General features: G+C 58.8%; 3 protein-coding genes across 7 annotated transcripts; all 3 read right to left on the bottom strand.

The window, feature by feature from the left end:
• Positions 1-2,574: 2,574 nt before the first annotated feature.
• P2RX2 (purinergic receptor P2X 2) lies at positions 2,575-5,165 on the bottom strand (the record flags this gene model as incomplete). 5 transcript variants are annotated; one of them, XM_080717989.1, is made up of 12 exons in its annotated part: positions 2,575-2,673; positions 2,866-2,943; positions 3,028-3,093; positions 3,232-3,322; positions 3,448-3,578; positions 3,839-3,977; positions 4,085-4,165; positions 4,256-4,352; positions 4,424-4,499; positions 4,576-4,647; positions 4,716-4,851; positions 4,993-5,165. In XM_080717989.1, the coding sequence occupies 12 exons, from the start codon at positions 5,163-5,165 to the stop codon at positions 2,575-2,577; spliced, it is 1,239 nt and encodes a 412-aa protein (XP_080574115.1). The 5 variants fall into 5 exon arrangements, with proteins under 5 accessions (XP_080574115.1, XP_080574116.1, XP_080574113.1 ...); XM_080717990.1 differs by having other exon boundaries at positions 2,575-2,616; XM_080717987.1 differs by having other exon boundaries at positions 2,575-2,943.
• A 16,185-nt stretch (positions 5,166-21,350) lies between these two features.
• On the bottom strand, positions 21,351-85,105 carry LOC308278128 (fibrosin-1-like protein; the record flags this gene model as incomplete). Its single annotated transcript, XM_080717753.1, has 21 exons — positions 21,351-21,744; positions 22,079-22,246; positions 22,650-22,836; positions 22,937-23,020; positions 23,154-23,231; positions 27,068-27,197; positions 28,668-28,739; positions 28,871-28,900; positions 28,994-29,062; positions 30,030-30,125; positions 30,223-30,273; positions 30,805-31,040; positions 31,210-31,278; positions 31,775-31,995; positions 32,117-32,438; positions 32,846-32,891; positions 42,005-42,034; positions 56,196-56,231; positions 57,589-57,693; positions 71,825-72,025; positions 84,842-85,105. The coding sequence occupies 21 exons, from the start codon at positions 85,103-85,105 to the stop codon at positions 21,351-21,353; spliced, it is 2,889 nt and encodes a 962-aa protein (XP_080573879.1).
• On the bottom strand, positions 69,605-71,679 carry LOC308278310 (uncharacterized protein; the record flags this gene model as incomplete). The annotated part of the gene is made up of 4 exons (XM_080718012.1): positions 69,605-70,605; positions 70,813-71,062; positions 71,523-71,557; positions 71,622-71,679. The coding sequence occupies 4 exons, from the start codon at positions 71,677-71,679 to the stop codon at positions 69,605-69,607; spliced, it is 1,344 nt and encodes a 447-aa protein (XP_080574138.1).
• Positions 85,106-115,219: the final 30,114 nt, after the last annotated feature.

Raw genomic sequence — 115,219 nt, 5'->3', positions numbered from 1 at the left:
ATGATGAAAGGTCTTTTTTTTTTTTTTTTGGTATTGGAGATTGAACTCTGAGGCATTCTACCTCCAAACTACACACACCCTAGCCCAATTTTTATTCCTTACTTGGAATCAAGGTCTCACTGGGTTGCTGGGTAATGAACCTGTGATCCTCCTGCCTTAGCCTTCCAAGTACTAAAATTACAAGTGGGCACCACCACACCAGGCTGAGGAAAAGGTCTTTCAGTGTGTGCTTAATACACAGGCTAACACTTGTGTGAAGACCTGGATTTTAGGAAGCTTCTTCCTCATGTACAAGATTTTAGGCTCTTTAGCTGTAGGGGAGAAAGGGACAGGGAAAAGCGGGATGGGGGCTGCCTGAGAAATCTCCCTCAGACCCCGGACTCCCAGGAGCTGCCCCACCTCTCAGTGGCCCAGGAGGGGCCACCATCTGCTTAGGGTTGCCGTCCAAGGTGTGGGAGGCACGGCTGGCCTTCATCTCCACTGAAGTGGCCCTTGTTTCCCTTTTCTTGCAAAGGCCCAGGCCAACTTGTCAGGGTAGCAAATATTAAAGTATAAGCTCATACACTAGAGGACAAGACACAGAAAAGGTGGGAGGCCCTACTGGGTAAGTCACTGTCGGCTCCAAATCCTTACTGTCACTGTTACACTTTTTTTTTCCTTTTTCCTTTTTTCTTTTTTCTTTCTTTCTTTCTTTTTTTTTTTTTTTTTTTTTTTTTTTTCTTCAGTAGTGGGGATTGAACCCAGGGACATTCTACCTCCTCTGATCTGCACTTCCAGCCCTATTTTTTTTATTTTTTATTTATTTAAAAAAATTTTTTTTGCGGGTCTGGGGATGGAACCCAGGGGCATTCAACCTCTGAGCTACACCCCCTGCACTATTTTTTATTCTTTATTTTGAGACAGGGTCTCACTAAGTTGCGGAGGGCCTCACTAAGTAGCTGAGGCCATCTGCGAACCGCGGTCCTCTGGTCTCAGCCTCCTGAATACTGGGATTACAAGTGTGCGCCACCATGCCCGGCTATTTTTTATTTTTGAAACAGGGTGTAAGTTGCAGAGGGTCTCACTAAGTAGTTGACGCTGGCCATGAACCTGTGATCCTCCTGTCTAAGCCTCCCAAGTACTGGGATTACAAACGTGCGCCACCACACCCGGCTTTTGTTATACTTTTTTTCATTTACATTTTACACTTACGTTTCCTTAGATTGCCACTCTGTATTTTTGGGAGTGCCTTTGTCTCTGAAAGGAAGGAGGGCTGAATCTCCAGCCTGTCCATCATGCCCAGCTGAACCCTATGAGCTCAGGCTGCCTGCAGGGAGAAACCTGAAACCCCCCTGATACCCATGGACCTGCTGGCTAGGAATGTGGATTGAGCCTGAGCCTACTGAGACCTGAGTGGAGATCAAATCAAATTAGGGCGAGGGGGAGGAGGAGGGAGCAAGCTTCCTGGAAGCTTGGCTGGAGATGGGTGAGGGGAGGGACAGTCATCTGTACCCCAGCAGGGCTGCCCAAGGAACCAGATAGCTCATGGAGCCATGGGCCCAGCCAGGCCTGGGTTCACTATGGCCAATTTGGGGGCTTAGACCTGAGATACCTGAGCCTCTGGCCCTGGTTCTTGAGCTGCAGCCAGGGACCCAAGTGCAAAGGCCAGTTTCTCCAAAACCAGTCTTGTGACCCAAACACCGAGGATGCCACAGGTGTCTGGTGACCCAGGAAGCCATGCCCACAAAAGGAGGAGCTGCACACAGAATCCCTCCTTGTGACCTACAAATGCTACCAAGTATGAGGGCTTACGTGTGGTCCCAAAGCCACCCCAGACTCAGGCTGTGAGAGATGGCTGCGGGATCCTTCCTGCTCTTCACCTGGGAGACAGCCTGCACCTGAGATGAGTGCCGGTCTGTGGGATTGGGCATGTCTTCACCATGGAGCTGTCCTGGCCAGTTGGCACTACGGCACAACCCTGAGGACACAGCGGCTGGATGACCCTCGGTGCCAGCTCCAGGCCCTTTGTCCTCACCCTGCTCGCCCCCCATAGTGCCATGCTCCTAGCACCACCCTGTTGCAGGGGTTTTGAACGTGGCCTGGTCCCCTTGGCAAACGTGGCTGTATTTGTGCCCTACGCACTCCGCCCAGGCTATCTCAAGCGCAGATAACCCAGACCTCAGACACCTGGCCAGCAGAGCCCCTATCCTGTTTCTGGGCTCATGGCTTTACCCCAAAGAATAAGGCAAGAAGGCTCTAGAACAAGTTTATTGGACTGAGCATGCTATGACTTTAAAGGGAGGGGTTTGGGGTTATAGTTTGTAGTGGGGTCCCAGTAGGCAGTGGGTGGACAAGGAGCGATGAGCCCCGTGGAGGGTTTGTTGGGGAGGAGGTAGCCAGAGCCTGCCTCTCCCTACAGACCTGGGGAGGGTGGGAAGAGTCTGGAGCTGGACTGAGGCCTCTCTTGCTCCCGGGTTCCTTTCCAGTTTCTTGGAGATGCTTGGCTACAGAGTATGCGGGTCCTGGGGGGGCTGCCTCTGCAGCCAGGCTACCTCTGGAAGGGCCCAGGGCTGAAGCACAGCCAGAGTGGGAAGCTCAGAGTTGGGCCAGCCCTTTCGGGTCTGTGGGCGTGGAGTCCTGGGGAGGCTCGGAGGTGGGAGGCCTCGGTCCTACACGGTGATGAGTGTCCACCATCTGCTCAGATGGGGCAGAGCTGGGACAAGGCTGTGGGGGCCAGACAGCCGGGCCCAGTTCTGTCCCGTGTTGGCCCGATGGAGGGCTGGGTCCCTGGTTCTGGGAACAGTGACTGGGTGGGGGAAGGCCCTGGCCCAAAACAAGGGCAAGGGTCACAGGCCAGCTATTTGGGGGGCGCCTCGGTGTACACACCTTGTCAAATTTCTTATGACTGTAGACCTTGTTTTTGTTCATAAATGTTAGCAATATCCAGTCACACAGGAAGGACCCCTGGGGTTAACAGACACCAGTGCTAAGAGCATGAAAGCCTCCCACCCACCCAGCCCTCAGTGGGGAGCCGGTGAGGGTCCTTACCACCCCAATGGAGGTCAGAGCCGTGGCCAGGTTAATGATGGTGGGAATCAGACTGAACTTCCCTGCCTGGGGAGAACAGGCTTGCTTTTAGACCTCAGGAGTGGGGCTGTGGGAGGGCTGCAGCAGGGAGCCCATGGGGCCAGCTCTGTCCTGGGGGCATTTCAGGGGCAGGGCTGGCTAGCTCCAGCCCCAGCAGCTGCGTACCTGTCCATGCACGATGACATCGATGCGAATTCCATAGGCTTTGATGAGGGTGCGGGTGGTGGTGCCGTTTATCTTGTAATACTTGGCAAACCTAGGGTGGAATGAAAACCGTCCGTGCACCTGGCCCCCGGAGCGTGCATCGGTAGCATTCTTCTCTACAGCCGCTCCAAGGGAGTTGGAGCCAGAGCAGACAGGGCTGTCAGCCTCACGTGGTACCTGAAGTTGTAGCCTGAGGAGGCAGGGACGTGCTTGGGGTCGAGTCTCCGGAAGGAGTACTTGGGGTTGCACTCTGAGGGGGCCAAGTCCAGGTCACAGTTCCAGTTGATGATGACCCCAATGACGCCACCCTGCAGAGGAGTGAGCAGGAAGAAGGGGCTAGGGGAGGCCTCGCAGGCTGGGCCAAGAGCGCAGGGCTAAGTGAATGTCCAGCTTGGGGCACTGGCCATGAGCAGGTGTTGGTAACCAAGCAGCTGCGTGCATACACCGGTTGGTCAGCCCGATCGTGTTTCTGTCCTCTGCCTAAATAGGACTGGGCTGGCCAAGATAGGAGGGCCTTCCTGGGCAGCAGACGCTGGCACCCAGCACTGCCCTGCCCAGCAGCACCTACCTTCTGTGCCAGCTCCGTGAAGTTCTCTCCTGCCTGCTCCACAATGAAGCCCAGCTTGAAGATGGGACAGTACGGGTCTGAGACGTGGTCAAATGTGCAGTACTTCAGGTAGTTGTCCTTCCGGCTTGCGATGTTGCCCCTCAGGAGTGGCAGAGGCAGAGGCCCATGTTCCCAGCGTTCCCAAACAGCTCACTCCAGTAGGACCCCCCTCCCATCCTCCCATCACAATGCTCTACTGGTTCTTACTTGGAGAACTGGAATTTGGGGTAATGGATGCTGTTCTTGATGAGGATGGTAAAATTGGGGGCCATTGTACCTAGAAATTTGCTGAGGAGGCACAGTTGGGTTGTTTAGTCTCCCCTCCCAGAGGCACCTTCCCCTAAGGAGCACAGTGGCGGGATCCTGGGCCCTGCACACCTGACAGCAGCCCCATCCTCCACCGGACACCAGGCAGACACCTCACAGATCTTGGCAGCCCCGTGGTAATAGGGCACACAGCGCCCGGTCCGCAGCCCTGCGGGGCAGACATTAGCTGAGCCGGGGGCTGCAGCTCACCCCTCCTTGTTACCGCAGGCGCACACTAACCGTGGCCCAGCATGTCCAGCTCCCCAGCCAGGCAGTCCTCATCTGAATGGCAGGTGGCATTAGGGACCCGTATGCTCTGGGTGGACAGACTGAGTCAGGGGCTGGCCACCCCGCAGCTGGCCCAGGCCTCCCCAGGCCCCTGACTGCCTCACCTCAGGACAGGTTCCCAGGGTCTGGAAGGGGGTGACCTCGATCCTGGTGACGATGCTGAACACACTGCCTCCCTGGTGCAAAGAGAAGGTGTGAGCCGGGCAGCTCCTACACCTTGCACCCGGGGTGGGGCGGGACACACCTCCGGGGGCTTCACATATTCCTCCACGTCCCACACTTTGTCCTCAGACGTGGTGATACCCTTGACCTTGGTGATAACGGAGCTCTCGGGGCCGGTCTCGCTGTCCTGGTAGCTTTTCTGTATGATGAAGACGTACCTGCGGGCAGGGCGTGCCAGCTCCCCAGGCTACCCGGAGGGCCCGGGACCCCCGTGGACACCCACGCTGGATCCCAGAATTCCAAGACGGGTCAGGGCTGCCCCGACGCCAGCCCAGACCCCTCCCCACCGCCCCGCGCACCAGACAAAGTAGAGCAGGATGAGCAGCTGCACCGCGCGGTACACGACCCCCAGGCGCCGGTTCCTCACCACGACCACCTTGGGCGTCTCGTAGTCCCAGAAGGCGGACCAGCAGCTCCGGGCCAGGCGCCGGGCCAAGGCGGGCCCCGGTGGCTTGGGCTGGGCGGCGGCCATGGCGAGGCGCTGCGCCCAGCCTGGCCCCTGTGCTCGGACTGCGGCCCCGAGGGCGTGGCGGGAGCCGGCCGCCCAGCCCAGGCCCCAGCTGGGCCGCCCAGCAAGGTCCAGCCCAGGAGGCGGCTGCCAGCGACCGTCCCCTCCCCTCCCCGCCAGCTTGCGCTCCTTTCTCCAGGCTGAGTTGCTGTGGCTCCAGCTTTATTACACTTCCCATCCTTTTTGTTTTTTGCTTTTTCTCTGCAAAACACAGCTGTTTTGTTGTTGTTTTGTTGTTGTTGTTGGTGGTGGTGGTGGTGTGTGTGTGTGTGTGTGTGTGTGTGTGTGATCCCACTCACGTTATTTTGAAGCAAATTCTAAACATTACCAAAGGATTTTTTTTACATTTTACTCTCTTGTAGAGGTAAAATCCACACAGCATATAACCATGTTAAAGTGAGCGGTTCAGTGATATTTAGTATGTTCATGGTATTGTGCAAATCACCACCTGTATCTAGTTTTAAAGCATTTCACCACCCCAGAGTAAGACTACTACTGGCAAAGCAGCCACTACCCCCCGTCTCGACCACCTATCCACTTCCTCTCCCTCCCGTCTCGACCACCTATCCACTTCCTTACCCCCCCACCCCGTCTCGACCACCTATCCACTTCCTCTCCCTCCCGTCTCGACCACCTATCCACTTCCTTACCCCCCCCACCCCGTCTCGACCACCTATCCACTTCCTTACCCCCCCCACCACCACCCCACCCCCACCCCCCGTCTCGACCACCTATCCACTTCCTTTCCCCCCCACCCCCGTCTCGACCACCTATCCACTTCCTTCCCCCCCCCTCTCGACCACCTATCCACTTCCTTACCCCCCACCACCACCACCCCACCCCACCCCCGTCTCGACCACCTATCCACTTCCTTTTCCCCCCACCCCCGTCTCGACCACCTATCCACTTCCTTCCCCCCCCCTCGACCACCTATCCACTTCCTCTCCCTCCCGTCTCGACCACCTATCCACTTCCTTACCCCCCCCACCCCGTCTCGACCACCTATCCACTTCCTTACCCCCCACCACCACCACCCCCCCCCCGTCTCGACCACCTATCCACTTCCTTTCCCCCCCACCCCCGTCTCGACCACCTATCCACTTCCTTCCCCCCCCCTCTCGACCACCTATCCACTTCCTCTCCCTCCCGTCTCGACCACCTATCCACTTCCTCTTCGTGGATTTTTCTGTTCTGCATAAATCCTTCTTTGGAAATTAAACTCTATTAAATTTAATTTTGCCCAAATTTCTTCTTTTAACAGAGTGCCTATTTTCAATTATTTTGGGCATATGTCTGAAGTGGAATTTATGGCCTAAGATAGCTATATTTAACTTTTTTCCTTTCCTTTTCCCCCTTCTTCCCTCCTCTCTCTCTCTCTCTCTCTCTCTCTCTCTCTCTCTCTCTCTCTCTCTCTCTCTCTCTCTCCTGGGATGGAACCCCATCCTACCATTCTACCTCTGAGCTACACCCCAGCCCTATTTTTTTATTCTTTATTTTGAAAAAGGGTCTCGCTAAGTTTTGGAGGGCCTCACTAAGTAGCAGAAGCTGGCGGCAAACCTGCGATCCTCCTGTCTCAGCCTCCTCCTAAGTACTGGGATTCCAAGTGTGCACCATCTTGCTCGGCTTCCTTCCTTCTTTCCTCCCTTCCTTCCTTTCTTCCTTCCTTAGATTGAGCCCAGGGGCAGTCTACTTCTGACTTATTCCCCCAACCCTTTGTGTTTTTTCAATTATATATGAGCTGAGTATGATAGCACACACTTGTAATCCTGGTACTTGGGAGACTGAGACAGGAGGATCACAGGTTCAAAGTCAACCTTCAAAATGTAATGAGGCCCTGTTTCAGAAGTAAAAGAGGGCAGGGGGTCTAGCTCAGAGGCATAATGCCCCTGGGTTCCATCTCCAGTACCATCACCAGAGTGAACAGGCATATAAGTAATAAGCCAGGCATGGGGCACACATTACGGTTTGACCTGTTATGACTGGGGGGCTGTCCCCGGGGACCTCTGTTAGGCTCCCGGAAACTATTCCCGTAACAGCGGGTCCTTGTCCTGGACTCAGGATAGATATGCACTAGTCCGGACTCTTGCTGAAGATTTAAATGAGTTTATTATGACAAAGATAAAAATACAAAGGCCAGGCGTGGTGGCGCACGCTTGTAATCCCTGCGCTTGGGACACTGAGACAGGAGGATCGCGCAGGTTCGAAGCCAGCCTCAGCTACTTAGTGAGGCTCTCAGCAACTTAGTGAGACCCTGTTTCCAAATAAAGTATAAAATAGGTCTGGGAGTGTAGCCCGGAGGTAGAAAGCCTCTGGGTTCCACCCCCAGTACCACCAAAAAAAAAAAAAAAAAAGATAAAAGTACAGGTTGTAACTGTTATGGCCCCATTAGAAAGAGGGAAATACAGAGCTTCGAGTAAAGCGCCACACCACAGAGGGACAGTGGGATGACCTGGAACGAAGCCACGGAAGGTTCCTGGACACAGTATTCTTATAACCCGTCTTCCCACCCGCCTAGATCTACCCCTCTGGGGCAGGGGAGCAGCTCTGTCTCAGGCACAGACCCCCACGCCTTTTGTTACACTCCAAAATGTGTTAAGTTGCTTATCCAGAATCTGGGATTTCCCCACATCCTTGAGGAAGTTTGCCTCTATTTAGAAATGTAAAAAGGTGCCTGGAGATCTGCAGCCTTTTCCTTGAAGCTCCTGGCTTTTTTAATTTACTACCAAAGATATATTTTGAGAGCCGGGAGTGGTGCGCACGCTTGTAATCCCAGTGCTTGGGAGGCTGAGACAGGAGGATCGCACAGGTTCAAAGCCAGCCTCAGCTACTTAGTGAGACCCTGTTCCCAAATAAAATATAAAATAGGTCTGGGAGTATAGCCCGGAGGTAGAAAAGCCCCTGGGTTCCACCCCCAGTACCACACACACACACACACACACACACACACAAAAAAAAAAAACCATAAAGATACATTTTGAAAATTGAAAATCTTTCCCAATACCGATACATTAATACATTTTTTTTTTTTTTTTTTTGCGGGTCTGGGGATGGAACCCAGGGGCATTCGACCTCTGAGCTACACCCCCTGCCCTATTTTTTATTCTTTATTTTATTTTTTTTTTTTGTTTTTGGTGGTACTGGGGTTCCTGGAAGCCCTTCTACCTCCGGGCTACACTCCCAGACCTATTTTTTATACTTTTTTTATTTGGAAACAGGGTCTCATAAGCCAGCGCGCGCGGCTGGCTTCGAACCTGCGCGATCCTCCTGTCTCTGCCTCCCAAGCGCGGGGATTACAAGCGTGCGCCACCACGCCCGGCTTATTCTTTATTTTGAAACCGGGTCTCACTGAGTTGCAGAGGGCCTCACTAAGTAGCTGAGGCTGTCCGCGAACCGCGATCCTCCGGTCTCAGCCTCCCGAATGCTGGGATGACAAGCGTGCGCCACCATTAATACATTTTGAAGCCTCTTCCCAATACTGGTACAGAATATACTTGTGATCAGTACTTGGGACCTTAGGTTTAAGCCAGCCTCAGCAACTTAGCACGGCCTTTGGCAACTTAGTGAGACCTTGTTTCCAAATAAGAAAGAAATGGGGTTGGGGGTATAACTTGGAGGTAGAGTGTCTCTGGGTTCAATCCTGAGTGCCACAGAAAAAAACAAGAACGTATTTAAATCTTACAAAGTAATCCCAGTACCTGGGAGGCTGAGACAAGAGTTAGGGCTCAAGGCTAGTTTCAGCAACTTAGCAAGACCATGTTTCAAAATAAAAAGGGCTGGGAGTGTAGCTTGGAGTAGATTGCCACTGGATTCAGTCCCTAGTACCACAGAAATATCTCAGGTCACACACACACACACACACACACACACACACACACACACACACTTCTTTCTTTCTTTTTCTTTCTTTTTGTGGTACTAGGGATTGATCCCAAGCCCCCTTTTGCTTGTTTGGAAACAGGGCCTCACTAGGTTGCTGAGACTGTCCTTGAACCTGCAGCCCTCGTCTCAGTGTCCCAGGTACTGGGATCACAGTCCTGTGCCTGCCACCATTCCTGGCTTGCAGTATAGTTCTTTGTACACGCATCCATTCATGAACACTTGGGTGGTTTTCCACTAATCAACTTTTCATCCCCATGGATTGACCTGTTCTGGGCATTAATTACAAATAAACAGACATATTGTATATTAAATTATAGAAAGCCTTTCTCTCTAAAAAAATTATAACCAGCCCTGCCTGGCGTCTGGCTGCCTCCCAGCTCCTATGTGGCGAGAGTCCTGCTGCTGCCCGAGTGTCCTGGCCGTGTCCGTGTGCACAGTCTCTCCTGCAAATGGCAAAGGGCTGTCCCCAGCCATGGGCGGGGCCAGGGGAAACAGCCGAGGCGGCAGGCGGTTGGGCTCAGTGACTTCCCCGGGTGTCCTGGACATCTCTGCCCTAGGGTTGACCTCTGTTCTGGAGTTGCAGCCTGGCCGGCCTCCCTGCTACATGTGGGAACCGGTGGGACCTAAGATAAGAAGGTAGGACCCCGAGTACTCGAGAAACATCTACCAGAGGAAGTTCCTCGGCAAGGGAAAGCCAGTCTCACAATAACTCATGTTCTGTGTCTCTGGGTAAGCATCTGCGAGGGCCTTGCATCCACACCGAGAGCCCAGGGTGAGACCCCAGCTCTGCCGAGCCTCGGCCCTCGAAGGCACGCTTCGGATAGCCCCCCTCCTCGCGCTGGCACCGGAGGTCACTCCTGGTTCCTGTGCTGTATGGGCCGGGCACGGCACCAGTGGAGGGGCCCTGATCACCAGACGGCAGCGATGGCCGGCATTTCACTGGGGTTTGTGGTGTCCTTGGCAAGATCTGGCATCAACCTTTATTTAGCAGGTTGAGATGCCATAGAATCAACCCTGACACTGGTGCTCAGGAGGGGACCCAGCAGGCTCCGAGAGGGTCTGAGCTGAGGTTGACAGCACAGCCCAGGAGGAGCCCCAAACGTTTCAGAACAGTGAGGGGCTGAACTTCAGAGTTCCGAAGCAGATACGTGTCAGGTACTAGTGAGAGTTGCTGGGGCCTTGGCATGTACGTTTTGTTTTGTGTAAATGGTACTGGCGATTGAACCCAGACATTCTACCCCTAACAAAAACCCAGCCCTATTTATTCATTTATTTATTTATTTGGAAATAGTTTTACTAAGTTGCTGAGAGCCACACTAAGTTGCTGAGGCTAGCTTTGAACCTGTGATCCTCCTATCTCAGCCTCCCAAGTACTGGGATTACAGGTGTGCTCCACTCACTGTGCCTGGCTGTGACCTTGGGTTTGTTTTTGTTTTTGTTTTTGTTTTTTTTTTGGTACTGGGGATGAACCCAGGGACATTCTATCTCTGAGCTACACCTCCAGCCCTGTTTTTAAATTCTCTATTTTGAAACAGGATCTCATTAAGTTGCAGAGGGCCTCACTAAGTACCTGAGGCTGTCCTCCAACCGCGATCCTCCTGTCTCAGCCTCCCAAATGCCGGGATTACAAGCGTGTGCCACCACGCCCATCTTGACTTTGGTTTTTATTTTTCTAAAATATACTTAACACCAACCACCTTAACCGTTGTATGTGTTTGGTCTAGCGGCGTTAGCATGCCCACCACGCTCTGAATCTGCCTCCACCCACAGAGCTCTTCCTCTTCCCAGATTAAACACAAACTCCCCCCCTCCTGGTCCCCCATGCTACCATTTGTCTGTGTCTAGGGTTTGCATAGTCTGGGGACCTCATTTAAGGGGATCCCACAGTATTTGTTCTTTCATGCCTGGTGTAGTGCACTGACTATGCCTTCAGAGTTCATTCATACTGAGCATGTAACTGAATTTCCTTCCTTTTTTTTTTTTGTGCTGGAGATGGAACCAAGGGCATTCTACCTCTGAGCTATATCCTGAGCCCTAATTTATTCTTTATTTTGAAACCTGAGGGCCTCACTAAGTTGCTGGGCTGTTCTCCAGCCTGCCACATACTGGGTTTGCAGGCATGTGCCGCCAGGCCTGGCAAGTCCCTTCCTTTATGCTGTGGACCACATCTGGCTGCTCACTCTCCCGTCCATCGAAATTGACTGCATCCACCTTTAGGCCACTGTGGCTGTGGTGACCTGTGACCTTGTGAGATGGACCCTGGTGGACATGGAGTATCCCTGTTTGATCAGCCGGGCGCATCGTGCCCACTTTGGAGACTCGGCCTATGAAGTTGTAAAGGCCTAAAAAAAGATCTGAGACTAGAAAAAAATGTTTTCCTGGTTCAAAGTACAAAAAGATATGGCAAGTTTGAAATTTAAAAATGTTCCCGTTGTGATTCAATTTAGCTTTTATGTCATTCCACTAAGTTACTCTTAATGTGTTTATACAGGATGGAAGCAGGGTTGCTAAGTTTTTTTGTTGTTGTTGTTGTTTTAGTGGTACTGGGGGTGGAACCCAGGGGCTTTCTGCCTCCGGGCTATACTTCCAGACCTATTTTATATTTTTATTAGAAACAGGGTCTCACTAAGTTGCTGAGAGCCTCACTAAGTAGCTGAGGCTGGCTTCGAACCGGCGCGATCCTCCTGTCTCAGCTTCCCAAGTGCGGGGATTACAAGCGTGTGCCACCACGCCCAGCCAGGGTTGCTAAGTTTGCTACTGTGGCTGTGAAAAACAATGCCCTGAGGGTCGGTGACACCACGCCCAGCCAGGGTTGCTAAGTTTGCTACTGTGGCTGTGAAAAACAATGCCCTGAGGGTCGGTGACAAGGACATCTGAACCCTTGACATACTGTGAGGGCAGTGGGTCCCTGGCCCCTTTCTGCCTGCCTACAAGTGTGTGTGTGTGTGTGTGTGTGTGTGTGTGAGAGAGAGAGAGAGAGAGAGAGAGAGAGAGAGAGAGAGAGAGAGAGAGAGATGGATGAACCTGGGGCATTCTACCTCTGAGGAACACTCCCAACCCTATTTTTGTTTTGTTTTGAAAGAGTCTTGCTAGGTTGTTGAGAATCTTGCTACACTGCTGAGGCTGTCCTTGAACCTGTGATCCTCTTGTCTCTGCCTCACAAGTCCAAGGATTACGGGTATGTGATACTGTGCCCAGCTTAATTTTTTGGGTGTGTGTGTGTGGTCTTGGGGATGGAACCCAGGGGCCTCTACCTCCAGGCTATTCTCCCAACTTATTTTATATCTAATTTGGAAACAGCATCTCACTAAGTTGCTGAGAACCTCACTAAGTATCTAAGGCTGGCTTCCAACTGGTACATCCTCTTGTCTCAGCCTCCCAAGTACTGGGATTACAAGTGTGCACCACCACACCCAGCTCCATCTTAATTTTTTGTTTTGTTTTGTGGGGTTTTTTTGCGGGTCTGGGGATGGAACCCAGGGGCATTCAACCTCCAAGCTACACCCCTGCCCTGTTTTTTATTCTTTATTTCAAAACAGGGTCTCACTGAGTTGCAAAGGGCCCAAGTAGCTAAGGCCGTCCACGATGTCCAAATGCTGGGATTACAAGCTGGTGCCACCACGCCCGGCTCCAGCTTAATTTTTAAAACCTATTATGCAGGAGGAAGAAGAAGGTGTCTGTGACAATATCTGAGGCCCAGCAGGAGGTGAGATGGCCCTGGCCAGGCAACTGTGGAGGCTGCTGCTGCTGTTGCTGCTGCTGGGGGGGGCATCTGGGTCCAAGGACAGCTTCTGGATGAAGAAGAAAACGCTGCCCCAAAAGAGCCACAAGGTAGGTGCTGAGGCCTGGCCCCTCCCTTTCTGCCACACTTTGGAAAGGAAGGTTCCAGCCCAGGGTCAGAGCCGTCCCTCCCCCCTGCCACTGGTCCCTGGCCACAGCCTCTCCAGCAGGAGTCCTGGTTTTAATCCTGCCAGTAAGATAGGTAGATATATAATGTGTGTGTGTGGTACTGGGGATTGACCCAGGGCATTCTACCTCCAACCTACACTCCTCGCCCTATTTTATTTTTATTTGAAAACAGGGTTTTGCTAGGTTAATGAGAGTCTCACTATTTGCTGACTTTGTTCTTGAACCTGTGATCCTCCTGTCTAGCCTCCCAAGTACTGAGAGTACAAGCCTGTACCACCATGCCAGGCTAGTAAGATTTTTAATTTTTTAATTTTAATTTTAATTTTAATTTTAATTTTTGGTGGTGCTGGGGTTCCTGGAAGCCCTTCTACCTCTGGGCTACACTCCCAGACCTCTTTTATATTTTTATTTGGAAACAGAGTCTCTTAAGCCAACGCGGCTGGCTTTGAACCTGAGCGATCCTCCTGTCTCCACCTCCCAAGCGTGGGGATTACAAGTGTGGGCCACCACGCCCAGCATGGTTTTTTATTTTTAAGTACAAAAAGAGTCTATGGATGGAACCCCCTCCAGGGATCTGCCCACTCTGGCTCCTGGGCTGCTGTGTAATCCTGGGAGAGTTACTCACCCTCTCTGAGAACCCCAGATACCTAACCCTGTAAAACGCCCGGCTGAGCCCGAGTTGGAGGATGCCAGGAAGCCAGGAGCGGTGGGGGCTGGTTGGGGACCATGGAGCCTGTTCTGGGGCCTGCGTCTGCGTATCCCGGAGCAGGTGACTGAGCCCCATGCGGCAGGTGATCGGAGAGGCCTGTGAGGAAAACCACGAGTGCCAGAGCAACTGCTGTGTCACCAACAGCCTGAACCCACAGAAGTTCTGCACCTCCAAGACCATCTTCTTCCAGTGTGTGGGCTGGTCCAAGGTGCGCGGGCCTCGGCGGGCGGCAGGGGCCCTCCCTCCCCGCAGGTTCTGCAGGGCCGCTGGTGTCTCCGCAGCCCAACGGGCACACCTGCAAGGACCATAACGAGTGCCACAGTGCCTGCTGCGTCAGGAACAGCTACAGCCCCGTCCGCTTCTGCACCTCCAAGACCGTCTTCCTGCAGTGTGTGACGTGGCGCAAGGTGTGCGGGCGCCCTGGGACGCAGGCCGGCGGCTGCAGGCGGGCGGGCGGGCGGGCGGGCAGCAACTGCTTGCTCTCCCCAGCCCAACGGGGAGTACTGCAGATACCACAGCGAATGTCTGAGCCAGTGCTGCATCCTGGTGAACTACGACTACTTCTACCGCTGTCACCCCCGCAGCGGCCTCCTAGCCCAGTGCCTGCCCCTGGTGAGTCCCCGCGGCGGGGCGAGGGCCAGGCCTGGGGCCACCGTAGGGAGAGCAGAGCCGGGGGCCTCAAGAGGAAGAGGAAGTTCCTGGGCAGATAGGTCTGACCCAAAGCTGATGGAGGGCATCAGAGAGACAGGGAGACACCTGGGTGGAGAGGGCAGCTGGAGCCAGTACTGGAACTGGCAGAGCCCGAGGCCCAGGTGTCAGAGTGAGTGTGTCTGTGTGGGTCTGTATGTATCTGTATATGTATGTGTCTATCTGTGTATGCCTGTGTGTATCTGTGTCTGCATGTCTGTATATCTTTTTGTGTGTGGTACTGCATTTGGAAGCCCAGAGGCTTTCGATCTCCGGGCTATACCCCTGGCCCTATTTTATTTTATTTTTTTACTTGGGAACAGAGTCTTGATAAGTTGCTGAGAGCCTCACTAAGTTCCTGAGGCTAATAACTTTGAACCTTCAGTCCTCCTGTCTTGGCCTCCCCAAGTACCGGGATCACAGGTGTGCACCACCAGCATGTCCGTATATCTGTGTGTATCTGTTGGGTGAGAGCGCTACCATGCCCTGTGGGGGATCTCCCAGCATCTCCTCCTCCACCTCAATCGTTTCGATCCCTCCGCTGGCTGAATCCAGTGGAAACCCAGAAGGGCAAAGAGCCCCTGTGCTGCTGCTGTCCTCGGCCTCGTGGGCGCAGAGCACGGGGATGAAGTGGGAGCTGCTGGAGTGCGGGAGCCCCACCATGGGGTGCGCGTGCACCATGGGTGCGCGTGGCTGGACCCCAAGGCTCCCCCTGGTTACGTGGAGCCTCCAGAAGCTGCAGTTGCCTGCGCAGCCTCAGCCTGGTGCTCCTGCAGCGCTTCTGGTGTGGACGCCTCAGGACACGTTGAGGGGAGTCGGAGGCTTGCGGTGCGCCCCACAGTGGCCCTGTCCCTATCCCTGGAGAGGCTGCACGCGGGGCTCGCGTCCTGCTCTGCATGTCTTCTGACTTTAGCCATTTCTTTTAGTGAACGAGCGAGGGCCTGTGCACTGTGGAGCCGAACCCAGACCGCAGAGAGGTGCACTCTGGATCCCAGCCAGTGGGAGGGACCCAGGAAAAGCTGCGCTCGCGGTCGTGTGTGCTCTGTCTGGGGCTCAGAATCTGCAGTAAGTGGCAGCATCTGTTGCCTGCTCTTGACGGGAGTTCCTTGAAGCTCAGGACAGAGTCTGATAGAACAAATCGACCAGGGGCTGGGAGTATGGCCCGGCTGTTGCACATGAATAAATACTACTGACTGGAACACGAAGTGTCTTCCCACACCCATCTGATTGTGCTCAATCAGAAAAGCACAAAAATCCATAGAAAACCTGGGGATCATGAAAAGTGGCCTCCAAAGGAGGCCTGTGTGGGAAAAGGACCAGGCTGCATAACCATCATCCCTGTTCTCAGGGAGAGGCTGGGCCAGGAGTTCCCATAGTAAGGGTGTAAAGTGTATTTGCCACCGTAGTAAGAATAACAAGTTGCTTGTTCTGAACTGAAAGGGCTTCCCTAAAGCAGGAGCAGGAACTCGGGACATGAGGCTGGCCATCCACTCTCCACACAGGGCGTGCGTGTGTGTGTGTGTGTGTGTGTGTGTGTGTGTGTGTGTGTGTTACTGGGGATTAAATCCAGGGACATTCTACCTCTGACATACTAATCAGCCTTTTAATTAATTTATTTATTGAGGGGATGTTTTACCTCTGAACTATACCCCCAGCCCTATTTTATTTTTTATTTTGAACCAGGGCTCCTCTAGGTTAATGAGAGTCTCAGGACTTGGTGAGATTGTCCTCAAACCACCTGTAATCCTCCTCCCAAGGACAGATGTGCGCCACCACGCCTGGCTTATTTCTTTCCTTCCTTCCTTTCTTTCTCTCTTTTGATGGTGATACTGGGGTTCCTGGAAACCCTTCTACCTCTCTGGACTACACTCCCAGACCTACTATATATATATGGTACTGGGGGTGGAACCCAGAGGCTTTCTACCTCCAGGCTATACTCCCAGACCTTTTTAAATATTTTATTTGGAAACAGGGTCTCACTAAGTTGCTGAGAGCCTCACTAAGTAGCTGAGGCTGGCTTCAAACCCATGTGATCCTCCTGTCTCAGCCTCCCAAGTGTGGGGATTACAAGCGTGTGCCACCACGCCCAGCTTTATATATATATTTTTTGGAAACAGAGTCTCTTAAGCCAGCAAGGCTGGTTTTGAACCAGCGTGATCCTCCTGTCTCTGCCTCCCAAGCGCGGGGATTACAAGTGTGTGCCACCACACTCAGCTTATTTCTTATTTTGAAACAGGGTCTCACTAGGTTTCTGTATAACCAGGCCTGACTTACACAGAGGTGGGTTGTTTTTTTTTTTTAGTGCTGGGGAGGGAACCAAGGGGGCATTCTATCTCTGAGCTACACCCCCAGTCCTATATTTTAGTCTTTATTTTGAAACAGGGACTCACTAAGTAGCTGAGGCTATCTGCAAACTGGAATCCTCCTGTCTCAGCCTCCCAGATGCTGTGTTTATAATCATATGCCACCATGCTTGGCTCCACACAGAGCTTTTAAAGAGCAAATGTTGCCAAGCATGGTGGCGCACGCTTGTAATCCCCATGCTTGGGAGGCTGAGACAGGAGGATTGCAGAGGTTCAAAGCCAGCCTCAGTTACTTAGTGAGGCTCTCAGCAACTTAGTGAGAACCTGTTTCCAAATAAAGTATAAGATAGGTCTGGGAATATAGCCTGGGGGTAGAAAGCCCCTGGGTTCCACCCCCCCCAGTACCACACACACACACACACACACACACACACACACACACAAGCAAATGTTGGCAGCTGGGCATGGTGGCACATGCCTGTAATCTCAGTAGTTGGGAGGCTGAAGCAGGAGGATTGTCCATTCGAGAACAGCCTCAGCAACTTAGACACTCAGTAACCTAGCAAGACTCTATTTAAAAAAAAAGCCGGGCATGGTGGCGCAGGCTTGTAATCCCCGCGCTTGGGAGGCGGAGACAGGAGGATCGTACAAGTTCGAAGCCAGCCGCGCTGGCTTAAGAGACCCTGTTTCTAAATAAAAAGTATAAAATAGGTCTGGGAGTGTAGCCCGGAGGTAGGGCTTCCAGGAACCCCCGTACCACCAAAAAAGGGGAGGGGCTTGGGGTATGGCTCAGAGATAGAACACCCACCTCCAGTACTAAAACAAAGAAACAAAAAATACAAAAAGCAAATGTGGGGCTCTCCATGGCCTGTGATCCCTAGGGTCACTAGGGCAGAGGCAGCTCCTGGCCCTAACCCTTCCCTGTCTGCTCTCTCTAGCCCGCCTGCCCCGGCGCTGGTTGCCCTCGGCAGGAATGCGCTTCCCCAGAGCTCACATGGCTCCCTCTCACATTCCACAAGCCGTCCCTGAAGTGCCCTCCTCCAGCGGACATTCTCCACACCTCCTACCTTCATATTTACTCTGTCTTCTCATTTGCTCTGTCTCACTTGTTCTGTGAAGTCAGGCACACATGCCAAGCATTTCCGACAGTATTCCTTGCAAAGTGCCCTCAGTGGAAGAGACTAGTTCAAGTGCCAGCAACTCCAAGGGTGGCCACTGGGTGGCGCTGTGGCCTCGGGCAAGGAGTGTTTATGTCCGCCACAGTCCACGCTCCCCTGCAACTCCAAGGACGGCCACTGGGTGGCGCTGTGGTCGTGTGTGTGTGTGTGTGTGTGTGTGTGTGTGTGTGAGAGAGAGAGAGAGAGAGAGAGAGAGGAGAGAGAAAGAAAGAGAGAGAGAGAGAGAGAGAGAGAGGAGAGAGAGGAGAGAAAGTGTGTTAGTTTATGTTGGCCACAGTCCATGTCCTGAGTGAGGCTCCACCATGCCTGCAGCCCTGCCTGAGCTCAGCCCTGGATGCCTGGGAATCCCCAGACTGCTGCCAACTGTGGGAGGTGTGCCTTGCTGCTGGGGAAAGCCAATCTGTGATTTTCCTAACTTGGAGGAAAGATAAATTGCATTTCCTTCTGTGGTCATCACATGGAATTTTTAAAAGTCCTGGTAAAGCTGGGCATGGTGGCACACGCCTGTACTCCAAATACTTGGGAGGTTGAGGCAAGAGGATTGCAGGTTTGAGACTAGCTTCAGCAATTTATGGAGACTCAGCAACTTAGTGAGTTCCTGTATTTATTTATTTATTTATTATTGCAGAATATATTGGGGGTGAAACGCAGGGGCATTCTACCTCTGAGCTACACACCCAGCCCTATTTTTTATTCTTTATTTTGAAACAGTGTCTCATTGAGTTACAAAGGGCCTCACTAAATAGCTGAGGCTGTCTCAGCCCAGCTGAGACAGTTTTAAAACAAAAACGGAAATTGGGCCTGGGATATAGCTTGGAGGTTCAATCCCTGGGTTCAATTCCCAGTGCCACATACACACAGGCAAAGTGCATTGCGCTCTCTTCCATACGTATCCCTGGCCTGGGTGCAATCTTCTTTGAGCCTGTGTCAGCTATGATTTGCCTGGTGCACAAAATGCCTCTCAGCAATGCTGGCTGTGCTAGAGTGGCCATATTTACAGAGAGCTCCTGGACTCCCGCAGCCGCCAGCTCCAGCGGACTTGTTGAGACGGCTCCCCTCAGCTCTGTGCTCACCAGGTGAGCCACACACAACTCTGCTCAGACCTCTGCTCCTGTGCAGCTTCTGATCCAGCTCAGTTAGCTCAGACTGTCTTCCTGGTAGATTGAAATTGCTTTTCTTCTCCTGCCAAGCTCAGCTGCCTGCTTGCAATGGGAATGTGCAAGTTTTTTTTTTTTGTTTTGTTTTGTTTTTTCTTTTTTGGTGGTACTGGGGTTCCTGGAAGCCCTTCTACCTCCGCGCTACACTCCCAGACCTATTTTTTAAATATATATTTTTATTTGGAAACAGGGTCTCTTAAGCCAGTGCGGCTGGCTTCGAACCTGCGCGATCCTCCTCTCTCTGCCTCCCAAGAGCGGGGATTACAAGCGTGCACCACCACGCCGGGCAAGTTTTTAATCTTGACAGAATGTTTTGAGGCAAGAGCTGCCGGCAGTCCTCCCTGGAGCCATGAGTTGGCAGTCCTCCGGGGCAGGATGTGGGGCTGCCCTCACCTGCCGTGCTCCTGCAGGAGGCTGGACAGTGCAGGGACCTGGGCTCTGATCACCAGTTCCCACTTGGCCCCTACTGTTCTGGTCCCACACCTGGTGGTGCTGCGGGTCTGTCCACCCAGGGCATGTCCCGGTGAGCAGGCACAGTGATGGCCAGGTGTTGCTGCAAACAAACCCAGCCTCTGTGCCCCTTGAGGAGGCTCATGGGGTCTGGCCAATGGGGCCCAAGGGACTGAGGCCTGGACAATAGGGTTCAGGGGCCTGGTTAATGGAGTTCTCAGAGGGCCAAGCCCCAGGCTGTTGGGCTCAGGCAGGGTCTGGTGCAGCAGGTGGGGCTCTGGGGGCCAGAGTCTTGTCTCTGAGGTGCATATATGGTGCAGGCTGCAGGACAGGGCCTGGGCTCTGAGATCCACAGGGCACAGACTGCTGGGCTCAGGGTGAAGCTGGGCCGGGCCTGGCCTCTGAGATCTGGGGGCCGGGATCCTGGTCTCTGGGCCCCCCAGGGCTTCTTGTGCCCGCTGCAGTCCTCCCACGAGCGGGCACAGGCCAAAGGGCCTGTCCCTGGAGGCAGCACCAGTGCTCCCCTGAAGGAGCGGGCGTTGGGGGAGAGGCAGCCTCGGGAGGGTGGTGGGAGCCGGGCATCACACCTCTGCCCACGGAGGGAACACAGGCGCTGCAGGACCGCCACACAAGACACTGGGCCAGGTCGCATCCAAAATCAAGGCTGTATTTATCTTCATTGTTTGACATGAAACAATGTTTAAAGTAACCGGAGTCTGCACTGGGAAAGCGGATCTGAAAATGAGAACTTAACAAGCAGACACTGAGGTGGCCACATGGACAGGCCCAGAAGCCCAGGGGACACAAGGTGGCACCAGGAAAACGTAAAAGACGAGCAGACAGCGGCAGATGCTCAGGTGGAGGGAGCAGAATCAAAGCCAACCAGAGGAGGGCGGGCGGGCGGCTGCTCGCTGACCAGCCGCCTCTTTACTCTAGTGACCACCGATCTGGCCGGGTTCCGGAGCACTGCACAATGAGCATGAGGGTCCACAGGTTTGTACTTAGGGCCAGAGCCAACCAGTCCTGAAGCCCACCAAGGGCCGGGAGCAGGAGCAGCCAGGAGTGTGGCCCTCTCAGAGGGCGCTGCCTGGGGACCAGCGCCCCCGCAGGCCGCCTCAGGCCCCCCGCAGGCCGCCTCAGGAGCTGGCGCAGCTCGGAGGTCTTCCCACAGCGACAGACAGCGGAGTCTGGGAGGTCCTGGGAGCTGGGAGCACTTGCATAGTTGAAGGGTAGTGGCCGCAGTTGCACTTCCAAGCACGGTTACAACTGACAGCCTGTCAGCGAGTTCTTTCTTCCTTTCCTTTCTTCTTTCTTTCTTTCTTTCTTTCTTTCTTTCTTTCTTTCTTTCTTTCTTTCTTTCTTTCTTGTGAACATTTTAAACAAATAACCAGAGGGGTTTCTGGAAACTTTTTATAAAGACTACCCAGATTAAGAATTTAATTTCTTATATTTATATTAACAGACTACTTACACTTAAAAAAAAAACAAAAAAGAAATCATCTTATACTTCTGCATAATAGAATAAGGCAAAAACAAAGTCTTATACATTATTATTAATTATTATTTTAATATATATCTGTAACTTCGGTTCCAAGTGCCAAGGGCTGGCCAGGGCCGCCCGAAGGAAGCCTCACAGTGCGCTGGACTAAAAGACCGTTTTCTCTCCATAAATAAGACAAAGGAGCCCTGGGGCAGAGAGGGATCTGAGGCCAGTGAATCGCAAATCCCAACGAAAACTTCTTTTTTGGTTCTTTTAAACGTTTAAAGAAGCACAAAATTAAGAAAAATACAAAACCATTAAAAATGCTTCTCACCTGTGGGAAAAAGGTACAAAGTTGCGCTGTCCCCGGCCCGGTCTCGGGCGCCCATGGCCCAGGCTACCGCGCCTCCACCTGCTGCGGGTTGCAGCTGCGCTCGCCTGGGCGGGGACAGGGGCAGGGGTCTGGGCAGGGGTCGGGGCGGGGACCAGGGTCGGGGCAGGGGTCAGCAGTGGCGGGGGGCGGGGGGCGCGCCCGGGGTGGCCCGAGGCGCGTGCAGTGCAGGCCCAGCAGGTCGCCCTCGCCGCGCTCCTCCTTGACCCCCGCGCTGCCCCGCGGGCCCCGGCGCAGGCTGTCGCCCAGGGCTGCCTGGCTGCAGGGCGATGGGGGGCGCGCGGCCCGCGCAGCGCCGTCCTCCACCCCGGGCTCGGCCTGGTGCTCGGCGGGGGCGCCCTGGCTGTGCCGCAGGAGGCTGCCCAGGGGGCTCCGCAGGCCCGCCTTCTCCACCAGGACTCTGGGGACAGGACGGACGGGTCAGCGCCGTGCAAGCAGCCGCCTGGCCACCACCCTGGTCTCAAGGGAGCCGCTGGCGGGCTTCCCTGGGGCAGCCACAGCTCCCAGGGGCCTGCTTCAGGGCTTCACCCTTGGGGCCCCACTGGGTGGCCCCACCTGGAATTCCTTCCTCAACCCCACCCCCCGCAGACTGCAGCCCCAAGCCCACCAGCCGGAGGTTTGCCCATTGCTGTCCACTTCACCTCTGCCCCCAAGGCTAGCAGCTGCCCAGGAGGGGCCCCAGGGACCGTGGCCTGAGCAGGGGGCAGGGCCCACAGCTACACACTGACCCTCACAGATGCCCAGGAGCCCCACGGCCCTCAGAGCTGGAGGAGCACCGCAGGACCATACAATGACCAGGTCCAGGCAGATCCAGAGACACCGTGGCCGCGCCCTCCTGAACTGCTGGGCACACGTGGCCCCTCGAGAGCTGCGCAGCGCTCCCACAAGGTGCCCCCTCAGCACTGGGACAAGCAGTGGAGGGGGAGGGCGTCCGCCAGGGGACAGCACATGGCCTGCCAGGCCTGGGGCAGGCCGTGTCCACTCTGCACTGTCCACAGCTCTGGGCTCCAGTGCAGGCTCGAGCCAAAGCCACACCCCACCAGAGCCCCGCTATTTACATACACTTCTGTGGTGCTGGCGATGGAACCAGGCCTCTGGGTGTTGTAGGGAAGGGCTCTGCGCTGAGCTCGCTGCGTCTGCTTCCCCGCCCCAGAGCCCCATGCGGTCCACAAGGCTGGGCAGCTCCAGGACCAGCTCCCCCTGCCCAGCAGCGGGTCCCTCCTGCCTCTACCCAGCCCCCACAGGGGATTTCAGACCAAAGGAAGCAAGGGGAGAAGGGGAGGGAGGAGGCCAAGGTCCACTCACCGCTCCCGCTCCTCCTGGCCCTCGCCTGGTTCCCGGTCATGGTTGGTCAGGGCTGAGACCCGCTCCAAGTCCAAAGACTTGGGCCACGGGGGTGGCACCCGGTGCAGCCGGCTCCAGGCCTCATGGGGGCTGGGCAGGCCGTGCAGTGTGGAACCCTCCTTGGGGGCAAAGATGCTGCCCCCTGGGGCTGGGGGCAGAGGCAGGGGTGAGCCAGGGGCCTGCTTACCCACCACCCTGAATCCGCTGTGAGGAGAGCAGGCAGGGCACCCGGATGGCTGGTCACTTACTCAGAGCATGGCTGCCCAGACCTCCGAAGGCGTGGCTGCCCAAGCTTCCCAGGCCCCCAAAGGTGCTCGATCTGCTCAAAGGGTCTGCAGGGACAGGGGGCCTGCACAGCTCAGGGTGGGCTCCAGCCGCTGGCTGTCACCTCATGCCCCTGCTGGGGGTTTTGAGCCATCTCCCCACACTCGTGTCCCCCGGCCCCAAGGTCTGTACTGGCCTCACCTGTAAGGTGGCCGGTGGGCAGGAAGCTGCTATGATGGGCTGCCGGTCCAAACGGGCTGGTGGCAGGGTGGGTGGCACCTGGGGGGGAGAGTGGCCCAGTTAGCAGGCCCAGGAGTGCACTGGGGCTCCCGTCTGCAGCAGTGTTCAGGTTGGGGTGCCCCAGCTCCCTCTGGAAACCCCTACCTCCCACTCTCCCTTCTGGAGTGAAGGTGTCGTCCAGTCAGAGCGAGAGGGGGAGTTCAGTCTCTTCCCCAGACCTGGAGGGTGTGTGACTTGGGACTGCAACCATCCTGGGACCCCCAAGGGCTGGGGCAGCTGCTGCGTGCAGTGGAGCCCAGGGACAGAGGCCGTGACTGCAGTGGAGGTGAGGCCAAGACCCAATGTGAGAGCAGACTGGGCGGCCTGGGAAGCCGGTGCCCCACGGCTTAGACAGTGAAAGGCTGGTACTGGTTGGGGACCTGTGTGGCCATCGAACACGGTAGCGCCTTCTGTGGACTCCCTGGACATGGCCAGACCATGCAGGTGACCTCCACATCTACACTGGCACCCCACAAATGCAGGACCAAACGTAGGGAACAGCCAGGGCACAGGGTTGAGGTGCTACTGACGGGGGAATCCATACTGTGACTGGCAGGGGTCAAGCCTGTGCGGGTAGTGGGGGAGGCGGTACTTGATTCTGAAATACAGGGACCCCCACTGTGGGCGGCTGCAGGTCAGCTCCCTGCCATGGAGGTCAGAATCACAGAGGTCCAGTCTGCACTGAGCCCCAACATGAAAGCCAACGCCACACTTCTCAAGTGGACATAGATTACCCAGAGCTTGGAAATGTAGTGTGTCAGAGCAGAAAACCCAGGAGCCCAGGGCTTTAAAACAGAGCACACCACGGGTCAAGACACGCTGGAGGAGAGCAGGAAGACAGACTGATGACTCGCCCTCCTGACCTGAGTTAAAGAAAGGACAGCAAGGAGACAGTGCTGGGAAGAGCAAGCCCGGACAGGGACAGATCAAATTTGCTCCCTTTACAGTACTGCTGAGTCGATAAAAGTCTGGACAGGTCAGTGGAGTGTGTGTGTGTGCGTGCGTGCGCGCCGGTGTGTGTGTGTGTGCCCGTGTGTGTGTGTGTGTGTGCCCGTGTGTGTTTTGCTGGGATGGAACCCAGGAGCATTCTGCCTCTGAGCTACAACCCCCAAGTCCTTTTTTTGAAACAGGGTCTAAGTTGCAGACGGCCTCACTAAGTCGCTGAGGCTGGCTGCGAACCTGCAATCCTCCTGTCTCAGCCTCGCAACTACTAGGATTAAAGGTGGCGCCACCACGCCTGGCTCTAGGTGATCTGAGAGGGCATGTGCACTTCAGGCTGTGGGACAACTGTGCTGGCATACACAGTGCACCACGCTGACGTGCTGCTGGAAGGACAGCCCCGGCACTCGGGAGGCAGGGCCGGAGGCTGCGGCTCACAGACAGCCTCAGCTGCTTAGCGAGGCCCTTCACAACTCAGGGAGATCCTGTTTCAAAAACTAAAAAGACTAAAAAATGGGGCTAGGGGTGTAGCTCAGAGGTAGAATGCCCCTGGATTCCATCCCCAGTACCGCAAAAAAAAAAAAAAAAAAGAAAAGAAAAGAAAAGATTAAATTACCACAGTGAAGTCAAGAAGAAAGAAAACTTGAAGAGTCAGTCCTACAGTGAATTAAAAACCTTACAGTCAGATGGTGGCACACACTTGTAATCCCAGCATTCGGGAGGCGGAAACCGGAGGATTGTGGTTTGGGGACAGCCTCAGCTACTTAGCGAGACTCTTCGAAATTCAGTGAGACCCTGTTTCGAAAAATAAAAAAAGAAGCCAGGTGTGGTGGTTCACGCTTGTAATCCCCGAGCTTGGGAGGCCGAGACAGGAGGATCACACAGGTTTGAAGCCAGCCTCAGCTACTGAGTGAGGCTCTCAGCAACTTAGGTGAGACCCTGTTTCCAAATAAAGTATATTAAAAAAAAAAAAGCAGGGCTGGGAGTATAGCCCAGAGGTAGAAAGCCCCTGGGTTTCATCCCAAGTACCACCAAAAAATAAATAAATAAATAAATAAATAAATAAATAAGACTAAAAAATAGGCTGGGGTATAGCCCGGAGGTAGAATGCCCCTGGGTTCCATCCCCGGTACTGCAAAAAACAAAACAAAACAAAACAATAAAAACAACCTTACAGTCAGCCTAGTGTGGATCACAGGTTTGCAGCCAGCCTCGGCTACTTAATGAGGCTCTGTTTAAAAATAAAAGAAGGAAATAGACCTGGGGGTATAATGCAGAGATAGAAAGCCCCTGGGTTCCATTCCCAGGACCACAAAAAACAAATGGACAAACACACAATCACCGCACAGTCACAAACACAGGTGGTGCGGGGCCCTGAACCCTGGAGGCTCACTGGTATGGGAGCGCCCGCAAGGGCAGGCAGCCAGGGCCCCTCCACAGCTCAGCAAGAGGTTACGCGCTGAGGGCACCAGTGCCCCACAGGACGGGCCCCCAGAGGACATGCTGGACCTCGAGGCCAGGTGCCTGCAGCCGTGCTGGTGGAGTGCAGGGCAGAGGGCACTGGTGGGAATGGCGGCAGCCTTCCTCGCTGCAGACGCGGCTCTGCAGAGCCAGAGCCGACTGATAACGAGCCCTCTCAAAATCAGCAGACGCCCTGCTCTCTAGCAAAGACCGAGGAAGAAACAGAGTTCTTAAAGGAGCAAGAGACAGAGCGTGTAGGATAATTCTATAAATCCTAAGCAGACCTGTATGCCCTCTGCTCATTGTGGGAAGAAGTAACAGAAGTAATTCAAACCCACCCCAGAAAAACCCAGGCTTCTTGGGGGAGGCAAATTCTTGGGGCAGGCAAATTCAAGTTCACATGGAGACGCAAAGAGAAGCAGAGGTGTCCACAGCCATAGGCTGCAAACACCCAGGGAGAGCGGACAGGCCAGATGCAGGCCCAAGACCCCCATGAAACCCAGGCTCCAGGCTGGGCTGCCAGCCCAGGTGCCCACACTTGGCGTGCTGCTTGGTCCAGAGGTGAACAGACACACCTGCCTCAGCATCCACGCGCAACGTGGCAGGAGGTCACGGGGAGCAGCAGAGAAGGGAAGGGGCGCGGGAGGAGCTGTGCAGCCAGGGGCCCAGGAGCCAGCGGCTTTGGGGAGAGGCTCAGAACAGGACGCCTGTGTGCGTGCCTACGTGTGCACGCATGTGCGCACGCCCGCACAGGCACAGGTGGAGCTGCTGTCCTCAGAGTCCTGTGTGCAAGGCTGGCCCTCGGCAGGCCTCCGGGAACCTGGGCTTCAGAAGGTTCCCACCCTGCCCATGACTGGGAAGAAGGGCAGCCCTCCTTATCCACTGAGGTCTGTGCTGAGCACCTGCTTCTTCTAAGGAGCCTGGGAGTTGGGTGCATACCAGGCAAGATGCCCTAGGAAGCCCTGAGGCCAAGCCTCCTTGCCAGGGAGCAAAGTCCATCCTCCTGACTCCCGGGGACGCTGAGGCTCCGCCACACGGCCCTATGCCGTCTCCCCCTCCGCTGACCACTTTGGGCAGGTCACTCCACCAGACATCTGGGGACGATCAAGGCTAGAGGTCTCAGGCGCGGTTTCCCACACACCCCTTCCTGGGGCTGCCATGCCAAGAAAGGGAGGACAGGACCTGGAGCAGGAGGTCCCAGAGGGGAGGGAGTGCCCCTGGGCTGGACGCGCAGAAGGCACACACTTAATGGGACTTAAGTAGCCAGCACTGGGATTCCCATGGGACTCAGGCTGGCCTTGGCAAGGGTCTGGGGGCTGGGACCGGGCGTGGCTGTAAACAATGGCACTGGGGGCTTGGAGAACACTGTCCCGCTCCCACCACAGGACAGGTGGCCCTTCTTGTCCTGCCCAAGCCAAGCTGCTCCTCAGCCTTACCTGTGCTGGAGAAGAGGGGCCGGGCCAGGTCCTGTGGGTAGTGGAAACCCGAGAACACACCCGGGGCGGAGGGCCGACTGAGCAGGTCCAGCTTCAGGCCCACCTCCAGCTTGTGGGAGTCCAGCTGCATCTGCTGAGAGGACGGAGTGTGTGCGGGCTGCCGGCCAGGGCCCAGCTGACCGGAGGAGCACCTCTGCAGCCAGGACGTGGGCCCAGCTGACCGGAGGAGCGCCTCTGCAGCCAGGGCATGGGCTCGCAGCCCCAGGGCAGGGCCCAGCTGACCACGAGGAGCGCCTCTGCAGCCAGGGCAGGGCCCAGCTGACCACGAGGAGCGCCTCTGCAGCCAGGGCGCGGGCTCAGCTGACTGCAAGGAGAGCCTCTGCAGCCAGGGCACGGGCTCGCAGCCCCAGGGCAGGACCCAGCTGACCATGAGGAGCGCTTCTGCAGCCAGGGCACAGGCTTGCAGCCCCGGGGAGGCAGCCAGCAGCTCAGTGAGACTGTGCCAGCTTAGAACAGACAGGCGTGTGGCAAGTTACTACTGTGCGTTCACAGGCCTGGGGGTGTGTGCACCACTCACAGCCTCAGTGTGGATGCTGCCGGTTCATGGCAAATCCTTCTTCTGCACGTTGGTTTTATAAAATTCAGTTGAAAAAACATAGTCACACACTTAAGTTGTTCCAAATGTACTTGGGTTTTCCAATGTCAGAATTTAGTATTCATTTTAAAAGCCGAATTTACTAAAATTAAACAAAACTAAAGCTGGGTGGCACAATGTAATCCCAGTACTTAGAAGGCTGAGACAGGATAGCAGGTTTGAAACCAGCCTCAGCAACTCAGTGAGGCTTGCATCAACTTAGTAAGACCCTGTTTCCTTCCTTCTTTCCTTTTTTTGTGGTACTGGGGATGGAACCCCGGGGCCTTCTACCTCTGTGCTATAACCCCAGACCTATTTTATATATTTTTTGGAAATAGGGTCTCAGCCTCCCAAGTACTGGGATTACAGTGCGCCACCACGTCCAGCTGATGAGACCCTGTTTTCAAATAAAAAATAAAATATGGCTGGGGTTACCCAAGTTCAGAGGTAGAATGCCCCTGGGCTCAATTCCCAGCACCATAAACAAACAAACAAACACCGAGGCACTGCCTCACAGGCGTTGCCCCCCTGCAAGGGCTTCTTGGCCACACAGGCCACCCTGGACCACTGCCCACTGTAACACCTGACCTGGCTGTGGAGGAACCAAGCCCAGGGCACCTCAGATCCTTCTCAGGAGAGGACTGTGGCCTGCTCCACTTTGCCACAGTGAAATCCATGCTGTGGACAACGGCCCCAAGCTGGCCTGGGCCCATACTCTGTGGAGCATCTTGGACTTCTTGCTGTGCTCTGAGGAGCCCACCCATGCACGTGGAGGCGCTGTGCATCCAGGGTTGCGCACGCAGTGGGCTGTGGGCTGCCCTTGGCCACCAGCGCGCAGCGTGCAAACACAGACTCGCGCCTGGCCCCATGCTGGCCACGTCCGCCCCCAGGCAGTCCCAACCACAGCCCCTTGGCCTGCATGCGGGAGTCTTCACAATGGGGGCAGAACCCGCCCGCGGGCCTCACCTTCAGCTTCTGCTGGTGGCGGTGGATCTGCCAGGCGATCTGCACGTGCACTGCACACCACCTCCCCGGCTTCTGCGGCAGGACCAGTGCTCTCAGGGGCCTGTCTTCCCAGACCCCTGCTGTCACGGGCATCCCAGGGCCCCTCCCAGTGCAGGCCTGGGACATGCTGCCTGTTCCCTTCCTGCACGCACATGGGCACTCACCCTGACCGCTGTCCGGTACAGGTCAGACACCTGCAGTCGACAGAGCAGAGGAAGGGTGAGGCCCAACCTGCAGGAGAGTCCAGGGCTGGCGGCCAGCACCCAGCAGAGGCCAGTGACACCTACCCCAGGGGCCTTCTGCAGGAGCGTGTGCACAGCACTGGCCCGGCCCGTTATCTCCAGTAGGTTTGAAGTCTGCAGTGGATGGGAGAAAGTGTTAACACTGTGGAGGGAGGGGCCAGGACAGACCCCAGAGATCCCTGCCTGGCCCACTGACACCCAGGGGTGGCCTGGCTTCCCTCACAATGGCTGCCACACTCTCCCTGAGTCTAGGAATCCCACAATGGCAGAAGGTGAGTCTGATGCCTACGGTGGGGGCCACATGTGCACAGGCCCACTTAGGAGGGAGCCATGGAGCCTGTCCTCGGCCAGAGCCTGGGGCATTGACGTGTGATAGCACACGGGCAGCACTGTGGCCCAGCACCCCAGCCCTCTCTGCAGTGCTGCACCAGGCAGCCACACCCGGGGGCACAGCCTCCAGGCTATGGCTCCAACTGGGCACACCCTCCCTGGCCTCTGCTCTGATCTGAAAGGAGCCACGCCCCACCCTGAGGCAGGTGCCGCTGGCTCCAGGTCCTGGGACCCTGTCAGACAGACCTACCAACTTGGGCAGCTCCAGACTGTGAGAACTAGCCCTTGGTGTCAGGGTTGGCTGAACCTGGGGGACCCAAGGCGTGTCTACAGTATCTGAGGCCCAGAGGCGAGGCTTCAGGGCCACATTTGTGTCCCTCCTTGGTGGGCACAGTCACAAGCAAGAAGGGACCATGAGGTGCCTGTTTGCCTGGGGACAGAATCAAAGGGCCCCGGCCTGGGCTGAGGCACCTCCAGGCCTCCTGCGCCCCGGGCTGGCTGCAGACCACACGGGGGCTGCTGCTAGGGGTTGGGTTATTCTCTGTCAAGTCCGAAGCTGCCCGAGAGACCGAGCATTCCTGGCACACTCCTCTCTGAGGCTGCCACCTGCTCCCTGGGACGTTTCCAGCCCAGAGCCCTGGCCTCGGATATGGCTGTGGGGACTGCAGAATGTGAACCAGACCCAGGTTGCAAGGCGAGAGCGGCTCTCGCCCTCCCTGGCCGCCCCAACCATCTGCCCCCACAGCTGTACCTTGGGCTGAAAAGCACCCTGCAGCGACCCAAAGGGTCCAGGGTGTGTGAGCAGGGTGGGCAGTCCTGGGACGGCAGGAGAGAAGGGCGGGAAGAGCTGCAGGAGAAAGAGTGCTGGCCAGGAGGCCCTCCAGTGCCCTGCAGGCCAGCACAGGTGCCGCCCGCCCGCCCGCCCGGCGGAAGGACCCACTCACGCTGGAATGTCGGAAGTAGGGGCTGTCCAGCCTGGGCGAGAGCTTGTCAAACTGCAAGAAAAGGAGCAGAGGTGAGCGCTTCTGCACTGGCCCATGCCTCAGGGGTCCTCGCCCGCCCTCCCGCCAGGCGGGGCAGTGGCCAGCACTGGCGCCATGCCATGAGCTCCGCTGTGTGGGACACAGGCTGGCAGAGGCCCCTCTCTGGCTCCTGATAACTAAGCAGTCTGTCTGTACCCAGCTGAAGACCCAGGAGGGGGTGGCTGGGCTGGAGCCAGCAAGCCCCAGGGGGTCACCATAGGGCATGCCCAATCTGCTGACAGGAGTGCCGTCGCCAGGGCATCGGGAGGCAGAGGCCTGGGGCGGGTGTGTGGGGAGGGGCTGTGCAGGTCCTGGCCCCGCTTGTTGGGGCCTCCTGCTGCAGACGCTGAGGACCCAGGGCGGCCCTCACAGTGGGAAGGGGACGTCCCCGCTGCGCGAGCAGGCCCCACAGAAGGCCTTTTCCACGACCTGCATGGGTGCGTGCGAGCATCTGCGTGTGCCTGTGCCTGCCCTGCCCGCCCTGCCGCATGCGGGCCTACGCACCAGCGGGGGTGCGGCCGGCGACATGAGCGGCGTCGCGGGCGACCCCGAGAAGGGGGCGAACGTGTGTTGGTGCTGGTGTGTGTGCTGGTGTGTGTGTTGGTGTGTGTGCTGGTGCGTGTGCTGGTGCTGATGGAACTCGGCCCGCAGCAGAGCCCCCCGGCCCAGGGAGGCGCCAGGCCGCTCGGCGCTCTGCACCAGAAACCGCGTGTTCAGCTCTTGCCTGAGCAGCTCGTGATCTACAAGAGAAAAAGAGAGAGAGACAGAGAGGCAGGTCGGCCGCGGGCTCCCGCGGGGCGCGGTGGATAGTCACCTGGCACTCCCGGTTTCGGCAGGCCAAGCCGTGGTGGCCGCTCGCTAGCTGCGGGCCCAGGGGTGGAGGTAAGAGAGGAGCCTGTGACCAAGTACCAATCAGAATCCCCGAATGAGGCTGGCAATACATGATTGGCTGGTTGAATGAGATCAACAGGCTGGCATCTAGAGGCAAGAGAGAAGATGGTGAGCCCCTGCCTGCACGGCTGGCCCCTCTGCTTCCAGGCATGGCTCTCCAGGAAGGCTCCAGTGCCTCCCGGGCCTGTGTCCCCGTCCCCCATGGGACACCGGGCTGCCCCAGCTCGTGTGGGGCACTCCATCTCAGATTGCCTCGGGAAGCCGGAAGAAGCTCCAGGGCTGGGAGCCAGGACAGGAGAGATTGGCCGGGGCTCTGTCACTTAGAACCCTCTGGCCCCCAACCTCAGGGCTGTCAGTAACCACCATTCAGCTAGAGGGAGGCGGGAGGCACTGCCTTTCAGCCTGCCCCACCAGAGGTGGCCAGGGCTCCCAATGGAGCAGGCCAATGGGAATCCTAGGGGAAGGCCAGGCTCCTGGGGTTGGCCAAGCTGTGTGCCCTTCCCTGGAGAGCAGCCTCCCCCACCTGTCTTGCCCTGCCCTGGGGGATCATGCCTGAGAGGGGACCCCTGGGCCCCACACCTACCGGTGGGGTGTCCTGGGATGACCAGGCTGCTGGCAGGCAGCGCCGGGGACGGGGGCAGTGTTGGGGGGCTGGCAAACATGGCCGCCGCGTGGTGCTGGTGCTGCGCCTGGGACTGGAGCGCCAGGTGTGAGGTAGAGAGGTGGGGGCTTGGCCCGTGAGGCCACACTGAGACGTGCTTTGCCAGGCCCAGGGGGGCACCGCTGCCCACGCTGCTGCTCCTGCTGGGGACACCAGGCTCAGTGTGGCCTGCAGCTCCGCCCAGGCGGGACCCTCCCAGGCCTCAAGGCGCCACCCCATGGGCTTACAGGCCACACCCAGAGGCTGGCCCTGCCTCCGCCCCACCTGAGGCCGTGCGGGTGCAGGCCGCTGGGCGCCGCCTGGCCAGGGCCAGGACCGGTGAAGGAGCCCAGGGACGGAGGCACGTGTGCTGGGAGCAGGCTGTGTGGCTGCGGGGGTGCGGAGAGTGGCTGCGGGGCGTGGCGGGGTGCCGCAGGGGCTTCCCTCTTCACCAGGGAGCTGGCCCGGGCACCACACGGTGGTCCTGAGGACGTAGCGGTGGCTGTGGGCAGGAAGGGCTCGGTGCTGAGCTCGCGGCTGCGCTCCAGGCCCGACACCTTGGGCACAGCCCCAGGCTTTGCCTCAGACTTCTCACCAGGCGTGGGGGCTGTGGAGAGAGGGCAGGTGTGTGCCGTGGCTACTCGCATGTGCCCAAAGACCACCACTGCAAACCCACGATTCTGGCCCACTGGTGCTCTTGGCAACCTACCAAGCAAGGGTCCTGTGGTCATGCCCATTTACAGCAGAGAAATAGGCCCGAGGCCACAGACAGGGTGCTCAGTGGGCCCCTTTCTACGCCCCAGGAGAGGAGCTCCCTCCCACAGGAGCGCGCACCGTTTCACAGCTGAGACCAAGCCACTCAGGGACAGGGTGCCCTGCCTGCTCCGCTGCGCCCTTGACGGGCACGGCCCCCCTCAGAAGTCCAGGCGCTCCACACAGCACCTCCAGCTCACTCCTCCTGGACCACCTGCCCTGAGGTCTGCCCCGAGGGAGCTGAGCTGAGGGTGCACTCACCTTTATCAGCTGCTGGCAAAAAGAGGTTCTCGGAGCCCACTGAGGCCTGGGAAGAGAGGACAGGCTCAGAGGGAGAGGCTGTGGGGAGGACACACTTCCAGCTGGAGAGTGACCTGCTTGATCAGGGGGCAAATGTGGGGGAGAGATGGGACTGGAGCCCCAGAGACCTGGTTAAACTCTCCCATTTTAAGTTTTTACAGAGAAGAATAAATCCGGTTATCACTTATCTAATTCAAATGCAATGATAACCAAATAAAAATTCGAGCAGACTCTGCAGCCACCATGGGGAGTAGCTGGGTTGGGCCTGCTTCAGGGTGCGTGTGTGGTGGTGTAGGGCCCAGGGCATGGGGACCATCTCTGCACAGCTCAGGGCCAAGGCAGGAAGGACAGCCTCGCCCAGGGAAACTGGCCCTGCAGGCGCTGTTCTCCCCACTGCGGTCCTGGCCACCCAGCCCGACAAGTCTAGTGCTGGGGCCACTGGCCCTGCTATGTGAGTGGTCTTCCATGAATCCTCTGCCCAGCCCCACCTGAGGGAGGAGACTCCTGTCCTGTCCAAGGCCCAGCCAGAGATGGGGTGCAGCAGAGCGGGGCCTCTGGGACCAGGCCCTGGCCCAACTGTCCACGGGCTAAGGACATCCCAGTGCCCATCAACAGGTAAGGGGTGGGCACACACAGCATGGGCAGGCTCCAGCCAGGCGCTGGCACCAGAGCATGCGTCAGGAGATCCCTGCACTGAAGCTCCACGACCCAACCAGGACAATGGCGGCAGAATGTGCTGGGCACCGTCCCACATCTGTGAAAACGCTCAAGCTGTGCCCTTTGAACAGGGGCATCATGTGTGTTTATAAATGACAGCACAGAGACCAACAGAGACGGTGCTAAAGCACGAAGATACAAGGCAGATCTCCGCACAGGTGACACCTCGGTGCAGGCAGCGGTTCTGGGAGCCAGCTTCTTAGAATAAGGGAAAACAAGGTCCCGTCACGCCCACCCCGTCACAACCACCCCAGCTGACTGCGGATGCCAACGTGGAAAGCAACCCTCCAGGTGGGCGGCAGAACGCAGGGTGGAGGACAGAGCTTTCCACGCACACCCCCAGGGCGGCACCACACGGAAGAGGCAGAGGCAGAGACCTCAGCCCCACATGACCCAGGAGCCAAGCCCAGGAGGCCCCCCTCACAGGCTGAAGCTGCAGAGGGCTCCTGCAGGGGCACCCCAGCCACCCTGAGGAGAGGGGGGCAGCAGAGCCTGAACTGGCCACAAAGGCGGAGGGGTCCTGGCTCCAGGGTGGGAAACAAGGGCCTGCTCCCACCTCTGGCTGACCAGGAAGCCCAGAACTCCCAAAGGAGCTGAGAGGGCGGGGCGGGCAGGCCGGGACAGAGCCTGCCAGGCCACCACACAACTCTCCTGGTGAGAGGCCTCTGCTCCCAGCGACTGAGCAGCTGTCCTGGCCTTGCAGGCAGCTCGTCCTATGGGGCGCCCAGCGTGGTGAGGAGTCCACCTGGCAAGAGGAGCTGCAGCCTGGTCACCAGACAGACAGACTCACACCATGAACAACACACACACCCACACCACCCACATGATCTCAGCCAGGCAGCAAAAGACAGCTACTTGGGCAAGGAGGGCTTCTGCCTCCTACCCAACTGGGACAGCCAGGCCCTTTGAGGGTCCCCTGGTCGCTGGCAGCTCCCCGGTGGCCCGTGTGCTGCACTGCTCCCCTCCCCCCAAGCATCTGCCTTGGAGCTGGGTTACTTGAGGGCGATCCAGGTGCCCCCACGCTGAGAGTCCTTAAGGCCAGGGGCACGTGGCTTCCCTGCTTGCTCCGCAAGACGGCATCCCAAGTGTGGGGCCCCAGGGGCTGGCTCTGCAGCTCTGCCCATCCTCCTGCTGTTGGAGACTTGGACTGAGCGACCATCCCAAGGTCTGCTCCAAACAGGGCTCAAAACCAACCGAGGACCCTGAGCCACATGGCCCATGATTAACAGGAGGCGCCGGGGCGTGTCCCTGGAGGAAAGAGAGAGACAAGGACAGCCACAGAGGGAGGGGTCACTCGCTGCTGCTGCCTGGGGACAGAGACGGCCGGCCAGGGCCGAGCACAGGCTCTGCAGCAGGTCTTCAGCGTCCACACCATGCACTCCCCCGGGCTGGTCTAGGTCCCTCCAGGCCGGGCCGGTGGTCTGCTGATGCTTCTCAGGACAGAGATGCGCGGGGGGGGGGGGAGTAGGAACCGGTGCTGCCAAGGGGCATGCTTCAGCCCCATCTTTCACCCTTCTGCCAGGACTCCCAAAGCCCCTATGTTTCCTGGACCATAGGCCCCAGTTGGGCCTCCCGTGGTCACCCCCACTCTGCCTGGGCAGCAGCCCCTGTCTTCATGGTGACCATCTAGGTTGGCTCCAGTGCTTATAAAATTCTTCACAATAGCCCAGCGTCTCTAAAACCAGGTCAGAACAAGTTGCCCTCAACTGCAAACATTCCAGGGCTTAGCCCGCCTCAGATGAAACTTCTCCCAGCCACTCCCCACAACTCCAAGGCTGTGTGACCCCTGATGGCACCCAGGACTGTGTGCTTGCTCTCCCTGACTCCAGTCTGTGGGCACCTGCCCCTTCCATCCTCCTTGCCGTGGGCCTGCTGGTCAGCCTCCTCTGTGGCCCAGGCAGCGGCCCTTAGGGCCAGGAGGAGGATGCGGTGCGCCAGTGGTGTCGGCTACCTGGCCAGCTTCCTGCCGACAAGCCCCTAGATCCCAGTGCCCTCCTCTAGTGAGGCCCGAGGTCTGGGCTGTCTGGCTGCCACTGACAGGCCCTCTGGGCTGCCGGGCACAGCGCCCACTGCACAAGGGGCTCATGAGACTTTGGTGGGCGGCAGATGAATGACAGAGCCAGGCTACCACTGCTGCTGGCAGGAGGTAGTGGGGCAGGCAGAAAAGGAGCCCTGCAGCCGCCACCTACATACAGCCAATCCAAAGGCAGCCCCGAAGCCAGGCAAGGGGAGGTGGCTTGAGCCCCAGGACCCCACCTCCTCCAAGGGGCATCAGCCAGGCCACGATGTGCAGGTGCCACCAGGCCGCAGTGCTCACCCTGGTGCGGTGCCTGGGGTTGGGAGGAGCTGCTGCTCCAAGGCTCTGCACCCCTCCTGGGGAGGAACAAGCACTCTTGGGGTCAGCTCAGCTTCCCAGGCTGGATGGAGGTAGTAGGGGGAAAGTCAGCCATGCACTCCCTCCCTATCCTGGGGACCGACCCCCCCCCCCAGCTCTACTTCAGCAGGAAAGTGTGCTCGGGAAAGTCCAAGTGGACAGCCCAGGAAACCCTGGTCCTGCTTCCACTGCAGACAGGGGTCTGGATTCCCGCTGGTGTGGCCACGCCCATCCAGGAGGGCTCCTGGCTGACAGGAGGAGCCCGGAGATCTCTAGAGGCATGGCACAGGTTCCAGCGCCCTTCCGACGGAGGGCTGGCTCCACTCCGAGCCCTCAGCGCCCTCCCTTCTACCAGAACTTGGGAGCTGGCTCGCTGGCCCGTCCAAGGTGGGTGGGCGGCCCGGAGCGGCCACCAGACCCGCCGAGCAACTTTCTTGGGCGGGCATTATCTACTGGGATGTGACCCGGCCGGGCGCAGAGCGGGGTGCGGGTGGGCGGGGGTCAGGGCCGAGGCGCAAGTCCAGCAGGGAAGGTGCCAGGCGGGCACGCCCCCGGCCCCAAGTACACAATCCCGGCTGCAAGCGCTTTGTCTGCGAGACCGGACCCCGCGGGGCGGCCTCGGACCGAGCCCGGCGCAGCCTTCACCGCCGCGCCCCGCCCCAGACAAAGAGCTCAACTCCGCAGGTGGGCAGGCGCGGGGCGCAGACAATGGCGCGCCCCCGGCCAGCTGGCCTGGGACCTCGCCCGGCCGCAGGGGTCGCGGCCCGGCCGCCCCGGGAGACTCCTCGGCCCCTCGGTGCCCAACGTCCCGGCCCCGAGTCCGGCTTCCGCGTCCCGGGCGCGCACTGACCTCGGGCCCAGGTCCCTCCGCGCCGCGCCGCGGCCGGTGCAGGCGCTCGGCCGGGAGCGCGTGTCCACCGCGCGGGCTCTGGGCGCGGGGCCGGCGCGGGCGGGGGCGGGGCGGGGGCGGGGCGTGGGCAGCCCCGACTAATCCAGCCCCGAGGCGTGGATCTGCCCGCCGCGCCGGCCCACCTAGTGCGACCCATCCCGGGCGCACACGCGAAGCGACATCAGCAAGGAGCGTCTGTGTACCCGGGAGCCTCACCGCACAAGTTAGGACAGTTGAGGCTTACAGAGGGGAAACTGAGTCAGACAGAAGCGAGGTCACTGCACAGTTCAGGAGGTGGAGCTCGAAGGGCCGACAGAACCTCGTCTGGGACCTTGGCGGTCAGTCGTACCAAACCAGCAGCAAAGTCTTAGCCCGCTCCAAGAAAGAGAGGCAGAATGCACCTACCCCCCGCAGAGGCTTGGCACCAGGTGGCTGGCTTCTGAATTCGGGTCCAGGCTGAACCATGGCCCCGCGTGAGGGCTCAGTGCTACCGAGGCACACAAGGGCCCTCCCAGCCCAGTGTCAAGGCAGGTGGAATTCCCATTGCTGGGAAGGAATCCAGGCAGGGAGGGTGAGAGGCTGCTGGAGAGAGGACAGCCCCTCCAGGCTGCTGGTGGCTGAGCTGCCCAGGAGGCCAACACTGTTGCAAGGCCTGGTCCAGTGGGTGGTGCAGGATGGACAGCAAACTAGCTCCAGGGTGCAGGGCACATAACTGCAGGCTGCGCCACCATCTTTTTCAAAAGGTGGCTGAGCTGGGGGGGGGGGTGCACGCTTGTAATTCTAGTACTTGGGAGGCTGAGCCAGGAGGATTGCAGTTTTGTGGTCAGCCTCAGCTACTTAGTGAGACCCTGTTTCAAAATATAGAATAATAATAAAAAAACAGGGCTGGGAGTGTAGCTCAGAGGTAGAATGGACCTGGGTTCAATCCCCAGTACTGCAAAAGAAAAAAAAAAGTGGCTGGCTATGCACAAACACGGTGCTTGCACACACACAGGGCTCCAGGGTCAGAAGCAGCCCGCATAATGCCTGGCGGGGCTGTAGCACTTTCGGTCCATCTCTTCTTACCAAACAAACAAAACCAACACCATCCAGCAAAGTCCTGTTCCTGCCATAAAAGTCACAAACACGCCACCCACTGTGCTAGATGCCTGGGGTTTCCTGGCACTCAGTGCTCACAGCCACCTAGAGCTGTGTGCGTCGCACAAGCAGAGCCGGACTTTGGGGCCAGGAGACCCAGAGCCATGCCCGGCCCCTGCCTGGTGTGGGAGCAGATCAGACCTCCAGCCCTGGGGCCTGTCTTTACGTCTGTTTAGAAAGGAAAGTAGTTGCGACACAAGAAATTTAATGAGGTTAGAAATAAAAAATGGAGTGAGAATAGATTATTAAGAGAAATAAGCCCGGTGTGGTGGCGCACGCTTGTAATCCCAGCATTCAGGAGGCTGAGACAGGAGGACCGCGGTTCGCGGACAGCCTCAGCTACTTAGTGAGGCCCTCTGCAACTCAGTGAGACCCAGTTTCAAAATAAAGAATAAAAAATAGGGCAGGGGGTGTATGTAGCTCAGAGGTCGAATGCCCCTGGGTTCCATCCCCAGACCCTAAGAGAGAGAGAGAGAGAGAGAGAGAGAGAGAGAGAAAGGCAGCTGTAACAGAGAGCAGATATTAAACATCAGACCTCCAAGTCAGATATATGTAACCGACCTAACAGCTTCTATCCCTAATGATAAAAGACACGTTTATCCCTAAGGCTACAGCCCAACAGCTGTGCTCTGGGACCACCCCGGGCCACCCACACCTCAATCGGCCACGTCCAGACAAGCTGGTCCCCTCACAGCTGCCACTCTTGGGGACAGACCACCAGCAAGGACACACACAGCCCACTTCAGGCTGCTGTGTGAAGCCCTGGGGAAAGGTACAGAGGCAGGGGCAGCATGGCTGGGGGCCCAGCTGTGTCCTCCAGCACAGGCCACAGCCTCTCTGGGAGCATGGTTCTGCTATGGTGGTCTGTGGGCGTAAGCCTCAGAAGCTGACTGAGGGGCCCTGTGGGGAGGGCACAGCCTCCTCATCCCGGAGCAGCAGCACTGCGTCACCTCCGTGTCGGGTGTGGACCCTGGGAATGCTCTCTGATGAGCCAGCCTCAAAGCCAGGCACCACCAACACTCCACTGCTGGCTACATGCCCCAGCTGCTGACCAGCAAGTGCAAGCCAGCGCAAAGCAGCTGTGGGCAGCAGGAGGAACCTGCAGGCAGCCTCAGCCTGGGAAGGACCCCTCCCCAGGGAGTGGAGCAGCCCCATGCAGAGCCGCAGGGTCCATTAGAGTCCCAGCGCCCGGCCATGAACCTCCCTGGCTCTGCTGCATGTGAAGGAGCAGCCAGCTGGTTCCAACCAGCTCACAGACACTCAGAGACACTCAGAGCCTCAGAAGGAGACAATCTTCACAGAGGTAGCCAAGGTACGAGGAGACCACCACCCACCACACTAGATTATACAGGTGGTCCTAAGTCCAGCTGGGGTCCTTGGGAGAGCAGAGTGACACACAGAGGAGGTGAGGAGGCAGAAATGGGCAGTGTGGCCACCACCAGGGGACCGGAGCTGTGGGAGGGAGGACTCCCAGGGCGGCAGCACCTGAGTTGGGGCTTCTAGCCCTAGAACTGTGAGCGCGTACATTGCTGAGGTCTGCAGAGCTCAGAGTAGCCCTCTCACCAAAGATAGTCCACCGCTGTACCCCTGCTGTGTGTGTGCATGGTATGTTGGAGATTAAACCCAGAAGCATTCTACCTCCAAGCTGCATATCCAGCCCTATTTTGTTTTATTTGGAAATAGAGTCTCAATAAATTGCTGAGAGCCTGAAGTTGCTTACGTAGTCCTCTCAAACCCGTGACCCTGCTGTCTCAGCCTCCCAAGTACTGGGACTCCAAGTCTGCGCCCCACACCTGCAGATAGGAAACTGAGGCCGAGGGTGCCTGCAGGCCGCCCCACTGCCGTGCCTAAGCTCCACCGCTGTCCCCAGGAGCTGCTGAGGCCAGGTGCTGGGGACACTGCCTCTTGGGGTCCAGAGACGGGCCCCTGCAGGCAAGGGGCTGTGTCCACAGGTAGCCGGACGGCCACCTGGCCAGAGCCGCTCAGGCAGCCAGCCGGGGCCCTGCAGGCATCCTGATGAGGCCCACACAACTTTTCACCCATATTTTTCCAATAAAAAAGCAGACACCAACTGCAGCCTCTGGAGGGGCCATCTGGCCGCCACTCCTGAACCTGCTGCAGCACTCCCCGCCTCCCGCCAGCTGTCTTGGAGTGGTGGCGGCTGCGGCAGGGTGGGGGCACAGTGGGGGCGGGTGGTGGGTGGGCACAGTAGGGAGGGAGGTGAGAAGGTCCCCTGCCTGTCATCGTCCACTGGGAGGGTGAAGTCCCAGAGTGTCTGTGTCTTGACCTGCAGGAGAGCCACAAGAGGTCCCAGGGGTGGGGGTTGGCGCCTGGGCTCAGACTCTGGCAGGCTTGGGAGAAGGGCACCCAGTGAGCAAGCTGGCCTGGAGAGCTACCCTGTGCAGGTGGATGTCTGGCTCCTGGAGTCCGGTGCTGCCTGAGCCTGGGAACACCTCCAGGGCAGCCGGAGAGCCAGCCACCCGGCTTTCCAGGGCCACACAGCTCCCTTTAGAGACCTTGCTTGCTTCCTGGCTACGTCCTGCCACAGTGACTGCAAATCACAGTGGCTGTGTAGACTGCCAGCTCAGCTCCTCCCCAGGCCCCCAGGACCCTGTGACTGGGCCAAGCAGGGTGCCCTCCCTCCACCTCCAGATCCATTCCACTGCCAGGACCTCTTTCCCCACCTTTTTCCAGGAATTTGCCACCATGAAAATGCTGCAGTGGGGCTGTCCCCTCTTTCAACAGCTCCCTTCAGGGGAAAGGCCTCTGCAGGACTGTGGCCAGGGAAGTCACCCACCACTTGTGAGCCACAGTGGCGACTCTCACCCCTGGTCCAGGCCCAGAAACTGCACCCTAAGGAATGGCCATCCACGGCAGATACAGCCCAGAGTCCTGGGCCATCCTTAGTGTCTGTCCCTGTGTGGTCTGGAGGCCCAGGGAAGGGAAGCTCCACACAAACCCTCCACCTTCAGTTCTGAGCCGGTGCTGCAGGTTAACTCACTGCAAAACCCCAAGGGCCTCTGCCTCCATCCTGCCTGGGCCACAGCCACCTCCAAGCACACCCTGGCATCCCACACCGGCCCACCTGGCTTGCAGAAAAGGCAGGCTGGGCTAAGGGGGAGGTATGTGCTGCCCCCCAAGGGCTTTCTGCGGCACACCCACTCTGGCCCCCTCGAGGCTATTTCCCCGAAATCGCAGATGGCAAAGCAGCCAAAGGCCTGCCCACTCAGCACTCAGCCTGCACTCCACCTCCACAGGGCCACTCAGACCTCACCAGAGCCACCACCACCCCGACCCATCCTGTCTCAGTGTCTTGCTGGCCAGGTCAAAGGTTGGCGTGCTTGCAGCCCTCAGCACCGCCTGGCTTGAGGACAGTGAGAGCCACAGGCCCTGACCCCAACACGCCCACCCTTTCTCAGAGCAGCGTTTAGCTAGAGAGCATTTCTCTGAAAATTGGTTTTAAATTGAAGGAGGTGCGGGCATAGCACTTCCCCAGGGGCCCTTGACCTAATTTCATTAGCAAGACCAGGATGAGCGTTCCGAGGAAGCAATATGCCTGTCAGGATTCATGGATGGTGGCTGTGGACAGAGGAGGGAGCGCAGGCGGGGGCTGCGGTCAGCGCACTGGCCCTCGGCCACGTCCCTAACACTTCCCATCCGAGGGTGGGGGCACTGCTCACAGCCACATCAGTGCAGCCACACAGCCCCAGGCCCTGGTGCCCTGGGAGCCAGAACGGGCCTGGCCCTGGCTGCTCTGATGTGGGTTTCCAAGACGCATCTGCTGAACCAAACCTGCCCCTACGCAGGCTGCCTGTGTGAGCAACAGCCCTGCTGGGTTCCACATCCATCAGGAGCTTCCCAAGGCCACCAGGCCTGTGCTCTGTGACCAGGAGGGCCCCAGCCAGGGAGGCCACAGTGCCCGAGGCGCCCCTCTGGCAGAGAGAGCCCTGTGGCTGGGCAGCCCCGGCCAATCAGGAAGAAGGAGGTGGAGGGCAAGGCTTACCTTGTCATCCACGCCACTCTCGCTGTCACACTGCAGGGACAGAGAGAGAGAGAGAGAGAGGTGAGTCAGGCCCTTCTCACCACCCAGGCACAGGGTGGCAGGCTCCGGAGAGTCCGCAGTCCAAGGTGGGAGAGGTGACCCTGGGAGGGGACAGGGCCAGACAGAAGAGCGAGACCTGGCTGACTTGCCTGGGGGCAGGACCACGGTGCCCAGTCCAGGCCCGAGCCCAGGGAGGGCCGCAGTGGCCAGCAACCCAGGCAGCACAGGGAAGCCTCACCCTGCCCACAGCAGATCCCAGCCCAGGGGACCCCACACAGGTCATGATGGACACGCCACACCAGGATGGGAAGGCCCTGGAGGCCGACGGTGTCACAGACAGGCCGGCAATGGAGGCAGATGAGGCAGCACGCCCAGGGCCCATGTTCCTCTCCTGAATCCTCTCAAATTCAGGAGTTTAATTGGAGGCCCAGCACTTAAGCTTCTGGCTGAGGGGCCGAGGCCAACCCACAGACGCTGCGTGCCTCAGTGGGGAGATCCACGCCCCGGCCCATTTGTTAGCTCAGCCATAACACAGATTGTGATAATCCAGAAACAAATGTTTCCGTTGTCAGTAAGCAGAGCTTTGAAAAGGACACGCGGCTGGAGAACAATGCAATTTCCCCTAAAAGAAAAGGAAGAAAAAACCCTCCTAGCAACCACAATTATGATACGCTCGTGTCAAATGAATTATATTGCTGGAAATAAATCTCTCTAAGACGCACGAGAGGGTGATCCAGTTCCAGTCAGACACGCACACTGCCGGTTTATACTCTGTGCTCTACTTGATTAATATAGGCAATCAAATTATACTGCCTGCTGCCAGGCCCCCAAATTGAAGGCCATAATGTTTCCAATGACAAAGTTCATGGAGTTGTGTAAGAACGCGCTTTACCAGCCGCTCCCCAACCAGCGCATGTCCAGCTTGGTGACTGATGTGCGAGGTGGGCTCAGGGCCAGGACCCTGGGCAGCCAGCACGGGTGTGGGGGCCTTCCGAGGCTGGCTTGTCTACTGCCCGGTAGGCCTTGAGGAGACCCCAGGGCAGGCATCCTCCCCAAAGGCAGGAGGAGGGGGACCCTCTGCAGGGGCGCAGCCCTGGCCAAGCTCCTTTCTGGCCCTGATCTTGGCCTTTGTGGTAAGAGACTGAGGAGATTCATGGTCCCACATGAATCCGCCCCTCTGGCCCTGCCCATAAAGGCACCAGGGGCTCTGAATACAGAGCAGGTCCCTCCCTGGCCCAGAGGTGGCAGGTGTGGCCTGGCCTGTTCTCTGAGGCTATCTCCCCGTGAGGTGGGCACGTGATTGGGTGTGTGTGAGGCCCTGTTAGGTATGAGGTGTGCAGTGTGCAATGGCCCATGCCCCTTGGAGAGCATGAAGATGTGTGTGGGGCAGGGTAGGGGGCCTGGCCAGACACCAGAGCTCCTGAGGGAACAGAGGACAGGTGTGGGAAGGGCAACACCTGGAGCCAAGAGTGCTGTGGAAGAGCGAGCCAGGGTGCAGGGCGACCCACTGGCAGGGGAGCAGGGCGCCCTGGCCCTTCCTCTGGGGGTGCCACCCGGCTCTCTGATCTTACAGCCCAGCTGCCAGGGACCCCACTGCCCAGTCAGACCTCTTCCTGCTTAGTTAGTACTAGAGAGTCCTTAAGTTGCAAAGTGCAATCCCAATAAACTGTCAGGATGCCTGAGGGGCCGCACAGGAGGGCCAGGCACCGGCCATGCCTGTCCACTCTCCAGCCTGGGATCCTGCTTGAGCTCTGGCCGAGAACAGCAGTTTACCCAGACCAGGTTGCTCATACTTCCCAAAGCTTTTGGGTCAGAGGCTGTACCACAGCTGGGCAGTGAGGCTGAGGAAGTGGGGCAGTTCAATGTGTCCAGCATCAAGAGAGGGGAGCCTTCCAGCAGCCGAAGAAGATGGCTGCCAGGATCCCGAAATTGCCAGCAGTGGCACTGTCAGCATGGTGCAGGTAGAGCCATAAGGAAACTCATGATATAAAGTCCTAGTGAATTAACATTAAATGGAATGCAGTGGGGTCCCAGGGAGGCGAATAATCAGGGCAAGAGGACAGGACAGTCATGTCTGGGAGTGTGGGAGCTGCCTGAGTGACCTTCATGGGCCTGGCAGGAGCCTCACCCTGGTGGGCCAGAAGGACCCCAAGCCCAAGGGGAAGGGGCGCCTACGGCCATGAGCTCTGGAGCAGAGGGCTGCCCTAATGCTCTCCTACCACCTATGCTGTGAAGCCTAGAGCAAGTCCCTTAACTTCCCGTGCCTCGCTTTATGCTTCTGAAAACAGGGACAACAACCTATTTACAGGGATGCTTGTGGCTTAAATAAGTGAACACACGAAAAACACTACAACAGTGCTGGACATGAGTGATGGTATCGTCGTCACCACTACTACCATGACTGTCACTATCACCATCACCACCACCATCACCAAGATCACCACCATCACCACCACCACCACCACCACCATCACCATTACCACCACCACCATCACCACCACCATCACCACCACCATCACCACCACCACCATCACCACCAGCACCAGCACCACCACCATTACCACCACCACCACCACCACCATCACCACCACCACCACCACCACCACCACCACCATCACCACCACCAGCACCATCACCATCACCACCACCACCATTACCACCACCATCACCACCACCATCACCAAGATCACCACCATCACCACCACATCACCACCACCACCACCACCACCACCATCACCATTACCACCATCACCACCACCACCACCACATCACCACCACCACCACCAGCACCACCAGCACCACCAGCACCACCAGCACCACCAGCACCACCACCATCACCACCATTACCACCACCATCACCAAGATCACCACCATTACCACCACCACCATTACCACCACCACCACCACCATCACCACCACCACCACCACCAGCACCATCATCACCACCACCACCACCATCCCTGCCCTCCCTTCCCCTCCTGTCAACTATCTCACCCTTGCAGGTCCCATTTCTTTCTAGAAACTGTCCTTCTGCCTGCTGGTGTGGGGGCTGCTTATCACATCCACAAACTGAGACACGTGTCAGTGTGGCTATTTAGCAGCAACAGAAACACGCCTTTTCCTTCTCTGCGTGAACGTTAATTACTTCTTCCAGCAGTCCTCAGAGGAGGGCCGCCAGTCTCCCATTGTGCAAACAAAGCCATGAAAATTCATAAGCAGGAGCCTTGCTGTGGGCTTGCCACTCAGGTGGCTGAGGCGGGGCTGCCGCTGTCTGGGACAGTGCGAGGTGCAGGCTGGGTTTGATGCTGCCCCTATGGGGTCTTGCAGGCCAACCGGGGAAGGGGAGGGCCCAAGGAGCAGCGTACTGAGCATGATAAAGGAGCCAGAAACACTTAACATCATGGGACAAACACCTGCCTGAGTGGGAGTGGGAAGGCACAGTCCAACCAACTCTGCCTAGGCGCGGCGCCAGGTCTGGGCTGCTGGGTCACTCGGTGCCAACACCCGCCCGCCCTCCACCCTGGACTGTGCTAAGCTTGCACATCTGTGTGCCTCGGGAAGCTTGGGGATCTCCCAGCGGGCTGGAGTCCTGCCGGGGTCTGCTGCCTGTGCGGGGCTCTGCCTCTTGCAGCCCATAGTGGGCCCGTGGTGACTCAGCCACCTGACACCTACAGCTCCTGAACTCCAGCTCCCCATGAGACTTGGTAGGAGCAGAAGGGCTTCAGGAAGGGGGCTGCCCTGCCACGTGGGGTCCACCTTCCTAGGCAGATAACAGGGCAACAGAGGTGTTCTCCTGGGGTCAGGTGAGCTCAGCTGGGGTGCAGAACACATTCCAACTAAAGGTCAAGCTAAGCAGGGCGTGGTGCCGCACATCTGTAGGTTCGAAGCCAGCCTCAACAATTTAGCGAGACTCCAGCAACCTAGGGAGATCCTGTTTCAAAAAGAAAATAAATAAATAAGATAGGGCCAGGGGTGTAGCTCAGAGTTAGAATGCCTCCGGGCTCAATCTCCAGCACCAAAAAAGAAAAAGAATCAAGCTAGGCTCTAAGGAGTCAAACCTCACAGGATGCCCTGTGGGAGGGCATGTGCTGAGCTCAGCGCTGTGGGGAGTGTTCCTCCCGAGGATGGGTTCTGTGGTCAGCTCGCACAGGGGTCCTGTGGGAAAGTCCTCCATCCATGCTCCTACGCAGCCACAGGACAGAACCACTACCCAGCACAGGGTTCTAGCCAGCTCTGCTTCCAGGCCCCTGAAGGCCACCGGGGGATACTGGGCTTCTTCCTGCTCTGCCTGCCTTCCCTGGGGGTGATGAGGGCGACCTGCCTGCCCCTCCCATTTTCGTCTCATCTGCAGGGTGTGGGTGATGGTGCCTTCCACGGCGGAGACAGTTCCATCAGCCTTGGGGCTGAGACGATGGCCACACGCCGTACACACCTACTTGGTACCAGCCCGCATCACAGAGGAGGGCTGGGAAACTGCTCTGACCACTTGGTCAGCCACAGAGACCAGGAGCTGGGGATCTGTCTCTGCCTGGGGCAGTGCTAGGATGCTGGTGACCCAGCGAGGGCCCTGTGATAGGCTAGTGCTGTGGGCAGCCCCAGCCTGGTCCCAGGTGCTAATGCTGTGGGCCTAGAGGAGGTGATTCTAAAGGGCTCTAAAGGGACGAGGCCAGGGGGACGGCCTCCTAGGCCATGGTGGAAGGCCTTAGGACTGTGGCACCCGAGGGTCCAGACTCCCGCCTCCTGTGTCTCCATGAAGCAGCCTTCTCCTGAGGGCCTTGGCTGCGCTCCTGACTGCGAGGGGAAGGCCAGGTGTGCAGGAGACAGCATGGGGGGTGGAGGAAGGGGAGGAAGAGTGGAGGCCGTGGTGGGAGGAAGGCGGGGTGCAGCCAAGGGGAGCTAGGATGTGGGCTGGGGCCAGGGTAGGTGGCTGGGCAAGACTGGGGTCACCCAAGGAAGGGATGGGAAGATGGCTCTGCTGCCAGGAGGAGCTTCAGTGAGAGACAAGGTGGGTGTGCTAGGGTGGCCAGCTGGCTCTGCAGGTGGACTAGACAGGGGCACAGTATGAGTGGACAGGGACTCAGAGAGAGCCCCGCGACTGTGGGAGGGGGGGCTTGGCATGAGGGTCCGCTGGGGGCACACTGGGGCCTGCCTGCGAAGGCTGCTGGCCCACTTGGCCCTGTCTTCCTGCTTCCCTTGCCCAGGGCGGCCACTCTGGGTCGCTGAGGCCCTTCATCTTGTCTCCTTGGTCCAGGAAGTGGCTGGGTGCAGCCCCAGGCGGTGGTGTGGAGGAAGGCCAGGGAACAGCAAGGCTGGACCTCTCGCAGTGTCCCTGCCTGGTTACTGAGGGGACCTGAGGCACGGAGGGTCCACGGCAGAGTGTGCCTGAGGGGCCTGAGCCCGGGCTTCAGTCCCTCCCTGTCCCAGGGGCCCTCCCGAAATCACACGATTAATTATGCAAGACAGCCATGGCTGCCTGAAACTCCCATTCTTGTTTACTCAGCTAGATCACTTTTTATGAGTGTTTAGGCTTTACAGCAAAACAAAGTGTTAATTACCCAATTAATGAGCAGTTAAGCTACCGGCCTAGTAGCTGGGGAAGCTGAGGTGGGGCTGGGGCCTGGGGCCCACGCTGTCTGCCTCCTGAGGTGCACCCCAGCCTGGCCGCCGTCCTCACCCCAGGCGGGCTGTACTCCTGCCTTCCGGTGGCCTCTGCTGGGCTGGGGAGGACACACTGGGCATGGTTCACAGCATGGCTGTGCAAGGGTGGGGTTCCTCAGCCAGGTGGTGTGGGGCCCTCAGGTGCCCACCCTCAGCTCTGGAAGCTCTCCCAGGACCCCTCTGGCTGCCAGTGCTCAGCAGCGGGACCCTCCCGAGGTGTCCCCAGGCTCATCAGCCCGCTCACTGAGCCACAGCACCCTGCACGTGGCGACAGGAGGGTCGACGAGTGGGCATGTCGGCATGCCCCCACAGGGTCCCTGCAGCAATGTCACCTCACACAATTCCAGAACGTTCCGTCCACACTCACCTGATCCTTGAACCTCTGCTCTAGCAAAATGTTCGGTTTTCTCGGCTCGTGATTATCACGAGCACAAGGATCACTTGGACAAGCTACTGACCGCACCTCTCCTGCACCGCCTGGAGGAGCGCGGCGACGCCTCGGTCCTCTGCGGCCCAGGGCCTGTGTGTGGGGCCCGTCATGGCCCCGCCGCCCCCGAGTGTGCACGCTGGCGGCTCCTGTCTCCACTCACTCACTGCAGTGAGGCACAAACTGCTTTGAATCCTGTGGCTGGCGACACAGCCTGTGGGCTCAACCGTGGCAAAGGCACCGCTCTTGCTCGGTGTCCTAGGCCGCCCAGCTCAGCCCCTTCACTCCTCCTTGGCCTGCAGGCCCTGACCTGCCTGAGCCAGGACCCCCTCCCCAGCCTCGTTGGCCTCAGCGTGCCCAGGGTTACGTGCATGTGCACACACACACTCACAGGTGCACCCAGAGCTCCCCAGGAATGCCCCTGCCCCTGGGGCCCTCCCACTCTGAGCCTAGTGGCTCTCTACTGCCACCTCCCCTTTCTGCTCCCCAACGCTGCGTTCCACGTCTGTGCCTACGTCCCTCCCCTCAGATGCCCCCAAAGGAGAAAGCCAGGTCTGTCCCGTTCCCACAGCCTCTGCCCCCCTGGGCCAGTGGTCTCCAGCAGAGGTCCCCTGCTCCCACCCACCCATCCTGGCACCACCCAGGCTGACCCCTCGCCGAGGGCCAGCCCCCCACCCTGTGCAGGTCCCTTCCATTTCCCCTGCGACCCGCTCTCCTCTCTCCCCTCTCCCCATAATGTCTCTGCCTCTGCCCGGCCCGGCCCGGGCCAGGATAATTAATGAGCGGGTGTCAGGCAGTGAGTAAAGATGGCTGCCCCACTGCACACGGCTGACCTTTCTCCAAGTCCACCATATTCATATATTCTCGTGTTGTCAGACTCAGAACGCTAACTGCCTCATGAATTATTTATCAACACAAAGTCTTAACCAGAAACACTGTTAACATTAATTCCTAACCCTCTGTGTCACAGCGGCGACTCAGCCCATTCTGAGTAATTAAATCTTGGTTTCTAAGGGACACGGTGCTCCAGCCCACCTCGTCACCACCTGAGCCCCAGCCTGGCCCCTCTGCAGCAGGGACACCTTCGCCGAGAGCCACCACCAGCTGGCGCCTCCCCTGGCAGCCAGCGTGGCTCCTGTCAGCCTCAGACTGGCTGGTTACCTGCACCCCGGGGTCCTGGGCCCACACTGTCAGCAGGCGGGAGGGGTGTGGACAGGGGCGCTTGGGGGCCTGGGCTGGACTCATGGCCAGGGGCAGGATGGACAGGGGACCAGACCACCCAGGTGATAGGACACTGCTGTGACGCCAGGAGTTGGAGCTGCCGGGGCTGGGGGCACACCCCCTCCTGATGACCGCTGAGCCACTACTCAGCCAAGGAAACGGGAGTGGCACAGAGGACCAAGGCAGGACATCCTGGGCGCCCCAGGCCACTGAGGCCTGCCCCATGGGGCCTGCTGCTTGGCTCAGGAGCTGGGGCACTGAAGGAGTTCCTGGAGCCTGGGGAGGGCAGAGGGGAGTGTGGCAGCTGGGTCCATGCCGGGGTGGGGGCAGGGAGCCTCTGGCCCCAGTAGCAGCTTCTGAGCCCCACTTGCCCGGGCACCCCATGGAGGGTGGGTCTACCCTTGCCCTCGAGCTGGCTGGCCTGGGGCAGCTGGGATGCTGTGCCAGTCTTACCTAGGCTCTGAGTGGGGGGCACTGCAACTGTCTTGGTCTCTGGCAGCAGATGCCCAATGGGCCCACGGGGAACCCCCAGGAGCCACATGAAAAGCGAGGCCACCGGCCCCGGCCCAGCCACGCACCTGCTGAGCCCCGCTCAGTGCCGGGCGGGCTCAGTGAGTGTGGAGGCTCACTGGCTGCGCCAAGTTGTGACATAAACCAGCCAGAGGCTGTCAGTGGGGCAGGCGACTCCCGGGCATGCTGCAGGGATGCAGTGGGGCGGCGGTGTGCCAGGCCAGCGTGTGTGCCTCAGTCTCCACATCTGCAAGTGGGGACGAAGCTCCTTCCGTGGGACAATTATGAGTGTGCAATAAAGTAACAAGGAACCTTTTGTGTGGCACTGGGGTGGGACCCAGGGGCACGCTACCTCCCAGGGACACCCCCAGCCCTATTTTTTTATTCTTTATTTTCTGAACAGGGTCTCACTGAGTTCCAAAGGGCCTAAGTAGTTGAGGCTGTCCATGTAATCCCAAATGCTGAGATCACAGGCCTGCCACACCATGCCCAGTTCAACAAGGGGCTTTAAAAATGGAAAATGCGACCCAGGGAGCCAGGCACAGTGAGGCCCTTTGGAACTCAGTGAGACCCTGTTTCAAAAGTTAAAAAAGGACTAAAAAATAGGGCTGGGGGTGTCACTCAGAGGTACAATGCCCCTGGGTTCCATCCCCAGTACTGCCAATAAAATAAAAAGTGGAAAATGCCATGGAAGGGTGAGGTACCCTCACAAGCAAATGCTCTGCTGAGCTCAGCTATTGACAGGCATGGGCGGGTACCACCAGGTGCTCAGCCTCCTCACAGCCAAGGCTCTGGGGACAGGTGCTGCCCACTCCCTGGCTGACAGCATCTCAGAGCTCCATGGGCGACCAGCCACCAGCCATGTCTGGACTGCTGGAACAAGCCCAGCCTGAACACAGCCCCTGTTGTCATGTGTCAGCCAGTCTCTCTCGCGCGCGCTCTCTCTCTCTCTCTTTTGGTGGTACTGCGGTTCCTGGAAACCCTTCTACCTCTGGGCCACACTCCCAGACCTATTTTATATTTTTATTTGGAAACAAGGTCTCTTAAGCCAGCAAGGCTGGCTTCGAACCTGAGCGATCCTCCTGTCTCCGCCTCCCAAGCGCGGGATTACAAGCGTGCTCCACCACACCCGGCTGTCAGCCGGTCTCTTTATCCCTTTGCTGTGGAGCCCATGTGGATAGATGTGGACAGGTGTGTACTTGCACGGCCCCTTGCTCACTCCTCAGTGTCCCCTGGACACACTGGCCTGCCCTTCCTCCTGTGTCTCCTCCAGAAGCCCTTCCTGACCTTTATCTCCCCCTGGAGGTTTCTCTCTGCAGTCACCTGTCACTTGTCCCCGCTCTGTGGAGAGCAGCTCCGGTAGTGGGGCCTTGCGGTGTGCCTGGCACGAAGCCCAGCGCAGAGCAGGACAGAGGTGCCCGAGGCCTGTGCTCCGGCGCCCGCTGTCGCCCTGTGGGTGGACGAGGGGAGGCAGGACACCTAGTCCACACTCCTGCTCTGATGTCAGGAAGAGAAGGTGCTCCCTGCCTCCAGGGAGAGGCTGAAGGGCTTGTATTGCTTTTGTATAAATCCTGGCCGCTCAGAAGTGGCCCAAGGAGCCGCGTAAAGAACGTCATAAACTGCCTTGTATAGACAGGGCTGCCGTGTGATGGGAGTGCGGCTGGCTCGTCCACAGGGTCTCGGCCATCAGCTCCCCCGAAGGGGCACTGCTGCACACTCGGAGGGGACCAGAGCAATGGGGCGCCGGCCGGCCTTAGGCACGCGGAGGGCCAGGAGCCACCTGGGAGGGAGCGCTGAGGAGCGGTCACGGGCTCTGCCTCTGCCGGAGGAGCAGGGGCAGGTGAGCAGCCAGACTCAGAACTGGGGCGGGTGCCTCCCAGCCCCTCCGTGCCCCTGCCCCTCCACGCAGGACAAAGCCAGAGGTAAGGCTCAGGTGCTGTGGGATGGGGTCCTACTCAGCAGGCCGGGCAGCCGTGGAGATACAAGGGGACACTGGCTGAGGAGCTGAGCAGCGGAGGCCTCGCCAGATCCCTGGCAGGTCTGGTCCTGGGGCTCGGCCACTCAGTAGGTGCAGGATGGTAGGGGGCTGCCTGGTGTCTGCAGAACTGCCACCCCATCTACAGACCGCAGCCCTCCCTGGGCTGGCCCTCCTGTGGGGCTCTGCACCTGCTCCCCACCAGAAGGGCTCCTTCAGTGCCTCCTCATCTCCCTCCTGCCCTGATCCCTGTGGTCTGCAGGCCTTGGTACCCCTCTGGGGTCTTGCCCATGGAACCCTGGTTGCCTGGCCCCACAAAGACCCACGGGAGGTCCAAGAGGAAGCAGAATGGAGCACAGGATGTGGCGTGAGCCAGCATGATGCAGCCCCAGAGCCTCCCCGAGGCTCAGCTGTCAGAAGCAGCCTATGGGGTCCAGTCTAACTCCTGATCTGGAAACTCAGCTTCTCAAGGTCACAGGATGATGCTGTTTGGGGGCAATTTGTTATGCAGCTGCCTAAGAGAAGCATCTTGTGTTGTGGGGCTTCTATCTGCTGGGCTTGTTCCAGCAGTCCAGGGTGCCATTCTATCTGTTAAAAGGCCGGAATACTCCCAGGAGGCATTGAAAAGCTTGCGCTGCACTGCCCAGCCTATGAGGCTGCTTCCCGGGGGAGGCTGTCCGTCCTTCCTTCCTTCCTCTTTTCTTTCTTTCTCTCTTTCTCTTTTCCTTCTCTCTCTCTTCTTTTTCTTTCTATTTTTTTTCTCTTTCTTCTTCATTTTTTTGGTAGTAGTACTAGAGTCTGAATGCTGGGGCATTCTAGCTCTGAGCTATACCCCCAGCCTTGTTTTATTCTTTATCTTAAAACAGGGTCTCTCTAAGTTGAGGGGGGCCTCACTAAGCTGCTGAGGCTGGCCATGAAGCTGAGATCCACTGTCTCAGCCCCAGGTGCTGGGAGGACAAGCAGGCACCACCGTGCCTGGCAATCTTGGTGCCAGCGGGTGCCGTGAGCCTCATCTGGGGCAGGGAGCCTTGAGGCTGCACGTGAGGCCCCCCTTGATGGCGGCCATGGTGTAAGCAGTGTGGGGCAGCACAGGTGAGCTCGTGCTTCTCGGGCCATGCTTCGCAGTCTCGCCTCAGGAACCCTTCAGAGGCGGGCGGCACCCAGGCGCCACGTGGCAGGGAGCCTCTGTCTGAGCTCGGGGCTGGCCTCCCTCTAGGCATGTGGCCGCCCGCCCGGGTGAGGAGAGTGCTGCTCCCTGATATCATGTCCTTCTGCCTGCCCACACCTGGCCTCCAGGGCCTCCCTGTGGAGGCCCTTCATGAAGCCAGGCATGTGCACTGCCAGCGTGGCCCTCCCACTTACACAGCACCCTGGGCTGGCAGTAGCCGTGTGCTTATACATCTCTGTGACTCTGAGCCACGGTGACTGGCCACAGGAGACACTCGGTATACGCTGGCTGACAGGTAGCAGTGGGTTCATTTCTTTTTCCTTGCTCTCTGTGGGCTAATGGTTGTGCTCAGAGCTGGGTAGGAAGGCAGCAGAGGCTGGCAGAGGCCTGGATGGCGCTGGGCACGGAGGAGGGCATGCAGACAGGCTGCAGGGCAGCTGGAGCCCCGCAGGCCCGCTGGCCTCTCTGGGCCACACCCTCAGCTGGAGAACAGTATCTGCATGGCTGGTGTGGCTAGGCCAGTGGGCGCTGGGCTAGCATTGGCTGCTGCAGTACTGCGGCTGGCCATTCCTGCTCCTCCACCCTAGCCCGGCCACCCCACACCTGCTGGGCAGGGCCCCTCCGGAGCACCTGTGCATTGGCCCTGTAGGCAGCTTCCTGCCCAGCAGGTTTCTGCACATTCTCTTCTCTCCCCCAAAGGAAGCCCAGCCCCTGCTTTACGGGAGACAGAGCATCACATCCTTGGTTGCAAGCAACCAAATTTTAAAAATTACTTTTAACTAATTTTATGGTGCTAACAAACATCTGATGGTGTGCTAGGGAGGCTGTGCTGAGCCTTGGGACAAAAGCTGTGAGGATGAGCAATAACTGGGAATTTGCTGGGGATAAATCTTGGCAAAAGTAACCCACTCTAAAACATGTTCTATAAATTAGGTCAGCTGACAAATGCGTGTCAGTCAGCACAGGGATGCTGTTGGGAGAGGAGACAGAGGCTGGTGCACGCGGCCCAAGTGTAGACACACGTGGGCGGCAAAGGGTGCACACAGGCACACTTGCATACCACACAGTGTTCACACACTCGGCCAGCACCTAGACTGCCCCAAGGAGCCCGAGGAACACCTTGGAGACGCAGACACAAACAGAGACACCGGAATATAGACACATGCATGCGCACACACACACATGATGTGTGCACATGTGCATATGCACATGCATGGGATGTGTGCACACACAGAAGCCCAGAGAGAACCAGAAGATGCCTGTAGGTGAGACATGTGGAGCCCCACACAGCCCACTATGCTGGGCCACATCCACAGACACACACGTGACAGACACAGTCAACACAGGTGCACACGGAGGGGCACGCTGAGCTGCTCACAGCTCAGGTGCCTAACTGCTCCTGTACACGCAGGCTGCTCTAATCACACCGTGCCTGAGGCCCTGTGAAGTCTGACCTTGTGGCAGGGGCACAGCCTCCCTGAACAGGATCCACCGCCCACTGACCCTGGGCCCTGGCCCCAGACGGGAGCTCACAGCCCCTGCCAGGCCTCCAGCCTGGGGCTTTGTTGGGGGGAGGAGGCTACTTCTGGAGAGGACCAGGGGCCCCTGCACACAGCAGGGCCACACAGGAGACCATCTGCAGGCCTCAGGGCCCTCCTGGGCCTGCTGCTCAGATGGGGGCCACAGCATGCAGCAGGCCGACTCCATCTTGCCACCATCTGTCACCTGGTGCAGAGCCATGGGTGAAGCCATAAGAAGCTGGCACATTAATTACAGGCTTTTGAGAAAACATTTAAAAGCAGTGTTTGGGGGAGAAGACCAGAATGACAAGTGGGATCTGAGAGAAGAGTGGATGAGTGGCTGAGGGCAAGGGCCTCCAGCCACTCCGGGGATCACAGCCTGGGCACAAGGGCAGCCTGGGCCCAGCCATGTCGTCCCTTACTGCAGGGACAGAGGTCTCTGAAATCCCGTGAGCCCACAGAGTCCAGGCATCTGCTCCAGGGACCTGGCACTCTTCCTGCCCATGGAGCACCCCAGCACCCCTAGAAATCAGGGTGTAGAGTTGGAGCTGAGATCTCTCTCCCTCTGCCCATGGGCCTCCCAAGTATGGGATGGCCAGCTCAGGACCTGACCACTCCAGTGTCCAGAAAGGCCCACACTCTCCCCAGTACCACACTGGCATACACAAGCAGGGCCCGCAGCTGCCACGAGGACCCCCACCATCACAGTGGATTCTGGTCTATGCTCAGGCCTTCCTGGCTTCCTCCCTCATACCCAGCATGAGCCCAGGATGGGAGGTTGCCCCCACTCGGCCCCACTGGGTAGTTAATGGGTTAATTACACACCCCATAAACCCACAGTGATTTAGAGCAGGCAGCAGGTCCCACCGCTGGCAGTAAATCAGGGCTGCAGGGATGAGGTGGGCGGAGTCCAAGCCCTAGCTCCTAGCAAGCCAAGTTGGCTATAAATCTGCAAAGATGGCTTTTATGGAGCTCTGGGTTTTATGATGTCATTAACGGTCCTCCCGACACTTAAGGGAAAATGAAATAAGTCACAAGGAGGGTGCAGGCTGCTCCTGAAGGTATGGGGTGTCCATGCCAGGAGCCACAGCCCAGCCTCAAACATGGTGGGCAAGGGCAGGGCCTGTCCTGCCCCAAGTTCCTGCCTACTGTAGATCTGGCAGGTCAGGGGTGTCGGCCGCCAGGAGGTGGGCTGCCGCAGGCTCTCAGAAGCCCATTGGCCTGCTCTCCACCATGCGGACCACCACACAGGCTGCGCATACGCCTCTCTGCTCTGCTCGCCACAGGTGGCACCACCTCCCTGGGCACTGTCTCCTCAGGATCCAGCCTGAGCCCAGGCCCTGGAGGAGGCCGAGGTATGGGGGTCAGGGCACTCATGCTAGGCCAGTGTGGACTCTGCAGGGAAGCGACCTCACCTGGGGCCCAGAGATGGCAGCCTGGGCCATGCTCCCCTGCAGCCCCACGTGGGCCGGCCACCAAGCGCCTGGCAGAGGCCCCACGTACCACCTCCTGCGTGTCCCTGAGCAGCGCGCCCTCTAATGGCACGTCCACCCTCCACCAGCCCACCACTGTGGGCCTAGAGCCCTCTGAGCTCCTGAAGGGCAACTTTTAGGGTGGGCCCCTCAGGGTGTGCTTGGAGCTGGCAGTGCCAGGGACAAAGAGAGTGGACTTACAGAATAGCCTTTCCCGGACACAGCCTGCGCCGAGCTCTGCAGGAGGAAGAAAAAGGGGCAATCAGCGACAGGGTACAGAGACCTCCCAGGGCCTGATGCCCCAGCTGACCTTTGGGTCAGCCGAGAGGCTGGGCCATAGCGGGGCCAGCCAATCCTGCATGCCCTCTGCTCTCCCTGGGCTGACCAGGCACCATGAGACCCCTGGGACAGAGCTGCCTGGCTCCCACAAGCCCCTAGGTGGTCTGCACACCAGGGTTGACCACCTGCAGCCAAGGCCATGGCAGGAGGGGCGCAGGGGAGGGGCCCAGAGCTGCTGCAGAGAGGCACAGATGTCTGGGTGTCTGGGCAGGGCAGGGTGGGGCTGGGCATGCAGCCCTGGCAGGCTGGACCACGTCCTGTAGCAGTGGGGGGAGGTAGAAGGGGTTCAGCACAGGCCAGTGAGGCTGCGTGCCAGCTGCAGCCTCCCCCTCCTCAAACCAATCCCCGCCCCCCCTTCACAGATGGACCATGGTGAGGCTCCCTTCCCCGGCAGAGCCCACAGTGGCCTTCCTGGGCTTCCCCTGAGCTTCCACGATCAGGCCACGCACACTCAGAATACGGCTTCACCTATCCTGGTGATAAGGGGAGCAGCCTAGGCTGGCCCTAGGCCCTGGACAGTTTTCCCATCTTGTGGCAACAAAATCAGAAGCCTGGCATCTCCCTCTGTGCCGGCAGGCTGCGCCCCAGGCCCCATTTAAATGATAACGAGACAGAGCTCATCCAATTTAGTCCAGCAGAAAACTCTGAGGCCACTTCAAGAGCGGGGAGGGTGTCAGCAGTCACCTCCTGAGCCCCGGCCCTAAGTTGGGGTCCCTCTGCCTCCTCTCCAGGCCAGGACTGGGCCTCATCCATCACCCTTGGCTAAGCACCGTGCCTGGGAGTCCAGACACCTGGCCCTTCCACCCGGCCTGGGGCTGCTGTCCTACAGGGCTCTGAAAGTAAGGGTCCTTCTCTCTGGGGCTCTGAGGATGTGTCCTGACTCAGGCTGCAGCATCTGTGGCTCTGCCCTGCACCCCAGACCCACAAGACACTGCGTGAGAGTACCCCAGGGCCCAGGCCGGCTGGCTTGGGGAGCGGCTCCTGTTGACATCTCAGAACAGATGCTGAGAACTGGGACACTGGAGTCCCACCCCACTGGGTGCCCTCACATGCCCCTGTTCACAGGCTCCAGCCCTCATGGCCACTGTAAGGGTGTTGGATGGTAGGGCAGCTCCGAAGTGCTGCGCAGGGTGTTGGATGGTAGGGCAGCTCCGAAGTGCTGCGCGCACTGGTGGCCACGCTTCCGTGGAGGTGCACCACGCGCTAAGCGGCCAGAGCTCAGCACCTGGGCTGGGCGTGGGTGTGGAGGACTCACGTCACTGAGCTGGTCCCGGGAGGTGCTCCGCCGGGAGCTTGTGGCTTCAAGAGTGCAGTCGTCCTCACTGTTGGGGTCAGCCCCTCTGGACTGGGTAACCTTCATCTGGGGACAGGGAGAGACAGTCTCAGGCAAACACACGCCGGCCCCCACTCGCATGGGGACGCTTGAGGCCCAGGGTCTGCTGGGAGGGTTGGCAGAGGGGCGGGTACCACAGAGCCGTGACCTGCGGTGAAGCCTGGGAGGGTTGGCAGAGGGGCAGGCACCATAGAGCCATAACCCGTGATGACACCTGCACACCCAGCAGCACCAGGGTGGGACTAGAGGAAGCAGGTAGGACAAGGGCACTCAAGCCACGGGGGCCCAGCCCGGTGCTCCTGAGCCTTTAAAGATGCCAAGTAGCCAGGCGCGGTGGGCACACTTGTAACCCCAGCATTCGGGAGGCTAAAACAGGAGGATCACAGTTCTCTGCCAGCCTCAGCTACTTAGTGAGGCCCTCTGCAACTCAGTGACACTCTGTTTCAAAATAAAGAATAAAAAATAGGGCTGGGGGTATAGCTTGAAGGTTGAATGCCCCTGGGTTCCATTCTCAGTACCTCAAAAAAAAAAAAAAAAAAAAAAAAAAAAAGCAAAGCAAAAACAGATGCCAAGTGGAAGGAGAGGCCAGGGTCCCTGCCGAGGTCTGGCCCTCTTCCTGTGGAGGCTGCCAAGACTTGCTGAGTCCACGGTGCCTCTTTGGGCATTTTCTGCTGCATGCCCTCGGCCACTACTCCGTCCCTCGGCCTCAGTTTGTCACCTGCAAAACGCAGCTGACCTCCACCGTGGTGTGAACGCCCTGGGTGCAGGTCGGTGCCGCCCTGTTGGCTGCTTGCTGCCCTGGCCCCGAGAAGCTGCTTTCACAGAAAAAAGCCAGAAGCCCAGAGAGGGCGAGTGCCCAGCGCTGGCACCATGCCACTTTTATCTGGAAACAGGCTCACAGCACACAAGGGTGAGGAAAGGGAAGCCCTCAGAGGCCCTGCCCCGACCATGCTGGTGGAGATGCTGACTTCCATGGCCGGTGCTCGCAGCCTCCCCCAGTACCTCCGCTGAGACCAGCTGGGAGCGTCCCTCGCCTTGTTGATCTAGAACATTCCCATGCCCTGTGACAAACATGCCTGGTCTCAGGGATACACTGCAGTCAGGGTTCTGTCAGCAGGGCAGGTGTGTGTTGCAGGGGGAGGCTCCAGGGCCCCACAGAGCTAACCACCTCCATCCTCCAGTGACCCTGGTGCAGATGCAGCCACGCCTGCAGACAAACTCTTGAAGTTCAGTGTCTGCCACAAGCAGTCAGCCCTGGAGACCTGTCCTGGGACCAGTCTGGAAGGCCTGAAGAAGCCAGACCGAGTCTTCGGACCTCACAGGCTCAGCCAGGAACATCCTCTCCCCAGCACCAACCCCCAGCAGCCATGGGCCAAGTCCTGTGTGCAGATGGCCTGCCACCCGTGTCCCTGGGAGCCAGAGTGCAGGCCTGTGAGCAGCAGGGCAGCTCCTAGGTGGAGGGCCAACTGCGGCTGAGCGTGGGGCAGCCGTGAGCTCTGAGAGCAGGCCTGGAAGGGGGAGGATGGCCTCTGCTGAGAACCTTCATGAGCCCCAGTCGCGCCACTCTCTGCCTGGCGGCTGGGCACTAGGTCTCCTCACAGGTGTCTGTGCAGACCACCAGGGGTTTTGGGCAGGAAGGCCCTGGGGCGAGGCAGGAGCAACGCGCGAGATGTACAAGATAGGTGGAGCTGGCCCGGCCTCCGGGAGGACCCTCGCCTACCCAACCTGTGCTTCCCGGGCCAACCCAGAACCCAGCCATGCCCAGCCCTCCCCTCACCATCCTGCAGTCTCAGCCAGGGTGTCCTCTGCAAAACTGCCCTACCTCCTGGCAGGGTGAGCCTGAGCAGGACAGGGGAGGGACACAAAACCATGGCAGGCCACAAGGGGCTCACCCAGGCCTGCTGCTGCCACTCATCTGCGTGAGCACCAGCCTGGGCAGACAGGGAAACTGAGGCCCAGCAGGGACTTGCCTCAGGGCACCAGTGATGGGTGGGGCCTGAGTGGCTGGGAGCACTACCTGGTGAGAAAGCTTGCGGCCCCTCCCCAGGCCAGAGCCTCCACTGCCACAGCTGGGCATTGGGCATCTGGAGGGAGGGAGGGGAGCGGCGCTAACTTCCCATCACAGGACCAGGCCAGGCCAGTGGGGTGCAGCGAGCCAATCTCAAACTGGGTTGCCAGCAAGTGCCTGCCTGCTCCCAGGGTATAAGCACTCAGCAGGGCCACTCGAGCCTCCACCATGCGGTGGTTTTCAAATGCCCTGAGCATTTAGGTGGCACGGCCTGGAACACTGCCGAGGGACCAGCAGGCCGGGACAGAGTACAGAGGCTCCAGCAGCGGGCCCAGCTCCAGGCCACCTGCGGAGCTGCACCAACACTCCCACCGGACAGGAAACACATGCTCCCCCTCTGGTGCTCAGCAGCTGGAGGTCCAGGCACAGGCTGGCCTGCTGGGTGGGGCCACTGAGCCCTCCTGCTGCTTAGAAGGGGGAGACAGGTGGGACCCAGTGTCCCCTCTCCCCTGCAGAAGTCAGGAAGCCCACCAAGACACAGCCCACCGGCCCACAGACAAGCGCACCAGGAAATGCGTGCCACCAGCATGCCCCAACCGGCCTAGGAACCAAGTAGCATGCGCCATGCCCTGCTCCCAGGTATCTGCCCTCAAGCTCCGGTGCACCCCTCAGGGGAAACACCAGGCCCCACTGGCTGCAGAGGCGCTCCGTGCAGACTGAGCAGACACGCAGGACGTGAGCAAGCACCATGACCCTGGAGCAGCAGTGTGCAATCCTAAGGATGTGACAGCCGTGGTGAATTTCACACAAACCCGACCCAGGGCAACACTCACACCAACAGATGTTTCACAGCCGGACACAGGTGCTACCTGTGGCCCACCACAGCCCACCCGGCCTCTGGACTGCAGGCCTGGGGGTGAGGGCAGGGCAGCCTGCTCCCTGGATGGGGTGGGGTGGGGGCTGCAACTCCCTCAGTCCTGCCAGGCCCAGGACAGCCCCTGGCAAGTGGGGCAGAGGTCACCCCCATGTCCCTGATAGGCCTGGACCACCGTCCCAACAGGGAAGAGAAACCAATGCCCCCAGAGCCAATGCCAGACACCCCCAAGAAACCAAACTCGGGTGGCGTGGAGCCCATGCTGGGGCTCAGTGTCTCTGCAAACACAGCACATCCTTGGTCCAGCCCTCTAGCCTCCATCCCTCCTCCTCAGACCCATGTCCTCCTAGGAACTGACCCTCAGTGTACTGACTCAGCCCTGCTGCAGATGGTGCCCCTGAGAACCTAAAGCACTCCTGGGCTTCCCCAGGGACCACACATCATGAGTCTAGGTTTAGAGGCTTGTGACTGTAATACACAGCAGGTCACGAGGTCCCACCCAGCCAGGGCCTCTCAGGCTGCACGCCAAGGCTCCCACGGTCAAATGATGCTGAAAGGGCCGAGCTGTGCTCACCTAAGGGCACTCAGCCCCAGGGCCGACCCAGTCTCCCGTGTGTTCCGAGGGACGGACACTGCTCGGTGCAGGACGACGCGGTCCCTGCCCTCCTCGCCCCTCCCGCCCTGCCCTGCTGGGCAGTCCCCCGGCATGTGTGTAGACCTGGCAGCTCCAGGGCCCTGTTCACACATGGCATGGCCCCCACTCTGCACGCAGCGCCCACTCCACTTCGTCTCCCCTCTGCAGGTCTGGCCTGTGAGACACTGAGGTGCCCTGTCCTACTGAGAGCTGGCTCGGGAGTCATCCGCCTAGCCCGAGACTCAGGCTGCATCTTACCCCACCACACAGGTGTGAGCGGGCAGAGGCTGGTGTTGGCCATTGTCGCCCTCACCCCTTCACCTCACCGGCGGGGACTCGGCTGTCACAGGCAGCTCCAGCACCTACCTGGGCCCCTATGCATTTGCCCAGTGAACTTTTACTTGCAACGTGAGCCTGAATGAGGAAGGAAGATTGACTAGTTCTCCTTGGGGGTATTCTCCGCCTGCAGAGGAGGGTTGCACAAGCCCAGGGTTGGTCACAGAAGTCAAGCTCAGCCCAGGAAGGGACTTTTCACATAGATGCTGCCGCAGGCAGGAGGACTGCAGACAGGCCTTCCGGTGGGGTGGGGTGGGGTGGGGTGGGGTGTCTGGGTCTCTCCTGCACCGCTCAGCTTGGGGCACTATGGGTGTGTATAACTGGGCCACCTGTCGGCACTTACACAGCGGCTGTGTCAGGTGTGCGGCCCATGGATGAGGTAGCCTGCTCAGAGGCGGTGGGTGCTGGGGCCCTGGACTGACATGCAGGTGACTGTCAAGGAGCCCTGGCCACTGAGGTGTCATGGCCTTTTCCCTGGCTCACAGCCACTCAGGTGAGCACTAGCCCTGCTACTTCCAGGACCTTCAGGATCCTGCAGCCACTCCACCGTCGGCAGTGGATAGGGCAGCACCACGGGCCGTTCTGCGGGTGGAATCAGAGGTTGCCACCTTCCGGATCTAGTGCAGTTCCCAAAGGCCAGTGCGGAAGGCCTGGCTGCTGGGCTGCGGTGGTAAATTTGGGAGGTGGGGCTGGTGGGAGGAAGTGAGGCCACTGCGCATGCCTGGAAGGGGCCAGGGGACAGTGGCACCCTGGCCCCTCCCTGTTCCCACCCTTGCTCCCTGCAGCTTCCTCCTCTGCCATGATGTTCTGTGCTGCCACAGGCCTGAAGAACAGGACCAGGTGACATGGACAGAGACGCGAGTGAGCCCAAGTCTACTGTTCTACACGCTGATGTTCTGAGCCGTCCGTCATAGCGACACGACACTGCAGATGGCTTGCTGGTCTCTCCCTGCAGCAGGCTGTGAGGACTGGCAGACTCTGCCTCTCCGGCACAGAGGAGGGGCTGGGCAGCGAGGGGGACCACCAGTGTCCCCAGAGTGCACAGCGTTGGGGCAAGTTAAGTTGCTCTGCATCCTCCTTCTGGGGCTATGCGGGAAGGCAGCAGGTGGACAGAGGGACAGCAGGTGATGTGAAGACGTGGGCCGGGACCCGGGCCATGAGTGCTACTGGTAGGCACCTGTGGGGGAGCGGAGGGGCGCCGCGTTGTTCCTGTGCACAGAACCCTGTCAGCCTGGGCTCCGCTGGCATGGTCCCAGACCTGAAGCTGGCCATCCAGTCTTGCTCCAGGCAGGCGGTGCCCCTCCATCCATCTCTCGCCGGACAGCCACAGCAACTCCCCAAGACTTAAACTGCAAATCGGCACATGCTGCCCCTGCTTAAGGCCACCACAAGTTTCCCCTTCTTGTCCTGCCTGCCACCCGCGCCCTCTCCGCCTCGGTGCCAGGCTTTGCTCGGAGTGTACCTCCCCTCACTCTTGAGATGGTCTCTGCTGGTTCTACTCTCTCTTCCCCACTAGAATTATTATTATTATTATTATTATTATTACTTTGGCGTTGGGGATTGAACCCAGGGGTGTTCTATCTCTAAGCTACACCCCAGCCTTTTTGTATTTTTTACCTTGAAGCAGGGTCTCGCTAAGTTGCTGAGCTAGCCTGTGAGCCTCCTGTTTCAGCCTCCCAAGTGCTACGATTACAAGTGTGCACCACAACACCTAGCCTTCCCATTAGAATTTAACTTCTCTAAGGCAGAATGGTTGCCTCTCATTCCTTACTGTACCCAGAACCTGGAAAGGGGCCTGACCAAAATGCTCGAAGCAGCACACACCAAGCGCCCAGCTCCTCGGGCTGCAGTGAGCTAGGATGTCGAGGCCCTGGAGCCCAGCTCGCCAGGCTGCAGGGAGCAGGGTGGGTGTGGTGCGTGCCAGGGCCCAGAGCCCAGCCTCTCCCTCCACTGTTACCAAACACTGCTGCAGCTGCCAGCCCCAGCCCTCTCAGGGCGCCCTGTCCTGGACTGAATCTCAGCTCGCATGGTGCTGCCCGGGGAGGATGCTAGCTGCAGAAAGCTGGCCCAGGCCCCAGCATCAAAGCCATCAAACGACCAAGGGGACCATGGGCGTTGCCTTGTAGATGAGAGGATCCGGGCCTATGGAGGACAAAGAGGAGCCTCCAGGCCTGGGCCTTGAGCCAGCGGGGTGGTGCCTGGAGTTGGTGATAATGAAGGCAGAACCACCAGCGTGATGGCAGCGGTATGCAAAGTACATCCAGCAGGCGAGTATCTTCTACTTCACTCCAACAACCCGGGACAGGTGTACTGTCACCCACATCCCACCCCACCTATGGATGCAGAAACTGAGGCTCAGGAAGGGGAAGTCATCGCCAAGGTCACCGGCTGGAGAGAGCACGGCCTGGCCATAGCCCAGGCTGCATACTGGGCAGGCTGGCCCATGGGAGGGGCCAGCACCTGCTGCAGAGGAGCTGGGGGCACAGGCCTCAGCCTAGGGTCCACCCCTGCCCCAGCACCCTGAGCACCCTACACTGAGGGCAGTCCGGATGTGGCAGGTACACAAAGAGTTGGAATCCAGAGCAGGGCCCCAGGGTGGCAAACACCCACAGCACAGTGGTGGGCAGACACTTCTGTGCCAGCCAAGGCCTCATGACCCATTTGCTGATGAGGAGACCAGGTGCCCACCCAGGCCACAGAGCTGGAGCCTCACCCAGCCTAGGCTGTCAACTGCCCTCCAGGTGATCAGAAATACAGTGGACACGGTCTGCAGCAGGCAGGTCCAACGGGAGGCATGGATGTGCCCTGGCCACCACAGCCAGTCTGGGACAGAGGGAGCCCGGGTGCAGAAGGACAGCAAGAACAGAGACCAGCAGGCGGGTCAGCCCACAGAGGGCAGCGGCCAGGCACAAATGCCCCTTGGCATGTCCAAAAGTGTAGGGGGACCTTCCAAAAAGCCAGGGCAGGACATGGCAGGCAGGATGGCCAAGGAGGGGAGCCCTGGTCCAGAGCTCGCTGGTTGGGCACGTCACTTGCTGCTTGGCACGATAAGGCCGGGAGAGCTGCAGCCAGCCGCTGACAGCCGAGCTGGGCTGGCTGGGGAGCGACTAGTGCCACCACACAGGCAGAGACGTAGTGGTGCTCGGACTGTCCCTTCAGCCGCGCTGGTCTTTGTGGGCTGTAGTTTTTAGAACTTTGTCCATTTATGACGTTATGTCTGTAGCGCCTGTAAGAGCTGGCAACTGTGCTCCTTTTCCTTGGTCAGCCTTGCAGGGATGTCTTGAGCTGGTGGAAGTTCACAGAAATCCCTCTTGGCTTTGTTGGCTTTTCTGCTGTCCATTCCCTCTGCAGCTGTCTCTGCTCCTCCTGCTTTTGTGGTCTCCCTTCTTTAGATTTATCTCCCTCTTTTTCTGGATGTTCTACCACTGAGCACATCGCCAACCCTTTTGTATCCCGAGACATCCTCAGCCCATTCTGTGTTTTGAGACAGGGCCTAAATTGCTGAGGCTGGCCTTGAATTTACAATCCTCCCTCAGCCTCCAAATAGCTGGGATTATGAGTCTGCCTTAGGCTTGTTCTAGACTCTTGCAGTATAACTTTAGAGCACTGACTTTCCGCCACTTGCTTTTAGAGCAGCAAGTTTCTCCCTGCATACTGTTAGTGGCGTTCCACACACTTGTATGTCCCATTCATTGTTTTCTAATGAAGTCCAGTTCCGAGGGAGACTGAAGGGTGACAAGGACCTGCTGGGGTGCTGGAGGGGGAGGCCGGGAAGGAGTCAAGAGGACGTCCTACTTCTGGCCTAGTTCTCAGGAGAGGCGTGAAGCTCCCCACTGCGACGGGGACTGAAGACAGTCTGGCTGGTTTGTGGGGCAGGGTCCTGGCTAGTCCAGGACCTGGCTGAGCGCTGCCCGCAGCCCATGTCCTGGCTCTGAGGACCTGTGCTCAAGAGTGCTGAGAAGCCGATAGTCAGACTCCCACCGACCTCAGGAAGAATGGAAGAACGCAAAGGCCATGCGGATCTGTGTTAAACGACACCATTCTGAGATGGGGAATTAGGTAACTGATTACACTGACTTCAACAGTTCATTTTTCTAGTGTGACCTGGGGCACACTTAAAGTTCTACTCGAGGCTCACACGCCATTCCGTGGACCTGAGGCCCTGCCCCCACATATGCCTGGGAACATCTCCCTGCCAGATCCAGGCCCGTGGCAGGCATGGCTGGGCATGACAACGGGCTCCCTGGTGCTTGCCCCTGAGCTCTGCCAGCTGCTGGGGGCGCCCACCTGTCACTGCAACTCCTGGCTGGGTGAGGAGGGCCTCTCTGCCTGGTAGAGGTCAGTCCATCCCTGTTGGTCTGAGAACCAGGGCCTGCCCCTCTGGCACTGGGGTTCTGAATCCACCTGGGAAGGTGCCAAGCAACCAGAGTGATCCCAGGTCAGGCACAATGCATGCTCCCTGTTCAAGTCTCCAGGGCTCAGAGCAGCCACGGCACCCCCGGCCATTCCTCTGGCTATGCGACACCCCTGCCCCACTGCCAGGCTGGCCTGGCTTCCGGGGCCACCCCAGGTTGGGCACGGCTCCCACCTTTGTATTCCACTCCTCTGCCACGCACCCCTTCCTGTCTCCCTCACCGCAGTCACCCGCCTCTTCCACGGCAGTGGGCGTCTCCTAGCACACTAAAGCACTGACTCAGGAAGAGATCTCTGACTGCAAGAGGCTCCGTGAAACCAGCTCCATCTCCACGCTCTGGGCGCCTGGGCCTGGTAACCGAGCAAAGTGGGGAGGTCTGGGCCACCTCCTCCAGCAGGGGCATCTCCAACACAAAGGGCAGGCCTGGGGCATCACTGTGGGTACCCTAAGGTCAGAAGCAGCAGGGGAACCTGTGTGCGCAGGAGAGGCTGGGGAAAGGGCAGGCACACCTGTACACACTCGTCAGGAGGACTGGGCACCGGCTGCCTTGGCGTTTGCCCATCCCTCCCCGCTGCCCCGGGACCCCCCACCCCAGGTCTGCCCCACCTCTCGGGGCACAATAAACTCCCTCAGAGTCACTTTTTGGGAATGAGCCCTGGATAACACCCCCAATGAGGCTTGCCATTTTCTGCCTAGGGCTCTGCAGGGACCCCATTGCAGCCCCAGGCTCACAGCAACTTGCCCATGCAGGGAGGTCCACACTGTACCTCCTGACTCTGGGTAAATGAAGGTGACGGGAAGCTGATGTCCATGCAGGCACCGCACCAGGTTTCCATCTGCAGAAGGCCTTCCCAGGCTGGGCTGCAACCTCTCTTCTTTCTAGGGCAGCCCCCACCCCTCATCAGGGCCACACCTGCTATAGGACAAGCAGGACCACACAACTGTGGCCTTTGGTGAACGAGGCGAGTCATAAAAACTAGAATTTGACACCAACATTTCAAAATCGCCAAATCCAGGCAGGTGTGGTGGTGCACGCTTATAATCCTGCACTTGGGAGGCTGAGACAGGAGGATCGCACAGGTTCGAAGCCAGCCTCAGCTACTTAGGCTCTCAGCAACTCAGTGAGACCCCGTTTCCAAATAAAGTATAAAATAGGTCTGGGAGTATAGCCTGGAGGTAGAAAAGCCCCTGGGTCCCACCCCCAATACCACCAAAAAAACCACCACCACCACCACAACAAAAACAAATCGCCAAGTCCTCTAGCTGCTCAGAAACAGCCCAGCAGCAGGAACATCTTCCTGGGACAGCCGCAACAGGTCCCCAAGGCAGGGTCCGGGATAGGCACATACGACCTGACCCGCTGGGGTCCCTGCAGCTCCACGCTCCCCACGGTGGCATCTCCAGCTGAGGTTGCTGTGGGTCGGGACTTGAGGAATCCAGGGGCCTCCTGAGCTGGTGTCTGCTGGGCCCCACTCACTGGCTGCAGCCTCTGCCCTTCTCTCCCTGCAGGCCTGCCACGGTCACTCTGGTCCCCCACTAAGGGGCAGTGAATGCTGCCACCTCGGCCCAGCCCCAGGGGCTTCCTCCCCTGCCTGGCCACCTGCACACATGCCTCCCTTGGGCCAGACAATATGCACAGAGACCCCCTCCAGCCCTCTGCCCTCAGGGAGGGTCGTGGGTTTTCTGAGGGGAAGAGTAGTCCACATCTGCTCCCAGGGCATCATGACGGGGCTCCAGGGACACTTTAGGCCCCTTGGCAAGGCAGCAGGGCCAGTGGGTGGCTGAAGGCAGGGGAGGCTGCCAGACTCTGAAGGGAGTTTATGGCAAGATGGGCACATCCTGACTCACCCCAGATGTGCTGAGTCCAGCTCAGTCATGTCTAGGGCCTGGGCCAGGGCTCTAGGCTCCCTGGGCCATCCCTCATCCATAGCAGGGAACACAGACCCCCTTGTATGGGCACAGGTGTGCGAAGCGCCACAGCTGCCTCCCGCGCCCTGCCTTCACGGGAGCCCACCCTGTTCATGCCCTGCGTGTCTCGGCAGCCCCTGGGGCAAGAACAGCAGATGCCCTTCCCTGGCCAGGCCCAACAAGGCGAGGCCAGGCCACGGGATCCACAGATCCCCTTTCTGCTCAGGACTTACTGAACTGGAAGCCAAGTCCAGATGTGCAAAAACCACTCGTGGGAATTAGATTCAAGCTCATCTGTTTAAATTACAAACAGTAATGTTGTTACAAAAATAGCATGGCAATTTTATTTTCTTTAATCAGAAAAATATGCCCCAAATTTTTGGGATGGAGACTGTAGGTGAGCACCAGAAAGGGGGCCTGTCCAGGTAGGTGGGGGGCAGAGCTGCCCTGGTTGGGGTGAGGGGAGCACTGAGCAGCAGGGCCTGGGGCCCAGGATGGGCCCTGGAGAGGGGTGCTTGTGGGTGAGAGGGAGGGGAAAGGCTAGGATCAGTGGACAGCTTTCCCTGGAATGGGAAGGCCCTGCTCCCTCCTCCCCATGAGCAGGGCTAGGACATGAGGCGGCTGTGCACCCAGATAACTATGTTGTAAACCACTGAGCGGTGTTTGACCAGGGGACCCCGGGTGGCCAGCACAGCAATTTGGCCACAGCTGCTTCTGCAAGGGCCAGCTACTGCTGGCTCCCCAGGCTCCGCAGGCCGGAGTCAAGCAGAGCCCGGGCCCGTGTCCTCTGACAGCTCCCTTGCTGCAACTGCTCTTGCTGGGACTCCAAGACCTGAGTGCGGAGCTGCCCTGACTCCAGTGGGGTCTGACCGCAGGTGGGGACTGGAGTGGGAAGGGGCAGTGTGTAGACAGTCGCAGTGTGAGCTCTGTCTGATGAGGGGGCAGCCAACAGCTGGAGAGAATAATGCTATTGGGGTGTTGAATGGAGAACCTGAGGGGGCTTTCCAAGCCCGCTGGGACCCTCACACCAACAGCGGCCCCACTGGTATCCTCACTGGGTGGGCAGAGCCATCCTGAGGTCACCACCCTGCATGTCCCTCCTACTTCTTGAGGACCTTCAAGTGGATATCAACATCACCCAACTGCTAGGGGTGGTGGGAGCTGGGACCCAAAACCCAGCCGGCCAAACCCACACCCTGACCAACTCACCACTAGGCTATTTTGCCTGGGGGCAGGGCAAGGAGAGCAAGGTCCGGGGCTGGCAGCCCCCTCACGCATGCCTAGGCACACAGCACGCACAGGCACACACATGCCTGGTAGCACACCACACGGGCAGGCATGCTTGTATCACGCTCAGCTGTTCAGGTGACGGAGGAGACTCAGAGATACAAACACATGTTGGCAATGTGGAGGCAGAGGCTGAGGCCCGGCAGGGCCACGCCCTCGGAATGGCTGTGTGCCCCCCACCCCACCCTCAAACACCACAGGGGAGCACACACGTGGGCTGCTGTGACACCAGTGGGGCCGTGGGTGTGGGAGGGTGCCGGTGGTCTCCTCTCCTCCTGGCGTGCTGGACCTTGGTCTGACCACGGCACAGCAGAGCTCCGGCCTCTCTCTGAGCCTCAGTCTCCATCAGCAATCAGCCAGGCCCTGTCTGCGGAAGGCCACAGGCCAGTCCAGCAATGCATCTGGGCCTGAAGGGCCTACTAGCATGGCTCACGGAGGCTGACCTCACAAACTCATCCAGGGAGGCACCTGCGTGCATCAGGCTCCGGGGCTCACAGATGGGGCGTGGCGGGCCACCCCCGAGGCGGAGGCTCGGGTCCACCGTGACCTCAGGGGCCGGCCCAGGGCTGGGAGCGAAAGCTGGGGCTGACGAGCTGGCAGCAGATCCAGCAGGGACCGCCGTGGCTGGCACGGGGGCCCCAGGAGAGGCCGGCGGGATGGGCCTGGCTGCCCTAGCAGTGAAGGACGAGCAGGGATGGGAAGTAATGGCTGAGGCTTCTGGGGCTGGCTTGGGCCCATGAGTGACCGCAGGGGCTGGCAGGGCTTCTTTGGGCCCATGAGTGGCCGCTGGGGTGGGTGGGGCTGTTCTGGGCCCATGAGTGGCCGCTTCTGTGGGCATGATTGTCTGGGGCCCAGCAGTGAAGGTTTGGGAGGACCAATTTGCTCAGAGGCTTCAACTAATTGTTGGGGTTGTTCGAGGCCCACTGACGGCCGCTGGGGGTGGCTGGGCTGGCCCAGGAGGGACCTGCGAGGCTGGCTGCATTGACGGGGTGCTAGGAGTGACCTCTGGGGACAGCAGCACCGGCCTGAGAGAGAGCTGGAGGGCCGCTGGGGTGGTTGCAGGGTAAGGAGCGACCGTGGGGTCTGACGCCGCTGGCACTGGGCTAACAGGGGCCTGCAGCACTGTCCTGAGGAAGCCCTACGGGGCTGACCATGAAGACATGAGGTAGCCCACGGTCGTGGGGTCCGGCAGCAGTGCCGCAGTGTCAGCAGGGACCGTGGGGGTTGGCAGCGGTGACAGGGGTTCAGCAAGGACCGTGGGGGTCGGCAGCGGTGACAGGGGCTCAGCAGGGACCGTGGGGGCCGGCAGCGGTGACAGGGGCTCAGCAGGGACCGTGGGGGCCGGCAGCGGTGACAGGGGCTCAGCAGGGACCGTGGGGGCCGGCAGCGGTGACAGGTGTTCAGCAGGGACCGTGGGGGTCGGCAGCGGTGACAGGGGCTCAGCAAGGACCGTGGGGGCCGGCAGAGGTGCTTAGGACCTGGGTGTGTCCAAAGTGGCCTGCAGGACTGAGGAAGGTGTGACTGTTGGGCCTGGCAGGGCTGATCTGGGATCGGAAGAAGTCCTGGGGCCTGGCAGGGTTGTCTCAGGCCTAGAAGTGACCATTTGGGCCAGCTGCGTTGACCTAGGGGTAGCCGCCGGGGTTGGCAGGGCTGCCCAAGGTCTGGGGCTGGCTGCTGGGGCTGACAGGGCTTCTCCGGGTCCAGGGAGGGCTGCTGGGGCTGGCAGCACTGGCACTGGGTGGAGAGGGACTGCAGGGGCTGGAGGGGCTTCCCAGGGTCCATGGGTGCCTGTGGGGGCTGACAGCGCTGGTATGGGGCTGGGAGGGGCCCCTGGGGCTGGCAGGGCTGGCAGGGCTGGAGCTGCTGCTGGCGGTGGGCCGGGCCGTTCTTGTGCCAGTGGGTGGCGGGAAGCGGCCCCCCTTCTGGGGAGCACACCTGCATGGAAGAAAGAGTACGTGTCCACCTGGGCAGGTGTGCCTGCAGACCCCCCACCCGGCCCAGGCCCGAGGCATGCTGCTCCCTCTCCAGAGCCCAGTCCCCAAGCAAAGGCTGAAACACTGAGAAGAGCCCCCTCTGCAAAGAAGGTGCAGACCCAGGGTTCCCAGGAGGAATGCAAGTGAGGCTCAGGCGAAAAATGGAGCAGCCCCACGCTTGGGCGCAGCCCCAGCCAGCGCACTTCCGCGCTGACAGCCCCTTCCTGGTTTCAGCCCTGACCCCCTCCAGGCAGGAAGGCCTGGGGGGCGGGCCACCCTGCTTCTTGGCTCTTCCTCCAAGCTGCACCACTAGCCACGAGTCTCATGGCTGAGCACTCCCTCTGCCTTTGCGCCGCGGCATGGCAGGTGGCTCTGTGCGCAGAACGCTCAGCAGTGAGCCAGGCCCACATCTTTTTACAGACACTCTGGACACCCCAACTCCCGTAGTCGGCGGAACCTGACAAACACAGCGGGAAACGGGGCCGGCCTGAAGCTTGACACTGTCCCTCACCCTGCGGTACAGGCCCCTCTGTGGTGCTGCGGTGGCCGCAGCACTCTGGGCCAGTCCCGCACCTCCATAACACGGCCTAGCTCCAACCACACCTGTGCCCCATACCCAAGCCCGACAACGATGGAGCGCGTTGCCAGGAGGGCCAGATGCCGACGGGTGGTGTCCAGGTGTTGGTGGCCTGCAGAATCCAAGTGGGGCAGGGACCGCACTCACCTGCTTGGAGGGCTGCAGTGGGGCCTTCCTGGCCCCTCCATCACAGGCGGGGCCTGAGTCCTGCCCGGGGCTGCCTGCCTCCAGGGGCGGCCTGCTCTCACTCGGCTCTGCAGGTGGGCAGGGTTCAGACTCCCGGGGCTTCTTGATGAGGCGGCGCTCCCACTTCTCCTTCCGCTCGTGTGGCTTCAGAGCCATGTCCCTCTGTGGGGAGCAAGGGACAGCCTGTCAATTGGTAGGGTGCCCTGGGGGGCCACCACACTGAGGGTTGGGGTTGCACCTCAGGGGGAAGGTGCCTCCATCTTGGGAAGGCCATGTCTGGACCAGAAAGATGGCGGTGTTGCCTACCACAACCAGGGGTGGGGATGAAGCAAGGTCCCAAGGGTCGCAGTAAAGGGGCGAGGGCGGAATGTTTAGCCCAGTGTATAGTCTCTGGCAACTCCAGAAGAAAAGAGCATGGGCTTCATTCCTGCTGCTCCAAAGAGCTCCGTTGAGACCAGGGCTACTTTAAACACCAGGCCCTAGCCTGGGCCAGAGATCCCCGTAGCCTTCTCAGGTGATACCCACAGGAAGTGCTGCCCAGGTGACACCCCCAGAATGCCCCCCCCCCCGACACCCACGACACAAAGGAAGTGCCCCCAGGTGACACCCTCACAACACAAAGGAAGTGCCCCTAGGCAGCACTCTCATATCCCACTTCTCGCTGAAGTGCTCTCCCCCAGGTGACACCCTCATGCTCCCCAGAGAGTTCCCCCAGGCAACATACCCATGCCCCTCAGGTGGTACCCCACAGCTGTGGTTGGTGATGGAGACCCTTGCCAGCTCTTTGGGTACTGGGTCCTGGGGTCACCACGATCGTGTCTTCCCTAGCTCAGACACTCGGCGTGCTCCAGAGCATGCCCCAGGCCTCGCACCCCTGCCCTGCCTGTGGCACCATGGCTCTAGTTCTAGGTCCCCACTCTGCACTCTGCCCAGCAGTGAGCACCCCTGCCTTGCAACTTTGCTCCAGGCTCTAAGACGGCAGGGAGAGAGAGATGCATGCTGAGAGGCAGCAGCCAGGAAGCGGGTTCAGCAAGGGACAGCCACCCAGAGGGAACCGTGAGGGAGCACAGCAGGGCTGGAAGGCCCTCGGGAAGCAGGGTTCCCAGGGCAGCTGGGGCCTGCCGCAGCACACCAACACCGTGCACCCTGGCTCCCGTGGTCCCCATGGCGCCTGAGTGCTGTCCCCGCCCCTCAGACAGTGGCAAGCCCTGAGCCCAGCAGCCTTCCAGTCATCCTGCTGTGGGGCGGGCCTGTGGCGCTTGCCTTCCTGGTCTGGGTGTCTGCTCTCCCTAGTGAGGGCCCAGATCTGCAAGTCCCAGACACTTGCCCCTGGACACACCACATTCTTCAGCTGAGTAGATAACAGAGCTGGCTCATAGGATGTGCAGCAGCCCCTGAGGGAACCTGGGGTCGCATCCACGGAGCCAGGGCCCTGTGGAGACAGGCTGCCCGCACTCTGGTCAGGTGGGCTCGGGCCTCTAGCGAGCGCAAGATAGGAGAGAGGGAAGTCTGAGTGGGAGCCAGGCAGGTGCAGACAGAGGTCCTGAGCTCTTCTCCAGCCATGGCACCATTCACGCATGGTGGAAAGGCACCAGCCACTGCAAATGGTTTGAATTGACCACATTCTGTAAATCTGTTTGGGCATTTCTTGGCTTTAAGAAAATGAAAGGTTCCCACCGGCCCCTCCTCCTGTTTCTACTGGCCCACCATCGGGCCTCTCCCCCTCCCACAGGCTGTTCTCTTATCCAGCTCCTGACCTGCCCCACTCAGCCCAAGGGCATTGCCACAGTGCTCCTAAATACACATTCTAGAGGACAGCAGCCCCAGGACAGGAACAACTTCCAGGAGCCTCCAGGCCTCAAGAGTGGACCCTGGGCCCAAGGGACTCTGCCATGTTCACCTAAAAGGACAAAGATGATTCCCGGGTGTGCAGGCGGGCCAGTCCCGGTCCAGCTCAGCCTCCGCGCACAAGCAGGAACCCAGCTGGCTCTGCGCCTGCTGCACCATGAGGGCAGGAAGAGTGCCTCATCTGGGCATGCTCACGGCCTTGCCAGGGTGGATGAGCAACGTGCAGCCAGCTGGCCACTCTGGGGCCGGCACCTGTCTGGGTTCGTGGTCTCCACGGTACCGGGAGGCCTGTGTCCAAGAGCCCAGAGTGCAGGCTGGCCCTGTCCATGTGCCCAGCACGCATGCCTGCCCCACTCTGGGGCTGGCTGCAGGCTTCCTTCATGCTCGCTCAGGTCATCCCAAATCTACCCTCAAGGTCCGTGCAAAGCTCAGAGAGGTTGTCCAGCCTCTCGAGGGCCAAGGCAGTCAGCAACAGGTGTCTGCGACCCCCACATTGCCCCCAGAGCCTGAGGGACCCTGGGCCAGGATTCAGCCAGAGCAATTTCAAGGATGGTATGGGCCACCACACGTGCCCCCAGGGCTTGCTGGCAGCAGGGAGTGTCTCCACCTACTTCGGGCAACACCAATACACACAGTCCACAAGTCGAGACCTAGGCCAGAGAGGCAGCACTCGCCGCCCAGGCCAGCTCTGGGGCCACCAGCTCCCGCTCTCCCCAAAGGCAGATGTGCTGCAGAGAGACCCCAAGCCGGGAGAACCCCAGAGGGCATCGAGGCGGGCCTTGGCCACTGTCCTGACAGCTAGGAGGCTGCAGGGCCTCACACCACCCTACCCCTGCCCCACAAACAGATCTGCTCTGGTGCACACCTGAGGCAGCTAGGGCCCCACATGCAGGACCCTGCCAGGGCCAACAGCCTGCAGGGTCATGGGCAGTGCCAGGCCCTACCTCCCTGCTCCTCTACGGAAGAGCACCGGGCTGGGAGCACAGTGTGCTACTGAGAAATTGTCAACTAGATTTTCCTGTAGTGACTTAAAAAAATACCAGTGCATTATAGTCTCACAGCGTTATGAACCTCATAATGATAGCGACACACGTGCACACAGCATGTTAAAGTAGGGGACGCTTCACACATTTGCACGTCATCCTTGTGCAGGGGCCATGCCTATCCCTGCATCGTTACAACTTAGCACATGTGCTGCCAAAGCAATCACCTGTAGGGACTTCCTTGTGTGAGTGGTACTGGGGGTTGAACCAAAGGGCATTCTTCCTCTGAGCCACACCCCCAATCCTATTTTTTCCCCCCGAAACAGCTAAGTTGGCCTTGAACCTGCAATCCTCCTGTCTCAGCCTCCCAAGTACAGGACGACAAGTGTGCGCCGTCACACTCAGCTCTGTACTGATGTTACAGCACCATCTTCCAGGACCGCTAAATGTTATTTCTATGCAGCACCACTAACATTTCTAATTGCACTACAGTAAACCAACCACATAGAAAGAAAGTAATTATAACATGGCCAACACAGGCCAGTTCCCTTCACAAGCAGGGCTGCTGAGTCCCACTGTGGCCCCTGCAGTGTAGCCCACCCTCCAGCCGGGCTGGAACTAGAGCCCCCCCCCCATCACTAAGCTAAAGGCTGCCCCCTTGAGAGGGCAGGAAGCCTGGCCTGGGGGTTGGCCCACTCGAGACAACCATCACCCAAGCAGGGCTGGGCCTGCAGCCCCGGGACCCTCCACTGGGGAGGGTCAGTCCGGGGAGCACAGCGGACACCTCTGGGCCTCTGCTTCTGAGAGCATGGCTCTCCTGCCAGGCCCCATGCTCACTTCCCTACCTGACCTCCCTGCAAGCTGCAGCCCACCCTCCTCCCTCACACTAGGATGGCAGATTCACTCCTCTGAGCTGTGGTTTGCCCCGCCCAGCCAGCCCAGGTTCCTCTGCCCAGGCAGGGCTCCCTGTGCCATGCCCGCCAGTGCCTGCTGCCCACACCTGCCTCCTCGGCATGGGATGGTTCTGACGTGACCCCTCGCTGACTGCTGACCAGGTTTACATTCACGCTGCTGGCCAGACAGATGGCTTTGAGGTCAGTGTCTTTGATGCAGCCACAGCCTACTAGATACTTCCTTCTAGAACTGATTTGCTAAAGGCCATGGCAGGGGAGCGGCCTGTGGCCTCACTCTCCCATCCCAGCGCCTTCTTTTGACAGGATTCTTCTGGGCTGCTGTGAGGACTGTGGCCCAGGGTGGGGCAGGATGAGGGGCATGGCCCAGAGCAGTAGTGCGCGGGAAGGAAGAAGTGGCGGGCAGTGCGGCAGTGCACAGGATCAGGCCCAGCCCCGCACCGTCCCTGAGGTTTCTAGGAGGGCCTGCCTTGGAGATGGAGCTCATGATATCTCAGAACAGTGTGTCCACATAAAGGAAGGCCCAGGGCTCCTGGCCCTGACCTCGTGACGTCACAGGTCTGCTATGGTTACTCTTTTACATGGATGTAGGTTCTGTGTTTTCTTTGTGCACATAAACTTTCCCATAATTAAAAAAGAAAGAAAAAAAGAAATAGACCTCAGTGAAGACCATAAGAGGGAGCTAGGAGGAGGAGCCAGAGGGCAAGACAACGGGGGCCAGATGGGCCTGTGCTGAGGCCTGGCTTGGGGACAGAGGGGGAGGCCTCGCTGCCCCGGGGTCAAGGTAAAGGGTCCCTGGGAACCTCCCCACATGGTCTCCAGCAGGAATGGGCAAGCTCCACTTGCTACGTGGCACACTCCCCTCACCCCGGGCCTTGGACCCAAGGTGGGCAACTTCAGGTCTGATTACCCCAGCCCCAGCTGTTATTCAGTTGTCACCCAAGGTAGGCCCCTTCTGCAGCAGTGGCCGGAGCCAGCCCAGGACTGCTGCAGCCACGTGAAGGCCTGCCCCTCCTGCCTGACTGGCCTCCACTGCTGGACAGCTTGGTCCTGTGCACAGGGTCCAGTAGAACCCAGGGTGGGTCTACCTGGTGATAGGGTCAGCTGAGAGTGGGTCGGCAGAGGGACAGGAGCTCCTGAGTGTGCCTACCACAGGACCCTCATCCTGACACTGGGAGGCAGGGTCATCCTGGCACTGGGAGGCAGGGTCATCCTGGCATGGAAGGCAGATCCTGTCACTGGGAGGTGGGGTCACCCTGGCACTGGGAGGCGGGGTCATCCTGATATGGGAGGCAGGGTCATCATCCTGGCACTGGGAGGTGGGGTCATCATCCTGGCACTGGGAGGCGGAGTCACCCTGGCATGAGAGGCGAGGTCATCCTGGCATGGGAGGCAGGGTAATCCTGGCACTGGGAGGCGGGGTCATCCTGGTGTGGGAGGCGGGGTCATCCTGGAATGGGAGGCGGGTACCTCCCTCCAGATGAGGAAAAGAGGCCTAGTCAGCACAGGGCTGCCACGCACAAGCTGAGGAAGAGGCGTGGGTTGGAGCCCAGGCACCTGGTCAGGGCTCACACGCCTTCAGGCCTGGCTGGCAGGCAGGGCTGAGATGGCACCTGAGCCGGCTAGCAAGGGGCAGCTGTGTGCTGGGCCTGGGAGGCAGGATCAGGCCACCGATGCTCCAGGGGCACTGGGGGAATGTGGGTTTTATTTTAGGATGAAGGAAACTGCCCCTGGGGTCTGTGCCAGGTAGCAGATGGGATCTGAGAAGGCAAGTTCGCCCCAGCTTTATCTGGGAGAGCTGTCTATATGCCTAATTTTCCCCCTAGGGCTGGAGGGAGGATCTGAGCCCAACCCACCTGGGGGGGACAGCCCAGGCACACCAAGTCTCCAGGGCAGGTTGCCATGGACCCACCTGGCCCTGTACACACCAGGTCCCCTGGTCCTGGGCAGCTCTCTGCCGTACAGTCCCTGGAGAGGCACAGGGTCATACCTGCCTCGATGGCATCAGAGCCCTGGGCAAGGGGTGGGGAGGGGCTGGTCACGGGGCAGGAGCAATACCTGGCCCAGACACACCAGAAGCCCACAGGTGAACAGAACGGTGTGCAGAGAGCTGAGAGGTGGCAGGGTCAAGGCAGATGAGAGGCCTGTGAGGACTGCTCTCACCCTCTCATGAACACTCCCGGAGAGGAAGTCAACAGGGCCGGCAGATGGCCTGTGGACAGGGTGCAGAGACAGGGAGGGAGAAGGGCCATACCTGGTACCATGGAGACACTGTGGCATTGGCCCTGCCCCCGCCAGCAATTCCCAAATGAGGGTGCCCTTATGCCTGGCACTGCTGCCACTAAGCCAACAAGTCCTGGAGTGAGGCAGGGCCTCGAGCAGCAGCCGCTGACGGGGCTGCGCCTGTACCCAACATGGACACAGCCTCCTTGCCATCCCCAGCCAATGCCCACTGGCATGGAGAAGGACTGGCTGGCACAGGCGGAGCAGCCACCTCCAGCCTCCCAGGCTGGGTCAGTCTGAGTGGCTCCGTGGCCTAGGCCCCCACTCACAAGGAGCCCACAGGACAGTGCCTGTGTCTCCTGCGTCGGAAAGGCTGTTCCAATAAGAGTCACAACCAGGGCTGCCAAGACTCGTGTCTAGCAGGCCAGGAGGGTCTGCCCAGTTACGCACACGTACACACGTGTGGTCTACAGCTGGGAAGAGAACACACAGCCTCCAGGGCCTGCCTGGTTGGGGGTCCCCCACCCCGAGCACAGCACGAGGACTGCCAGTGCGATCACTCACCAGCTTTCAGATACCAGATTTAAAAGTGCTCCTGGTCAGCCAACGGCCAGGCGCGCTGGCTGGCACGCTTTTATTCTGTCACTGCTGTGTAGCGGGGGCACTGAGACGTTATCTCAGAGTCCCTGGAGCCCGGAAGGAGAAGGCGCCTCGAGTGCCCTTGGGGACAGCACATCGCCCCAGCTTCAGCCTGGCCCCCCCTTCTGCAGACACCCCCAGCTTGCCGACCGAAAGCCTGTGTCTGCTGAGCTGCCACTCGACGGGCCGACCCTCCCAACGGTCAGCAACCACCACCTGGAAAACTGCCCGCTGCAGCCCTCTCCTCACTGTCCCAGAGCTTCTGCACAGCCTGTGCTCCAACCCACTGGCCTGGGAGTTCTCCACTGCAACCCCAGACTCAGTGACAGTCCTTTACTGCCCTCCTGACACCCACTCGTACCTGGCTTGGGGGCTGGCACAGGGCTGATAAATGCCAAAGCCAGGGAATGAAGACAGGCCAGAGCTCCACCCACTGGCCCAGTTAGTCCTCCTGGCCAATTCCAGAGGTCTGATATAGAAGGGCACTGCCACGGGCCTGCTGAGGCCTCACAGATGCTGTCTCAGGGTTGTTACCACAGCTCATCTGAGCAGAGTAGGAGGCCTGGGGACATCTGAGGGCATCCAAGGCCTAAGGGCTCCTAAAATACGCAGGAGCTGAGGGGTCGGGAGGCTTGGGTGGGATCTGGATGGAGAAGACAGCCTGGGTTGTAGGGACTCATGGGGAGGGTCCCCAAGACTGCCTCCGATCAGGGGCCTGGATGGTGTGGGGCCAGGTGATTCCTCTTCTCCTGGTCTTGGTCTCCCTCCAGGAGTCTCCTGACGCTGACAGCCAGGCAGGCCCACTCCTGCAGGACTCTCTCTAGCCTGCTGCGTCAGCTCCTTCCTGGCTCCCCCACCTGCTTCCAGCCAGGTGTCCCCTGGTGTCTTTCCTCATTACCTGCGGCCTCCAGCCCCGCCACACCATGCAGACTAACCAGTCACTAGTGCGCAGAGCTGGATATTGGGACCGGAGAATTCTGCCCAGTGCCAGGAAGCTGTGATTCTCATGCCACTTGGGAGGTTCCAGAGTACAGGAAAAGCCAGAAAACTCCAAATGCAAATGCAACAGCACCAGAGAAAGACAGCCATGGACAAACCTCACTAGGAGGGAGTATGGTGGCGGACCTCCAACCCGGAACGACTCCATTTACAGGGTTGCGGGGTTTGGGGAAAGAAAAGTCGGTTTTAGTGAGCAAGGCCCTGGCAAAGAATGTCCCTCTGAGCAGCTGCACACTGGCGCCAAGGGACAGGAGAGGAGGGACACAGATGTCCACAAACAGTGCCCCTGCCACCTCTTTGAAGTGCTAACAGATGCAACAAGACACAAAAAGAAACAGGCAGAGCAGCAGAGAGAAGCGCAGAGAGGAGCAGCAGGAGGGCTCCTGCAGAGGCCAAGAGAACCCACTGCAAATGGCCAGCACTGTGTAGAAGGCAGACGATGCGGCACCACTAATGGGTGGGAAAGGGCTTGCTTAGGAGAGCAACCCTAGTTAGAAGATAAGGTGAAAAAAGGTTCCTACTCAGTGACAAAAACTCAGAAAGACACAAGCACGAAACAGTGCCAGCCACCAGCCAAGGGCCCCCAGACCTCTGGGAAGACCCTCCCCCAGTGCCAGCCACCGGCCAAGGCCCCAGACTTCTGAGAAGCCCCTCCCCCAGTGCCAGCCACCAGCCAAGGGCCCCCAGACCTCTGGGAAGACCCTCCCCCAGTGCCAGCCACCGGCCAAGGCCCCAGACTTCTGAGAAGCCCCTCCCCCAGTGCCAGCCACCAGCCAAGGGCCCCCAGACCTCTGAGAAGCCCCTCCCTTAGTACCAGCCACCGGCCAAGGGCCCCCAGACCTCTGGGAAGCCCCTCCCCCAGTACCAGCCACTGGCCAAGGCCCCCAGACCTCTGGGAAGCCCCCCCCCCAGTCCTGGGGCTGCCTTTTTGCAGTGGGAGAAGGTACCTGCGAACAACACTGTCACCTGCTCCGCCTCCCATGGACAGTGCCAGAGGGCAGCCAGGGCCCGTGGGGCAGGCAGTCAGAAGAACCTTCCAGCAGAGAGCAACACCAAGGTCCAGGTTTGAGTGTCGCAGCCAGTTTGGGGACCACAGCAAGGACCTGGAAGGACCTGGAAGGCTGAACCAAGAGGGGAGAGGCCCAAGAAGCCGGAGGGACCGGCTTACAGGGCAGTGTGGGTAGGGAGACCACAGAGGGAGGAAGTAGTCTCCTTCTGGAGCCACAGGGGCAGGTACAGGCCCCATGCTGATGTGGTGCCAACCAAGGCAGCCAGGAGCCAGGGCCCCCAGGTGCGGTGGGCACTGGGAAGGACCAGCCCCACTCTGGAGCCATGAGACTCTCTGGGAGGGACTGGGGTCAGCACTGCCACTGAAAGGCCAACACCACCCACTGGCTCCAGTTCTGTGATTGGGCGAAGCAGTTCCCCTCTCCATGCCTCAGTTTCTCCACCTGAAGAACAGGAGGCAGCCATGAACTCCGTGCAGGAGGCTCAGACTCCTGAACGGGAGTCACTCTGGCCCACTCTCCTCACTGAGCCCTATTTCTCTCGGCCCCAATCCTGTCTGTCCAGGGGTGGAGGGGCATGGGCATATGGTCCTTGGCCTCCACAGCAGGACTGACCGTGTGGGCTTCAGCACCTCTGGTGGTCCAAGTTATACTGCCAGATCCCGTACACGGACCATGCTAGGCAGGCCATGTCCCACATTCCCATCCGCTACGCCATGCTTCCAGCCAGATCCTGAACGGTGCTGTGGCGTCCCCCTAGCCCAGCAGGGCCTCACATGGAAGGACGACCACCCAAACCTCCAGGAGGGACCAAGGGTGGCAGCTCCCATGGCTGCACACACTGGAGCTCCTAGAGCCCCTCTGCAGCTGGAGTTGCAGCCAACCCCGAGCGGCTGGGCGCTGGGCGCTGTTGGAGAAGCTGGCTCAGTTGCTTTTCTTTTCTCTTGCTTTTCCTTAAGAGATGGGGATGGTTGTTACCCTGGCTGGTATGTCTAACTCCTGGGCTCAAGTGTTCCTCCTGCTGGCGGTACAGGCACGCCACCACACATAGCTCTGGTGTGTGGGGATCGCACACATTACTTCTCCCAGGGCAGGTCTAGTTAAGCTTTAGGAGCGTTCGTGGCTAACAACATAACATGCTCTGGTAAGAGAACGCAGAAACAAAACTGAGAGAAAGGCAGTCAGCAGCCACCAGAGCCGGCAGGGGATGCTCCTGTCCGTCCTTCGCCCAGGTCCAGCAGCTAGGTGGCAACGAGCAGCAGCCTCTCGTGGGCCGCGCCGCTGCGCCTCGCTCACCTTCACGGAGAGGAGCAGCCCTACCTCCATGTCGACGGCCCCTCTGCACCTGGCCACGTTTCCAGACAGAAGCTTTGGGAAGGGTGAGGTACAGCTGACATGCCGCAGCACCACCTTTTCAGAAAGCTTGACCTCTGAAGCAGGTGAAGCAATTTGCTATTTGAAATAAGCAAATTGACAAAATATCACACGGGAGCCACAGGAGAAGGAGGCTCCGCCTGGAGCCAGAGGCAGAAGTGCACCCTGGGAGCTGGCCTCCTCCCAGCAGCACAGACCAGAGCCGGGCAGCCCAGCATCTCACCCCAGGCCGAGGGTGCCGGCCCGCCTTGGAATGGAAGGCGTACAGAGCGCGTGCCGCGGAGATACAGGTACCAGCACAACTTGTTCTGTGGCCTGAGGCCAGCACTTGCATCTGACACAGCCCCCCCACCCCCAGGCAGAGAAAAGCAGCACTGTCCCAGCTGCCGATGTCCCGGGCAGGAGGGCCCTTCTGTCGCCTCTGGTCAGGACAACCAGGAGACAGTTGCCTCAGGAACGAGAGGGAAAACAACAGCCACCTGTCCAAACTGCCCAGGTGTCCCTGCTTCCTCAGATTTCCTGTCTCTCTCTCACCCCCACCCACCCGCCAGAGAAACAAAAGGTCAACGAGGACCAAGCTCAGGCCTGCAGCTGCCCAGCCCAGCCCTCCACACACGCTCAGCTCCACCCCGGGCTCTGCTCTGGTCTGCAGCTCGACTTCCCCCAGCCCCCTTAGCTGAGCCCCCCCACAGCAACATCTAGGGAGCACCTGCTGCCACCGGCATAGGCGGGCAGGCACACGATTGCGTGGACGGGGTGACGGGATGGAGGGGCTGCCTGGGAACGAGCTGGGGCAAAGGTGACGGCCACTCTTCTTGCCAGCTACCCCTCACAAACCTCCGGCTGCGGCAAAGTGTCTACACCTGCTGAGGGGGTGAGATGCTTCTGGGGCTGGGTGGGCTCCTCTGACACTCAAAAGTGTCAGCGACAGTGTCACGTCCTCTGGGGGGTCCCAGGTCTGAGGATGAAGTGGCTGGGGTTGGGGCAGGGTACTTTGGCCTTGAGCATGTAACCAGCATCTCCCTCTCTGGGGTCCCATGTGGGTCTACAGAGCAGTGGACCCTACACCGCGGATAGGACAGGCGGGGGCGACCGGCTCCGCTTGCCATATGCCTCAGTGTTCCTGTCTGTGGAGTGGGGGTAAGACACCCCTGAGTATCAGCAGAGGAGAAAATGAATTAGTTGATGGCTGTAGAGACTGCTCGGCACAGTGCACATTCAGAATCAATGCGACTACGCAGTACCTGATCTTTGACGAAAAACACTACACTTCGCAAGAAATGAGGCTACTCAGGACGCTTGTGGGCAGGCCTGGCAGCTGTGGTATGCCCAGAAGCTCCTCACTGCCCCAGACAGGCTCCGAAGGGTGAAGAGAAGCACAGGAGACCACCGTGTCTGTGTGAGCACAGGGAGGCAGTCTGGCTTCCTGTGACCTGATGGGGCTGGTTCCCAAAACCTCTACCGGCAGCCCGGAGAAGCAGGTGACCACCAAGGACAGGCACGGCACCTGAACTCAACGGGCTGGACTCACTGTGGCGCGCCGTGAGTGCTCACGTGCGGAGCTGCGCTGGGCATCGGGGCCTGTGGGACACACAGGGCAGGCACGGTGCCTGCTCTCCCCGGGCTTGTCGTGGGAAGAGAAGCTGAAGGGCCAGAGAGCTTACAGAGCAAGGGCAGCAGGGAACAGCAGGTGAGAGGAGAGTTGGGGAAGGGACATCAGGTGAACAGTACTGGGGAGAGGACACAGGTGGGAAGATGGTGGGGCTGGAGACAAAAGGGGCCGCCACAGGGCGGGCGAAGGTGTGAGGAGGCCTGCAGGGGTAGGGCCCTCAGACCTGAATAGCTTTTGTCACCTGGCTCAGACAGAGGTGGGGCATCACATCATGGCAGTTACAAGTCTGAAGCAGGAGGGGGAATCAGCGCGTGCAGTGCGGGACCTTGGCCCTTGCCTGGCTTGTCGTAGGTGCTCAGGAAACCTGCAGGAAACCCTTTCTCATGTGTGCGGACCCAGTGTGTGCCAGCGCTAGGGACAGGGCCACCACATACCACCAGAGCATGCTAGCCGGGGACCCTGGGTGTGCCCGCAGGTGTGCAGGATGAAGACTGACAGGGAGTGTGGCGGGCACAAGCTACCAGACTCTTCTGTGGTCACAGGTGTCTCACCTCTGCCCAGCCACCTGTCCAGACAGAAAGCAGCAAACCCATGCCAGGGCCACCCCCTGGCCACTGGTACCCTGTGGCTCTCTCCACACCTTGGCTCTCTCATCCCAACTCACACCTCAGGGTTAGGGTGTAAACGGCGAGAACTCCTCACCACCTCCCCTTCCCCAAAGCTTGCTTAGCCTCTGGAGTGGAAAGTGACAGGCAACAGACACCAAGCCATGTCTGGGACCCAAAGCCCAGCAGATGCGATGCTGCAGGCTCACCTAGACGGAAAGCTGTGCCTTCCCGGCGCCAGGGCCTGTGAAAGGCAGAAAGCGACTCCTACACCCTACCTGCAGCCTCTCTGACAGTATCTGGCTTCCTGCTCCACTCACCTGGGCTGGGGCAAGAAAGACAGTATTTGCTCAGCAAATATTGTCCATGATAACTCAGCCTGACAAGCAATACTTTTTGCCAACCTATTGCTCACCCATAGATCACCCATAGAGTTCTCAGCGTGACCCTCCCTCCTATGGGTGTTCGCAGCGATCACCCATAGAGTTCTCAGGGCTGACCCTCCCGAAGAGGAGGGCAGAACAGGAAGAACTCAGCAGGTCGGTCTTATCACTGCCTCCCCCCACCCCCGCCCAGCGCTGCCCAGCTCTCCGGCGCGCAGGGACAGCAAGGTGATAATTTAGCAACAAAAACACAACTGCCACAAGGCCGACGGCGCGGCCCCCTCTGGTCGGCGAGGTCCAGGTCTTCCCGGCTCTGAGGCCCTCGCCCGGGCGCGGTCTCCCGGGCCCCGCGGAGCGGCACGCGGTCCCGCCGCGGCTTCGCGCGCCCACCTACCTCCAGGGCCTCCAGCGTGCTGAAGCTGGCGATGGCGAAGCCGTCGATGACCTCCTCGTCCTGCGAGCTGGACTCGCGGCGGCGGCGGCGCGGGGGCCGCGGGGGCGGCGCGCCGCGCAGGCCCGCGTTCTCCTTGCCCGGGCTGGGCTCGGGCTCTTCGCCCGACGACGGGCTCTGCGCGCGGGCGTCGCGGGCGGCTTCCCGGCGCCGGCCACGGTCCCGCTGCGCTCGCGATCGCCGGCTCGGCCGGACCTTGGCCTCCATGGCGGCCCGAGGCGATGACCTTGGCCCCCGCCGCCTGCTACGCCGCGCCGCCGGGCTGCGAGGGCGCCGCGCGGGCTCGGGGCCGGGCCGGGCCGGGCATGCCGGGCGCGGGCGCTCAGCGCCGGGCGCCGCGCGGCCTGGGACCCCCGGCCCGGCGCATCGGCGGGCGGCCGGCGTCAGTGGCCCTCAGCCGGGTCCCCGGGGACGCGCCCCATGGCGATCGGCGGGCAGCGGCGGGCGGCCGGGATCCTGGACGCCGGGCTCGTGAGGCGACAGCGGCGACGGCGGCGCCCCGAGCGGATAACAACTGACGCACTTCCGCCCGGTGCGATCGCCGGAGGAAGTGGGCCTGCCACGGGAGCTCGCCGCTGGCCCCGCCCACTCAAGGCCCCGCCCACCGGCACCCCACTCGCCTCGGCCCCGCCCTCCGCGCCCCTCGCGCGCCAGGCCGCGTCCCATATGCGCTCCTCCCTCCTCGGCCCCGCCCCATACCGCCCCTCGCGCGCCAGGCCACGCCCCATGTGCGCTCCTCCCTCCTCGGCCCCGCCCCATACCGCCCCTCGCGCGCCAGGCCCCGCCCATCTGCGCCCCGCTCGCCTCGGCCCCGCCCTCCGCGCCCCTCACGTGACAGGCCCCGCCCATCCGCGCCCCGCTCTGCTCAGCCCCGCCCTTCGCCCCGCCCCTCACGCGCCGGGCCCCGCCCCATCTGCGCCCTGCTCTGCTCAGAGCCCCGCCCACGCAGGAGGCCCGCTCAGTCCCGCCCCGCAGTGAGGACTGGCTCCACTGGGCCCCGCCCCTTCTGCACTTTACTGCGCTGAGCCCCGCCCTCAGTTTCATACCGCTAGTACGACCGCGCCCACGCTGGAGCCCCGCCCCCCGAGAACAGGCCCCGCCCCAGAGCCCCGCCCACTGCGGAGCTCTCGGTGATTAGCTCCGCCCCTCCAGCCCCCACGTGGGCAGTGTGGGGTTCCTGCTTCGGGCTGCCGCTGATCCTACGTGTGGAAACCCGAAAGAGGCGCACGTGGGCTGGAGTGGGCAGTCCACAAAGCAGCGAGGCGGGCTTCCCCGTCCGCGCGGGGCCCCGGGACGCGACCTTGGGGACCCGCTCTCCATCGCCTTGGCCATGCTGCCTGGTGGCCACGAGCCAGCGGGTGGGCTGCGGCAGCCGGAAACGCAGGGCCAGTGGGGGTCGGAAGCTAGACCAAAGGCGGGACCCATTCTCCAAGGGAGGCCTCTGGGGTTGGAGGGCTAGTCTTCATGGAGAGGGGGCAGGGCACCTGCGCAGCCTGGGCTGGGTGGGGGGTTCCTACAGTGGGTCGTGAACTTGCCCTACATTTACCAAGTGCCTCCCCTTCCATGTCTGCTGAATGCGGCAGTGGATGAGACAGAGACCCTTTCAGATGTGGGTGCGACCCTGAGCACAGGGGCAATGTGAAGAAGGGGAGTGCAGCAGAGAGTGGACCCTGGTCCCTGACAGGTGGGGACCTGGGCGGACACCTGCCCCCCAGCAGGAGCCCTGTGTCCCGGGTCATGCCTGTGGAGGCCCTGGGGCCTCAGTGCACAGCACCTACGGAGGAGGGCTGTGCCCTTTGAGGGCTGGAGGTGCCCTCTGGGCCAAAGCTGGGGCCCGGAGGAGGGCTGTGCCCTTTGAGGGCTGGAGGTGCCCTCTGGGCCAAAGCTGGGGCCCTTAGGAAGGTGGCTCAGGGCCCCTCTCCTCCTCAGGATGGGATGGGTCTCCCTCCTCCTCCCACTCCTGTCTTGTTATGAAAACGGTATTGTTATGAAAACACTGGTTCTCTCCCCCTCCCCAGCGCTCTCCCTGTTAAGATCTTGGCCCAGAAGAAAGAAGCGACCCCTTTGAGGACAGAAGGCCAGAAAATGTGGGTGGGGGTCACGGGCTTCTTATTTCAGCCTCACAGGCCTCTCTTGGGGGCTTTGGGGCCCACACTTCTGTCCAAGCATCCTGTCCCCAGCCTGCAGGGACCCTGGACCTTTCTCTTCCTCTTTCCAGAACAATTGCTTGGGATCTGCTGAGGTTCTGAAAAATTCAAATGTAGAAACTGTTTCTTTGCCCTTCTGGTCTCCAAAGATGTTCAGATGTGTGGCTGGCCCTGGCAGAAGGCAGGGTCTCTGGAGACCCCCTATGGGCTTCCTGTTTCCCTCAGCTTTCCCAGAGAGGGGCCCCAGCTACCTCCAGGTAGGCCATGTGGGGACTGGCTGTCACTTCTCTAGGATTCCTGGCTTAGCCATTCCCTAGGGAGGTCTTACTTTGGGAAATCTTTCCTACAGGGAGAGAACATCTGGGCTGATGTGTGGTCCCACCGGAAACAGATGGAAGGGAAATTGGAGCTGAGGGTGGTCTGGTACCAAAGCCTGATCTTAATGACTCAACACCCCACACAGGCCCCGCAGGACCTTACATCATAACCTCCCCCCCCCCACACACACTGATTTCCTTGTGCAGTTTGTGGTTGAGTTATGGTGCTTCCTTCCTTCCTTCCTTCCTTCCTTCCTTCCTTCCTTCCTTCCTTCCTTCCTTTCTGTATTTATTATCTATCTATCTATCTATCTATCTATCTATCTATCTATCTATCTACTATGGTACTGGGGATTGAACCCAGGAGTGTTCTACCTCTGAGCTATATCCCAGCCCTTTCCGTTTTTGTTTTGAAAGAGTCTTGCTAAGTTGCTGAGGCCGGTCTCTTACCTTCGACCCTCCAATCTCAGCCTCCCGAGTATTGGGATTACAGACATTTGCCACTATACCTGCCTAGCTACTCTGTTTTGACTACTCTAGTTTGCGTGTGAATATGTATCTCTCCCATACCAGGAGGGGGATGGATGCTTTAGGGTTTGAAGTCAAAACCTGCTGCACCCTGGCTGCCAGCTGCAGTTGGCTCTCAAGGCTTCAAAAGGTGGTAGTGCCACCCAAGAACTGGATTTTACACTTTGCTTATTTCATTCTCAAAACAAATAGCTCCATGGGGCTAGAGGCACTTGTTGGGCAGGACCATTCCAGAACCAGATTGCCTGGGTCCAGTCTCAACCCACCACACCCAGGCAATGCTTGGGCCGATGATTTAACTTCTCAGGTCCTGGATTGTCTGTGGGGTAGGGGTGGGTGGCACTGCTTCCCTGCTGTGAGGTAGGGGATCCCACCAGCAAGGCTGGAGAATTGCCTTTTCATGGCTCACTGGTGTTATGGGAAAAAACTAACTTCTGTGGGTTCTTGGATTCCATGGCGAAAAGAATCCTGGGCAAGACCCAGGGTGTCCTAGGCATGACCCTGGGTCTTGCGGTCACCTGCCACAGTCCCTGGATTGTCTGCCCTCCCCCTCCCTTGGCATATTCTTCATTCCCGGGCTCTTTCTCCTGTGTTCTGTCTCCTTCTAGCCCTCCTCCTAGGCTCCCATTGCCCCCTCCTCTGTCCCAGGCCCTAGGACCCACTCTTCTTGTCAGCACAGGGAAGAGGGGAGCCCACCAGTCCTCCACCTTCAGGGACCCTGCAGGCAGGGAGCCCTCTCCTCTGAAACACTGACCTGCGACATCCTCGGCCTGGGCCCTCACCTGGCCACCGCTGCTGCTCCCTGGCAGAGTGGACTCCCAGCAGAGCTCCAAGCAGCTATGCAGGGGCCAGGCTGGCCCGTCAGCCCTCGGGCTTTGCCTTAGAGCCCCGCTGCCCTTCTGCAAGGCTTTGTGCAAAGTTAATTGATGTGAATTTTCACGCAAAATTCAATTTGTGCCAACAGATCCCAAGCGGGTCCTATAAATCAGCAGTGCCATCTGTCCTTTGGGGTTCAAATATGTTTGCAAGGTGAGAGCCAGAAAATGCATTCCACTTCCAACACCCCCCCCCATGCACTATCTATGCACCAACTGTCCTACTATCAGGATGGACATCTGTGAGTTCAGCCCTCTGGCATCCCTTCCACCTCCTTTCTAGATCAGGGTGTTTTGAACACTGTACCTGTTTCCATGGAGACAGTGTGGCAGACAGCCAATCCAAGGCCCTTACCCTCTCCAGCCAAGGAATGTACTAGGCTCTTGCTGTGATAACGCTGCATAACAAACAGCCTCCAGAATTTCAGGAAGACCGAAGGCTGCAGGTTGTCAGGAGGGACCTCTGCTTCAGGCTGTGAGTGAAGGTAAGCCTGTCCAAGGGGCCTCCTTCTCTGGATTCAGGGTGAAAGGGAAGGTCATGGGTGCACCCACTCTCCAGAGCTCAGAGGCCCATGCTAAGGCACAGGAGCACGGCTAGCAGCCTTCTGTCGTGTGATAGCCATGGGCCACCGGCAGCCTAGGCAGAGAACCGGGCACCTGCTGCTCTGCAGGGGTCTGCAGAGCCACACTGCTACAGAGAGGAAGCAAAGAATCAGGACAGTTCCCCTTTGTCACTGCAGGTGGCATGGACTGTGCTGGTCAGATGGGCTGCCCTCGGTATTGGACAGGAGTGGGACAGGGCATCCAGCCACGGCACCAGGTGAGCCCCCCAGCAGATGCAGATCCTTCTCTGTTTCCTGTAGGTCCTTGCACTGCGCTTGCTGGCTGTCCCAGGTCGTGGAAGACTCCTACCATCAGTCTCCGCACCGTGTGGCAGTTAGTGGGGCAAGAAACGAGGCCAGTAGGGTGATGGGCAGCCTCCTGTGGCACTCAGGTGCCTGAGCTGGACCAGACCACAGGCCAGTGTCCTACCAGCTGTGTGAACCCCAGAGGAGGGCGTGGACCGGCCGTAGGGACGGGCTGTGGGCTTGCAGTCACTTTGGGGAAACAGCGGTGACCGAGGGGGTGAGCTCCTGGCTCCCTGGCTCTGATTCCTGGCTGTAGCCCGAGCTAAGGGAGAAGAAGCACAGGCCTGGTGGGAGCCCGGCGCTGGGTCTGGTCCTGTCTGGCTCTGATCTCGTCCTTGGGCTGCAGGGCTCCCAGGGGAAGCCGCACTGTGGTCAGGGGTGGGCATCCGGGCCAGAGGAAAGTGCAGGCTCCTGGCACCCGGGAATGAGGTGGTCTCTGGAAGGCGAGCGAGGCTGTCCCTTGCATTCTGTTGACAGGACCCTGAAGGGATCTGAAGCGAGGGGAGTGTCGGGCTGGGTGTGCCGCTTTGGTAGGTGGGTTGGTGGGTAGAATGTGTCAGAATGGAGTGAAGGTGCAAGGAAGCTGCTGCCGCCCACCCCAGCAGACGGGGGCCACAGGCAGTGACGGCAGGGGGACTTGAGGGACGTGGCTGACCACCACCAAGCTGGCGATGGGCCCCACTGGGGCAGAGGACCTGCAGCGAAGTCCTACATGTTCAGTGCACAGGCCTCGGGACTGCCCTGGAGGGTGCTGGCCCAAGCCTGGCCGGTTCTGAACTGAGGCCTGCTCCCAGGAAGGCTGCTGGCCTCTGGTGTGGGCCGCTGAGGACTAGATGACGAATCCAGGCATTAATGGGTGACCAGAGAGGGGCACGAGGGCCAGAGGACCTCCTGAGCTGTTACAAGCAGCTCAGAAGAGATATCCTTTAGAGATTGTTAGGGTCTGGATTGTGCCCCCAAGATTATGGACGTCCCAACCCCAGGAGCTCAGAATGCAACTGTTCAGAAATGGGACCTTTCACTGGGCACTGTGGCACACATCTGTAATCCCAGTATTTGGGAGACTGAGACAGGAGGATCTCAGGTTCAGAGCCAGCTTCAGCAACTTAACAAGGCCCTTAGCAACCTAGTGAGATTCCTTTTCAAAATAAAAAGTAAAGCCGGACATGGTGGGGCACACTTGTAATCCCAGCATTTGGGAGGCTGAGATGGGAGGATCGAGGTTTGTGGACAGCCTCAGCTACTTAGTGAGGCCCTCCGGAACTCAGTGATACCCTATTTCAAAATAAAGAACAACAAAATAGGGCTGAGGTGTTGCTCAGAGGTAGAATGTTGCTTTGGGTTCCATCCCAATACTGCAACAAATAAATAAATAAAATAGGGCTGGGGGTATAGCTTGGAGGTAGAATGCCCCTGGGTTCTATCCCTAGTACCACCAATCCATACATTAAGAACATACTTTATCAAGATATACTTAGCATATTAAGCGCTAAGAAGAAAAGAATAGGGTTAGACCTCAGGCCAGTGGAGGCACATTTAGGGCGTGGGGCTGGGTGCAAAGGGCCAAGGCCCCCCAGGGCACAGCCCCAGCGAGGTCACCAGGCAGGATGGGGCCTGTTCAGGGAGAAGCTGCCGCTCCTAGTGCGGGTCTAAGGCAGTAAAGGCGGTCACATGCGTGCAGAAACGTGAACACCCGTGTTCTGGCAGCCTGGAGTGAAAGCAGCCATCTCTTTTGGGGCCAGTGACTCTGGCATCAGCAGGGTGGGGCACACTCTCAGTGGTGCACATGGGAAAGGCGTTGGCCCTGAGAGCCCTCCCAGGCGCTGGCCCGGGATTCCCGCCTTCCGCAGGACAGCTGGTGTCTATAGTGTCCATGCTGGCCCGCGTCCAGCCCGGGCGCCCAGCCTGGAGCACTTGTCCCTGAGCCATCCAAATGGAGGTCAGCAGGGGAGCTCCTTCGTCCATTTGCTCCCGGCCTCCTGTTTCTTGCTGTCCCAGGACCTCTGAGCTTGCTCCTCCCTCTCCCTGTGGTTGTTAAACCTCTAAAATCTTTGCAGCGATGCCCCCTTCCCGGTGAGGCTCTTCCTATTTATTTATTTATTTATTTATTTATTTATTTATTTATTATAATTAGTAGTACTAGGGATTGAACCCGGGGGTATTCGACCTCTGAGCTAGACCCCACAGCCCTTTTTATTTTTATTTTGAAATAGGGCTTTTGCTAAGTTTGCGGCTGCTCCCGACCTGCAATCCTCATGTCTCAGCCTTCCAAGTACTGGGATAATAGGCATGTGTCACCATGCCCACTCCTTTTTTTGTTTGTTTTTGTTTTAGCTTTATTGAGTGGTTTTTGACAATTAAGAAGGGTGGCTGGACACAGGCATAGTGGTGGTGCACACATGTAATCCCAGTACTTGGGAGGCTAAGATTGGAGAATGGCAAATTTGAGGTCAGCTTCAGCAACTTAGTGAGGCTGAGACCCTGTTTCAAAATAAAAAAATAAAATAGGGCTGGGAATGTAGTTCAGAGGCAGAATGTTTGCAGAATGTTTCTGGGTTCAATCCTCAATACCACAAAAAAAGAAAGTGTGGCTGGCTCGGTAGTGTATACCTACAATCCAGGAATTTGGGAGGCTAAGACAGGAGGGTCACAGGTTTGAGGCCAGCTTGAGCAACTTAGATTTTCTGCAGGATTTCCTTCTTTTTCGTGTGTGTGTGTGTGTTACTGATGATTGAAGCCAGGGGCATTCTACCTTGAGCTACGTCTATGTCCCCAGCAAATTTTATGTTTTTATTTTTGAAACAGGGTCACACTAGTTGCCGAGGCTGCAAACCTGTGATGCTCCTGCTTCAGCCCCCAAAGTCCTGGGGTTACAGACATGCACCTGCATCTGGCTACATTTTCTTTATCGTTCATCCCATGATGGATGTTAGCCACGGTAAATAACACTACAACGAGCACAGTGTGCAGAGCCTCTGCAGGGAGATGATTCCGTGTCCAGTGGGACTGCGGGATCATATGGCAGTTATATTTTTAACCTTTGAGGAAGCTTCATACTGTTTTCCATAACAGCTGTACCAATTTCCATTCCCGCCCTCAGCATGTGACGTTCCCTTTTCTCTACATCCTCACCAGCACATATGTTTTCTCTTGTCTTGAAAATATAGACATTCAGCCGGGCGTGGTGGCGCACACTTGTAATCCCAGCATTCGGGAGGCTGAGACCGGAGGATCACGGTTCGATTACAGCCTCAGCTACTTAGTGAAGCCCTCTGCAACATACTGAGACCCTGTTTCAAAATAAAGAATAAAAAATAGGGCTGGGGGTGTAGCCCGGAGGTCAAATGCCCCGGGTTCCATCCCCAAATCCACACAAAAAGAAAAGAATATATAGACCTTCTTAAGCTGGCCATGGTGGCACAGGCCTGTAATCCCAGTACTTGGGAGGCTGAGACAAGATGATGGCAGATGTAAGGCCAACCTGGGCAACTTAGAGACCCTCAGTGACTTACTTAGGGCTGGTGTGGCTCGTAGGTAGGATACCTCGAGGGCCCTGCAGAGGGACAGGGGACCCTCTGTGGGCAGCCGTGCCCGCCCAGCTCCTGGGGGTGCTGCCTCCACAGGGCATGTCTCAAACCCAGGTCACCTGGGTTCCGTCCCTTCCCAGGGCCCAAGCTCTCGGAGACTGGAAATCACTTCTGCGCAGATCCATTCGCAGCGCCTACAGGACCACAAGTGCTGGCCACATGCCCGTGGAATGAAGGAATGTGCACCCGCCCAGGCGGCTGGGAGCTGAGCTGGCCCAGGCTCAGGCTGTGTGCTAACCTCTGCCCGCCCCCAGCCGCGGGCTGGGCTTGCAGAGAGCCCGGTGGGAAGGCTGCCGTCTACAGCTACCCAGAGGCACCTGGTCCTCGCATGTGGGGCAGGGTGGGCTCGGGGGTCAGGTTTGACCACTCATGCCGCTCTAGGGGTGTGCCAGGGAGTGGGGAGGCTGAGCTCTGGGAAGCCCAGCACCACACCCACCCCGATGAGCCCTCTGCCACGTCCCTGGGGCTCCACACTGCATGAGCACACACACGTGAACACACACATGTGGATGTGTACATGCAAGGCACATAAACACACACACCCCTGTGGGCTGCACCTGTGGTCTGGGTGCTGAGGGAAGAGGACCCAGATGGCAGAGAGGGATGGCTCTTACCACCTCCAGCTCTGCGTCCATGACCCAGGAGTGACACTGCAGGGCAGCCACTAGAAAGAACTTCCCCGTCTGGCTAAGCACGCAGATTTCTCTTCCTGCCCGACCCACTGCTGTCCCCACAAAGCGGCTAGGCTGGGCTTGCCAAGGGACACTCAGAAGCTTGCAGTCCTTCTGCTCCTGCGTTTCTCTGGGAATAAGGAGAGACCAGACATCAAGAGAGTTCTGTGGGGCAGCACAGAAAAGGTGGGTGGACAGAGCAAGGGGCCTGGTGGGCTCTGAGTCCCATGGGATGGTGAAAGCAGGTGGGCAGGGCAGTGTGGCCAGGACACCAGGCAGAGGACATCGGGAGGACTCTCGCCTGCCGGGGACGAAGCCCAACCCGTTCAGCATACCTGCGAATGGAGCTATGTGACCATTCCTGACTCAGCAGATTGACGAGGGCCAAACCAGGCTGCCTGGGTCTGTGTCACCCTCCTGAGGGTCCTCCCAGCCACACGGTCATTGGTTGGCTAAGGTCACCTGGCCCAACCCCTGTGATGGGCAGAAGGGGCAGGCCACAGAGGTTGGGACGGGGCTCCGGAGACCACTCGAGGGGGAGGCTTACTTAGCTGGGGAGCAGTTGGAGAAAGCGGGCAGGGAGGGAGATGGCCCCGGAGCAGTCAGGATGCTGGGGAGGGCCCACGCATTCTGGGCTTTTCCATGGCAACAGCGGGGCCAGCTCAGGCAGCAGGGCAGTCGCCTAATGAGCCTCCCAGGGCCCCTGAGGCTAGCCCTGCGTTTCAGTGAGGGAGGGAGGGAGGGGTGGAGGCAGATCCCCAGAGTGAGGGTGAGCGCCGGGTCTCCTGGAGGCTCCTGGGGACCCACGTGGAGGACAGCCAGGGCTCCCTGAGGTGCTCTTCTCAGGCCCAGAGGGCCAGTAGACGGGCCCGGCTTGGAAGCCAGGCCTGGCATCGTGCTGTGCCCAGTCTCAATCTCTATATGCCGGCCATTCCAGCCTCAGTCTCCTTGTCTGTGGAATGTGGATGATGACGTTGGATCGTACGGCGCTGGGGGGTTCGTGGAGTGGAATCACGAGGGCACACTCCAACCTGGAGGAAGCGTGAAATGGGCAGGTGCCAGGGCTGGCCCTGCAGGAAAGCTCCACGCAGGGGAAACAGCTGGGTCAGAAAGAAAGGCCGCTAGGAAGCATAGCAGAAGGTGACGTGAGATGTTTCATTGTTCTTCATGGATCCACTGGACTGGATGCTTGAGTAACAACGCCCTGGGCGATGCCTGCTAGTGGATGAGCGGACTTAATAGCCGCTGGCGGGGGCAGAAACGAGGGGCCTGTGGTTTTGAGGAGCCCTGAGCTTCCCACGACGGGGAGGAGTGCTGCTGGAAGTGCTCTGGGATTAGTCCTAAGTGCAGGCTGCACTCTCTAGGCAACCACTAGATAATGTTTAGAGTAAGCATAGCTGGTGCTCACACATGGGGTCTGGGGAGAGCATGAGGGTGGTGTGCAGCCCCTGGAGGAAGCCAGTTGTGGTGGTGATGGGGGTAGAGATAGTAAGAGGAGGCAGAGTTGGAGGCCCGGAGAGGGAGGGGGAGCAGGGCAGGGCTTCCTGTCCAGGCCCTTGGGGGCCCCAGGGGACGAATGCGCCACCTCTCTCCTGACTGCCCACCTATTGGCCAGACCCAGTGTCCATCAGCAGGCAGATGCTTCTGATTGGCCAGCCTTAGGAGAGGGTGAACACCTATACAGGCTGTGTCCATGCCCCTGACCCCGGACAAGGATGCTACCTCTGTGCCTGGGGCCTGGAGAGGGGTGCTGGCCAGATGCAGCAACTGCTGGACAGCTGCTCGAGGGTGGGACACCCAGCCGACCTAGGCACCTGCCCCTGCCTCCATGTTATTTGTATACTATTTGTTATCTGACTTTGTTGTTGTGTTCTGATCATGCTGCAACAACCTTACAGTGCCTGCCTCCTTGATCTGTCCATGGTCTGTCCAGCTGTTCCAGCCTGTTGTGGAGAGGGTGAACTGGGCTCCTCTGGGGGCCCTCCCAAGATGGCATTTCCTATCTGAGCTGAGCAGGTCATCTCACCCACCTCTCTAAGAGTCCACTCTGCCTCTGAAGTTGACATTTGACAGCCAAAGGAATGCTCCAGCCATGCCCCCAGACCCTCCTGGGAGACCCTCTAAAGAGCCCAATCCCTGCTCTCCTCTGCTTCCTGCCACTGTCACCGGCCCAGAAGCCAGGCTCCTGGTCCACAGCCTCAGGCCGGCAGCTCCAAGTACCAGCAGCAGAGGCTGCTGATTTAATTGAATTCTGCAATTCCTCTGAGGAGCCAGGAAATTTATTTCTGCAATTTGTGGGGCTGAGCTGAGCAGGCAGATGCCTCTGAAGACACCCACCTCTCTGAGAGTCCACTCACCCACCTCTCTGAGAGTCCACTCTGCCTCTGAAGTTGACATTTGACAGCCAAAGGAATGCTCCAGCCATGCCCCCAGACCCTCCTGGGAGACCCTCTAAAGAGCCCAATCCCTGCTCTCCTCTGCTTCCTGGGGCTGCTTCCTCAATTCCCCCCCCCCCCACTACCCTGCAGACTTTCCCTGGCGCCATCCTGGGCCCCAGTCATGGTCTGTCTAGTCCCGGGGCGCAGCTGCTGTGCTGGCTCTGCCCATGCTCTGCCCATTTGGCCACAGTGACCCTGCCAGCCCTGTGGGTGTTCTGGGAACGGTGACAACCTGTTTCCCCATCCTTTGCATGGCCCACGATCGGCGGTGCCCAGGATCAACCTGGGAAGGGCGGTCGGAGCTGGGGGCGGGAGTGCACTGAGTGGTCCTACACCAGCAGCTGCTGACCTGCAGCCCTCCCGGGGCCAGGAAGGTTGACTCCCGCCAAGCTGCGCGCAGCCCACCAGCCCTTCACTGCAGAGCTCCCGGGCTCCGATAAATCCTCTCGTTTGATGAGTAACAAGGCCCAGAGGCATCTGCCTGCTCAGCTCAGCCCCACAAATTGCAGAAATAAATTTCCTGGCTCCTCAGAGGAATTGCAGAATTCAATTAAATCAGCAGCCTCTGCTGCTGGTACTTGGAGCTGCCGGCCTGAGGCTGTGGACCAGGAGCCTGGCTTCTGGGCCGGTGACAGTGGCAGCCAGGGCTCTTGGGAGGCCTTGGCCTCCTATGTAGATTGCAGCCACTGCTTTGGCTGGGCCCCTTTGTGCGGGGACCTGTGGGGCCGAGCTGGATACATCCCCAAAAGAGACCAGGCCCCGCCTCAAGCAGCTGCAGTCTAGATGTATTCATACAAAACAAGCTGTGTGTGTGTTGGGGGCCTGGGGGTGCCACCAAGGGTGCGAGGATTCGGGGGTGCCAGGAAGGCTTCTGTAAGGGAGACTACAGGAGATAAGGGACTGTCAAGAACATGGAGAGGGCCTGGGGGGTGTGGAGGAGCCCAGGGAGGGCCAGAGGGGGCAGAGGGAGCCTCCCACAGGAGCCAGCACACCTGCTGGGCCTACACCACAGGGTCTTCTCCTGGGCCTTAGGGACTTCCATGCAGCTGCTCTGGGCTGTTTTGGAGGGCATCTTACCTGCAATGAAGCAGCCGCACTTGCCTGCATCACATGGCCCACGATGTGGGGGGCATGTAGCCCCCAGCACCAAGCCATCTCAGAGGCTTCTGCACTCCTTCCTTCCTTCCTTCCTTCCTTCCTTCCTTCCTTCCTTCCTTCCTTTTTCTTTTTGTGGTACTGGAGGTGGAACCCAGAGGCTTTCTACCTCCGGGCTATACTCCCAGCCCTACTTTTTTTTATATTTTATTTGGAAACAGGGTTTCACTTAAGTTGCTGAGAGCCTCACTAAGTAGCTGAGACTGGCTTCAAACCTGCGTGATCCTCCTGTCTCAGCCTTCCAAGCGTGGAGATTACAAGCGTGCGCCACCACGCCCAGCTCTTCTCTTCTCTTCTCTTCTCTTCTCTTCTCTTCTCTTCTCTTCTCTTCTCTTCTCTTCTCTTCTCTTTCTTCCTTTCTTTCTTTTCCTCCCTCCCTCCCTCCCTTCTTTCCTTCCTTTCTTTCTTTTGTGGTACTGGGGATTGAACCCAGAAGCATTCTACTTCCTAGCTATACCCCAGGCACTATTTTAATTTTTTGAAACAGGGTCTCACTAAGTTGTGGAGGGCCTCAAGAGGTTGCTGAGGCTGGCTGTGAACCTTCGATCCTCCTGTCTCAGCCTCCCAAGTCCTGGGATTACAGGTGTGTGCCACAGTGCCTGGCTTCCTGTCTCTTCTAGACAGAGTAGAAGCAGCTGGGTTTTGTTTGTTTGTTTTTTGGGTTTTTTTTTTTTGCAGGTCTGGGGATGGAACCCAGGGGCATTCGACCTCCAGGCTACAGGCCCTGCCCTATTTTTTATTCTTTATTTTGAAACAGGGTCTCACTGAGTTGCGGAGGGCCTCACTAAGTAGCCAAGGCTGTCCGCGAACCACAATCCACCAGTCTCAGCCTCCCAAATGCTGGGATTACAAGCGTGCACCACCACGCTCAGCTTTTTTTTTTTTTTTTTAATGTACTGGGGATTGAACCCAGGGGCACTCTACCTCTGAGCTACCCCCCCCGGCCTATTTTTTTATTCTTTATTTTGAAACAAGGCCTCACTGAGTAGCCGAGGCTGGCCGAGGGGCCTTGGATCCCAGAGCCATAATGCCCAGCAGCTAGGATTGGCCTCAGATTTCCTCTGCGTGGTGGGCCTGGTGGTAGTCCCTCTAACCCATGGGCTTCTTTCTGTGTCTCACATTTGCACTCTCTTCTTCTACACACATGAGCAATTTGTTGCTGGCAAAAGAAAAGAAGGTTCAGGAAGGACTTCAGGTAGGAAGGGACGCAGAGGAGCTCCTGAAGTCTGGCCCTGAGGCAACCCCTGCGGGCGGGCAGGCAGTGAGCTGCTAATGCCAGCAGGCAGCTACCAGCTGCCCAGCTGTCACCATGGCGATGGCTGCCTCCTGGCCCGGGGAAAGGAAGCCATGCCCTGGACAGCCTTCCACCCAATGGACGCCGAGGGTACCTGCCCCGGCTCCAGAGTCCAGGCCTCTCTGGGCTCCCACTACCCCGGCTCCTGAGCCTCTCTTTAAAGTGGGCATTGGAAGGACTCACCTTCTGATGAGCAATTGTGTGTGTGAGTGTGTGTGGGGTCAGTGGGGCTCCTGGGAGAAGTGGGTCAACTGCCTGCTTGGTTTCTGGGTCATAGACAGGGTCAGAAGACTGCGTGTGCTTGTGTGGGAGACCATCTCTGGAACTGGGTGCCTGTGCTATGTTCCCTCTACTGAACCCCCTGGTTTTCGATTTTATCTCTGGACGCTGATAGATTTCTCTAGATGATTTGTTTTTTATTTTGTTTTGTTTTTTTTGGTACTGAGGATGGAACCCATGGGCATTCTACCTCTGAGCTACACCCCCAGCCCTATTTTTTTTTTTTTTTTGGTGGTACTGGGGGTGGAACTTTCTACCTCCAGGCTATTTACCTCCGGGCTTTTTACCTCCGGGCTATACTCCTAGACCTTTTTTATATTCTATTTGGAAACAGGGTCTCACTAAGTTGCTGAGAGCCTCACTAAGTAGCTGAGGCTGGCTTCGAACCCGGTGCGATCCTCCTGTGTCAGCCTCCCAAGCGCGGGGATTACCAGCGTGTGCCACCACACCCGGCTCCAGCCCTATTTTTTATTCTTTATTTTGAAACAGTGTCTCACTGAGTTTGGAGGGCCTCACTAAGTAGCAAACCTGGATTCTCCTTTCTCAGCCTCCCAAATGCTGGGATGACAACCATGCGCCACCACGCCCAGCTCTATATGATTTTTGATGGGATACAACTCAACCCTCAATAGGGAGCTGAAACATAAAATAAACCAGTGACCACAGTCCGTGAACATGACGTTAGACCCCAGCTTTAGGATTTGGTTCCCGCTGACCCTTGGTGGGGGCCGCTGACTCAGGAAGGTGGAGGAGGAGGTGCCCTGGGACCCCAGTCCTGGCTTCAGAGCCCCTCTGAGGCTAACTCTGCTGGGATTCAGCTCCCGAACCTACAGCCTCATGGGTGCCCTTCCCGGCTGGGCTCCCAGGGACCAGCAGGAGGTAGTCTGGAATTAATTTGCTTTAATTGTTCTCCTATAATTCCCTGGAGTGACCACATGTTTTGTTCAGTATCTGTGGGTCCCCGACCAGCCTTCCAGGCTCAGTGGGAAAGCTGTCTCTGTGCCACCATGCGGGGTGTGGCTGCAGGCTCCCCACTATCCCCTTCGAAAGCAGAGGGCAGTCCTCATCCTGCAGGCCCACTCTGCAGGATGACAGCTTGAGAATATCAGGTTACGGAGAGGCCAGTGGTGGGAAACGGGGCCGTGTCACCCTGGTCCCCGGTGGGGGCAGGACTTGGGTGACCACCCAGGGAACACTGAGGAGGCAGCCTGGACCCACAGGGGACTCTCAGGCTGGACCCAAGGAGCTCCTAGCGGCGGTAGGGAAGGTCCCCTGGCAGCGTTCATCCCCAGGGACTTCCTTTTCCCGCTCCCTTTTCTCTGGGCTTCTCCTTCAGACTAAACTTCCGGAGGCCTTGGTCTTCAGCGCAGCTCTTGTGTCTGCACCTGGTCCAGTGCCCTGTGTAGGAGGCTGAGAGGTGCTCTGCGTGTGGCCCTGGGTTGCTGCCCGCTCCTTGCACCCAGAGCCTGAGCCTCTGCAGCATGAGCATTCGGGGAGGGCCTGCCACTGCTCTGAGTACCCCGCCCAGGTACCGGGCAAACCTGGCCGGCCCAGCTGTGCTTTGTGCTGAGCGCCTGCCAGGCGGTGGTGGGGAGACAGACAATGGTCTGTGGTTTGGAAGCGTCCTCGGAGCTCAGCGTCCCCATGGGCTCCGTGGGGTGGGGGCTCAGGAGGTGGTCAGGCCAGAGGCATCAGAGAGGGGCTGTATCAGCTGACCCGGTGTTTCTGGGCCTTTCCATCTGCATTGCCACCTCTTCCCTGGCCCTCCAGAGCGGGCCGAGCGAGCCAGCTCTGTGACAGAGGTGCTCCTGGTACCCCTGCTTTACAGAGCAGGAGGTGAGGACTCTCACTCGAGGCCACACAGGGACACCGTGGTGGGACCCACATCAGTGCAGACAGTAACGTGCAAATGAGCATTCAGATGTGTGCAGCTGTGCGGAGGTGAGCCAGATGTGCCCAGGTGTCTGCGGGTGTGTTTTGGTGTGTGCAGGTGTGCCCCATTATGTGAGGGATGCACAGGTGTGCAGAGGTAGGCTCAGATGTCCAGGTGTTTTTTTTTTGTGTGTGTGAACCCAGGGGCATTCTACCTCTGAGCTACACCCCAACCCTATTTTTTTAAATTTATTTTGAAACAGGGTCTTGCTAAGTTGCAGAGAGCCTCACTAAGTAGCTGAGGCTAGCCATGAGCCTGCGGTCCTCCTGTCTCAGCCTCACAAGTCCCGGGATTATAAGCGTGCACCACCACGCTCAGCCAGTGTCCAGGTGTTTGTAGGCATGTGCAGGTGTGTTTGGGCGTGTGGTATGTCTAGGTGTTGTGCGGGTGTGCACAGGTGTTTGCAGGGGGGCTTAGAGCCAGCCCAGGAATCCAGGCCCTTCTGTGCATCTTGTCCTAGATCGCTGCTTCCTGAGTCCCAGGAGCTGCAGGAGGCACCTGCTCCCATCCTTGGCCATCCACCATGCTGGCAAGGCTGGGAGGCCGGACGCTCCTGCACTGCCATCTGGTGGTTGCTGGCTCACACTGCGGATTCTGGGAGGTGGACCAAGGCCAGCCCAGCTCCTGCAGTGGGCCTGTGGTCCCCAAGTGAGGGTGCTCGACGGTGGTCCCTGCCTGAGGCCTGACCCTAGGACCATCTTGCCGGGCACCTCTCCCAGCCTCCGTCGCCTCTGCGCATGTCCTTGTTTGGGGCGCTGCCACTCAGGGGTGGCTAGGAAGAACTCAGGCCAGAAGGGCCCAGCCCCTCTCCCTAGGACAGCAAGGAACTCCCCTCCTCAGAGGTGCGGCTCCAATCGGAACCGCCGGCTCCTGCGCCCACTCAGTCTGCCACCTGGTGCCCAGGCCCACCCTCCATGGAAGAGCAGTCCCTGCTGATCGTGTGTGGCACGGGTGCAAGCCAAGCCCAGGCAGGCCCTGGGCGGTGTTGTGAACAGGCAGAGTGGCCCACACTGCCCCTGGGACCGCGGCGGAGCTAGCATGACCCAGCAGGGCCCTGCCTGGCCCTCTGGCTCCCATTCCGTGCAGACCTGCCCTGGAGCTTCTTCACCGGCTACTCCAGGCTGGTGCTGTGCTGGCTGACCGGAGACCGGGCAGAGGCCTCTGCTCCCGCCCCGCCCACCCTCAGCCTGCTCCTCCCTGAGCCCCAGGCCTCCTGTTCATCGGTCACCCAGCCACCGCTCCTTCCCCAGGGTGTGTGTTGGATGTGACCTTGACCTCCTGACCGTCCACTGTGTGGGCCGAGGTCAGGCACTGCCGGGTACCCTGGGGTGAGGTAGGGAGTGACTGCCTCAGACGGCTGGCCAGGAAGGTGTGAGCTGAGACCTGGTGACAAGGACCAGGGAAAGCTGAGAAGGGCCCTGGGGCAGGCTGAGCTGGTTGTTACAGTGGGGACAGGGAGGCTCTGGACCAGACCCTCCTGGGCTGGCATCTCATCCGAGGGCTGCTGGAGGCTGGGGTCTCATTCTTGCTGCTAGAGGGAAGTCCCCACAGGACACGACGGAGGTTTTCATCTGTCTTTCCAGAGAGCTGCCTTACATTCTCCCCAGAGTCCGCTGCTCCTCATGTCAAGTCTGCGTGTCCGGGGAGGGGCTGCTCCTGGTCCCTGGTGAGGGGCCATCAGTGCAGGGTGTCTCTCAGACGGAAAGACCCTGGGAAGCCCAAGCGGACAGATGAATTCCTGCTGCCTGTTTGCATTTTCCCCACACAGATTCTAAATCCCTCTCAAGACCCGGGGAGGACAGAATAAATATATTTGGATGGAGAGCCGTTAAGTAATCCAATCTCAGCCCGGCTCAGCCCCTGGTGCAGTTGCCCTGGGAAACAGCTCCAGCTGGGATGGGGATATTGTCTCCAACCTTAAAAACCGATTACAGGTGCTCGACCACCCCAGCCCCAGCGTGGATTAGCGGGAGGGCTCCGCAGGGCCCCCAGGCCTCTGCACCGAGTGATTGACTGGTTTAGTGTGGGTGAGCAGGGCACGGGCTGCTTGTGACTAGAGTTGGGGCTAAGCTGGGCGTGGTGGGCAGCTTCGCTGAGGACTGTCTGCAGAGATGCTGCTCATGGGAGCTTTGGGGTTTCCCCACAGCGCTCCGCCACCTTCTTCCTGCAGGGAGCAAGGCCTGCAGGAAGGATCTTCTCTAGGGTGGGGCCGGGCTGGCCCCATCTGTGGTCTTGACCACCCCATCTTCAGTGGAAACCAAGACACGCCTCTTTTCTCCTTGCAGTCATGGTGGATCCTGTTGTCTGTGCCTCCAAAGGCACTGGAGTCCAGCTGCCCCCACCCAACACCATCACCCCAAGCCTGCAGCTGCCGCCAGCCTCCATTGGCCCTCAGCCTGCAGCCTCAGTGGCCTCGTGGGCCCCTCTCCCCGAGTTGACCTCCTGCCCTCACCGGTCCTCTCCCCTGAGTGGAGTAGGACCCGTATTACTGCCAGTGAGTAACTAAAGGACCCAGGTCCCAGGAAGGCCTGGCTACCACCTGGATGGCTCTCGCTCCCTGTCACCTGCTGTCAGAAGTGGCTACCGAGTTGGGAGCTGCCCTTGGGGAGGCCCGTGTGGCAGAGGTCTGGGGTCAGCCTTCAGCTAAAAGTGAGCAGGACCCGAGCCCTGCTGAGAAGCTCCTGCAGGAGCCTGGAGGCAACCATCCCCACCCCAGCCTGGCAGACACCTGCTGCAGCCAGAGAGAGCTGAGCAGAGGGGCCAGCTCCCAGAGGGACTCCTGGTGCGGGACTCCTGAGTGTGCTTGCTTCAAGCTGCCTGCTGCGCCCTGCCCCTGCTCCCCTCAAGGAGGCCCCTAGGCCGGTCACCTCACAGAGCTTCTCGGCCCCTGCCGCTCAGTGTCTCCTTCCACTTGGCCCTTCAAACAGCTCCAGGTGGCAGGGTCTATGGAACTCTCCCAACCCATCCTCCTCCTCCTCCCTCCTCCTCCCTCCCTGGCCCTCCTCCTCCCTCCCTGGCCCTCCTCCTCCCTCCCTGGCCCTCCTCCTCCCTCCCTGGCCCTCCTCCTCCTCCCTCGTCCCTCCCTGACTCTCCTCCTCCTCCCTCCTTCCTCCCTCCCTGGCCCTCCTCCTCCTCCCTCCTCCCTCCCTGGCCCTCCTCCTCCTTCCCTGACCCTCCTCCCTCCTCCCTGACTCTCCTCCTCCCTCCTCCCTCCTTGACTCTTCTCCTCCCTCCCTGGCCCTCCTCCTCCCTCCTCCCTCCCTGACTCTTCTCCTCCCTCCCTGGCCCTCCTCCTCCTCCTCCCTCTCTGACTCTTCTCCTCCTCCCTCCCTGGCCCTCCTCCTCCTCCCTCCTCCTCCCTCCCTGGCCCTCCTCCTCCCTCCCTCGTCCCTCCCTGACTCTCCTCCTCCTCCCTCCTTCCTCCCTCCCTGGCCCTCCTCCTCCTCCTTCCCTGACCCTCCTCCCTCCTCCCTGACTCTCCTCCTCCTCCTCCCTCCTCCCTCTCTGACTCTTCTCCTCCTCCCTCCCTGGCCCCCCTCCTCCTCCCTCCCTGACTCTTTTTCTTTGTCCCTGGCCCTCCTTCCCCCTCTCTCCTCCCTCCCTGACTCTCCTCCTCCTTCTCCCTCCCTCCTACCTCCCTGGCCCTCCTCCTCCTCCCTCCCTGACTTTTCTCCTCCTCCCTCCCTCCCTTCCTCTCCCTCCCTCCCTCTCCCTCCCTCCTGGCCCTCCTTCTCCTCTCTCCCTCCCTCCTCCCTCCTGACTCTCCTCCTCCCTCCTGACTCTCCTCCTCCCTCCTGACTCTCCTCCTCCCTCCTGGCCCTCCTTCTCCTCTCTCCCTCCCTCCTCCCTCCTGACTCTCCTCCTCCCTCCTGACTCTCCTCCTCCCTCCTGACTCTCCTCCTCCCTCCTGACTCTCCTCCTCCCTCCTGGCCCTCCTTCTCCTCCTCCTCCCTCTCTCCTCCCTCCCTGACTCTCCTCCTCCTCCTCCCTCCTTCCTCCTGTCTCCCTCCTCCTCTTCCCTTCCTCCTCCCTCCCTTCCTCCTCTGTCCCTGATCACCCGCCTCCTCCCTGACTGTCCTTGTTCTCCCTTTCTTCCTTCTCCATACATCCTCCTCCTCCCCACTCCTTCCTCCTTCCACCAGCCACACAAGACAGTTCACTTTTCTTGAAACTTCCAGGCTGCTCCTGCCTCCGGGCCTTTGGGCTAGCGTTCCTTTTTTCTGGGATGTCCAGGTGGCTCCGTTTCACCCCTTCAGATGTCCCCTTCCAGAGGGCTCTCCCTGACCCGTTTGACCTCACACCCTTCCGCTGTCCTCTCTTTCCTGGTGTCAGCCACGCTGCTTTCTCTCCTTTTGCCACTAGGTGTCCACACCATCACAACAGGGGTTTTTCTGCGGGGGCCTCTAGGGACCAGGCTCAGCAGAGATCAATATCCTTGCTTGGCAAATATCAGTGGCTCCACATATGTTTGCTGAATTGAGTGGAACTGTCCCCAGAGGGTGTGGGTGAAGATCACAATGAGACTGTATTGGAAGAAACATGATCCATGGCTTGCGCCATATCTTTCTGTTTTACACGACACTCTCGGAGGAAGAGGCAGGAGACAAGTGCTGGGCACGGAGCACTTGGCCATCCACTGCACAGCGGATGTGGGTGCTGCCGGCACAGAACTCACTAGAGCCCGAGGATCTGCCTGGGTTCTCAGGAGCGCCGAGAGCCCCCGGCCTGGCAGACATCGCAGCCCCCTCTGCAGGCATGAAGTCTTCTTTTGTGAAGCACAGTTGTGTCTTATCGGGGCCCCGGGGAGACTAAGTGGTTTTGTACCAATGTGAGCTGAATCGAGCTGTGTGCTGGGGTGACCAGTTCGCGTCTGCCCAGAACCTCAGAATGTGGTCTTGTTTGGTAGCAGGGTCTTTGCATCTGTGACCAAGCTAAGATGAGGTTGAGTTGGAGTCAGGCGCATGCTAAGTCCAGTGACAGGTGTCTTGAGGAGAGGCACAGGCATACAGAGGCCACAGGACCAGAGCGCAGAGACGGGCCACCGCTGAGGGGCACTGCGGTCACCGGGAGATGGACAGACGGTGGATCCTTCCAAGCACCTCAGGGAGCTTTTCCGGCAACACCCTGCCCTCAGACCTCTGCCCTCCCTGGGGACATGCCCCGGCAGAGGAAGAGGAAATTAGCACAAGTCACCAATGGTTATAGAAGTGTTAAAGAAATATTTCATTATTAGAATGTGATTTATGTATCATACACATTATCCCAGAATAAATACATCAAAGATCTGTTCTGCTCATTAACTGATAAACTACTAAGAAGGTCAGGTTGGTTCCAAGACCACTCAAGGGATGAGATTTTTGTGGTTCATTAGGAAAGATTTTATTTTTGCGGGTCTGGGGATGGAACCCAGGGGCATTTGACCTCTGAGCTACACCCCCTGCCCTATTTTTTATTCTTTATTTTGAAACCGGGTCTCACTGAGTTGCAGAAGGCCTCACTATGTAGCTGAGGCTGTCCACGAACCACAATCCTCTGGTCTCAGCCTCCCGAATGCTGGGATTACAAGCGTGCACCACCACGCCCAGCAGGAAAGATATTTTTTATTCCTATAAATGTTGACACTTTATGAAATTAATTAAAATATAGTAACTCAATTTTCATCTCATATTTTTAAACTTTTTTTGTGGCACCGTGGATGGAACCCAGGGGTGTTCTACCTCTGAGCTGAACTACACCGCAACCTCTTTTTTTTTTTTTCCAAAATTTTTTGTGGTGCCGAGGATGGAATCCAGGGGCTTTCTACCTCCGGGCTACACTCCCAGACCTATTTTATATTTTATTTGGAAACAGGGTCTCACATAGTTGCTGAGAGCCTCACCAAGTAGCCAAGGCTGGCTTTGATCCTGTGCAATCCTCCTGTCTCCGCCTCCCAAGCGTGGGGATTACAAGCGTGCACCACCACGCCCGGCTCCCAGCCTCTATTTTATTTCTTATTTCGTCTCACTAAGTTTCTGAGAGCCTTGCTAAGTAGCTGAGGCTGGCTTTGCCCCTGTGATCATCTTGTCTCAGCCTCCCAAGTGCTGGGATGACAGGTGTGTGCCATCGTGCCCAGTTTAGACTTTTGATTTAATTGGTGTTTTTGTTGTTATTGTTAAGAACGTTAGAATAAGATTGACAAGTTGTAAATGGGAAAACCAATACCATAAAACTAAAGAAACAAAAGAGAGCCAGGCATGGTGACACATGCCTGTATTTCTAGTACTTGGGAGGCTGAGACAGAGGATCACAGGTTTGAGGCCCACCTTAGCAACTTTATGAGGCCCTTAGCAACTTAGTGGGACTCTGTTTCAAAATAAAAAGTGCTGGGGATGTAGCTCAGAGGTAGAGTGTCCCTGGGCTCAATTCCCAGTACAATAAATAAATAAATAAATAAATGAAAAATATAGTGAGCAGGGCATGTTAGCACATTCCTGTAATCCTAGTAATTGCGAGGCTGAGACAGGAGGATCGCAGGTTCATGGCCAGCCTCAGCCACTTAGTGAGGCCCTCTGCAATTTAGTGAGATCCTGTTTCAAAATTAAGAATAAAAAATAGGGCTGAGGGTATAGCTTAGAGATAGAATGCCCTGTGTTCATTCCTCAGTTCTGCCAAAATTAAATAAATAAATAAGAGTGCTAGGGGTGTAGCTCAGAGGTAGAACACTCCTAGGTTCAGTCCCCAGTATTAAGGCAAAAAGGCACAGTCATAAAAGAAAAGAAGTGTGAAGGCCGACCACAGCCTGGGAGGAAACATCTCACAGCGATGGGGCGCGCTCAAGGGTGAGGTTGGCGGCTGGCCAGGGGGCCCGGCTGGGAGGCCCGCATCCCGCTGTGAGACAGGCTGGGCGCACTGCCCCGCTAGGTTCCCTGGGAGGTCCCAATGGGAAGGAAGGTGTCAAGGCCGGGCTCAGGCATCCCCAGAAGCTCCCAGACTCGTGAGGCCTTTGGGGTGCTCTGGGATATAGGTTTCTGCTGGTCAAGCCCTGCTCAGGGCCGTACTGACCGCTTTGCTAGAAGCCTCAGGCCTGAGTCTGCGCCGCAAGCCCCTTCCCACTGTCACCGACCAGGCTGGCCGCCCTGGGGTGGGGGCAACAGGTTGCTGCACAGAGGAGGGGTCTCTCAAGGCGCCCCACGCTGTTCACACAAGCGCTGGCTCCAACTGCTGCGCCTACTCAACTCAGGAACCTCCCCCTGCTCCTCCACCCCAGACGCCATCTGTCTGCTAATTGCTCGGATGCTGTGATGTTCCAGAGGCCTCCCTCCCCGCCGGGCTCCAGAGTGGCCCCATCTGCCGCAGATTAGCCTCTGACTTGCCACCCCTCTGCTCAGACCAGACCCTTCTCTGCCCAGCTTGGCTTTGCAGAGCTGCGGCTTCACACATGTGCGGTAGAGTCCCCCGGCCTCCGATGCTCGGGCCCTGGGTTAGGCAAGTGCGGTCAGTTTGCAACTAACACTACAGTTCCTGGTTTTTTTTTGTTTTGTTTTGTTTTTTGCCGTACTAGGGATGGAACCCAGGGGCATTGTACACCTCCGAGCTACACCCCCAGCCCTATTTTTTATTCTTTATTTTGAAACAGGATCTCACTGAGTTGTAAAGGGCTTCACTAAGTAGGTGAGGCTGACGGCAAACCATGATCTTCCAGTCTCAGCCTCCCGAATGCTGGGATTACAAGCGTGCACCCCCACGCCCGGCCTTATATTCTTCTTAAAAAAAAATTGTGAACACTTCTTTTTGACCCTACAAGTGAATATCTGAATCTATCCTTGTAAAACATTCAAACAACAGAGAAAGCAAAGCCTTCCCTTCTCAGAGTTGGTAGGTTTTGGGAAAAGCCCTCGGACAGTGACTTTTGCAGCCAGAGGGAGGCCTGATGTAGACCTATTTGGGGCCTGTGGGAGCTATTGGCCTGGGACCAGTGGTTGCAACCAGCAGAGGCCATGCTCAACCAGTCTGTGTGGTTGAGCAACAAGGGCACCTTCCCTCAGTGCTCAGTGCTGTTTGTCATGCAGCGCGGCCTTGCCCATGCTGACCGATATGCTCTCCTAACACGGACAGTGGTCTGTCTTTTATTCCTGTTCAGGGGGGAGAAGCCCTAGGCTGTCTCTCAGGGCTGTTCAAAACTCCGTACTTCTAACTCTCTCAGAAACACGGCAGGGGAGCCTTTGGAGGCATTGTGAGGATGAAGGGGGCCTTGGTCTGGCCTGCTCTGCAAGGGGTGGATGCGTTGGGTTATAAGATTCCCCAGGGCTCAGTCCCCCAGTGAGCACCGGTTCTGAGTGTTCCTTTCGGTGATGAATGAACAGAGTTGGGGAGGCCTGGCCTGAGCCAGGAGGAGTGGGCGCCATGGCCCACCAGCTTCTGGGGACTGACAGACCCCTCAAGTGACCTCGAGTTCCTGAGGACCATCAGGAAAGGGGAGACTGTGTACTCCTAGGCGCTGTGATTACATTGCAGCCATAATGCGTGGTGTTTATCATACGTCATTAGTGATAATAATGCCGTCTTATGTGTGTCCCCCCCAGAGGGAGCCTGCTCCCGGGATGGTTCATCGGTCTATTCACACACAATTTCCACACATCTCTAAAGATTACCATTTTAACAGCTTTCGGTATAGATGCTGAGAGGCAGTCACATTTAACAGTGCATAAATCTAATTCCCTTCGCACTCAATTTTCTCAGGCTGCAGAATCAATTTGGGTCTGTCAGGATTTTATTCCAAAGTCTATTAATGCCCAGCCTTACCCTCCCCTCCCCCGCCCTCCCCCTTTCATGGTCTCATTCCTCCAGAAATGGTGCCTCCCTGATACACGGCAACAGCCTTTTATCTCTACAAGGAAATCTAATTAGGCATGAAGGAGACTCAGTAGGGAGGCCACGGTCCTCATCCTGCTGGGGGCCTCTTCACGTGCCTCCGCCCATTGATAAGGTGCTTCGGCCTCCTTAACAGCGCCCTGCCCCTTCTCCCGGTGCCCCTGGAGGCAGGACATGCTTCCTGACTCCTGGGGGTGTCCGCGGCCCCCAGTGCAGGTGCATCATGGGGGTCTGATGGCTGTGCTTAGCCGTACGTGAGAGGGCTAGCCTCCCTCCGTCACCCCGCAGCCTTGTGACGTAGGTGCCGGCTGCGCTCTGGGAAACAGGCTCAGATAGAGCAGGCGCCTTGACTCAGTGAGTGCAGAGCCAGTTGCGTGCCCACCAGAGGTGATCAAGGCCACCCAGTCCTGGGCTCTCTTTCCCTGCGTCTCTGCCTGTCTGTGGGCCCCACGCAGCCCCGAGGCCCCTCTGGGATGCAGGAGGAGGAGTCAGGGCCTCGGCCACCACTGTCTTTCCACTGGTGCTACGTTGCTTCCGCAAACCCAGCCGCAGAACTCTCTGACCACCTTCCTGCACATCCCTCGGGACCCCTCTCCCCGTGGGCCTCTCTCCTGACCCACTGTGCTCCCCAAGGGCGCTTCCTCCTTACCTCCCATCTCAAGAAGGGCTGAGTCTGCTTTGGGGTGGACTGGGGTCTTCTCCAACCCCTTCCCTCTTCACCCCCTCCCTCCAACGTGACAGAAAACCCTGCCAGGTCTTAGGTTGCTGAGGCTGGCCTGGAACCTGTGATCCTCCCGTCTCAGCCTCCCAAGTACTGGATTATAGGTGTATGCTACCGCGCCTGGCAACCAGGTCTATTTTCAGAACACGCTTGGAGTCTGACCCATATCCAGACCAGAGCTGTCCCCACGTGGGCAGGGTGGACGCAGACGGGGGCTGTCTCTGCCGGGCTTCGGACCCTCTCCCCTCCCCGGCATTTGCGAGGGTGCAGCTGTGCCTGACCCAGTTACTAATAACATGATCACTACGTGTCCCATTAGTGCTCACGGAAGTACAAGGAGTGCAGATCTCACCGGCAGAGCAGAAGAAGCAAATTCCTTAATGTGCCGGGCAGGCCTCCAGCTTTACCAGCTGCTGTGCTCAGATGTGCACTTTGGTTAAGCGACTAATTCATCCTGGATATTACCCAGCCTCCCTGGAGCCCCGCACACACCTTCCAGGCCTGCCCAGGAGGGCACATGCTTCAGCCCCTCCCAGATCTCCCGGTAGGCGGGGAGGGGTGGGCTGGGCTTTCCTGGCCACGGGTGGATGGGGCGCTGGTGGGCACCTGGGGCTTCTGTGGTCACCTTCTTTATGCCCGCTCTTCTGCCACAAACACTTATTAAGCATCTACTGCATGCGAGGAGGCAGCCTGCACCTCGTTTCCTTGACCGCCAGCTGGGCAGAGTGGAACTCAGAGGTGGGGCCCCCAGGTAACTCTGAGGCTCTGAGGTCAGCTGCAGCTGGATAGGACCGCAGCCCCTCCTCCCCCAGCCTCTGGGGAGCCCGGTGCCCTGTGCAGAGACTGCCTAGGTCCGTGGGCTCCAGGCTGGTCCGTCCTCAGCCAGGGCAGGGCAGGGGCCCAAGGGGAGTCTGGCTTTGCTTGAAGGAGCAGGCCTGTGCCCCAGCAGCCCTGTGGTTCTGACCCTGGCTGCCTGGTTTTGTCCCAGCTCTGAGGTGCAGGCAGAGCGTAGCAACTGCGACACCTGGCGGCAAAGCGAGGGAGCCTCGAGTCCTCAGCGGGCTGGGTGGGCAGGTGCCTTCACCGGCTTTTGCTTTGTTGAGTGTGTGTGTGCGTGCGTGTGCACGCTGGAAACACGTGTCCTGCATGGGGGATGCTGGATGGTATCCTGGACAGACCACGTAGATGGAAGACAAGCTGAGACCCCGACAGACCCACTGTGGGCCACAGTGGGGCTGCTGTCTTCATGGTGGTAAGAGGAGCTGGCGGTCCTAGAGCTCTAGGCTGCATGACCATGCGTGGCCTCTAGGTGGCAGCCGTGCTCTGCAACCTGGACCACTGCCTGGGTGGCCTTCCTTCCAGGCTGGCAAATGGGCACCTGTGGAGGGCGGGCTGTGGTCTGGAGAGAGGTTGGAGGGCGCGGAGGGACCCTCAAATGAGACTGCCTTTTCAGGGTCAGCCCTGAGCGCGGGGCCTCCTTTGCCCTCCTCATTCTCTGGCTCTTGGTTTCTGTCTTTGTCTCTGACTCTGTCTCTGTTTCTATGTGTCTCTGTCTTTATAGGTCGGTCAGCCTCCTTCTCTGTTTCCCTCTGTCTCTGTCTCTGGCTATCTCTCTGTCTTTGTCTTCCCTTGTGTCTCTCTGTCTCTGTGTCTCTGTGGACATTCTAGGCCTGGGCCATCTGGGCTCAGGTCCTAGGTCCCACTTCCAAGCTGGATAGTTTTGCTTTCTGTCATCTTGGTGGCTTGGCAGACAGACCTGCTGCAGCATGACCCTGCCTGGAGGTCAGTGGTGCCAGATCTGGCCGGGGCCTCATGCCATTGCAGAAGCCTGAGACCTGGCACTAGGCTGTCCCCAGGCTCGGCCTTCTGCTCTGTGGAGAGTTGAGTGGCAGCCTAGGTAGAGAGGATGGTTAACACCCTGGACTCCAGCCTGACACCCCTAGACCCCAGCACAATACCCCATAACCCTAGCCTGATACACAGACCACAGCCCAACACCCCCAGGTCCCAGCTTGATGTCCCAGACCCCAGCCCAACACCTCCAGAACTCCAGCCTGACACCCTAGTCTCCAGCCCAATACTCCCAGCCTAATATCCCAGCTCCCAGGATAACATACCCAGCCTGACGTCCCCAAGCATCCAGGCTGCTGCTCCAGACTCCAGACCAACATCCCCAGCCTGATACCCCAGGCCACAGGCTGGCACCCCAGACCCAGCCTGGATCTGCAGGCTGACACCCCAGGCCCCAGCCCAACAGAGTGTCCAGCACAGCCTGGGTCCCAGCCCGGGCCTTCCTAGCTGAGCTGGGTTGTCTCCTGCATGGGGGGGGGGCTCCCAGTAGCTTGAGGATGCCAGCCTGGGGGGCAGAGCCCGGGGCCACATCCCTCTCCAAAAGCAGCAGGGGGCCTCGGGGCAGTGTGTCGATTTTGTCTGTAATGGAAAGAAGCTGCCATTTGAAAACGGCTGGCTGCTTTATGAGCCAGGCAAATTAGCTCCAAGTGGCTTTTCTTTGTTCTGCTTGTCAGTTGACCTGCTGTGTGTATGCGTGAGCATGTGTGTATGCTGTGTGTATGCGTGAGCACGTGTGTATGCTGTGTGTATGCGTGTGCTTATGGGTGTGTTTCGGGGTTCTCAATATGACCGAATCACTCAAGAGCTTCACAAAAGCACAGAAGCACTGCCCCGCCCCGGGAGAGGGGCTGAGGACCCCACTGGGCCGGTTAAGCACCCCATCTGTGGTGCCTCCTGGCGGCAGCTCTGGGGCGCTCACGTCCTCGTTCCTCTGTTGGCGAGAGCCGGGGAGGGTGGGGGGCCGAGAGGGACCCTGAGCGGCTGGGGCCTGGCAGACTGGGCGGTGGCTGGCACTGCACCCCAGGGCTGGCTCTCTTCTGCACCTGGCAGAAATCTCAGTCTCCTGCCAAGTGGCACGTGCCTGTTGTTGGGAGCTAACTTTCCCTGGGTAAGAAGCACTGGCTCTTCCCTGCCTTCCTGCCCTGGCGTTGACGCCCAACTTAGAGCCGAACGCCAAGCTGGGGAGGTGCAGAGGTCCCCCGCCGCGCATGGGCCAGCTCGCGCAGCGCCTGCTGAGTCCACACGCCACGCACCATGTGGCACATTTGCAGCGAGGCCACCAGTCTCTGCAGGATCTGGCAGAACCAGGACAGTGTGGTGGTTGAGGACATGTCTATGCAGTCAGGCAATGTGGGTCTGAGCCTGTGTGTGTCTAACCACAGAGCCCCGGGCAGATCCCTCAGCACCTCTGTGGCTCTGGGTTGGCCCTTCATCCACAGAATGGGCGTGCCTCACAGGGCTGCTGCAACCCCGCAGGGAGGCATGGGGCGCCTTGCCGCTGTACCACCAGTAGATCCCCATTGCTGACCACACCCCTGCTGACCTGCTGATCCGTGCACGCCGGTGCCCTAGAACCAGCCGATAGGCACGGTGCCTCCGGCTTGGCTCCCTGGCCTTGGGGAGGGTTTGGGGCACAGAGCATAGCCGTGGTTGTTCTGTGATGGGCTGTCCGCGCCCGCAGTGTGTCCACACTGGCTGATGAGGCATGCTGTCCTTTTCAGAGCTGTGCCCAAGCAAAGGACAGACATTAGCCCGGGATCCACTAGGTCAGTCATCTGGGCATTTGGAATTTCCTTGTAGTCTGTCCTTCTTTTCTTGTCATCCCCCCTCCAGTTTCAAAGCCTGCTGGGCTCATGATTCAACACACCCGGGCTCGGGTGCAGCTCAGTTCTCCGGGCCCAAGTGGCGCTCACACTTGGTTTATGGGAGTTCTAGGAGCTATGTCTTCTGAGCCTGGAAGAGGCCTTTACATGAGCCACAAAGAGAAGCTTCTTGTCTTTAGCTTGTAAAATAGCCCCTGGCCCAGCTCCTGGGGGAGATGCTTCTTAGTGACAACGTTAGGGCTTACATCTTCCTGGGGCCCCCAGTCATGGTGCTGGCTAGAGAGGGGCTGGGGACAGAGGCAGAAGCCAGGACACTGCACCCATCCCAGCTAACCTGTCTTGTGAGCCCATCCCCTGGGGCAAAGCACGCACCCACCGCCACTGCAGGTTTAAATGTCAACGTTTGTCAATCTGCAAATTGCAGTTTTCTCTGTTGAATTATCAGGATAAGATTTTTTTTTTTTTTTTTTGTAGTGCTGGGGATTGAACTCAGGAGCATTTTGCCTCTGAACTACACTCCCAGCCTTATGTTTTTTATTTTGAAACAGAGTCTCACTAAGCTGCTGAGGGCCTTGCTAAGTTGCTGAGGCTGGCCACAAACCTGCGGTCCTCCTGTCTTAGCCTCCCGATACTGAGATTACAGGTGTGCACAACCACACCTGGCAAATTTCTGCTTGTTGGTCAGAAACATGGTCAAGGCCTCAAATACCTGTGTCTTCTGAGCCAGGGAGATCACCACTCTGTACCCAGGGTCCTCGTGCCTGTGATGGTGGGGTCTGCAGCTTTTATCCTGACAATGGGGAAGCCGGATGCCTAGTGGGGCCTCTCCCAAGCAGTGTGAGCTCAGCGGGGCACTGCCCTAACCCCAGCGCTCCTCTTGCTCTACTGGGGGCTCTGGCGCACATGGTCTGTCCAGCCATGCTGCCCAGGGTCCCCTACCTTGC

This window comes from Muscardinus avellanarius, assembly GCF_963383645.1.
Source record: "Muscardinus avellanarius genome assembly, chromosome: 21".
NCBI classification, from domain to species: Eukaryota; Metazoa; Chordata; class Mammalia; order Rodentia; family Gliridae; genus Muscardinus; species Muscardinus avellanarius.
The sequence above is the reverse complement of the archived record's forward strand: the minus strand, read 5'-3'. Positions and strand labels throughout refer to the sequence as shown.